Below are 138,142 nucleotides of genomic sequence, written 5' to 3'. Positions count from 1 at the left end.
TTGATGACTTGACCCCCCCCCCTTCCCAGCACACACACACACACAACTCTCACAGTACAGAATTACGTTATATGGAAGGGATATTAGAAGTTATTTTCGGCCAGCAGCCCGCTGTAAGTAATGTAAAACGTAATTGTTTTGAAACACACCAATAATTTTGCCACTGAAAGTCCGACCTGCATCACAGTTTAGCATTACCATTACATTAAATTGTGTGAACTTGCTAACAGAGCAGGAGGCTGCTTAGGAGAAGCGTCCTTCTGTATGTGTTTTCTACTATCTTAACGTTAATTAAATTGTGAAAAATATAGTGAACTCTGCTGAGATGTAAGAAATTTAATGTACTAAGCAGAGGTTGCGCTAGACATTTTCGTTGTCTGTCCTTTTGACTGACAGGGTCATAAAAATCCGGTCATAATCTATTTTTACCCCTCATTTAAATTTTTAAAATGATAATGATGACATATTCAATAGTATTTAGTTTTCATTCATTTTTAATTAATATTGTAACGCTTGCTTGGCGGCAAAAAATTAGACACGGAAGTTGTGGTATTTTTCTCCCTCTGTTTACTCTGCTTACCGCCAACAACACCAAAAAAAACAACAACTCCGCCCCCAAAGAAAAAGAGGCAACTATATAGACCCCAATCACCAACGTCATACAATGATCTTAATTGTGGTTGTCAGTCCAAAATCTTCTAAATATATCTTAAATGCATCTTACCAGATATAAAATGACTACTACATAGTCTGTGGTGATCGTTTGGTGCCCAGATTTCTTGTCGAATTACAGCAGTCCATCTCGCTCTCCTCTTCGGGTCTCTCAGAATACGGTAGAACTTCAAGTCTCTCCGTCTATCTTCTCTGTTACTGCAACCAACCGCCACACACGCCTTCACCATTTTGATTATTAATGTTAACGAGCAGAAAAACACGCCATAATAGGAGGCATGTACGTAGCGGTAATGTGTATAACACAACGAGCTGCCACACAATATGGCGGCTCCAGTCAGGGGGGCGGAGTTGTGACGTCGTGTGATTGGGGTCTATACACAGGCGGCAATCTAGTCCACCAATTGGATGACGCGCTGGCACACCGGGTGCACCAATAAGAACCTCGCGTTGATGTGTCAATCACGGTGCCGCCGCCAGACCCCGGTAACGCTACAATATTCCGACAGAATAGCCAACGACGTCATGCATTAAGAGAGACAATAGCTAATTAATATGCCCACTCGCCACCCTGTGGTCTGGGGTGTGAATTGCAACCTGTCAAAATGACGGACGGACTTCAGTTTTTTCCGTCAACGTTTTAAAAAAACGGTCAACGACGGAAAATATTCGGTTAACGCGACCCCTAGTACTAAGGTTTACCCCCTTCTCCCAAGTTTTCATTTTTATTTTGCTCATGTGGTCTTAAAGCAGCCCAAAGGAGCTTTCATTTTTTGTTCAGTTTGGCTGTGTTTGTGGACAAAAGCAGTAGTGTTTCTCCTGAAAGAAGGTTCCATTTTTATTTATTTTTGCTTTTCCCTGACTAAGAAGATTTTTTTGTTGTATTTAATTTATTTTGACAGACAATTTTGAGTTGAATTAAGACAAATGTTTAGTTTTTTGTTTTGTTTTTTAACATTCCTGGATACTTAAGAGATGATTAAAAAGTTTTTATTTCTTGTGTATGTTGATGTAATTTGTGTTCAAAACTTTAAATCATGCAATTAAAATTTCCTAATAAAATCCAGACATTTATTCTGGAAGTGTTTCTATAGTAGTTTTTGAAAACAAAGGCAAACTGTGTATCACCTGAACCAATACATATGCACTGCAAAAACCCACCTCTTTAAAACTGGAAAAAAAAAAATAATAATAATAATAAAAAAATGAGAAATTCCCTTGTTTTCAGTGTAAATCTGCTAGAAATAAGTGAAATTATCTGCCAGTGCTTCAAGTAAATTTTACTCCGATTTCTTGAAATAAGACAAATAGCTAACTGAGAATATGCTTAACAGACTTATTTTAAGCAAAAAGTTTGTATATTCAAACTTAAAAAAACCTGTTTGTCAGAAATGTTCTTAATTCATTAATACAACTAGCTAACGATAGCACCAACACATTCATAGTTAGTGTAGGTGTTCAATGTATTTGTTGTTGTTATTTGTGCTTCTGCTGTCTCGCTTTCCTTTTCTTCTGTTCCGCATAACCATTTCCAGTTTGCTGCTTTCTTCTAATAAACGAGGTACGTTGAACGATCACAATGGGGAGTATGACATATTCCTATGTGATATAATAAAACTGTATTGACCAATCGGACAATCAGATCTCCATTCTCTGTGTCAAGCAGCTGAACAGGATAGGTTAAAAAAAAAAGAAAAAAAAGAAATGTTCTTAATTCAAGAATAGATACTGTTCAAAACATTATTTGAAAGCATTTTTTTTCTTGATTTAGGTGAAAAATGACTAACCAACAAATGGTAATATTAACTAAACGTAAGTGGAAGAATCCGATGCATTAATCTGTTAACTAGCCTTTAAAACTCAAAACGAGATAAAAATTACTCGACTAGATTTAAGAAAAATTATCAGAAAGATTAACATGTTTTGCTGTAAATTTGCAGTGTGAACATTATTATAGGTCAATTCAGATTTATTTTGCATCAATCATCAAGCCTATCAATTAATTAGGTTCTTATTGGAGAGAAATGTAGCCCTGACACCCAATATGTTTAGTCTTATTATTGTCCTGTCCCCAGCAAAATGTGTACATGCAGGTTATGCTGTTATATCGTGTTTACCAGCATTGAGACCAAACCTACGCCCTTGTACTGGTCGTCCTCAGGGGTGAGAGTGGGCGGAAATGGTCAGGAACGCAGTTCCGGTAAAAGATTCAGGACCAGAAATCAGTTCCGGTATAAGATTCAGTGCCGGAACGCTGTTCCGGTATACGATGCTATGATTCCGAAAATATGACGGCAACTGTGAAAACGCTATGTAAAAAAAAAATAATAATACAAAGCTGCCACACATGCATTTAATCACCAGGGAGAAAACAATCTACCAACATCAGATTTACATACACAAGTGTTAACAACAAGCATAATAAAGTGCTTGTGTAGAGTAATCCGTTTCCACCAATATTTATTATTTATTTTATTCCATGGACAGCATGGAGGTTTCACCGGCTACTGCAGTTATCTGAGTCTGACGATGACGAGTCGCGTCAATGTGCGAATGCATGCAACAAAGCAAAATGCCTGGACTCATTTATCCGTTCAATTGGCTGACATACTGACATGTGATCACCAGAGATAGCTCTGATTGGTTCAAATATGCATGTTTTTTGAAACAGCAAGAAAAAAAGGGCAATGCAACAGAAAATGGGTCAAAGCTTTAAGAGCAAGGAAAGAGTTAAGGTGGCTTATTTATCATATTTAGTTTTATTTGCACTGATGGCGAGGTTCAGAACATCTTAGCTGTCAATGTGCACTTTGGACCTACAGTATATTTGTTCATTTATGTTAGGCTTATGATTTAAAAAAGTCAATGTTTGCGCGATCTTCAAAATATATTCCATTACACTCTGCATAATATAAGTCATTTGTACTTATTTTTCTGAATGTAAGAGTATGTTACTTTTATGTTTATTATTAAAAAACACAACAAAAAGTAAATGTTTACATTATCTTCAATTTTAATATACATCCTATGTTCTTAAGTAGTTAAAATTGAGATTTGGCATTTAGTATGTGAGGAAATGAGGGAAAATAAAAATTGGGAGATGGAGGCTGCTGGTTATAGCTGTTTTTGTTAACTTTTATTTTGCAAATCATCGAAAAAATACAATTTTGAATGAAAATCAGTTTTGTATGTGTTATAGAAAGAACTGACCAAAACTGACACCCCCCCCCCCCTCCCCCAAAATAAATAAATGAATAACATTTCTGGCTCCGTGGCGACCTTCACGTTGGGGAGTTCCGGCAAGAAATTCTAACCACTTTCACCCCTGGTCGTCCTCCATCGGAATCTTTTTTAACTAAATTGGTGGGTTACACTGTGTCAAACTTTATGGATGTCCAACTGTTTACAGAACAGACGTAGCAATTGCGATTGCAATCAAACAGCAGTCTTCAAAGCTCCAACAAACTGAGCTCAACTTAACTGTACTGCTTTATGGAAAGATTATTGAACACATTTTGTGCCATTAGGGGACACTAATATGAGTACAAATCAATAAACATGCATTTCACTTTAACATTTCACCAATTACGCCATCAGTTAGCCAACTCTGCAAGAGCTTTTCACCACACATCATTTGTTTGTTGTTTGTACAGCATGTGACGTTCAAAGGCTCGATACTAACACCATGTTTGAAGCAGCCGTCGCTGGTCGTCAAAGGGACTTTTAGGAAGGATTAAAGAGCACAAGTGCGCATGCTGAGCTTTGTACAGCTGTCTGCTTTCCCAGGCGCATACCTGACACAGGTGGACAGGCATTTAACACAGAGGATGTCGCTTACAGTTGCAGGTGTGTTTACATTACGTGTGTGGTTTGAAGGGATGGGAAGAGGGGGGAACATTTCTCTCTTTAATGTCAGTCAGCATTAGATTTCCACTGTACTTGTGACTGATCTTGGTGCAAAATTTTGACATATAGCTGACAAAGCTATTTTTTTCACTTGAACGTCAGATTCCTTTGATCACACTATCTACTGTACTTCATCTTCAAATAATGCATACCATTATATTATCTCCATTTAGTTTGGTCGTGAAGGTTAAAAATCAGTATATCTATATAATGTTAGCACCAGTGACAATCTTATATATTCCAAAAAGTTACAACAAAATTTCTAACATTGTAACAAGAAATGGTTACGTAACTTTTCCGGTCTCAGACATGTTCTAACTCACCACAGTCAAGCTCGTATCAGCATTTGTTTCATCTTTTTTTTCCTGGCAATGTGTGGGTAAAAGATACTTTGTGCTATATCTTCAAACTGTCTGATTTTTTAAAAATCTGAAAACACAAATGTGTTTCCTTCAGATTTTAGATATGCCATATAGCAAAAACTCACAAAATATAAAGAAACTAAACATGCTTTACAGCTATGATGTCTCAATTAATGTGTCTCTCCTCCACAAAAGGGAGAAAGACATTAAGCACTGTAGCACTCATAAATTAAGGGTAAGTGCTAAAATCTGATTCAATAAATGTTAGTTAGGCCTGAACAGCGCCCTGTCCCCTCTTTAGATTCTAAATTGACAATATATACAGGTAGTCCCCGGGTTACGACCAGTGTGGTTTATAACGGCATGAGAGTGTAACGGCGTTATTTTTTGGAGTCATGAGTAATCTAATTGATTACTTTTCCCATCTTTGCAACGTCGTTGTCATTACTGAGGATGTGAAGGGGCGTGTTACTACAATTTGGTTGAATGAAGCGCAAGTTGTCTGATTTTGTGACTGCTTTCTAGGAGAGAGGATGAGGGGGAGGAGGGAGGGTGACATCGTTGCAAACGCAATGAGGATTGGCTAGGTGGCTCAGAGCGTTAGCATTAGCATTTAGCATGGCGATCGTCATCTTACACTCGGGCAAATTTTTTTACATAGAGTTCGTGGCGTCCAGGTAGGCACAATAAATGAAAATATTGTACAATTTTCCTGCTAAGTGTGCTTTATCATTAACAAGTTGGCGTCGTCCTTGTAGACGCTAACAGTGTTGTTAATCTTACTTAAAAAAAAAAAAAAAAGTAATTAGTTACAGTTACCACTTACTTCTCCCTAAAAGTAATTGCGTTAGTAACTCGGTTACCTCGATGTAAGAGTAATTAGTTACTCGGCAAATTAACTGACGTTACTTTTCATGTTCTACACGCTATTACATTATCCATTCTATAACGTCTTTCACATCAAATACGTTTATATTAATTGATCGAATTGAACTCTTTTTCACCCCCCCCCCCCCAAAAAAAAAACAGAGGTCACAGTTTTTCCATTTTTAAAAATTTGGTATGCAATCTTTTAACTTTGAAATGCTGAGAGAAGAAAAAACCTTTTTCTTTTTCCTGTTGTACTGAACCCGCACCGAACCGTGACCCCGGTACTGAGGTATGTACTGTGACTTGTGTGTACCGTCACACCCCTAATATATATACTGTATATATGTTTTTCAATATGCAGGTCAGGCTCTGAAGCTCGCCATGTTAAAAACTAATGCTAGAAAAAGGCGAATGCTATGCTAACACTCCGAGCCACCTAGCATTGCGTTTGCAACAGCGTCACAACCCCCTTCCCTTCTCCCCCCCTTCCACTCTGCTCTCTCCGTGTCTCCCGCGTTATTCAACCAAATTTTAGTAACGTGTGCCTTCACATCCTCAGTAACGGTGACGGCGTTGCAAAGATGACGAAAGTAATTAATTAGATTAATCACTACTGACAAAAGTAACACCGTTAGTAACACCGTTATACTCTAACACCGTTATTAACAACCCTGGACGCTACGATATTATATATACGTATACTGTACGTATACTGTACTGTACTGCAATTGCATCGACATACGATCCTTTCGACATGCGACGTAAAATGCTCGAAATACGACCATTTACAACAGCGTCGTAATTTCATTGTGTTCCCGCAAGACTGTGGATTTTCTTGTGAGAGAAATCAACATGGGTCCCAAGAAGGTAAGTGTGGGTGGTGAAAAGGAAAGGAAAGAAGGAAAAAGGTGATGCTTACAATTGAAATTAAGATGTGGGAACAGGAAACGCCCTTTTTTATGAGACAGGCTCCTCCTCCACGGGACAAAAAAAAAACAATTGACAGCAAAACTGCATCAGGGGAGCCTTAATATATGTGCTCAGGAGCCTGATGAAAAATATTGAGGTTTCGTTGAAGCAGAGGGGTCCAAACAGGAACATGAAAATGACCGTTGCCATTTTGTCTCGCCACGAATTTTGAACAGTCGTAACTTGGCAGATATACAACATATCTGCACCAAACTTCCTGTGCTTGGTGAGAGTCGTACCCTGAAGGTTCCTGTAGGGGTCATTTGCATCAACCTAACAGCGTCAACTTTGTGGCAACAGGAAGTCACTCGTTTTACTTATTAATGTCCGTTTTTTTTCAGGTTGGTCATTGTAGTTTCAAGACCTTTTGTAATACTGCTACATTTTAAGCCCCATTTCCACATCTCTGTCTGTTGCCGTGACCCTTTGCCATTAAAGGGAAGTGGATTTTTTCAGGAACTTAGGCAGCTTATAGAGCCACAGAACGTGGCACACTTGGTTGAATTGGCCCAATTCGAAGATTCATTTGGGTTTTGAATAAGGGCGTGGCTTCAAAGCTCAGTAGCAAACCCTATTTTGTAGTACTGTCTCCAATTGGGTATTTTTGTCCTAGTTGTGTGAATGTGTTTCTAATCTAAAAAAAAGAGGAAGAGAAGTTTAGAGCATGTTAGGTTCACATTAGATGATTAGAGGGGGACGATCGGTCACCACCCTGACCTGCGTACCGTCCGAGTTTGCGTGACGGCCGAGTCGCGCCAAACTGCGAGGGCCCGTTCAGTCCTGCTTGCAGGCCAAGTTTTATTCATTTTGCTACGTATAATTGATATTTGTAATTTTACTTACGGTATTTATGGAGGATTTAGCGTAGGATTTTGGACTGTCGAACGAATTAATCGAAACACAATGTAATTTTATGGAAAAATCCCACTCGTGTTACAAACCAGGTCCTGGAACGAATTAAATTCGCATGTATAGGTACCACTGTACCTACTTGTATGTCACAGTATCTTATTTTTTACTTCATTTTATTAATATGACCTTTCTGCCCTTTGGCATGAATTTGAATATACAATAATGTGGACTTTTATTTTGTGATGTATGCTTTTATTATTTATTTATTGTCATCATCATTGGTATCCTGCGATTGGCTGGCAACCAGTTCAGGGTGTCCCCTGCCTACTGCCCGTAGTTAGCTGGGATAGGCTCCAGACCTCCGCGACCCTCGTGAGGAAAAAGCGGCATGGAAAATGAATGAATGAATCATTGGTATCATTGGCAGTTACAAGATATGATATGATTAACCCGAGAGAGAAAGAACCGAAGAAAGACAAGGGCTGACGGGAAAAGCATATGCTTATCAAGTCCCGTCCCCTGCAGCCAAGGACGCACAATCAAAACATGGTAGAGTAGGCATTATACATTGCATTACATGAGCACATGAATTTTCTTCCCAAAAGTTCTTGATTTGCAATAACACTTAGATACATGGGCGTTGATACGATGTAGGTTGCATTGTTGAAAAAAAAATTCTGTCCAGTGAACTCAGCGACCAGTTTCGCAACTCCATTGTATACAGATGTTACAGTTCATAACAGTGGGCAGCATGCACATATGAGCAGTTAATACTCTGCATTTACTACGGGGCTTATTTTTAGGGCATGCAATGTTGTGACTTTGTCTTTGTCTCTGACATTCATTTATTTGTTGACGGAACACTATGTTGTGTCCGTGTGTGTGGCAGTAGTGTTATTGTATTGAGGTTATTCATGGTAGCGAGTCAAAATGCTGTCCTTGTATGTCCTTTGGAAGGCAGCCAGTGATTCTATGCTGGTCAATGCTGGGTCAGTGGCATTCCAGAAGTGAGCGGCAATTTTAGTCACCAAAAATGATTTTAATGTAGTTATTTTGACACAGGAACCGTCGAGCAGATCGTACGTAAGAGTGCATTTTCTCCCATGAAAAAGTCGTGCAGCTGAGTCAGAGAGAGAGAGAGAGAGAGGGGAAAAATTACAGCTTAGCTCACTGTCTAGCTAGGACTTAGCTCCAACGTCTTGGCGTGGACAGTACAATGAAGTCTAATACATGGTTTTTGATAATTATTTTTAGATTTAGGGGGTATTTAGGGGCACTTAAAGGGTTAATTCTGATTTACGCTGAAATCGTTTGTAACCTGTGGACTACCTGTGCTTCTTTTTAAAACAGATTTTAAAAAAAAAAAGATACATATAACACTACTGGTACGTATAAAAACATTGACATTCCATCATGTCTATGGATTTAAAACGCATGGATATTTAATCAGAAAAAGAAAAGGTACGGGCACATTATTCAGAATAATAATAAAAAGACAAGAATTAAACCCGCAGAAGTTCATTACAGACCGGCAAAGTGGCGTATTTCCGATTGTTATTCAAACATTGCGTTTGATCGATATGACAGAGTGCGTGGCAACTACAAAAAGATAAATGATGTCACCTCCGTTTAGGGACTTAGGCTAATCGACATACTGCCAGGTTGGGAGAGGATCGGGTCGATTGAGACTGCTTCCACCCCCTCTGGTCTGTCATCTGTATGGATGTACTGTCGTGTTGCACCTCACGTATGCTTGAAGTTGCCAATAATTTCTGATCTGTACTGAAAACAAATGGTGTGCTTTTTTTTACGGTACTAATTAGCTGCATCAATGTCAGAACTATCATGAACAGATCATTCTGGGTTCGACGTTTCAGGTAAACACATGATAATCAACTATTATTTGACATCTAAAGTTGCAGAGTTTGTGCCAATGTTCTCATAGTTCAGCCCAGTGAATATACAGATATTATTGTCCCTGGTTACTTTAATTCTTTATACCCAACAATATGTAAGTGATTTGGTTACTGATACATACTGGAAGTCAGTGGTTGCCAACTACCACAAGAGAACTAAATAATTATTTCCGTTTTAAACACCCACATACACAAGGCGCCATCGATGATTAAGTATGGAAATCAGCAGCCGATGGCGTGCTGCACCTCATGGTTGCCAGAAAGACATTCTCCAGACCAATCACACCACAAATATAACACGCCCAAGTTCGACAGAAAGCTGCCCTTTTCAGACAACAAATAAGGAGGCGCACTGTGAGTACGTTTTAGAAACGGAAGTGCCAACGGCGTTTGGTGTACACACACATTTATAGACAGACAGAAAGTGGATGGCAACTGTCTGTCCCAGGATGGCTGGAGTTCAGACATTAAATGTTTGTCACATGGCTCCATGAGGGTGTGTGGTTTGCACTAGTGGGAATCTCTGGGAACTAATGGTGGAATGTAACAAAGTAAAAGTATTTCATTACTGTACTTAAGTACATTTTTGTGTACCTGTGCTATACTTAAGTACAAATATGAAGTGTTACATTTTGCTTTTACTTCACTACATATAGCACGTATCTGTACTTTTTACTCCACTACTTTCCAAATTGTCGCCTGTGTTAACACGTTACTTTTGTTTGTTTGTTTTTTTTTCTCATTGTGAAATGATAGTTGCGTTTTCATGCCTCCGGTGCAATCTATCCATATGCAACTATACCGTAACTGAGCACTAGAGGCAGCAACACGAGTACACGCAAGATTAGGCAGGTGAACATATATTGGCCAATTAAAAAAAAAACAACAGTGAGAGAAGTGCACTTTTAGATGGGTGCTGCACCCTCTTGTACAGTAGGTTAGTTAGGATAGTTGCTTGCAATCTGCCATTACGCTAAATTTTGGAGTTCTTCAGCTTGTTAAGCTTCTGTTTGCAGTGCAGTCAATTTTATTGCTTGTTTTTTTTTTTTCATTTTGCAGTTGTAAATCAAACTGAGTAGTCTTTCTTTGAATATTGACTGTTCTCTGTATGTACTGTTTGTATGTATGCATGTTTTAAGAAAAAGACACGTATTATATTTTTGCATCAGGATAAAATATTTTTACTTTTTATTTAAATTTTAAAGCAATTCTATTTGTACTTTTACTTTAGTATTTTTTTTTTTTTTATCTTGGATACTTGTACCTTTATTTACTCAAAAAAATAAAAATAAAAAAGTGAGTATTTCATCCAGCACTGGTGGGTACCACCCAATATGATACGATTTGCAATACAAGGCACATGATAACAATTACCTTAATACCTTATATGAATATGGAGAAACAAAATTTAGATTCAGGAAATCAATCTACTGTAGTCCACGATACAACTATTTTAAAACAACAACAACAAAAACAAGACAAATATGACAATGTGTCAAAAAATGTATTCCTTCTCACAGACTGTGAGAATATTTCAGGTCAACATTTCTGTAAATAAATAAAGCATCACTATTTTCTTTCAACATTCAGCAGATGAGTTGACAAAAACACTATTCGAGTGGAAAATTTAAGTTCTGTTCTGTTAGTTCCTGTATGAAACAGTGACATCTTTTTTAAACAATGTATTGATTTTTTCTGGGAACATGTTGATAACCTATTGGGATACAAATTGCAAATCGCAATATAACACCATATACAGGGGTTGAACAAAATAATAGAAACACCTAACATTTTGGCATCATTGAACATAATTGTTAAAGAATGGCATGAGAAACAGTGGCGTCGTTAGGCCTATTTTAGCAAGGCTTAAGCCCCCCTAAATAATTTGGTGTTGTTTCATTAAAAAAAAAAAAACCTGGAAAAATTGCTTAAATATTCACTATGAAGTTGCCAGAATATTAGTTTGAATCAATAATCATATAAGCTGTCATTATCAACTTATACAGTGGGGCAAATATGTATTTAGTCGTGCAAGTTCTCCTACTTGAAAAGATTAGAGAGGCCTGTAACTGTCAACATGGGTAAACCTCAACCATGAGAGACAGAATGTGGGGGAAAAAACAGAAAATCACATAGTTTGATTTTTAAAGCATTTATTTCCAAATTAGAGTGGAAAATACAGTAAGTCACCTGCAAGTCACCAAGTCACCTCCTTGGTCACCTACAAACAAGCAAGATTTCTGGCTGTCAAAGAGGTCTAACTTCTGCTAACGAGGTCTAACGAGGCTCCTATCGTTACCTGAATTAATGGCACCTGTTTTAACACATTATCGGTATAAAAGATACCTGTCAACAAGCTCAGCCAGTCACACTCCAAACTCCACTATGGCCAAGACCAAAGAGCTGTCGAAGGACACCAGAGACAAAATTGTTGACCTGCACCAGGCTGGGAAGACTGAATCTCCAATACGTAAAATGCTTGGTGTAAAGAAATCAACTGTGGGCGCAATTATTAGAAAATGGAAGACATACAAGACCACTGATAATCTTCCTCGATCTGGGGCTCCATGCAAGATTTCACCCCGTGGCATCAAAATGATAACAAGAACGGTGAGCAAAAATCCCAGAACCACACGGGGGACCTAGTTAATGACCTACAGAGAGCTGGGACCACAGTAACAAAGGCTACTATTAGTAACACATTGCGCTGCCAGGGACTCAAATCCTGCACTGCCAGACGTGTCCCCCTACTAAAGCCAGTACAGGTCCAGGCCCGTCTGCGGTTCGCTAGAGAACATTTGGATGATCCAGAAGAGGACTGGGAGAATGTGATACGGTCAGATGTAACCAAAATAGAACTTTTTGACAGAAACACACGTTCTCGTGTTTGGAGGACAAAGAATACTGAATTGCATCCGACGAACACCATACCCACTGTGAAGCTTGGGTATGGAAACATCATGCTTTGGGGCTGTTTGTCTGCAAAGGGACCAGGACGACTGATCTGTGTAAAGGAAAGAATGAATGGGGCCATGTATTGAGAGATTTTGAGCGAAAATCTCCTTCCATCAGCAAGGGCATTGAAGATGAGACGTGGCTGGGTCTTTCAGCATGACAATGATCCCAAACACATAGCCAAGGTAACAAAGGAGTGGCTTCGTAAGAATCAATTCAAGGTCTTGAAGTGGCCTAGCCAGTCTGTAGATCTCAACACCATAGAAAATCTGTGGAGGGAGTTGAAAGTCCGTGTTGCCCAACGACAGGCCCAAAACATCACTGCTCTAGAGGAGATCTGCATGGAGGAATGGGACAAAATACCAGCAACAATGTGTGAAAAGCTTGTAAAGAGTTACAGAAAACGTTTTGGCCAACAAAGGGTACATAACAAAGTATTGAGATGAACTTTTGGTATTGACCAAATACTTATTTTCCACCATGATTTGCAAATAAATTCTTTAAAAATCAAACAATGTGATTTCCTGTTTTTTTCCCCCACATTCTGTCTCTCATGGTTGAGTTTTGCCCATGTTGACAATTACAGGCCTCGCTAATTTTTTCAAGTGGGAGAACTTGCACAATTAGTGGTTGACTAAATACTTATTTGCCCCACTGTATATGATCATAAATCTGTCAGTTTCCCCTTAATACACAGAGTAAGGTAGAGGGCTTCAGTGTGTCGCTATCCAATCCATTCCACTTGTTCATATAGAGAACGACCATATCTCTGAAAATCTAGTCAAAATTTTCCATGTGATATTGCTAGCAGTCGGTACTGTCAAGTTCAAATACGAATCCTTAGGTAGACATTTATATTATTACCCAAAATAAGGACAGAAGGCACTCAATTTAGTTGAAAAGCTTGCAAGGAGAAAGATGGGAAACTATACAGCTTCCGAAATTGTTCTCACTAGCCCTCCTTCACCTTGCTTTTTATTTGACATAGCCCTAGCAACAGCAATTTAAAGGGAAAAAGGGGAAGCAAGCTGGCAACACCCCTTGTCTTTGTTTGGCTATGTGTGTGCATGTAGGTGGAATTTCTACATATGTGTGGGCGCATTTCAGCAAAGCAAAACGGCCTCTTCTGCCCTTGACCTGGCAAGATAAAACATTCTTTTTGTGAACAGTAATAATAAGCAAAAGCATTTCTTCATTGCGGGCAGCAATTGATTAGAGCAAATATATAATAACAACTTAATAATTATCTGATCAAACACATTTCATTAAGCAATAACATTTGGCAAGTAATAAAATGCAACAATACGATTTCTTAAATGTCCCAGACAGTTTTAGTTTCTTACTGTCTGTGGCTTGTATTGAAGTTGACCTGTGGAACCTAGGCCCGTTTAAACCGGTCAGAATGACAAGGCAGTTCTATCAAGAGCTAAACATATCTATCATTATCAATCACAAGAGTGTACTGCAATCGTTCATGGAACATAATATTATAGTAATCAATACTTTATTGTGAGTCTTTATTGGTAAAAGCAAATATTTAAAAAACATTTAATAATTATCTTACCTTTTTTTATTTCGCAGTCGTTCTTTGCGCACGTTTTACCTTTGTTGTTTTGCGGTCAAAATTTACATCCTAGCTCTAAAATAACGCTGCTACTTAGCTGCTGCTAGCTAGTTAGTCTGAAATGCATTGTGAAGGTCCTAGTAGAGTTGAGTGTGCACTCTTGTTACCACTATCTCTGGGGTGATTTCCTACTGGAACATCAGCTGTGTTTCTCACTTTACGCATACTTTAGATGAGTTCAGGAGCTGAGCTCATTCACGTATGATTATCATCAGTGGATAGTTAAAATAATACAGTACCGTATTTTTCGGATTACAAGTTGCACCTGAGTATAAGTCGCACCAGCCATAAAATGCCCAAAGAAGAGAAAAAAAACATATATAAGTCGCACCGGAGTATAAGTCACATTTTTGGGGGATAAAATCCAACACATAGAACAGATACGTCATCTTGAAAGGCAATTTAATATAAAAATACAATAGAGAACAACATGTTGAATAAATGTACAGTGTACAGTGCATGAACAATGAAATGCGAATATACTGTCCTCACCAGGACGCTACGGCTCGGTCCTGGCTATACAGCGAACTCCCAAATGATGATGCTGGACGTCCGTATAATTTGCTGAATCAATTTGGTCCTCGATACCAAACAGGTTCGTATCAATGTAAATAAATGAGAATTAGGTTGTCTTACAGCAATGACATAAACGGTTAGCATGCGTTCGCTAGCATTAGCACATCGTTCAAACACCCACACAACTGGCTCTAAGTGTCCGATCGCGAGTGGAAAACACACAAAAACAACAGAAAAGGTGATACACACAGGCGTTGCCTCTGTAGAGATATTTTAAAATCATAAACAATGAACGTCTATAGCATAAAGAACATGCTAACAAGTTTACCAAACCATCAGTGTCACTCCAAAACACCAAAATAACATGTGAAATGATATCATAATGTGGTAATAATTTCACACATAAGTTGCTCCTGGTTATAAGTCGCACCCCCAGCCAAAATATGAAAAAAAAAAAAAAAACGCGACTCATAGTCCGAAAAATACGGTAGTTATAATCACTTCACCACCCTTATTGGAGTCAGAGCAGAGGAGCAAAGAAGGTAACAGGGGAAAGACCTCTACATAAAAGGTGAGTAGGAGAGATGATGATTAAAAAGTGGAGAAAGCCAAGAAGATGATTATATATAGCATACATACACACCCCAACACACACACAAATACAGTACAGGCCAAAAGTTTGTACACACCTTCTCATTCATACGTTTTTTGTTTGTTTTTTTATGACTATTTACATATTTACATATCCTGACCCACATATTACTTAAATAAATAAATAAATAAAGTAGTATTAGGCAAGGCAAGGCAAATTTATTTATATAGCACAATTCAACACAAGGCAATTCAAAGTGCTTTACATCACATGAAGATCATAAAAATCACATTTAAATCAATACAATGTAAAAACCAAGACAATCAAAATCGGAAATGAAATTATACATAAAAATCGCATTTAATCACAAATAGAATGAAAATAAATAAATAAAAATAAAACAAAAACTACTACTACTAATTATAATTGAAATCAGCAATGGAGATAAGCTCAAGAGGAATAGAAAGCAAGTAAATTGAAATATATAGACAGTTATGGATATGCAGTGCTAAACAAAAGCGTTTTTAGCCCTGATTTAAAAGAGCTAACACTTTGAGCATACTTCAGAGGTTCAGGTAACTTGTTCCAGAGGTGAGGAGCATAATAACTAAATGCTGCCTCACCCTGCTTGGTTCTTGTTCTTGGAACATGCAGGAGACCGGTTCCAGATGACCTTAGGGGTCTAGATGTCTCATAGGACAAACAAATCTAACAAATCAAGCATGTATTTTGGTCCAAGGCCATTAAGTGTTTTGTAGACGAGCAGTAGTATTTTATAGTCTATCCTTTGACTCACTGGAAGCCAGTGTAGCGATTTCAAAACCGGTGTAATGTGGTCCAGCTTCCTTGTATTTGTGTGGACTCTGGCTGCAGCATTCTGTACTAGCTGCAGCTTCCTGACTGATTTTTTATCAAGACCCATAAATATACCGTTGCAATAGTCCAATCTGCTGAAAATGAATGCATGCATAAGTTTTTCCATGTCTTATTGAGTCAGAAGCCCCTTAATTCTGGTTATATTTTTTAGGTGGTAATAAGCTGATTTAGTGACGGACTTTAGCTGGCTATCAAATTTTAGGTCTGAGTCAATAATTACGCCAAGGTTCCTGACTTGATTTGTAGCTGTAAGTGACATTGTGCTAAGTTGCCTGCTTATCTTTGACCTTTCCTTTTTTTGGCCCAAAAATGATCAGTCAGGGTTTGAAATGTAATCTGCGCGACTTAAAAATATTTGGGAACAAACTATTACTGTGTTGTGACTCAAAGTCATGGCATTAGCCTCTATATACTGTAAATGTTCAGTCTTTGTTAGCGGTTTGTGAAGTTTTGTGCTTGTACGCTATGTTCACTTTTCCTTTGTAACTCCTGCGGGCTAAGCCCCCCCCCATGTTCTTAATAATAATAATAATAATACCTCAAACTTATATAGCGCTTTTTTGGACACTCAAAGACGCTTTACATAACATAACACAAAGACAGAATTAAAACCTAGTGACGCCCCAAATGACGAACATTCTAATGAAGTTGAGCATCTCGTGCCGGCCCAATCCCCAGACCTCAACATTATTGAGTATTTATGGTCAGTTTTAAAGATTCAATTAGGACGTCGATTTCAACCGCCATAGTCTCTAAAAGAGTTAGACTGTAGTCTAACTGAAGAATGGCTTAAAATTCCTTTGGAAACAATTCACAAGTAGTATGAATCAATACTTCGGAGAATTGATGCTGTAATTGCCGCACGAGGCGGACCTACACCATATTAAATTAGTTTTTGTTGATTTTTCAAGGTGTTTCCATTATTTTGTCCAACCCCTGCATATGACGGAAAACACTCAGGTGACTTGAATTTCCGCTCTGAGACTCCCAATTTGGCCAACTTTAAAAATTGTCCGATATGCACATGTGATACATGATTGGAAAGCTTAAAATCTCAATTTTCTGGGGGAGGAAACATTTTGAACAGGAGGGCATTAAAAAAAATATTAAAAATAAAAAAAATTCAACAGCGAAACCCTATCTGGATGTGAGTGCATGAAAGAGCAGAATTAAAGACGCCATGACTTTAACGAGATATTATCGTGTACTTACCTTGTTTTGATATAAAAACTCCATGTGGCATGTATCATCGAGTATCAAGACACAGATGTAAATGGCCACAGCCGGATTTTGTGGGGATTTTATGGGGATTTTATGGGTGAAATATGGTAATATAACAATGATCGCGATGCAGAAATCACAGACATCAAGGAGTCGTCGAGATGTATATTTACCTTTTTAAATTTTTTTTTTTTTTTTTGTCTTTGTTTGGATCGATTATTTATCATCTAACACAGCGAGTGAATAATTTTTTACATTTTTTAATTATTTTTTTTTAAGCAAAATATTAGACATCAATTAATGATTCTAAGCTAAAAATGACAGACATTTTGAATAATAAACATAATTACTTACCTTGGGTGGGTTGAAACAAAAGCGGTTGCGTGACGTCTGTAAACTGGGGTTTCAAGGGTAAAACGGACAAATTAAAAATAGTTCGGGGGCTTAATGCGCCATGAATCTGCTATGGCAGCATATAAACATATTGTTCTATCAAACACAACAGTTGTTTTGGCTTAAAATACAGCAGTTTCTTTTAAAGAGGAGTGCAAGAGCAGAAACTGCTTTTTCAGTCTTGTCTGTGTTTTCCGCCATATACTAAGCTTGAGAATGATAAACCGATACGACCGGATATCTGGTTTTACAGGTGAGAGATACAGCTGTATCGATAGTTATGTTACCGTTCGACAGTAATTAGCCATTAAATATTCAATGAGCCAATGAGAATTTGGCTATCGCGGGCACAAGAATGGGCTTCTAATGCTTAGTTCAATGCATTGCTTAATATGATAATTTAGCTTTTACCTCACATGCTGCGCTTGTGTCATTCACCACACAGCACACTTAGATTGTGACCGCCGTCGTAGTTGCCTCAACTTCCCATTCATTCGGCAGAACCGCTAGTAGTCGCCTTCATTACCCGATCGTCACGGGCGTGTCATAACAACGCGAGAGCTAACAAAACCACTGTAACGCACGCGTTTTCTTCACAGCCCAAAACGAAACTAGTAGTGGCAACGAAGCAACATGCTAAAACAATTGACAGTTTGCGCACCACACCAATGACGTGCAGCGATTGATTTTCAACGCACCCAGGAAAACAAAAGTCAGACTTTGAAGTGACGAAGGCAACCAGATCTGTTCGCATGGAACAGAGCTAGTGTGAAGTGTGAAGCGGTACAGAGATTGTGAGTTTTTAACCCTAAAAATTAACCCACTACAATGGTGGAAAGGGCGGCATATTGTTTCCACGAAACGCAGTCTACTTAAACATGAACATGTGGATCAGTTGATCTTCCTCAAGAAAAAACTGCCCTTCAAAAAAGATATAGACAGTGATGAGGAATAAAATAATTTGGAAGCACAGGCATAAGTGAATGACTTTGCTGTGTATAAGGTTAAAGTGGAAATGTGAAGTAAGGTTGGCCAACCATGTTTTTGAATAATATCAATGGCTAAACAATTAAAAGGATATTTTAGTTTTTTTTTTTTAATGCAACCCTTCCAGATTCTTTGTTTAACCCATAGCAACGCCCTTGACAACGAAAATGCTTTTCTTCGGCAATGTACGGAAATCTTCGGAAATGACGTCACACCTAGAAGTGCGAGGGAAGTCCGCCATAGAACAGTATTGTTTGTTGCATTGTTTCTCGGTAAGATGCCACGGCAGGTGTGTGGCGATGTTTTGTTCTCACTCTAACAAAAAGTTGTTTGAGTGGCCAAAGGATAGCAGGGCACGTAAATGGACATCTTTCGTTCTCACGAAGCAAATGAATTTCACGCCATCATCGAGTAGTGTTCTCTGCTACAAACACTTTGAAGATGCCTGCTTCCTTAACCGGTCTGCTTATGATCATGGATTTGCCAAAAAGTTAGTGTGATTTTTGGATAGATGACTGATGACTTTGTCAAAGCAGAGCTGCCAACTGTTGTGGAATGTACAGTAGAAGCTAGTGACATTAGCCGAAAGCCAACTCGTGGCATAGTTGTTGTTGTATTCGCTAGGTTAAGCGTGTTTAAATTGTGCGTCATCTACGATCTTGTCCGAAAGGGTTAATCCACTGTCAATTGAGAAAGGGGTGTGGATGTGCATATAAGCGGGTCAGCGTCGCGGTAATTCACGGTCACGTTGCCGTAAGAGACACACACCGCCGGTGAGTTTGTGCACATTTATCTGTATTTGTATTTGTATTATGTATTTCCACCTTCATGCTTCAAGCATTGCATTGCATTTGTACGGTTCAGCGTTTCTTTCACGGTGATCGCTTGATAGCCTTCTAGTTTGTGTTTTACGTACGAGAGCCGCTGACAGGTGACAACAACAAGCCTGTTGGTTTTAATGTCTGGCAGCGAATCAGCGAGCGCGCAGGTCACGCAGTGAATCATGGGAAATGTAGTCTCGGGACAACACTGAAGTGGTGCTTTGTAATCTGTTCGCTTGTGTGAAAAAAACTACATTTCCTCACGCCAGTAGACGCCACTTCCTGCCAAGAGCCCCGAGCTGTGTTCGTACTGTTAGCTCCATGTGTTAATAAAGAAACCAAGTTTTCAGCACGTCGTGTGTTCGATACATTTGTAAACAAAAAGCTCATAACAAGACACTATGCACGATCCTTTTAAGAGACGCTTGAGTAGTAGGAGGTGAGGAGGAGATCAGCGAGAAGCAAAACTTCGCAGTCGAATGTGGCAGCAGTCCGCTATTATTTTGTTTTCTTATTGTTGCCACAATAAAGTGGAGAAAGCCATCAAGGACTCATCTCCTTCTTCCCCCCAACGTTTTTATATTATTATTTTATATGCACGAGAGCTGCCGGATCTGCCAAAATGAACATTAAGTCTGATAATTATTTTTTTAAACAATGTCATCAGATAGACAAAAACATAAAATTATGTGCAAATGCCCGCATCTTCAAATCCTGAAACGAATAACAGCCTATATCTAACCAATCTTGTAATCTCGATGGGTCTTGTCTCCATTCCATGTCAGGTAGTCTAGGCACATTGTTTGCATCCTGATTAGCGTCTGGCTAATACATGTTAGGTCCAACATAAAATTCCAACCTCCTCTTCTTCCTCCAACTCTTCAAAAACTTGGATCTCCTCCCTTGCGCTCGATCTATCGCTTATATCGCTGTTTGAATCATTGTTTGAAGGGCTTTGTATGGCGGCCGTATGTATGGAGCGCTGCCATCACTGTTCTCGGTGTGACGTATCACTTCCGGGTTCGTCCCCTTTCAGGCTCGAAATTCGGAAACGCGATTATTTTGTCAAATATACAACATATACATTATTTTTTCATGCTTTATTTGTTGGACAATGTTTAATTACTTTAATTGTGACCCTATTTGGCTTGTTATGAAATTACTTCACATTTCTGCTTTAAAGTAATGATTATAGACCTGTCTGTCTAAAATGCCATGTTTTTATTCCCCCAGTTATACCAGTGGTAAAGCATAATTTATCATTTATTTATGATAACACTAGCAGGTTTAATTCTTTTTTTTCTAGAGCTGCTGCATATAATTAATATTTTTTGCTTGTAAGATGTTTGTGTTGAAAGTTTGCACTTAAATTACTTACCTAATGTGTTCAAAACACCAGGAAATACAGTAAATAAATTACTGCACTTTATTGTTGTCTGTCACTGGAGTTATATTTTATTATCAATCCCATCCAACAAAATGACGATCATATAGTAAGCTTTTTTTTTTCATAAAAAAATAAAACGTAACATTGGTATGAAATTTTGTTGTTTAATTTAATCTTTAATCTTTGTTTTATATGTTTAAAATACTGTACGAACACACACAACAAATGTTTACTATGGTATCGTTTTTACTCTGTATCGAACCGTATCGTTCTTAAACCGTATCGAATCATATCGAATCACTCGGCCTTAAGAATGTATAATTTTTTAATCGAATCGTAACCTGTGTATCTAGATACATATCGAATCGACTTCGTGCCAGAGATTCCCATCCCTACCATATACATTGTCACACCCCTAATATGCACACAGCAGATGAGCACTGAAAAGCTACAGAAATCCGACTAAATACTCGGCTCCCAAATGTGCTCAAAACCCTGGGATTTTCTTTAAAATTAATTTCTTTTCACTTGCTTGGCAAACGCTGTGCTATAAGCGAGGAGGCGTCTGATAATTATTTTGGAGGGGCGTGCGTTCTGATTACAAGGGCGTGGAATTGTTTGGCAGTGCAGAAGACTGTTTCCCCATAGACACCCTCGAGTTAGGCAGGATTCGTGCGGGACCCTCAGCCCTCACAACTCTCATCGGGAGGTTCTCAAGGTGTCTGGAGTTAAGCGTTCCGGACGGGGACAGAAGCGCGCGTGTCACCGAGGAACAGTATGGAGCGCGTTTTGACGCACGCGGCGCAACTTTGGCACCACTTGCTCCCGCTCAGCTTCTTCTTCCGTCTCTTGAAACGTGCCTTTTAAAAAAAAAAAAAACATAACTATGAAGACTCATGGGATGTAGTAAATGGAGAGCTGCATTCAACTTCGGACACCTCAAGGTGCAGTCCAAGCTGTCCGTTTTCTTGACCATGATCATCCTCTTTGTCTATCTCTTTTACTGTCTGAACGGATTCTGCGAGTCCTTACCGAGACCCGTGTATGACCAAAAGAGTAGCCACATGGACAAAAATGTCTACAACGAGGCACACGAGACGTCACCAAAGCAAGCAGATGCTCCGGACCAGTTCTCGGACGTTGCTACGAGCACAAATAATACGATGGCCATTGCGAATAACTTTGGGAGCAAAAAGTTTCCTCAGGCCATCATCATCGGGGTGAAGAAGGGAGGAACGAGGGCTCTGTTGGAGTTCTTGCGCATCCATCCGGACGTGAGAGCAGTCGGAGCAGAGCCTCACTTCTTTGACCGCTTCTATGATAAGGGACTGGACTGGTACAGGTAAGATCAGATAGCACCAATGACACGCTAATGCAGTAGAAATCCCCAAATTGAATTAGGAGAATCAGATTACTGACAAAATATTGGCACATTTGAATTCGCTTAATTTATTTCACATGTTGCTTCTGAATGTATACTTATTTTATTTCAATGTTCTCAGACTCATTGTTTTTTCCTTAAGGAGATACTGGAATAACGCATGTATTTTATTAGGGCTGCAACTAACGATTATTTTCATAATTGATTAATCGGACAATCAATCAAACGATTAATCAACTAATCGGATAAATGTAACTTTGTTCAATTACCTTCACAATTTACCTTGAAGTTGTTTAAAGCATGTTGTAAGGAGCAATGACGGCAAAATGGATGACTATTTATTTCAAAAATAATATTTTATGACAGCTTCTTGACTTAACTGTAGTCTACAACTGTATCGATTATCAAATCTGTTGGCAACCAATGTATTAATTGATTAGTTGTCGTTGCCTTCTTAAGAAGCTACACTCAAAAAATGCACATGCACTATTTTAACTTTTTACAATTGTTTTTCATTGTATATACACATTCGTTTTGTGTTTTTACACATTACTGAATCCATTCTTGTGTTAATTATGTAAGAGTCAATTAAAACATTTATGAATAAGTATTGCTTAATATATACGTAACGTGAATATATATGGGGCGCCGTTTGTAAAGCAGCACATGCTCAAAATTACGACATTTACTCACATTTAGCGCCACAGTGTTTAAAATGGTGTGAAATTTTTAGAGTCACTTTTTTTTTTGCACATTTACAACATTATTTAGCAACTTAAATGTTTATTTTTAAGTAAGAAGTTTTGGACCTGATTTTTTAAATCCAGAACTAAATATTTAATTTAAATCTTAAACTTATATCCTATATCCTAAATGTTAAATCAGGAAACGGTCGGAACTAAATATTTAGCTTAATATGCAAATTCACATGACCGGAGACCGGAAGTAACAAAATAAAAGCTGGAGCACACAAAATACTCTTTTTAAATAGTTTCTCCTAAATATGTATTTTACCTATATATTGTTAGTATCACAATGACCTAAGTCCAAGAGCAGACAGCCACCATTGAGTAGGTTTTATTCATTTTCAAGCAACGTAAACGGACAGTCTGAGCTGCTCCACCAGCTTTTATTTTGTTAATTCCGGTCATGTGAATTTGCATGTTAAGCTAAATATTTAGTTCCAACCATTTCCAGATTTAAGATTTTATGATATCGGATATAAATTTAAGAATTAAATTAAATATTTAGTTCTGGATTTAAACAATCAGGTCCAAAACTTCTTATTTAAAAATAAATATTTAAGTTGCTAAATACTGTTGTAAATTTGCACACAAAAAAAAAGTGACTCTAAAAATGTCACACCATGTGTTAAAAACTGTGTGGCGTTAAATGTGAGAAAATGTTGTCGTAATTTTCAGCATGTGCTGCTTTACAAACGGCGCCCCATAAATATAACTTGTACATAGGTGTTTTTCATAGTATATACACGTTAGCTTTGTGTTTTTACACCTTACTGAATCCATTGATGTGTTAATTATGTAAGAGAGTCAATTAAAACACTTAAAAAAGTTTGTTCATGTCCTAGTACTTTGACTTAACAGAAATATGATGAATAAATCTAAAAATACAGTATTTACAACAGAGGAGTTACATGTGTGTTATCATTTCAAGAATTTAGACAAGTTTAAGGTGAAGAAGTCCCAAGCGATTAATTAGTTATCAAAATAGTTGTTGATTAATTGTCGATTGATAGATTAATTGTTGCACCTCTATAAAATAATTTTATAGTTGTATTTAAATATGTGACCAGACAAAGGGAAGCTACAAACGTTTAACATTGTGCACATACGCATAGTACATGTTGCACAACCAGACTGTTTTGTTTTGCTTGACCGGTAGCCAAGAAATGGCCAAGATGTGTAGATCATTGTACAGTTAGTGATGCAAAGTCTTTCCACTGGTTCTTCAAAAGCACTGCCATTACTGCACGTTAGTTACATACCTGTGGCATTTTTGTCTTGGAAAAGTTTCAAACTAGGGCTGAACTATATTGGAAAAAATTCACATTGCGACTTTTTGGGGGTTTGCGATATGTATTGCAATATTAAAACTAGAAGAATTTTCACCAGATGACTTGAATAGCTCTGTTGAGGAAGACTTTGCTTGACTCTGACCATGTTTTTATATTAGTGTATTGCATTCAGTATTTTATTTCTTGTATTCTTATTTTTTTCCATTTTATATTCTTTAAAGAATTTGTCATAGTCTTCATCATAAAAATGTTATCTTAGGTTCTGTAATTTTTTTCTATTGTTGAATTATAGATTTAAGGTGCTTCAATTTATTTTTGTATTTGTTATTCATTTATTTAAGAACTGAAAGTGCAAAAAATGGCAAAACCGCGATATATGATTGTACTCATATAATACCATTTAATTCAGGCTAAGGGGGTTTATCTGTGAATGATCAAGGCATACAGGAACACATGTCTTTGCACACTTGCTGTTTTTATGAAGCAAACCAAAAGTTTACTTGCTTAAAAAAAAAAAATAATCGCACATCCTGCGATAGGATTATTGTGCATACGCACATCCCCATTTCAAACAGTTGACAATAAATCAATCCCAAATGTAGATGTTACACTAAATCAGTGCTTCTCAATTATTTTCTGTTACGTTCCCCCGCAAGAAGAAGTACTGGTCTTTCTAAAAAAATTAGCATTTTATGATAAAGTTCATTATTTTATGTAATGTGCTGATAAACATTAGACTTTCATATATTTATGATTTTAGATTCATTACACACAACTGAAGTAGTTCAAGCCTTTTTTTTTTTTGCTTTTATTGTTTTGATATTGAAGATTTTGGCAAAAAAGTTTAAAAAAAAAAAAATAATAATCCCTATCTCAAAAAATTAGCATATCATGAAGAAGTACTCTAAAGAAGCTACTAACCTAATCATCTGAATCAACAAATTAACTCAAAACCCTTGCGAAAGATTCCTGAGGCTTTTAAAAACTCCCTCCCAGCCTGGTTCGTTACTCAAAACCGGAATCATGGGCAAGACTGTCGACATGACTGCTGTCCAGAAAGCCATCATTGACACCCAAGAGGGAAGAGGCTAAAACACAGAAAGAAATTTCGAGCAAATAGGCTGTTCCCAGAGTGCTGTATCAAGACACCTCAGTGGGAAGTCTGTGGGAAGGAAAAAGTGTGGCAGGAAACGCTGCACAACCAGAAGAGGTGACCGCACCCTGAGAAAGATTGTGGAGAAGGGCCTTTTCCAGACCTTAGGGGACCTGCAGAAACAGTGGACTGAGTCTGGAGTAGAAACATCCAAAGCCACCGTGCACAGGCGTGTGCTGGAAATGGGCTACAGGTGCCGCATTCCCCAGGCCACTTTTGAACCTGAAACAGCGGCAGAAGCACCTGACCTGGGCTACAGAGAAACAGCACTGGACTGTTGCTCAGTGGTCCAAAGTACTTTTTTCAGATGAAAGCAAATTTTGCATGTCATTCGGAAATGAAGGTGCCAGAGTTTGGAGGAAGGCTGGGGAGAAGGAAATGTCAAAATGCCTGAAGCCCAGTGTCAAGTACCCACAGTCAGTGATGGTCTGGGGTGCCATTCTAGCTGCTGGTGTTGGTCTACTGTGTTTTATCAAGGGCAGGGTCAATACAGCTAGCTATCAGGAGATTTTGGTGCACTTCATGCTTCCATCTGCTGAAAAGTTTTATGGAGATGAAGATTTCATTTTTCAGCACGACCTGGCACCTGCTCACAGTGCCAAAACCACTAGTAAATGGTTTACTATGGCATTGCTGTGCTCAATTGGCCTGCCAACTCTCCTGACCTGAACTCCATAGAGAATCTGTGGGATATTGTGAAGAGGAAGTTGAGCGACACCAGACCCAACACTGTGGATGAGCTTAAGGCTGCTATCGAAGCATCCTGGGCCTCAATAACACACCAGCAGTGCCACACGCTGATTGCCTCCATGCCATGCCGCAATGAAGCAGTCATTTCTGCAAAAGGATTCCGGACCAAGTATTGAGTGCATAGCCGATATAATTAATTGAAGGTTGACTTTTTTTTGTATTAAAAAAACACTTTTCTGTACTGGTCGGATGAAATGTGCTAATTGTATGAGATAGAGATTTTTGTTTTTTCTTGACTGTTTTGCCAAAATCATCAATATTAAAACAATAAAAGGCTTGAACTACTTCAGTTGTGTGTAATGAATCTAAAATATATGAAAGTCTAATGTTTATCAGCACATTACAGAAAATAATGAACTTTATCACAATTAGCTAATTTTTTTAGGACTAGTATGTTTCATATCTCCCAAACTTTCTGCCGCCACTGTAAATAGTATCATTTGTCTATAAAATTACTATAAGCACACCTCTGCATAACATTGTTTACTTGTTAACATTAAAGAAAAAAATATATACATCAAAGTACAGTATAACTTTATTAACACAACTACTAAAGATACATTTTGAAGTGCGTGTCCCTGTATTAAAAAATGGGGAGGGATCCAATTTTGGGTCCACTTCTTGGGGACACTGGACCCCAAGACTCAAACTAAAGTATTGTAATATAAATTTGGGAAAAAATTCATGAAAAAAAATCTGACATATCCATCTACATCTGAATCATACTAGACTACCACAAGACTCTAACCAAAGTACTCTCATAAAATTCTGATGTGTGATTTCATTTCACAGATTTTTTTTTCATGTCAGTTCATGTTCATGTTCATGTTCATGTCAGTGTCCCCCTGAAGTGGACCCATTTTTGGATGGCTCATTTTTTTTTTTTTTTTAAAAAGGGACTTACACTCTGAAGCCACTGTGTTACATTACCGTAATGCACATAATACAAACAGTGATCAAAATGAAGGACAGCAAGTTTGACTTCGTTGTTCCTTGTAGAGGCTGGCCTCACCGCAGTAGTTTTGCAGGTTAGCAAGTTCACACAGTTTAATTTTATGCTAACTCTAATGCAGGTCGGACTTTCAGTAACAAAGTTAATGGTGTTTCCCCCACCTCCACAACATTGATGTCTTTTTATATTACTATAACAGTGGCTGCAGCTGGCCGAAAAAACTTCCCTATCCCTTCTCTTGGAAAGGGGCAGAGGAGGCGACATGTTGTCGACATGAATTTGTCGGGGCTGTGTGAGCATGCGTGTATGTGTGGTGGTGGTGGTGGTGGTTGTGGGTGGGTGGTGGGGGGGGTCAAGTTATCAGCCAATCAAGCATGCGTTTGAGGGGAAAAATATGGACCGGCACACAAGGTATGAATGTAAATCTGATCATAATGAAAATAATTCACTTAATAATGGTAGGGTCTATTTTATCCTTACAACATATAGGAATCTAAATTTGCTATATCTGAACTCATTATATATAAACCAAAAAAGATTGCTTAAAATTTGGTGGGATATTTTGACCATCCTAAAAAGTTGGTAGTGTTTTGCCCCAACCGTTCCTATGCAAACCTACGCCTTTGCATTCAAGGCACATTTTTTGACTATTTGACACTGAAAAATACAATTTTAATAAAATCAATAAATGATAGTAAATTCAAATCAATTAGCAACATTAACTCAGAGTGCAATATGCCAAACAAACATTAATAAAACAAAAACTAGTGTCATTGCACAGAGGGACAGTTTTCATTTTTGCAGCACTTAGTATCGTCCAGCATGACCAACACCATGTATTATATGTCAGGTAGTATCAGCTCCTCTGCAACGGTATGTTTTTTTTATTATTATTTTTTTTTATTTCTTTGCACTAAGTAACTTGGAATGACACCTTGTATTATGCTAACAGTGCTCGCTAGTTTACTGATGTAGCGTTCACAAAGTGGAGCGATTGATGGCAATATTCGGCACGTTTTCGCTGAAAAAAAATTCAAGTGGCTTATCAATCTGATTGGAGTCTAATGTCTTTAAGTGACGTCTTCATTGCTTTCGCTTCATGCTATCCGCTGCCAACATTTTTGGACACAGTAAACATACCGTTCTTTCCTGACCTCCTACTGTATTAAAAGTGAAGCCAAACGCGATGTAGTCTTTGTTATATTTCCTCGTCTTAGCTATTGGGCGACTTCATATATCCTGTTCTTTACTGCGTGCTCTTGTTTAATGCAACTATATTGTGCACCAGTGTTGTTTTTGTCAACGATGATGATAACGAAAATCTTTTGTCAACGAACACTTTTTTCATAACGATGACGAGATGATAACAAGCTAAAAACGTTTTTGGGCTGACTAAAACATAACGAGCCCAATGGCAGTTTTCGTCTGACGAGACGAAAACAAGACGAAAACGTGCAATAGTTTCCGTCACATGTTCACAAAATGTGTATTGCCATTCATGTGACGTGCTGCACCCCCCACCCCCCACTCACCAGTGCAGTGTCTCTCAAGGCTTGCTTGATTTTTTTTTATTTTTCTTGGCCACAGAAAATATGCAATGTTGCTTTCCCCTTTAAAGGTCTGAGCTGAGTAATCATCAGACACTCAACGTAACTCATAGCGTTAGCATAGCATTCACATTTGCGTTAGTATCAGGCTAATGCAACAGTGAGCGTCCTCTTACTCTCGGACGACTTTTTTTTTACATCCAGTTTGTGGTGTCCAGGTGCATATAATTAATGGAAAATAATGTTTTCCTGCTGAGTGTGTATTATTACCAAGTTGGTGTTGTCCTTGTAGACGCTACAATATGTGCTCGTCTGTCAATGTTCATTCGAAATAGTTGGAAACCTTTATTTATTTTTTTGGAGTAAATTTTTTAAAATTTCACAGACCAAAATTTTTTTTGTACACGTTGACTAAAACTAGACGAAATTAGTCGAGTTTTCGTCAACAAAAACTAGACGAAGACAAACACATTTTGAGATTACTAAAATATGACGTAAACCAGGGTGCTCAAGTCCAGTCCTCGAGAGCCCCTATCCAGCTTGTTTTCCATTTCTCCCTCGTCCAACACACCTGACTCAAATAATCAGGATCATTATCAGTCTCCTGCAGAGCTTGCTGATGAGCTGATCATTTGATTCAGGTGTGTTCAAGAAGGGAGACATGGAAAACAAACTGGATAGGGGCTCTCGAGGACCGGACTTGGGCACCCCTGACGTAGACTAATAAGTAGGGTTGTTCCGATCATGTTTTTTTCCTCCCGATCCGATCCCGATCGTTTTAGTTTGAGTATCTGCCGATCCTGATATTTCCCGATCCGATTGCTTTTTTTTGCTCCCGATTCATTTCCAATCATTCCCGATAATTTTTCCCAATCATATACATTTTGGCAATGCATTAAGAAAAAAATGAATAAAACTCGGACGAATATATACATTCAACATACAGTACATAAGTACTGTATTTGTTTATTATGACAATAAGTCCTCAAGATGGCATTTACATTATTAACATTCTTTCTGTGAGGGGGATCCACGGATAGAAAGACTTGTAATTCTTAAAGGATAAATGTGACTTTGTTTGTGACTAAATATTGCCATCTAGTGTATTTGTTGAGCTTTCAGTAAATGATACTGTAGCCATGCCCAAATGCATGATGGGAAGTGCAACCATGACTGTGCGTAGTGCTACCAGTTGATATATCTTCTCTGCGTTGGGAAATAACATAGGGTGTTAAGAAAAAGATCAATTACTACCTTGCATCCCGACATTGCTTCTCACGATATTCCTAATGGTAGGGAGAGGGATTGTAAGGCTTTAGCTAATTAAAAAAAGGCTCTAAAGGCTGCCAAAATTCACTGTACTCATTTTATACTGTGTTTTAGCTCTCTATATAGGGTAAACGGCGCCATTACAAATTGAGCGCGACAATGCGTGAGTGGGTCGTGCAGCGCATGCATTAATTGCGTTAAATATTTTAACGTGATACATTTTTTAAAAAATTAATATTGGGATAAATTTGATAACCCTACCTTAAGCCTAAACTAAAGACCCTGGATGAGTGTAACATATTATGTCTGTAACGTTAAATACAATTAGAAAACGATTTAATTAAAAAATATTTATATATATTAAAAAAAAGGCATGTCCGATATTTTTTTGCCGATTCCGATACTTTGAAAATGACGTGATCGGACCCGATCGATTGGCACGATCGGGACATTCTACTAATAAGTATTATCGTCGGAGACTTAAGACCAAGACGAAAATTAAAAAAGCCTGCCAAAATCAATTCTCTGAGTGGACTTGGAATTGCCACCCTTTAAGTGGAATTGGATAAGAAATTGCACGTTATTCGAGTACGACAAAAAAGTATGTTCCGCATACCCCCACGATTTGAGAAGTACCGCCCTAAGTAAAGGTAGGCCCAATTTTTTCACCATGTGACTGAATGATGAACACCATCAAGTTACCATAGACTTCATAATGATATTGACAGGACGCGGGGCCGATTAATAGCGGGCCAGCATTGTTGGCGTGGCCGTCCAAGCTGACCGAGTGGAATAACAGACAAAGAGCTTTAATTGGTTGAAAATTCTTGTGAATAAATGCTTAAATCCCAGAATTCTTTATTGGTATGGACGTAAAACAGTCTCGAGTCTTGGTTTAAAGCAAAAAAAAAAAAAAAAATCTGTGCAGTTAACATTTATTTTACGTAAATATGTCGAAGTACGATACTAGTCTGTTAGTCAATGTGGCGGCCGTCATATGTAAACAGAACTTTTTAGGTGAAAATTTTTGTGAATAAATGCTTAAATCCCTGAATTCTTTATAGACGTGGATGTAAAACAGTCTCAATTCTTGATAAAAGCATAAAAATAAAAAAAAAAATTAAAAAACCATGGAGTTATCATTCATTTTACATAAATATGTTGAAGTACGATGCTAATCTGTTAGTCAGTGTGGCGGCCGCCATATGTAAACAGAGCTTTTCCGGTGAAAGTTTTTGTGAATAAATGCTTAAATCCCTGAATTCTTTATAGATATGAACGGAAAACAGTCTCGATTCTTTGTTAAAAAAGCCAAAAACCGGGCAGTGAGCATTTAGTTTACGTAAATATGTCGAACAATGCTGCTAATCTGTTATACAACGTGGCGGCAGCCTTACAACAAAGAGCTTTTTACGTTGAAAATTCTTGTGAAAAAGCGAAAAATATAACAATTACCTTGAATCCTCGAGAAAAATCACTCCTGAAACAATCCTTCCTGCTTGTATGCTGTACAGCTTTCGTACTTTTTCAACCTAAATCTGGAGTTGGATGGCTGCACGTGTCGCTGCGACCGACTGCGAATAACTGAAGCTGATTGTGGGAGGGCCCCCTACTTGAAGGCGTGGCACAGTGAAGGTCGAATCTGACCCGTCAATATCATTATGAAATCTACGAAGTTAGCTTTTATAAGGCTTAATTATCTCAAGACAGCTTAATTTGGTCAATTCACAGCAGTCATGCTATCATGCACAAATGCATGAATTTGTGTGAGACAAAAATCCTGGGATGAGGAGCTCTCATTGTAAAGTGGATGTTTCATCCTGGATGACATATGTCAGACAATGTCTGAGCCAAGCTGCAGCTGCATTTTCACGAGAGAGGAAAAGTGCAGTGATCCAACCAAGCTTGTCTTCTGTGAAAAATGACTGAGGATTTTCATAGGGATTTTGTTTCTATTTAAGCACAGTACGGTATGGCCAAGGGTTGGTATGACGGGGCCATAAACTACACATACTGTGTTTTCTTAAATGAAGAATAATAGTTTATCATCAGTCTGCTTGGCCGATTCAGGGGCATCTTCTTCAATACAGCTAGTGATGGCCAATGAAGCTTTTGAGAAGCTTCGAACCACTTGGGCAAATTTCTTCGAGAATAGGTTCAGTACATGAAGCTTCATGACAAGTGACTTCTTCTGGCAAAAACTGAAACTGCAAGGGCTCTCAATGCATTTTCACTTTAAAGTTTCAAGTTTGATCCACACAGGAAAGCTGATTTTTATGTGCCAGTTTATCATCCTCTGAAAATAATAAAAGAATATGTAAAATTTTTTTTAAAGAAAACATTTAATACTGAACCAACGTTTGTTTTGTGTTATCGATGAAAGCAATGTGGGGGGAACCACTGACGGTATGCTTGTCTAACTATGGCTATTATGTGGAATGGGGAACACTCAAAGATTTTTATTGAAGTACATAATTATCTGAACTTTTTTGCTCACAACTTGGAAAATACTCGCTCACAAGGTATACTGTAGATCAGTGGTCTCGCGAACTGAGAGAAATAAATAATTTATTAACGGCTGCAATCTGGCCTTTGGCTCTTGACACATCACTATCCCTGTCTACGCTATAATCTGAATAAAGATTTGTATAGGTCTCCATCTATTGGTTGGCCACAATTACTAGGGTGTTTGCAGACCTAGAGCTGCCCGGCGCCAGTCAAGGTAAACAGCAACTTTAGCTGCTGTTGGCTGTGTGCTGCGGGCGGAGCTTTTTTATGGAGAAAAGTGCCTACAACCAAGTCCATTCTGCATAATATGTGGCTCGTGAAACTTGAAAAAAAAGTGCATATATCAAGGTTTCGTCAGCCGTGTTTGCTAATATCCGTCCGCTGAAACAGCCTGATAGCACAGATATAAGTACGCCTGCCTCTCTGCTATCGGATGTGTTGAGGCTCTATTTTGGGCCCCACCTCTCAGTGCAATTTCATTCAAACTTGCCGTTCTGTCCAAAACGGCCGTCCACCGCTCCCTTTCGCTGGAAAGTCCGATCCAAAATACTGTCATGACCCGGATGGTGGTGGAAGAAGGAGAGGAGTTAGTATTGGCTTACCCACTTTATTGTGGCAATAATAATAAAAAACAATTACAAAAAAACAGTGGGCTGCCGCGACATGCAACCGCTCTCTCTTGCTTAGGGGGCCGCGCTTAGTTAAGGACATTGCAATAAACAATGAATAGGTTGACCCTGAACCCTTCACACCAGGCTGCCGCAAGTTTGAAATGGCCTTAAGAAAAAAAAAATGAAAACATCTCATTTTTTAGGTGTGGTGGCTTTTATTTTGGTGTGAAGGTGCGCAATCTTTTATGTGTAGGGGAAACTCTGAGTTCCTGTTTCATACTTTATATGTATCATGATATGAGCAAGCTCTGAAATAGTGGTTCAATATAAATATACGCCATCGGTTCGGAGCATGTTGTGAAGATTTAGGTTCAAGCTGCCATCACGAAATACAGCCATTGCTCTTTATGGAGGAACATAATGCCAGCTTTCATAGAACAATTACAGTTAGTCTGGGTTGAGCACTGATGAGTTCCAAATAAGTCTCTAATGATATATAATTATATTTCTTCATAGTCATGGCTGAATACATTTTGCTTGACACCAAGGGCGTAGGTTTGGTCTCAGTATTGGTAGGGACGTTAAAACAGCATAACATTTATAAGACCAAACATATTGGGTGAACGGGGGTCAGGGCTACATTTCTCACTAATATTAACCTAATTAATTGATAGGCTAAATGATTAATGCAAAGTAAATCTGCATTGACATTAAGGGTGTAACGGTCCATGTACAGTATTTGTATTGTACGTTTCGGTACCTGGTGCTCGGTTCGGAATGGAGGCATACCGAACGTGTTTCTGACGTAATGTAACCCTTACTTTTCAAGGTTGTGAGTTGATCGGGTTACAGTTTCTTTGTGTAGGTTATATTTACTCTGTCTTCTCTACTATCATGAGGATCAACACGGTAGGACAGTATAATCCAGAAAAGTCAACGGTGCGACAACGTGGCCGCCGCGAAAATGCAGTGAAACGCGGGCGTTAAAGTCAATCAGCAATTGCACACCAGTCACAGTGCGGCCGCGTGTTAGACGCGTCCCAGAAGCGGCTCAACACGACACACGTGAAAAGAACGGCAGAGTTTATTATTTGACGCGAGACATGACCCTCCTGTGTCAATACTACTACCGGTAGCTAGGAGCGGGGCGACCGGAAGTCACTCGTGTAAAAATACGGTGGATCCGGTCGATTTTCAAACTAATATGCAATCATAACCCACTTTTTGAGTCCATCAGATCTCTTGAGTGGCAGATCGGGGCACAGTTGACTTGTCTTTGTTGATTTACTGCTGTCTTCTCTGCTATAATAATAACCAACAAGGACCCGTGTTCAATACAAAACCCTCCTACCACAACAAAACAAGTAGGAACTAATATTCACATAGGAACTAAATTTATACAACATAAAATATAATATAAATGAATACTACATCGCATTTGTAAAATATAAACACATAATGAAATAAATAATAGCCCGTTTAAATAAAATAAATTGAAATGAGCTAAAACACCTATAATTAATTAATAAGAATAATACACAGATCCTACTTACACACTTAAATGTATTAATTTCTGTGTGGCGCTTTAACTTGAGAAAATCCACCAATAAAGCTTTTGAAAACCGTTCATAACAAAAAAAATTCAAGATTCATTGAGGCATTTCATTTGTAAAATACATGTTAAAATCTTTATCATTGGGATTGCTTTTCTCATTAGCACTGGACTTTTTTTTTCTTCTTTCTTTCAGAAAGAAAGCTGACCAATACGCGGGGTCTGAAAGGCAAATTGTTGTTGGATTATCTTTAAATACCCGCTACTTTTTGAGCAGAATTCTAGCTTTGTATAGGCTAATGTTCCTATTGTTGAAAGCACAAAGGTGTTTAATAAACAACTAGCACATTTATATTTTGCATTTTGTTTTCTTACTGTACCGAAAATGAACCGAACTGTGACCTCAAAACCGAGTTACGTACTGAAGTGAGATTTTTGTGTACCGTTACACCCCTAATTGACATGTACTGGACTAACTTTCACACCTCAAATTTATAACGTCCTAACCTGATAATTTTTGTTAAATCTAGTCAAATAATTTTCTCCATCTTGTTTTGAGTGTTAAAGACTAGTTAACAGATTCATGCGCCAGATTATTCCACTAACTTGAAGTAAATATCACTATTTGTTCATATCAGGGGTCGCGTTAACCGAATATTTTCCGTCATCCGTCATTTTGACAGGTTGCAATTCACACCCCAGACCACAGGGTGGCGAGTGAGCATATTAATTAGCTATTGTCTCGCTTGATGCATGACGTCGTTGGCCTTACTCGGAAAAATGTCAACGCAACTGAGTGTTTGCCTGGCACGGCCAGACTGTTCTCCCTGTATTTTTCAAACACTGAGAGAAAAGTCTGGGACACAGCCTCTCGAGTAGGTACAAAATCAATCGACAAATCAGATTTGTTTATTTGCGTGACGTGTTCTTCACGAGCAACGTCACTCTTGCGCGCCGAAAGTCGTCTCTACAACAACACAGATGGCGGGAGAGCCGAGAATATGTTCCAGTCCGCGGTAAATTCAGTTTTAAATGAGCGAAAACACATCGACACGAGACATTGACAACAGTCTGTCTCGCGCTAGCCATGTTGAATAAACTCTATTCTCCTCGTATGTTTACTTCCACGCACAAGTCCCTCGTCCTGCCCTCGTCGCTTTGCTAACGGCACGTCTGCCCGTCGCTGATTGGTGCACTGTTTGCCTCTTGTTAAGCTTGCTCGGACAGAATATTAATTAAAAATGAATGAAAACTAAATACTATTGAATATGTCATTATTATCATTTTAAAAATGTAAGTGACGGGTAAAAATAGATTATGACCGGATTTTTATGACACTGTCAGTCAAAATGACAGACAACGAAAAAATATAGCGCAACCTCTGGTTCATATTGAGCCCATACATCTAAAAATTGGTCATTTTTCACCTAAATCAAGAAAACATTTCTTTCAAGTAATATTTTGAACAATATTCTTGAACATACTAAACTAGAACATTTCTGACAAACATTTTTTTGTTTAAGATTAAATATACAAACTTTTTGCTGAAGTCTTTTAAGCTTATTTTCAGCTAACTCTTATTTCAAGAAATCTGAGTAAAATTGATTTGAAGCACTGTAGCAGTAGCAAAACTAGGGGTGTGTTCCCCACCTCCACAACATTGACATCTTTTTACATTACTTACTGCTACTGGCGGGAAAAAAAAAAAAATCCCTCGTCTTCGAAGGGGCTGGGGAGGCGGCATGTTGTATTTCTGTTGGGCTCTGATGGTGTGTGGGTGTGTGTGTGTGGGGGGGGTGAAGTCATCAGCCAAGCAAACGTGTGTTTGACTGAAAAAAATGTAAGTCAATGTAAGTCTGAACATAATGAAAGTACTGTAATTCACTTAATAATGGTAGGATCAAGTCTATCCTTACAACATATAGGAAGACAATCTAAATGACCTATATAACTCAAATCATTATATAAGGCAAAAAAATTTGCTTAAAAGTTGGTGGGGATTATTTAAGCATCCTGAAAAACTGGTAGTGTTGTGTCCCTACCGTCCCTATGCAAACCTACGCCATTGCTTGACACGCTTTCAGTAATATGACGCTTTGCTAAGCGCTCTCGAGGATGGCCGTGTATATAGTCCCCTGCCAATAAATTGCTGTTTATTGAGCTGACACACTGCTTCCCAAAGTGTCTGTGTCAGTCCCCAAGGGGTGGCCTTCATCACCAAGGCTAGTGTGATCACAGAGGAGGGAGGATGGGCTCGTTGTACATGGTTCTAATGCTATTCATGCTGAGACAAAAATGTGAAATGAATTGAATTGAACCTGATTTTTAAGAAAAGGTGAACTAGAGCATCAGGCTCGTTTATTACACAAAAAATGTGGGTTTAATAAAGAAATAAGTGGAAAAAGATGCAAGGACAAATCAATACAGCTGTGTAATGATCAGGTCAGGGTAAGGCTCAGATGTGGATTGAAGCGTGTGTGCACAAGGGTTGGTTTGTTTTGTATTTTAGTGCTCTTCCGAATTGTGGCGCAGTAAAAAGGAGGAGGTTGGTGTTCACTTAGCTGCTGGTTTAATGCATTTCTGATGAGAGCATTGAATGGTGTGAGTAGGTCATTTGTGGTGGAGTAAATAGACTTGCTGGATTTAATTGAGTGGGGGGATCATACAACATTTAATGAGGCAGGATGTTGTCTGTGTCTCCCCTCCGCCCCCATTTTTCTTCCATGTTAGTGACACAGGATACTAAATGTACCTTATACCTAAGTTCTATGTACTGTAAGGACAATTTTAGGGTGCTTTTAAAGTGCCTGTGACAGCATAAAAAAATCTTAAATAGCCTTATTGTGTGAATTAGAATCATATTTTGAGACGATTCAACTATATACAACAATTTGGCAAAGAGCAGATGATGAGACATTAGTCTTTTAAGCGTCCCCAGCTGGATGATGACGTCGGCAGGGTCACGATTTCATCTGATTTAGAATTCAGCCCATTGAGGGAGAATTATTCAGTACGAGGACATTGCGACGAAGAGAGCAGATAAATCATCGTTTTAATCTCTCTACTCCAATATTTTTACAGGATATTCTTATCTAAGTATTTTTTTCCCAATTGCTAAATATATTGTATGGTCATGACAAATAAGTCTTGTGCTAAATGGAATATGAAATATTAAAAATGCTTTTATTCAGTACGACAGGGCAAAATTACTGCATAATGGTCAAAACTGTCGACTTCTTGCAGCTCCCGAATGATATTTTATGCCACCGGAGTTAGGATTTTGTCATTTCCCTGCCCCGGCTTAGGAAAGCGTAAACAAACCAGGAGGCTTGACAGCTAGCTGACACACTGACCCGGACTGAGCGGCGTTTCCAAGTCTTATTCTCGCCTTTCCAAGTGAAAAATCACACAAAACTAGCCCGGGATCATATCACACGGCGGCGGGGTTGTCGATTGTCTTCACCGATTGGCAACCTCCCTGGCGGCGTGCAAGTTACAGCTCGTCGTTACCCTGCTGCGAGTAGGAGATTTCATTTGCCGGGGAAGCAGCTGGAGAGACAAACCGGCCGACGTCGGAGGTGCGCGTAGCTGCGCGAGCCCAACTCGAGGATAGTGGTCTATTGCCAGGCACACGAAGATGGCAGAGGTCTGGACGATATGGAGAACCGCACAAGCATAAGTCGAGTACAGCGCTCTCCCGGCGGGCCCACGAAGAGGTCCGAGGGGGTGTGCGACAAGCCGCCGGTCGTCGGCCGAGTGGCCTTCTCGTTGGACAAGGAGCATTGTTACCACCTCCATATTAAAACGTGTGCCATGATCCCAGTATTTGACATAATACAAAACACGATATTTACTCACTTCCTCTTAAGTCCAATGGTCCCACTGTTGTCGGACTTGTTTTGGCAAATCGCCACGGTGAACGGGTACTTTTTGAAACCCAAAATGGCTCACACGCCTCTCCCTGGTGCAGCATCAAAACTCCTGCATTACATTAGCCCGCGTGATAACCAAGTGATGAACAATTAATCCGCAAAATCTGCTGAATCTGCTGTCCATCTGCATGCTATAAAGCAATGTTGTATTGTGAGATGGTGACCCGGGTCGACGTCACATTCGCATTCTTTCTCAATCTAGGAAGTCACTCATTTTTATGGCGCGGGATTCAAAAAATTGAATGTATAAATCATCGCTTCCACACACATCCATGTGGTTGTTGGTGCGCCCCCTCATCCCATCCCTGAGGGCCACCATGGATCCCGGGGGGACTGTGTCTCCACTCGTCTGCGTGGCTGTCGCGTGTTTGGCGGGGCTCGCGTGCGGCTGGATGTGATTGAGCGCGCTCGGGTGGGAGGACTGGCGGTGGAGCGTCGTAGGGTCGGTTGCCAACGAGCTTACACTCACAAGGGATTCACACGATTACTGGGTTCTGGATCACATAGCTGATTTTTGCACATTCTACCCCTCACAATAACTTATCACAGTCAACAGGCCCCCCACATGGTGTCAACCGGAAATAAATCTAGCTGACGATAGCACCAACATATTGTATATGTGTATGTATTATAACTGCTGGGTGGAAGGCAACATAAATAGTCTGAAATATCAACAAATCTTAGCTGCCTCTTACATTCCTAACCATAAAAAGGGACAAATTCTGCAGCAGGATGGTGCTCCATCACATACTTTAATCTCTACCTCAAAGTTCCTCAAGGCTAAGAAGATCAAGATCCTCCAGGACTGGCCAGCCCAGTCACCAGACATGAACATCATTAGCATGTCAGGGGTAGGATGAAAGAGGAAGCATGGAAGACGAAACCCAAGAATGTTGATGGACTGCTTTCTTTGATATCCCTGATGACCTCATCAATAAATTGTATGAATCCTTGCCGAACCACATGGATGCAGTCCTTCAAGCCCATGGAAGTCATACAAAATATTACATTTGGATCTCACAGCACCACTACTTAATTCGCTTATGTTATGTAACATATTTTTGTATTTGAAGTACATTTTTTGTTCAATTTTCACACTACTTTCTGTAGGCGACAAAACTTTTTTCTTGCCAAAATTTGACCTTTATGTCTTCATTAAATGATAACTCTTTTTTCAATGAAACAAATATATTTTTGTATATTCAGCATAATTTGGGAGGGTCTTAGCTTTCATATAAGCCATTTCTCAAACCAATTAAATAATTAAAAGTCAGGTTATTAGCAATTGTTTCTACAAAATGGATAAGCGACAAGACTTTTGTCAGGGACTGTAGTATAATTGACACATAAGTATATATATTTGATAATGACAGTATTATTGATAAGCAGCTGTTGCATTGACGGTAAGTGGTTATGAATGTCAAATTATTCACTCTGGAGTTGAATCTAATGTGACCATACAATATCAACTTTTCATTTTAGTCATCTTCAGTTCAGCTAACTGACTAAATGTGCTTTCATATTGTATATGCACCGCTGCTCCATAACTCGCCTATAATGTCATAAATTTTCTCTTAGATTTTTCTGCCAAATGCACAGCTAAGAAAATTTAGAGACATGCAAAAGTCTGATTTATGATAACGACCTCGACATCGTAAATTCCCCCTCATCGGCGTGCCAGATTGCCGTTCAGTGCTGCACGGTGGAGCTCAGAGGAAGTTTTAGCTCCACTTTGGCCTGCTACAACATTGGTATTGTAATAGTCTGAAGTTGATCAAATGACTATCACAAATTTTGAGTGAATTTTTTTGACTGTTATGCCTATGTATAGGTCTATTCTTTTATAAACACGTAAGATGAAACATATGCAATTACTAATAAGGTTTTATTATGTTGATTAAAACCCTAAGAGCACGAGATAGGGTTAAAAACGTTAAATGTTCCTTTTATGGCTTCCTGTCCTTGTCAAGCTGACCATGCTTTATATGCTTTTATTTCAGCTCATTATTCGTCCCTTGGCTCTCGTGACAAAAGGAGTGTTTTAGCTCGCTTTCTAATCTGCTGACAGCCCACGTCAACACTGTGCGAATTGGACGTGTGTAATAACAGGTCAGGCATTACCACGGACAGCTCAAAGACATGTATGATGTGATGATAGTGATTAGGCCCCCGGCCGTAGCCAAACGAGACCTTTCGGGGCATTAGTCGTTCTCCTCCCCCGATTCTTTATCTTGTCGTGCACAATGATGGGATTTGTATTACAGTACACTGATGAAGTTTTGACATACTCTGACACGAGTGTTTTTTTTTTTTTTTTTTAAACAATCTTCGTAATTAAAGTGCCTGTGACAGCATAAAAAAATCTTAAATAGCATTATTATGTGAATTAGAATTATATTTTGAGACAATTTGACTATATACAACAATTTGGCAAAGATGAAAAGAAATTAGTCTTTTATAGTGCTCTCAAAATTATCGCGTCAATGGGCGGTAATTATTTTTTTAAATTAATCACGTTAAAATATTTGACGCAATTAACGCACATGCCCTGCTCAAACAGATTAAAATGACAGCACAGGGTCAAGTGCACTTGTTACCTATGTTTTTTGGAGTTTTATCGCCCTCTGCTGACGCTTGGGTGCAACTGATTTTATGACCATGAGAATTATGTAATTATTGACCTCAACAATGGCGACCTACTAGTTTATTTTTTGATTGAAAATTTTACAAATTTGATTAAAAGGAAAACAGAAAAGAGGGGTTTTAAAATAAAATTTCTATAACTTGTACTAACATCTTTTAAGAACTACAAGTCTTTCTATCCATGGATCGCTTTAACAGAATGTTAATGTTAATGCCATCTTGTTTATTTATTGTTATAATAAACAAATACAGTACTTATGTACAGTATTGTTGACTGTATGTATCCGTTTTGTATCTTTCCATTGCAACAATAATTTACAAAAAATATGGCATATTTTATAGATGGTTTGAATTGCGATTAATTACAATTAATTTTTAAGCTGTGATCAACTCGATTAAACATTTTAATCGTTTGACAGCCCTAGTCTTTTAATATGCCGTTTAGCACCGCCTGTCATTATAGCGCTCCAACATCCCCAGCTGGATGATGACGTCGGCAGGGTCACGATTTCATCTGATCTAGAATTCAGCCCATTGAGGGCGAAGCTTCAGAATGAGGAAACTGCGACAGAGAGCAACAAAATGTCATGATTGTTTCAATCTCTGTACTCCAATATTTTTACAGGATATTCTTTTTATCTAAGTATTTTTCTCCAATTGCTAAATAAATGGCATAGTCCTGACAAATAACAGTCTTGTGCTAAATGGAATATGAAATATTAAAAGTGCATTTATTCAGTACGACAGGGCAAAATTACTGCATAATGGTCAAAACTGCCGACTTCTTCCTTTCCCGAACGGTATTTTGTGCCACCGGAGTTAGTCCGGCTTTTGTCATTTCCCTGCCCCAGCTTCGGAGACGGAGGAAAGAGAATAAACAAAAAAAAAATCACAGGAGGCATGGCAGCTAGCTGACATGCTAACACGAACCGAGCAGTTTAATTCTCACCTTACGAAAATGAAAAATCACCCAAAACTACCCCGACTCATGTCACACATGGCGACAGGGTTGATTGTCTCCACCGACTGGCCAGCAAGTTTCGGCTCGTCGTTTCCCTGCTGCGGGCAGGAGTGATCGTTGCCAGGGAAGCAGCTGGAGAATGACCGCCGAGCGGTTGTTCCAATCTTTTTCGTCTTTCAACAACAAAAAATCACACAAAACTACCCCGACTCATGTCACACACATTGATTGTCTTCACCGATCGGCCAGCCCCTGACGGCAAGCAAGTTTCGGCTCATCGGTCCACTGCTGCGGGCAGGAGTGCTCGTTGCTGGGGACACAGCTGGAAAATGACCGCCGGACAAACCGCCCGACATGAGAGGAGTGCCCAAGCCGAGGATAGTGGTCTATTGGCGGGCACACGAAGAGGACCGAACCAGGGGGGGTGGAAGTGACCATGGTGTGTGACAAGCCGCTGGTCGTCGGCCGAGTGGCCTTCTCGGTGGACAGGGACCATTGTCCCCCACAAAATGCAAGCCACCTTCTTATTAAAACGTGTGCCATAATCCCAGTATTTGACATAATACAAAACAGGTAAGCACTCATTTGAATGGCGCAGGATTAAAAAAATGAATAAATAAATCGATCGCTTCCACACACATCCAAGCGGTCCATTTCAGTCAGGAGCATAAAATACTGTGTGAAATATTCAATTCAATTCAATTCAATTTTATTTGTATAGCCCTCAATCACAACAGAAGTCTCAAAGGGCTTTACAGAGGCAATATGATACACAATTAGAAATGAAGCAACAAAGATGAATAGATACAGTTCAAGGCCTGGGTATCCCCTATCCTTAAGACCCTCCATGCCGGCAAGGAAAAACTCCTTGAAAATATGAAATAAACATGCTTTTTGCTGTCATAGGCACTTTAAGCTTTCATTCATCAGTATAATGTCAAGATTTAGTTGCTGGTTGGAGAAGTTAGAAAGACTAGATAGAAGTGCACAATTGGTTTTAGTGCTGCAAGGATTGTTTGATTAACCTTTTAAGACCTGGGCCTATTTTATCCGAATTTGCATGCATTTGATGTTGCCTATTTCAAAGAAAAAGTTTAGTTCAATTTCTTCAGGCATGCCACTCAGTTTCGTCGTGGAACAAGACACGGAGCTACGTTACACAACTCACACTTCAAGGGGGTGTCGTTTCGTCTTCCGACCTCTGAGTACTGCTGTCACTTTTCTCACTCGCCGACTCATCCAAAGAAAACAATGACAAATCTGGCCTATCCTCTTCCTCGAGCTGATGAAATATTGCAATAGCTTGCGCTAAATTTAGTTTTTTATTCATCCTGCACGTTTCACAAAGTCGCTGGCTCAATCCAACCGGCCGTCGCTCGCTACGTCACCTTCCTCTCATTAAATGGCGCCTCTCTCGGCAATATATCAAAAGTTTTCGGATGACATTTCTCCTTTTTGAAATCGCAATGGCTCGAGGGATATGTGGTTTTTCGTTGGGCTTTCCGTTTTAAAAAAGGACAAGAAATGATGGAAATATGGACATAAACACATGGGCCAGGCAGCGTTTTAATGTTTATTTTTGAGGGCGATAATACTGTAAAACTAATTTGATATGACCTTAATTTTCGGACTATAAGTCGTTACCTTTTTCCCTCATTTTGAATCCTGCAGTTTATAGTCCAGTGTAGGGCTGCAGCTATCGAATATTTTAGTAGTCGATTAATCGATGGACTAGTTAGTACGAATAATCGACTAATCGGACAAGGAACATGAACATTTAAAATACCTGACCTGTGCCTCAAACGGTATAGTTTTTTTAAAATGAGGATCTACAGTGGGGAGAACAAGTATTTGATACACTGCCAACGCACTGTATGTACAACAAAAGAACAATTGGCTAACTTACACAGAAAAAGTCCGCTAGCTTACATGCTGTAAAATGCTACTTTTTTTTTTTTACAATGCTCTTAACAAATGGTTCAGACAAATATTCCCATAAAAAAAAAAAAAAAAAAAAAATTTAAACGGCTAAATACACCGATAAACTAAATTAAGAATGTATTAAAAAACATTAGCTCAGACAAAAACTTAGCTTAGATTGGTCTTAACAGGGAGCAGTTGGATTCAGCCATGTGAAAATAGGCAGACCAGAGGGCTGTGTATCCACCCTCATCAATAAAACTAAATGCAAACACTTCCAAAACAAACCATTACAACACCACTTTAATTACACGAATACTCGAAGCAACAAAATTTAATTCGAACATTTTTTTCTAATTGAATACTCGAGTAAATCGATTAATCGTTGCAGCACTAGTCCAGTGCGACTTATTTGTTGATTTATTTGGGTTAATAGGTAACACTTAATTTGACAGCAGCGTCATAACACTGCCATAAGACCGTCATATACAATATACGACATTACATTATCTTGGGCATTAATGAATGCTTATGAAAGATGTCATTAAGTGTCATCCTATAAATTATGTCACTCACTCCATTTATGTCCAGCTTGGATATTTTAGATCCATTCAAAAGTGAGATAATTTGCCGAATTACGCAAAATGATGTCTATCATCAGCAATCATTAAGGGCCATATTACACAATTTGTCTGTTATTTATTACCTCTGAATATTCAGCAGTTGTTTACAAACTATGAAAAATGTTACAATTTACGGGGATATTGGGACTTTAATGCTCATGGCAGCGTCATATCATAATTATGATGGTCTTATGACAGGCTTATGGCGTTATTGTCAAATAAAGTCATACCAAATACCATAAGTAGCAATTAATGAAACAACTAGAACAGTAACTGAAGAAATAATAAGTACAGAACATGAATTTGATTGTTTTTTACATCTGTAGCGCTGCAATGCATACTAGGAGGCATGTAGGACGACAACCGTGTTGACAGCAGGTTCCAGCAGAGCTTCTTTGTCCCCAAGAGAACAGTGATGGCCAAATGAAGGTTCTTGAAGAAATGAAGCTTTGCAGGCAATTGGTTCAAAGCTTCATGGTGGTTGATTTGGTCTTGTGACATTCTTATGATGCTGCTGTCAAATAAAGTGGTACCGGGTTATAACTTTTGGGGTGAATATACCATAAGACAGTGAGGACAGCTGCCGCTTGAAGTCCAGTTCGACTTATTCATCAACAAATGCCGTTTTCATGTCAAATTTGGTTGGTGGCGGCTTATAATCAGGTGCGCCTTATAGTGCAAAAATGACAGTATCTCCCGTTTTACTTGTTCGATTGGCTTCAAGTAAAAATGGGCGGAAACCTCAACCTCTGCACTTCGAAACAAGACCAACCAGTGGCACGTGGCGGACGTAATTAAAGTGACAAGGCTTCAAAGATGATATGCATAAACGTCTTGCCGTCGACACATTCAGTGTTAAAGGGTTAACTCGAGTAATTTGATTAGGAAATAGCTTTGAATCAAATTTTGCTACTTTGAGGAGTCGATTAATTAGAGTGGCATGGTAATGGTTTGTTTTGAAAGTGTTTGGATTTAGTTTTATTGGTTTGGGTGGACAGACTGCCCTCTATTGGCAACAGTGAATATTACATAACTGGCTGGATCTAGGTGCTCCCTGTTAAGAACGACATGAGGTTGATAGTTTTTGTTTGAGCAAATATTATTGTGTATTCATTCGTAATTTAGTAAAGAGGTATATTTAGCACTTTTTGGAGGAATATGTGTTTGAACGATTTGTTGTAGAAAAATTTTTTAAAAATTGAGAAAGTTAGCATTTTATTGCAAAAAAAAAGTTTTTATCGCATTTAAGCTACAGTGCCTTGCAAAAGTATTCGGCCCCCTTGAATCTTGCAATCTTTCGCCACATTCCAGGCTTCAAACATAAAGATATGAAATTTAATTTTTTTGTCAAGAATCAACAACAAGTGGGACACAATCGTGAAGTGGAACAACATTTATTGGATAATTTAAATTTTTTTTAACAAATAAAAAACTGAAAAGTGGGGTGTGCAATATTATTCGGCCCCTTTACTTTCAGTGCAGCAAACTCACTCCAGAAGTTCAGTGAGGATCTCTGAATGATCCAATGTTGTCCCAAATGACCGATGATGACAAATAGAATCCGCCTGTGTGTAATCAAGTCTCCGTATAAATGCACCTGCTCTGTGATAGACTCAGGGTTCTGTTTAAAGTGCAGAGAGCATTATGAAAACCAAGGAACACACCAGGCAGGTCCGAGATACTGTTGTGGAGAAGTTTAAAGCCGGATTTGGATACAAAAAGATTTCCCAAGCTTTAAACATCTCAAGGAGCACTGTGCAAGCCATCATATTTAAATGGAAGGAGCATCAGACCACTGCAAATCTACCAAGACCCGGCCGTCCTTCCAAACTTTCTTCTCAAACAAGGAGAAAACTGATCAGAGATGCAGCCAAGAGGCCCATGATCACTCTGGATGAACTGCAGAGATCTACAGCTGAGGTGGGAGAGTCTGTCCATAGGACAACAATCAGTCGTACACTGCACAAATCTGGCCTTTATGGAAGAGTGGCAAGAAGAAAGCCATTTCTCAAAGATATCCATAAAAAGTCTCGTTTAAAGTTTGCCACAAGCCACCTGGGAGACACACCAAACATGTAGAAGAAGGTGCTCTGGTCAGATGAAACCAAAATTGAACTTTTTGGCCACAATGCAAAACGATATGTTTGGCGTAAAAGCAACACAGCTCATCACCCTGAACACACCATCCCCACTGTCAAACATGGTGGTGGCAGCATCATGGTTTGGGCCTGCTTTTCTTCAGCAGGGACAGGGAAGATGGTTAAAATTGACGGGAAGATGGATGCAGCCAAATACAGGAACATTCTGGAAGAAAACCTGTTGGTATCTGCACAAGACCTGAGACTGGGACGGAGATTTATCTTCCAACAGGACAATGATCCAAAACATAAAGCCAAATCTACAATGGAATGGTTCAAAAATAAACGTATCCAGGTGTTAGAATGGCCAAGTCAAAGTCCAGACCTGAATCCAATCGAGAATCTGTGGAAAGAGCTGAAGACTGCTGTTCACAAACACTCTCCATCCAACTTCACTGAGCTCGAGCTGTTTTGCAAGGAAGAATGGGCAAGAATGTCAGTCTCTCGATGTGCAAAACTGATAGAAACATACCCCAAGCGACTTGCAGCTGTAATTGGAGCAAAAGGTGGCACTACAAAGTATTAACGCAAGGGGGCCGAATAATATTGCACGCCCCACTTTTAATTTTTTATTTGTTAAAAAAGTTTAAATTATCCAATAAATTTTGTTCCACTTCACGATTGTGTCCCACTTGTTGTTGATTCTTGAAAAAAAATTAAAATTTTATATCTTTATGTTTGAAGCCTGAAATGTGGCGAAAGGTTGCAAGGTTCAAGGGGGCCGAATACTTTTGCAAGGCACTGTACTTATTCTTATGATTATTTTTTTTTTTTTTATACCATTTGAGCCTTAGCTCAGGTATTTTAACTTATTTTTTAAAAGAATTTATTGCTCTTGGGGGTCATGGGCTTTACACTTATTGATGACACTGCGCATGGTAGACACAGGAACATTCAGGTCTTTGGAGATGGACTTGTAGCCTTGAGATTGCCCATGCTTCCTCACAATGTTGCTTTTCAAGTCCTTAGACAGTTCTTTGGTCTTCTTTCTTTTCTCCATGCTCAATGTGATACACACAAGGACACAGGACAAAGGTTGAGTCAACTTTAATTCATTTTAACTGGCTGGAATTGTGATTTCGTTATTGGCACCACCTGTTATGTACCTCAGGTAAGTAACAGGTGCTATTAATTACACAAATTAGAGAAGCATTACATGATTTTTCAAACGGTGCCAATACTTTTTTCCGGCCCATTTTTGGAGTTTTGTGTCAATTGATAACGATCCCCCCCCATTTTCGTTTGTGTTTTTTCATTGCAATCAAAATAAATGAAGATATTACTACCAAAGCATTTGAAATTGCAATCATTTTCTGGGAGAAATTGAGCATTATCTGACAGAATTGCAGGGGTGCCAATACTTTTGGCCAGCAGTGTATGTTTTCATTTATAAATAGCTTGATTTTCGCTTTGATAGTTGTATAATAGAATATCGTAGATTGATTTCTTGGGAATGAGACACTTTGTTATTGGTTCAAAGTCCGTACCATTTCCAGCCTTTCATTCCATTTCCCCTTCACTCCAGATTTTAACTTTGGAACCAACAAAGTGCTTTTTAAACTACAAAGTGTTCCTCCCTTTAATTTATTCTCTCTACCATCCTTTTCTTTCCCATCCTTTCATTCAAAACCATACAACTCATTGGACTGCCATCCTTTGTTTCACCGCATATGACATCCAGATATCATGTGTTATTATTCGTTTAGCATAATCACACGCTAAGTACGCAGCGACTCCCATATCAATTTAAAGCAGACTCGTAGCGTGCCAGGCCAACAAAAATCATGTGAAGGGGAGCTGGAAAGTATCACTTAAACGTTGATTTTCTCCACTTTGAAAGTGCTGTCTACTTCTTTGAGCTCCAATGAGAGAGCCTTGGCCCCCGTGCTCTACTGCTAACCAAGTAAAACACATGGACATCCTTAAAGGAAGCATTTGGCAAATTGTTTTAGAACAAACGCTTATATGTGGAAAAGCCTTGGATTTGCCATTGACTGGAAGTGATTCTGTGGTTTCCTGATGGTGAGTGAAGGTTTTGTGTGTATGTGTGTGTGCATGGATTCAAATATATTGATTCTTACGTGAAATGTGTTCGCACACCTCAGCAACGCTGTCACCTCGTCTTCTTTTCACTGTAAATTAGGGATGTCCCGATCACGTATTTTGGCGTGTAGGTCCAAGTCACCTCATTTGAGGATCTGCCGATACCAAGTCCTGAATGTATTGAGGGGGGAAAAAAGCAAATCCAGATGTTTTTTTTCCCCAAATTCAACAAAGCTATCGCCATATATTGTAAAAGTGTTATTTGCATAGATGAAGTTTAACTTTTGGGGCTGGGGGGGCACAACATGTTGATGACCCAGAAACGCAGTGTCAACAATAAAATTAACTTACAAGAATTTTAATCAGGATAATTTGAAAATGAGCATTTTTTTTTTTGTTTCCTATCATTCTTGAGGGGGATTCTAAATCAAGCTGCATAGGACAGCTATAGACCCCACTCACATGACGTCAAAACCACGCCTCTGTGCCATATTGTCCGTCAGCTCGTCGTGTTTACGCATTACCGCTACTTAAATTCCTCCTATTATGGCGTGTTTTTCTGCTCGTTAACAATAATCAAAATGGTGAAGGCGTGTGTGGCGGTTGGTTGCAGTAACAGAGAAGACAGACGGAGAGACTTGAAGTTCTACCGTATTCCGAGAGACCCGGAGAGGAGAGCGAGATGGACTGCTGCAATTCGTCGAGAAAACTGGGCTCCAAACGATTACCACAGATTAGGTAGTAGTCATTTTATATCTGGTAAGATGCATTTAATATATATTTAGAGGGTTTTGGGCTGACAACCACAATTAAGATCATTGCGCAGCTAATCGCCGACAACATACAGTTTCAAATTCAAGATGCTTATTTCTTCCACCATCATTACATTTTGAATAATATTTAGCTGGTACCAAGTGAAAGAAGCTGGCCTCGTCTACGGCTCACCAGTTAAACAGGTGTGTCCAAACCTTTTGCAAAGGGGGCCAGATTTGGTGTGGTAAAAATGCGGGGTGCTACCTTGGCTGATTTACATAGAACAATATATTTAAACAAATTTTAGCAAGCCCTTCTGTGTGTCACATTTGCTTTATTTTTTTTTTTAATTCATAATTTCAACAGTCTCGTCTTTGTGGTGTTCTCTTTCGACACTCGGGCTCTTGCGAAATACTGCTGCTGTGAAATTAAATTAGCTTCAAGTTGCTATAATTTCTCGCTGCGTATCTTCCCTGTAATGTTGTCGTACATGTCAGCGTGTCTTGTTCGGTAATATCATTATTGCGTCACATCGAACTCTTTGAAAACAGCGACTGTCTCTTTGCAAATGAGGCAGACACAGTTGTTGCGTGTTTTATTGAAGAAATAGTCCAATATCCACCTATCCTTGAAGCGTCGGCCATCGCAGTCAACTTTTTTTTTATTGATTGTCGCCATTTTAGAAAATTGGAAGTAAAGGGTCACACATGGTAATGTTGCTTAGAGTGCTGCTCTTAAAGTTTTTCAAACTTTCGTGAGAATAGGATGATTTTGTGTGGACAAGATAGTTGTAGATATCAGGGTAGCAGATGTCAGGCAGAGAGGGCGAAGACAGCGGGTCGAAAAATATCGATTTAGGCATCAAATATGGAACTGGCGAATGGATAGACTGAAGCTTTACCACATAACACCTTTTATGCAACACATCCAATGAGTTTACAGCGTCTGAAAGCACCGGGGCTTCCATGAATTGCACTATAAATAGCACGACAAATTGAAACCATTGAGAATACAGATAAACAATGACGGACAATATGGCGGCCAGAAACAGTGACACGTCATTCTGTGACATTGGTGAGTAGGGTCTATAACTGATATTACTGTAGTTCAAGTCTTGTATGGAGTTTCTCCAGTTTAATAAACATCGATATCCAAAATATATAACTGTGGTTCTTTTCCGGCTTCAAATATTTAGTTAAGTCGACATAACTTATAACTAATGTGTGTGTGTGCGCGCTCCCGCGGCCAAGGGATACAATTTTTGATGGGAGTAACTACATTGGCAAGACACCAGTGGTGGCTCTGTTGTATAATTAGCGTCTATAGTGGGGCAAATTGAAACCCCGCTCACCATTTTGGCAGTGGTCTCTGGCGTTTCATGGTCCACATTTTCAATCCTTAGTTCTTGCTCAGTAGTTTTTATCGCTTTTGAAAGCTTAGATTTGAGAAAATTACATATATCCATCTTGCCTCTTCGGCCCTCGGGTGGTTTTGGCTAAGCAAAGCAAATGACCGTCTATGGTGCTAGTCACATGGTCTGTCCGAAAAATAATTTTGACCCATTATAAAATATATATATTTTTTTGTTAATGTCATAATTTTTTTTTTTTCTTTTTTTTTTGCTTTACAACTTTTATAAATATTTTACCAGAAAACTCATCAGAAAAATCATACATAGGAAGTCAATTACATGAAATGACAATTTTCGGCCACCGGGGGGCTGGCCCCACAGGTCCCCCCTTAAACTCCACTTATTAGGACAATGTTTTCAACGAAGTGGGAAAAAAATTACAGATGCCCCCTTTTTTTGGTATTTTTTTATGTGATATGTTATGTAGTGCAAAATAGTAGCATTGTCAGATATCATCGGTTAGCCGATAATATCTGCCAATAAAAGCATTTTTAAATGATTTCAGATAATATCAACATTGGTTTTTCATTAGCGGTTTTGGGCCATGTGGCCTTCAAAGTGAATGGAGAAGCCTTTTGCCTTTGTACAAGGGCTGGTCACAGCTAAACATATACTTATGCATATACTTATTGACCATTAGATGTCTCCAAACTAAGATGCTTGGGATTTGTTATGTGAGCAGAGCATTTGCATTCATGGTGCAAATATTAAATGAACAATAAATCATATAAAAATAATGCATAATAAACTACATATAGTGGTGCATTATAAGCTTTTTCCATAACTTCAGTTGAAGTTGTTGTTAGTTTTCACAGAATGTTTATTTGGGAAAATAATAACATTTGTCATTATTAAAGCATCCAGAGGGGCATCACAATACAATTAACTTCAGTGGTATGAAAAAGTATCTGAACCTTCTGGAATTGCTCACATTTCTGCATAAAATCACCATCAAATGTGATCTGATCTTTGTCAAAATCACACAGATGAAAAAACGTCTGCTTTAACTAAAATCACCCAAACATTTATAGGTTTTCACATTTTAATGAGGATAGTATGAAAACCATGACAGAAAGGGGAAAATAAGTATGTGAACCATCACAATTATTATTATTATTATTATAACTTCAACCAGACGCTTCCTGTAGCTGCAAAGAGTCTGACACATAGATCAGGACTAATCTTGGCCCATTCCTCTGTACAAAACTGCTGTAGGTCAGTCAGATTCCTGGGATGTCTGGCATGAATCTGTGTCTTTAGGTCATGCCACAGCATCTCAATGGGGTTCAAGTCTGGACTTTGACTTGGCCACTCCAGAATGTGTATTTTGTTCTTCTGAAACCATTCTGAAGTTGATTTACTTCTGTGTTTTGGATCATTGTCCTGTTGCAGCATCCTTTCTCTTTTTAGTTTCAACTGTCTGACAGAGGGCCTCATGTTTTCCTCAAAAACATCCTGATCAGCTTTTGAATTCATTCTTCCATTAATGATTGCAAGTTGTCCAGGCCCTAGGGTAGCAAAAAAAAAAAAAAACAACTCATGATGCTCCCTCTACCATCCTTCACGGTTTGGATGAGGTGTTGATGTTGGTGAGCTGGTCCATTGTTCCACCACACATGACGTTGTGTGTTGCTCCCAAACATTTCAACTTTGGTTTCATCAGTCCACAAAATATTTTGCCAAACCTTTTTGCGAACATTAAACGAGCAACAATGTTTTTTTAGACAGCAGCCGTGGAGTCCTCCCATGAACACCATTCTTGGCCATAGTTTTACATATAGTAAACACATATTACGTACAGTAACTCTAGGGTTCTTTTTTACCTCTCTGAGTATTCTGCGCTGAACTCTTGGCGTCATCTTTGGTGGACGACCACTCCTTGGGAGAGAAGCAACACAGCCAAACTCTCGCCGTTTGTAGAAAACTTCTCTGACTGTCGATTGATGAACATCCAGACTTTTAGAGAGGGTTTTGTATCTTTTCCCAGCTTTATACAAATCAACAGTCCTTGATCGCAGGCCTTCAGACAGCTCTTTTGATTGAGCCATGATAGACATCAGACAACGCTTCTCATCAAGACAATTCTTACCAGGTGTGTGCTTTATAATGGGCAGGGCAGCTTTAAACCACTTATCAGTGATTGGGCACGCACTTGACTTCGATTGTTTGGTAAAAATTGGTTTCAATTGCTCTTTAAGTCTCTTTAGGCAGAGTGTTCACTTACTTATTTTTCCCCCTTCTGTCATTATTTGCATGCTATCCTCATTAAAATATGAAAACTAGGGCTGTCAAAATTATCGTGTTAACGGGCGGTAATTGTTTTTTTAAATTAATGCCGTTAAAATATTTGACACAATTAATGCACAAATGCCCCGCTCTAACGAATTAAAATGAGAGCACAGTGAAAGGTGTACTTGTTGTGTTTTTCGGAGTTTTGCCGCCCTCTGCTGGCGCTTGGGTGTGACTGATTTTATAGGCTTCAGCACCCATGAGCATTGTGCAAGTAATTTTTGACATAGACTAGTTTATTTTTTGATTGAAAATTTTACAATTTTATTAAAACGAAAACATGAAGAGGGGTTTTGATATAAAATTTCTAGAACTTGTCTTATAAGAACTACAAGTTTTTCTTTCCATGGATCGCTTTCACAGAATGTTTATAATGGTAATGCCATCTTGTTGATTTATTGTTATAATAAAGAAAGACAGTACTTATGTACCGTATTTTGAATGTATATATCCATCTTGTGTCTTATCTTTCCATTCCAACAATAATTTACAGAAAAATATGGCATATTTTATAGATGGTTTGAATTGCAATTAATTGCGATTAATTACGATTAATTAATTTTTAAGCTGTAATTAACTCGATTAAAAATTTTAATCGTTTGACACCCCTAATGAAAACCTATCAATGTTCAGGTGGTTTTAGATAAACCAGACACTGTTTTTACATCTGTGGGATTTTGACAAAGATCAGATCACATTTGATGGTGATTTTATGCAGAAATGTTATGTGAGAAATTCCAAAAGGTTCAGACACTTTATCATACCACTGTATTTGCCATTATTCTGCACTGATCACAGATTTTTTTTTTTCTTCTTTCTGCCTTTATCATGTTGTTACAGGCAAAAAAATGTACTTCTGCATATTCAGTCTCTGACTAGGGGCTGTTAGTCGTCACCACCGCTGACATTTACACCTCAAGGTCAGGGTGTCGTCGAAGAGGATTTATCGGCTTTTTCAGGCCACTCAAAGTGTGCAATTTAAAAGCCGGTCGACAAGTTCTCTTTCTTGTTAGGTCAGTGTCTCTAAATCTGTCTGCTTATCGACTCATCTTCTGCCCCCGTATTTTTTTGTCTAGCCGCCTTAAGGAAGCGAGGTTGCATAATTCAGTGGGGAGCAGGATGCGCTACTTAGCCAGGAATGCCCAGGTTTTATTTTCCTGTCGGTGAAATTTTGAGCAATCACGAGGGAAACTTTGGTTGAATTCCCATACGTAGACATTCTTTTTTTCAAAAGGTGGGGGAAAAAAAGCAATGTATATGTTATGCTGCAAGAAAGAAGGCTTTGTGCAGTCAATGGAAAGGGAGGGTAATGCTTTAAGCTGCATCATTGCTTGAAGGAAATACTTTTAGCGGGATGCATGTCAGAAGCAATCACTGCTTCATCCACACGCAATTTGCATGGAAAGAAATGAACTCACTTAAGGAAAAAAAATGGCTAACACCTGTGGAATCAAGATGAGCTGTATCAGCCGTTCACAGAATGTAATGCCCATTTTTTTTTGGATTGACACCGTTAGAGAGGTATTAAACCAACAATATGCTGATTGTTGCTGGAGCGTAAAGTGGTTTCGAACTGCACTGCATCATACTGACAGCTTTCGCCTCTCTCGTCAAGCCGAATAGCGTAAAATAATAACCACGATAACCACAAAATAAACATGTCGTTAAACAAATACCGCAATGATAGTTTCCGTCATATGCTTAAAAAGCTTTTGTATTGTATTGCATTGTAATGCTAATGCTGGCACCTAATATGACTTACGATTGAAAACCGCAGTCAAATACATTTCTTCACTTTTCTCAATGACTGAATTATGACATTTGTGTTTTTCTTATTTTAAAGGATGCAGCCACAATTCTTACCTCGGTGACTGTTTCAATTAAAAATGAGTCAGATTTTTAAATGCAGCTGTTCACCAGTATATCATTAGATTGTCCAATAACATGATACAAATGAAGTAGAGGAAAAACTGTGAGGTGTAATTAAGCATGACAAGATAAAGTGGTTTGTGACATGTATAGATTTCACCTCCGGATGGAGAAAGGCCGCGTCGTCCATCGTCAATATTTTGACACGTAGTCATCGGTTGACCTTTTTCCTCTCAGTGGGCCGTGTCTCATCCTGTCAGTAAAGATGGAGTCAGATAGTCGCCACTGGTGAGAACATGAAGATCCGAGGACCACTTGGAGCCACATATGAGTCACAATTTACAGTATTTTCATGACCAACTCCAAGTGGTAAATGGTGTTGCTTCTATTTATTTTCGTCCTTGCGGTTTGAATATGTTCGCGTTTTTCTCGTGTGAAAGATAGGATACGACTTTTCTCACATGAATAGGCTTTTGTTGTAGTTTTATTGAGTACATAAAATTAATAACAATTTCAAGCAAACATGAACAGGGCCTCGTATAATGTATCTTGATTATCCAAGTCCCATGTCCGAACTACATTGTGCAGCGTAGGCAAAAGAGCTTCATCCAGTGGTATGAAAAAGTAACTGAACCTTTTGGAATTTCTCACATTTCTGCATAAAATCACCATCAAATATGATCTGATCTTTGTCAAAATCACACAGATGAAAAAACTGTACTTTAACTAAAACCACCCGAACATTTATAGGTTTTCATATTTTACTGAGGATAGTATTCAAACCATGACAGAAAGGGGAAAATAAGTAAGTGAACCATCACAATTATTATTTAGTGCACCCCCTCCTTGGCAGCAATAACTTCAACCAGACACTTCCTGTAGCTGCAAAGAGTCTGACACATAGATCAGGACTAATCTTGGCCCATTTTTCTGTACAAAATTGCTGTAGGTCAGTCAGATTCCTGGGATGTCTGGCATGGTATTTAGGTCATGCCATAGCATCTCAATTGGGTTCAAGTCTGGACTTTGACTTGGCCACTCCAGAATGTGTATTTTGTTCTTCTGAAACCATTCTTAAGATGATATACTTCAGTGTTTTGGATCATTGTCCTGTTGCAGCATCCATCATCTTTTTAGCTTCAACTGTCTGACAGATAGCCTCATGTTTTCCTGCAAAAAATCCTGATAAACCTTTGAATTCATTCTTCCATTAATGAATGTAAGTTGTCCAGACCCTGAGGTAGCAATATAGCCCCAAATCATGATGCATCCAGACTTTTACAGATGGTTTTGTATCCTTTCCCAGCTTTATACAAATCAACGATCCTTGGTCGCAGGTCTTCAGACAACTCTTTTGACCGAGCCCTGATGCATATCAGACAATGCTTCTCTTCAAGACAATTCTTACCAGGTGTGTGTTTTATAGTGGGCAGGGAAGCTTTAAACCACTCATCAGTGATTGGGCACACACGTGAATTAAATTCTTTGGTAAAAATTGGTTTTAATTGCTCTTTAAGTCTCCTTAGGCAGAAGGTTCACTTACTTATTTTCCCCTTCTGTCATTGTTTGCATGCTATCCTCATTAAAATATGAAAACCTATAAATGTTTGAGTGGTTTTAGTTAAAGCAGACACTGTTGTATCTGTTAGGATTTTGACAAGGATCAGATCGCATTTGATGGTGATTTGATGCATAATGTGAGAAATTCCAAAAGGTTTAAATACTTTTTCATACCACTGTATTAAGAGTGGAACAGTATTTGTATTTGTTCAGTACGGGCATGACGGTTTGGTGGAGTTAATCCTCCAATCCATGGGGCAATGTAGCTAATGCGCCAAAACCAACAACCGAAATTAAAGTATAAATTCACAATTTTTGACATTAGGCTTAATCTTCGAATTGATGGAGATTTAATCAGTTGATGGAGTTGATTTCAACAAATCCCATGCAGTGTGTAAGTTATTTGTCAGTTTCAAGACTCCGGAGTGGCTAAGCTAGCGTGAGTCAATCATCCCTTCCTAGCATGCCAATAAAAACCGATACAGATCAACGAACAAATCCAACGTTCTCAAATGAATTCAAAATGCAAATCATTTTTCCAAAACACCCATGCAGCCAAAACAATGTCACACCAAACTGCCATAATTCATTAATTCTGCAGGAATATTTTTTTAGATGCGTAATACGACCACAATAGAGGGGAGTGCTTCGGCCACTCCTGCTCATGCTGCATTCAAGGAAGGTGGGAAGTCAGATTTTTCCGCTCGGATGGTACCAGTTGGGGTCTCAAAGCGTTCCAAGCGAATGTAAACAGCAAAGATGGCTGATCGCGACAATTTGTTATTTATTTTGGCCATCAAAAGACATTTTGACCTCCAGCAATCCTTGAATGCCGCATCAGTCTGCTGAGTTAACTGACGGCCGGCAACATGGCGAAATGTTCATTTAGAGCAGGGGTAGCCAACTCCGGTCCTCGAGGGCCCCTATCCAGCTTGTTTTCCATGGCTCCCTCCTTTAAAACACCGGAATTAAACGATTAGCTCATCAGTAAGCTCTGCAGGAGACTGATAACGATCCTGATTATTTTAGTCAGGGGTGTTGGAGGAAGGAGACATGGAAAACAAGCTGGATAGAGGCGCTCGAGGACCGACGTTGTCTACCCCTGATTTAGAGGCTGTGGAAACAGACAGAAGAATTAACTGTGTATAATCGAACAATGAAAATGGTGGTATGTTATTTTTATAAAAAAAAGCTACCAAGGTTGCCAGCTGGCGAAAGCTACCTGACTTTTACTGTTACCACTGTTACTGTTGACCAAGAAAGCCAAAAAACCCAACGTGTTTTAATAAGAGCTGCTTTTTAGTTTTAGCCAATATAACAAACTTTCAATTGATGTGGAAAAAACAATAACTTTTTTTTAGGGCTGTCAAAATTATCGCGTTAACGGGCGGTAATTAATTTTTTAAATTAATCACACTAAAATACTTGACGCAATTAACGCACATGCCCCACTCAAACAGATTGAAATGACACAACAGTGTGATGGCCACTTGTTACTTGTGTTTTTTGTCTCCCTCTGCTGGCGCTTTGGTGCGACTGATTTTATAGGTTTAAGCACAATGAGCATTGTGTAATTATTGACATCAACAATGGCGAGCTACTAGTTTATTTTTTGATTGAAAATTTTACAAATTGGCATACAAAGGTCCCGGGGGGGGACGATGGCTCCTTTGCTGGGCTGCGGGAGGAGGGATGGGCTGCGCAGTTTAGATGTTCAATGTATTTCTAGTTGTTGTTTGTGTATGTGTTTCTTTTCCTTCTTCTCTTGTATTTCTTTTCTTCTGTCCCCCCATAATCCCTTCCTGTTCGCTGCTTTGTCATAATAAAAAGGTACTTTGAATGATCACAATGGGAGTATGTCAGACTCTCAATGTGAAACATTAAAACTGTTCAGAATCCGGGCACTTAGACTTCCATTCTCTGTGTCAAACAGCTGAACAGGACAGGTTTAAAAAAAAAAAAAAAATTTTTACAAATTTTATTAAAACGAAAACATTAAGAGGGGTTTTAATATAAAATTTCTACAACTTGTACTAACATTAATCTTTTAAGAACTACAAGTCTTTCTATCTATGGATCGCTTTAACAGAATGTTAATCTTAATGCCATCTTGTTGATTTATTGTTATAATAAATATATACAGTACTTATATACAGCATGCTGAATGTATATATCCGTCTTGTGTCTTATCTTTCCATTCCAACAATAATTTACAGAAAAATATGGCATATTTTATAGATGGTTTGAATTGCGATTAATTACGATTAATTAATTTTTAAGCTGAGATTAACTCGATTAAAAATTTTAATCGTTTAACAGCCCTACTTTTTTTCTGTAGTACTAGTACCAAACCCGTACCGAACCTTGACCCCCATACCGAGGTATGTAACAGACCATGACTTGTGTCTACTCTTACACCATTACTTCAAATCCGACTAGTATACCTGCCTCCAATCATGGCTAATTTGGTCAAACTCCCTAATTGGATTTGGTCAAAGAATGAGCCCTGGAATTCCTTCAAAATGGCTTTGTCAAAACAAAATGGCTGATTTTGGCTCTACATGGCTTCTGGAGACTGTTTTGTGTGTCCTGTTATGTCGAATCTGTCCACCCAGTTTCATGTAGGGCAGAGTAACTAATGCTTTAGGCTACTTTTTTTTTTTCCAAATCACACATGCAAAAAATTGATGAATGCAAAGGAGATCATTTGTCAGAAGAATAAAAACACAGGAATTCCAAGTGTTGCGACTGAGGCCCAAATATAAAAGCAAACAATTCCTCAAAAAGCAGCAATATCCATGCATGGTCTTTGCATCTTTGCAAGAAAAACACATTTTTGACATGTATCCTAAACAAAAACAAATGTCACTCCTGACTCCTTGGTGCTCAGTGCACATCCCCTGAAATGTGATACTTTTATTCCAAATACCGTTTAACTCCTCACCAGCTTTGAATCACACTATATATTTTCATGAAGAATGCGTAACATTTTAGAATCCAAACAAAATGAAGTTGGCTTCATCGTCTCTTGCGGCTTTAATTTGACGTTAGTTTGTAAACAGAAAATGTGAAAAACGGTGCAAGAAAAATTTAATAATAAGTTTAAATCCATCAATTATAACGTCTATAATTTTTCCCAATTATGTGGTGATGGTATGTAACCCTCCCAGTTTTAATTACATGGTCCCAGTGTTGGGATCAAACTTGAGCAACAACATTGTTTTTTGAAAGTGTCGCATTTCTTCTCTGACAATCCGCCTCCAGTGTTGCAAGTGAAGGACTGAACAGACTTGAAAATGCATTAAAACATTCTATTAACTTTAAAGTGTGTACGACAGGAGAAAAAAAAGTCTTAAATAGGATTATTATGAGAATTAGAATCATAATTTGAGACGATTCGACCATATACAACAATTTAGCAAAGCGCAGATGACGAGAAATTAGTCGTTTAATCTGCCGGTTAGCCACGCCTACCATTATAGGGCTCTAGCGTTCCCAACAGGTGGATGACGTCAGCGGAGTCACGATTTAATCTGATTTAGTATGCAGCCCTCTGAGGGGGAATGATTCACAACGAGGAAAATGTGACAAAGAGAGCCGCAAAATGTCATTTTTTCAGTCTCTCTACTCCAATGTTCTCACAGGATATTCTTTTTATCCAAGTATTTTTCCCCAATAGCTAAATAAACGGCTTGAGAAGGACCAGTCAGCCCGTTGAGGGGGAATTATTTACAACGAGGAAAACGCGACGAAGAGAGCCGCAAAATGGCATTGTTTCAGTCGCTCTACTCCAATATTTTTACAGGATATTCTTTTTATCCAAGTATTTTTTCCCCAATAGGTAACTAAATGGCATGGTCATGACAAAGAACAGTCTTGTGCTGAATACAATATGAAATAATAAAAATGCATTTATTCAAGATGACATGGCAAAATTACTCCATAATGGTCAAAACTGTCGACTTCACCTTTACTGTCACACCTCCCGAACGATAATTTATGCCATCTAAATCGGGCTTATGTCATTTCCCTTCCCCGGCTTCGGAGAATGTAAACAAACTAAGAAGCGTGACAGCTAGCCGACATGCTAACCCGAACCGAGTGATGTTTCAAAGTCTTCGAAGCGGAAAATCACACGTAACTAGCCCGGATCATTACACAGGACGACTGGGTTGTCGATTGTCTTTGCCGATCGGCAAACCGCCCGGCGGAGAGCAATTTACAGCTCGTTCCCCTGCTACTATGGACAAGAGCGCTCGCCGGGGAAGCAGCTGAACAATGACTGCTGAACAAACATCAGAGTTGCGTGTAGTTAGTCCTTTTTTTAAAGAAAGTTTGTAGTGTTTACTAGGTAATCGCTCTATTCGCGGCTATTTTTAACTCAAAGTTGCAATTTCTGATCGGTTGGAAAACATGACAAAACACCGGGCACATGAAGAGGGGAATAAGCCGAGTATAGTTCTTTCCCGGTGGGAGGATGTGCAACAAACCGCCGGTCGTCGGCCCAGTCGACAAGGAGCATGTCAGCCACAAAATGCAAGCCACCTACATATTAAAATGATCCCAGTATTTGAGATAATACAAAAAACGATGTTTACTCACTTCCTCGTAAGTCCCATAGTCCCACAGTAGTAGGGCTTGTTTTGGCCAATATTCACCGGTGAATGGGAATCTTTTGAAACCCCAAAAAGGTGCATACGCCTCTCCCTCGTACAGCAATATTTTTCTGCAGCCGTTTGGCTGGCGTGATGCGAAAAATAAACGTATTAATCCGCAAAATCAGCTGAATCCTTAGTCCTTCTCATACAACAGTACGGCTGTATAGTGAAGAGGACTACTTCCTCTGTACACGTCACAGCGCCCTCTTTCTCAACTCGAGACTGTTGCTGGAAGTCACTCATTTTCATGGCGCGGGATTAAAAAAACTAAATAAATATAGCGATCACTTCCACACACATCCAAGCAGTCCATTTCATTCAGGAGCATAAAATACCGCGTGTATAATGAAATAAACATGCTTTTTTGTGTCACAGGCACTTTAAAGCTGTGGCTGTTGAGTTTGGTCGGACCTTCAGTTTGTATCACTGGTCTGTCTCGAGAGGCAGGTAATTATTGATTGTGTCTATGTGTGTGTAGCTGTCGCTGACGTTCACTTCTGTTTAATGTCTAACTGGCATGTAAAGAATGGTGAGATGGAGGCTGGTGAGTTCACTTCGTGCCTTCATCCTGAAAGTATTTGCTATAAAACGCACCACTTCCATGTCTGTCTGTGTTAAAACTTCCTGAGTACCTCCAGTCTCTCTGACATAAACACACGGTGAAGAATCAGCAATTGTCAGTGACGCTGACACTCATTTTGAGGGGAAATGTGATTAATTACGCCAGGAAAGAGAGCCTGTGCTTAACAGTGAGGACATGCAGAGCAAGACACAGAGATGGGAAATAACCAAAACAAGTTCTTGTTTCAGTTTATTCCCCTCCAAAAAAACGATAGAATCTCATGGGAATTTCGTAGGAAACTACTAAAAGAAGATGAGGATTAAAAATGGGATTTCAGATGTAGAATTTACTGAATTGAAAATACAATATTTGCCTATTTCATTTCACGGTCCTTACATATCTGTGATACCCTGGGAGGTTTTGGACCAGGTAAATCCCAGAGACCCTATAGTGCAATTCAGGCTGAACCATCATGCGGTCTACCACATAGGCCAGTACGTTTCCGCTGGTCACAGCACAATTTGATGGGGCTCCTTATAGGCCTGCACAAGACTGTTGTATGAAAAAGTATCTTAACCTTTTGGAATTTCTCAAATTTCTGCATAAAATCACCATCAAATGTGATCTGATCTTTGTCAAAATCACACAGATGAAAAAACTGTCTGCTTTAACTAAAATCAACCAAACATTTATAGGTTTTCATATTTTAATGAGGATAGTATGCAAACAATGACAGAATGGGGAAAAAATAAGTAAATGAACCATCACATTTCATATTTTGTGTTCCCCCTTTTTGCTGCAATAACTTCAACCAGACGCTTCCTGTAGCTGCAGATTAGTCTGGCACATTGATCAGGACTAATCTTGGCCCATTCTTCTCTAGAAAACTGCTGTAGTTCAGTCAGATTCCTGGGATGTCTGGCATGAATCGCTGTCTTTAGGTCATGCCACAGCATCTCAATGGGGTTCAAGTCTGGACTTTGACATGTATTTTGGTCTTCTGAAACTATTTTGAAGCTGATTAACTTCTGTGTTTTGGATCATTGTCTTATTGCAGCAGCCATCCTTTTTTATTTATTTTTTTAAACTTCAAGTGTCTGACAGTTTTCCTGCAAAACATCCTGATAAAATTTTGAATTCGTTCTTCCATTAATGATTGCAAGTTGTCCAGGACCTGTGGTAGCAAAACAGCCCCAAATAATGATGCTCTCTCCACCATGCTTCACGGTGGGGATGACGTTCTGATGTTGGGAAGCTGTTCCATTTCTCCTCCACATATGACATTGTGTGTTACTCCCAAATAATTCAACTTTGGTTTTATCAGTCCACAAAATATTTTGCCAAAACTTCTGTGGAGTATCCAAGTGTATTTTTGCGAACATTAAACGAGCAGCAATGTTTTTTTAGACAGCAGTGGCTTCCTCCATGGAGTCCTCCCATAAAAACCATTCTTGGCCAAAGTTTTATACATAGTTGATGTGTGCACAGATATATTGGACTGTGCCAGTCTATAGCAGACACTCTAGGGTTCTTTTTTTACCTCTCTGAGTATTCTGCGCTGAACTCTTGGCATCATCTTTGGTGGACGGCCACTCCTTGGGAGAGAGGCCAAACTCTCTCATTTGTAGACAACTTCTCTGACTGTTGATTGATGAACATCCAGACTTTTATAGATGGTTTTATATCCTTTCCCAGCTTTATAAAAATCAAGTCTTCAGACAGCACTTTTGACTGAGCCATGATGCACATCAGACAATGCTTCTGATTAACACCATTCTTGCCAGATGTGTGTTTTATAGTGGGCAGGGCAGCTTTAAACCACTCATCAGTGATTGGGCACAAAGCTGACTTAAATTGTTTGGTAAAAATTGGTTTCAATTGCTCTTTAAGTCTCCTTAGGCAGAGGGTTCACTTACTTATTTTCCCTCTTCTGTAATTGGTTGCATGCTATCCTCATAAAAATATGAAAACCTATAAATGAGTGGGTTTAGATAGAGGAGACAGTTTTTTTGTGATTTTGACAAAAATCAGATCGCATCTTATAGTGATTTTATGCAGAAATGTGATAAATTCCAAAAGGTTCAGATACTTTTTCATACCACTGTATATTTGATTGTTCGCCATCGCAATGTGCACATGTGCATTAGTCCCATTGCAGTATATGCAATTGTTTCTTTTATTTTTCTTCATAAAAGCAGCAATCGTGCAGAGAAATGGCCTTACTGGTTTCCCTTTATATAAACCAGTCTTCATCATTCACAGATAAATTCTCTTAGCCTGGATTAAATTGTATTATAGGAATGCTAGGGATGTCCCGATCGTATATTTTTGCACCCAATTCACCTGATTTTGAGAATCTGCCGCTACCGAGTCCCGATTCTTTACTGAGGTAAAAGTTTTGTTTTTTGCTTTGATGCTGCTGAGAACAGCCTCCCGCACACACAATGAATGAGTTGCCACAGCACACTTCATACGTTGTTGCAATCTTCACGAAATTAAAACAATTGATGACACTTTGATCACTTTTGAAAGCTACCGAGGCGTCTCTTGCCAGATCAAAGCTACAAACTTGTCAATCATCATGAACTTTAACGCCAACTCCTTTTCAGAAGGGAGCGTGAGAGGCTGTACGAATATGAAGAAGAAAAAAAGAAATATATTTTTAAAATTATAAACCTGATCCTTTTCACCCAATTCCAGTACTCTGGAAAAATTGCGTGATCAGCTCGATTTTCGATCATGTGATTGGATCGGGAAATCTCTAATGAATACAATATGGTCCCCTCTGTGAGTCATCACCTTATCGTGGTTGGAGGGGTGTGCGTGCCCCAATGATCCGAGGAGCTATTTTGTCTGGTGCTTTATGCCCCTGGCAGGGTCACCCATGGCAAACAGGTCCTAGGTGAGGGACCAGACAAAGCTTGACTCCAAAGACCCCTTATGATGGTAAACACAAGTGGAGTCAGTTTTGGCCTGATGCAAGTTACCGGGGCCCTCCTCTGGAGCCAGGCCTGGAGGTGGGGCTCGAAGGCAAGCGTCTGGTGGCCGGGGCTGTTCTCATGGGGCCCGGCCGGGCACAGCCCGAAAAGGAAACGTGGGTCCCACTTTCCATAGGCTGACCACCTGTGGGAGGGGCCATAGGGGTCGGGTGCGCAGGGAGTTGGGCGGCAGCCAAAGGCGGGGGCCTTGGCGGTCCGACCCCCAGCTACAGAAAAGGGTCAGGGGATGAGATCCTGCCCCAAGTGGAGGTGTTCAAGTATCTTGGGGTCTTGTTCACGAGTGAGGGTAGGAGGGAGCAGAATATCAACAGGGGGATCGGTGCAGCGTCTGCAGTGATGCGGACTCTGCACAGGTCTGTACTGGTGAATAAGGAGCTGAGCCGAAAGGCGAAGCTCTCGATTTACCAATCGATCTACATTCCTACCCTCACCTATGGTCATGAGCTGTGGGTCGTGACCGAAAGGACAAGATCCCAGATACAAGCGGCCGAAATGAGTTTCCTCAGCAGGGTGTCCGGGCTCTCCCTTAGAGAAAGGGTGAGAAGCTTGGTCATCCGGGAGGGACTCGGTGTCAAGCTGCTACTCCTCCGCGTTGAGAGAAGCCAGTTGAGGTGGCTCGGGCATCTGGTTCGGATGCCTCCTGGATGCCTCCCTGGAGACGTGTTCCGGGCATGTCCCACCAGTGGGACGACCCAGGACATGCTGGAGAGACTATGTCTCTCGGCTGGCCTGGGAACGCCTTGGGATCCCGCCTTAGGAGCTGGTTGAACTGGCTGGGGAGAGGGAAGTCTGGGCTTCCCTGCTAAAGCTGCTGCCCCCGCGACCTGACCCGGATTAAGCGGCAGATGATGGATGGATGGATGGATGGATGGATGGATGGATGGATGGATGGATGGATGGATGGATGGATGGATGGATGGATGGATGGATGGATGGATGGATGGATGGATGGATGGATGGATGGATGGATGGATGGATGGATGGATGGAGTGTGGTCATAGTGAGTCAACTAAACAGAGCTATTCAGGTCTGGTGAAAATTCTTCTAGGATAGGATAGGCAATATACATCTTGTTAACCCCCCACGAAAATCGCATTGTGAGTTTTTTCCAATATCGTTCAGCCCTAGCTCCTCATGTTTTTCACATTGTGTCAGGGTTTTGTTCCGAGGAAATCTGGACACCTGGCATAGTTAAAGCATGTTTGAGGCCGCTAAATTAAAAAGAGTCGTAGGAAGCGAGTGTTGGCAGTTTTCATCTGTGCGTCAACCCTTTTCAGACCATGATACAACTTGAAAAGGTCGTGAGATGCTGGGAAATTCATATGCTTTTTATCCTGCGTTGGAGAGCCTCCAAGTTTTGATTTGCCATATTACATACGGTCAGGTTTAGTTGCCTTCACTTCAATTTACAACGGTCGACTACATTTCTCATTAGCACCGTGACTGCCATGGCAAATTTTCCGTCGGGCATCCATGGAAATCATGACCTGTTGCATTTCCCCGTCAAGGTCCCAAGAGTTGTGCCAAGTTCACAGTATCCCGGAACAGGACTGCCATGGCCGCTGGTAAAATAGGGCAAACATTGCCTTAAACAGACTGCGCTGTGGCGTAAATGACTGAAAAGCTGTTTCCAGTCTTACAAGCTGGCTGTGATTTCCGTTCAAAGATTCAGTGAACAGTGATAAAAAAAACCACAGGAAGCAACGGGTGGAAAATGCTCGGAAGTGACTTATTAGGATCAGACAGTATCGAGTGCTCTTATTGGCCGGCTCCTGGAGAGTTGCCAGACAATTCACACTGAGTCAATTAAAGTTTGTCTGTGGTGCTGGTCTCCCATTGACTAGTTTTATGAGAGGATTTTTGGGGGGGCGATAAATGTTATAGCATGCTGGAAAATCATGTTTATATTTGAACTGATCTAACTACTATTATTTAAAACTACTCTTGTAAAATACATACTCGTCTCACTCCAGTGCCACCGTTAGAATTTTTTTTAGTATTGTAAGCTGGCATTTTTACCAAGTGACCAGCTGTCATATACTGCAGCTTATACATTAACCTTCTTAGGACAAGTAGTAAATCAAATGGAAGATTAGACTATGACAATGGCAAAATATATAATTAAAACAACAAAGGGAGTGCTGGTCCAAGACTTTTCCAGGGCACTAAATCCAGCGGATATACTTGTAGGTCCCATCCAGTGTTGTTTTCGTCAACGATGATAACGAAAATATTTTGTCAACGAACAGTTTTTTTCATGACGATGATGTCATGATGATGCGCTGAAAACGTGTTTTGGGAGACTAAAACATAACGAGATAGATGCCAGTTGTCATCTGACGACACGAGAGCGAGATGAAAATTCACCATAGTTTCCGTCATAAATTCACAATGTGTGATATTTTTTTATTGTATGTGTAGTTAGAACGCATTTAGCAGTGTTGGGTCGTTTCACTCATGTGACGTGCTGCGCCTCCCAGACACACACTTCCCATTCCAGGCTCATTTTTTTAAAACATATGTGTCAGGTGCTGCTTGGTAAGTTTTGCTTTCTTATCTTGGCTATGAGTGATCATCACACACTAAACTAACTAGTAGCGTTAGCACAATGTTTGCGTTAGCATTAGAATTTAGCGCGGCGACTCGGTGTCTTCTTAGACTCTTGAAAAACATTTTAAATACAGTCCGTGGCGTCCAGGTAAGTTGAATTAATTGCAAATAATGTGCTGTTTTCCGGCTGAGTGTGTATTTTCATCATTAAAATGGTGATGTCCTTGTAGACTCTACAGTTATGTGCTCATCTGTAATGTTCATTCAAAATTGTTGGAAACACATTTTAAAATGACTAAAATATGACTAAGACTAATAAGTATTTTTGTCATCATCACACACGAAATGTAACTAGTAGCGTTAGCATAGAATTCACATTAGCATTAGGCTAATGTTAAACTCTGGTATTTTTTACATACAGTTCGTGGCGCCCAGATGGGTATAATTTATTGAAAATAATGTACTGTTTTCCTGCTGAGTGTGTATTATTACCAAGTTGGCGTAGTCCTTGTAGACGCTACAATATGTGCTCGTCTCTCATGTCCATTCAAAATAGTTGGAAACCTTTATTTATTTATGGTGTAATTTTTAAAAAATTTTACAGACCAAAACATTTTTTGTAAACGTCGACTAAAACTAGACGAAATTAGTCGAGTTAGTCTGAACAAAAACTAAACGAAGACCGACACATTTTGAGATGATAAAATATGACTAATAAGTATTATCGTCCAAATATCCAAGACTAAGACGAAAATTAAAAGGGCTGCCAAAAACAACACTGGTCTCATTATTATAAAATACATGATGACAATTTTTAATCACTCCATGGAGTGCAAATGTTCAGTGCTTTGTCCTTCCAAGGAAGGAGTGTTTTTTGCCTGGTTAGCTTTTTAAAGGGATCCACGAATAGAAAGACTTGTAGTTCATAAAAGATAAACGTTATTATGAGTTGAAATAATTTGATACTGAAACCCTTCTTGATGTTTTGGTTTTTATACAATTTGTGAAATCAATTTAACTGATAGGTCGCCATTGTTGTTGACGTCGCAGGGCAGTGACGTCACACGGTTACGCTGCCGGCCTTTCAAAGTATGACTCTAGCGACATAAACATGTCATCTGTTCAACCCATTCAATTTGAACCCGAGAGGAACATTAATAAGCAATACAGCACTATAGATATTTCACAATACGAGCAGCAAAAGCAAAATGAACAAGAAAGACGGGATGAGACGAGAATAGGAAAAAAAAAAAAGCCAAAATGTGCTACACCAGCGAAACGTCCTACAAATGGTTAATTTGAAACCCAAAGTACTACCGTGCACTTACTAGAAATGCCTCAAGAAAATACTTAAATGTAGTAATATCAAATAAGGTTGGTTTAAAGATGCTATGTGACTAATGTGGTCAACAGATCAACACTCTGCTTTAAAACTACCACAAGAAAACACAATGCTTCAAAGTATGAGAGGGAAACACATGCAAAAAGTATTTTGAGGCAATGAAAAGGTAATAAAAGACTGAAAAAAACCACATATAGTAAGCACTCGCCGCTTTCAACCGATGAGCTCATATTTTGGACGTCTCGCCGCATAGAAGGAATTGCAGTAACCCGGTAGTATTCGTCGAGTGGCAGTGACAATCTACGTCATCACCCCGAGAATCCATTGTGCGCCTAAAACATAGCGCTCTCCGTAAGTCAAAACGTGTACTAAATATGATAGGTGTTTAATTCAATGGGTATATAAGAGAACAGTTGTGGCTTCTTAGAGCCTACAAGTCTTTAGTTCCGAGGTTCCCTTTAAAGGTGTAATCGCATTGACGGGAAGACACAAGCATGCCTTGGCGACACAAAATCTGTATTACTAAGTCTATGTAAATATAATTAAATCTAATATTGGCGACCAGAGAGACATATGGTTTAAAACCACACCCATTAAAAAAAGAAGAAAATGCTTTCACATTTCTTAATGGATCAAATGTGTTATTTGTGCATATTCCGCAGGACTCATCCACAGGGATATCACAGTACACCGCACATTTCCATTTTAACAGCCTAATTATGTGGCGAGGACATTATGACATCAGTTGGGTCAGGAAGGAAGGAGGATCTGTAATTTGCTCATCTCTCCACCCCATCTTCAGCCGGTCCATCTTGTGTTTAGGAGAGCGCACTGAAGGCAGGGCGGGGCCGCTGGTCTCCCCAGTAGCTTCGAGATAAAACCAGGCAAGTGGGCCGCATGTGACCCCGACAGGAACACGGCAACAGATTTTCCCATTCGATAAGTCAAGCAATTAGCAGTGAAGTGCACACATTCACTTGCTCATATGGACTTACAGTGGTCCCCTAGACCAGGGATCAGCAACCTTTGATACTCATAGAGACATTTTGACCATCTCCCACCAAGATGAAAATTCCAGGAACTTTGACATCTAACATTTTAATGACCTGCAAAAAATACATTATTTTTTTAACTATAGCTTGCTTATTGTCTGCACCATCATATTCAAATTTAGAATTAGGTATGAAAACTTTACAATTCAATTTAAATTTAAATCAAATATTCTCATTAGTTGCGATTGACGGTGATAGATTTCCAATCGACTTGAAATGGATTGGACGTCTAAATTCATTTGAATTCACGGCAGAAGCATGAAAAGACCTTTCACAGCCCCTACCAACATTGCCTTAGGGTGGCCATGTTGGTTGGGGGGACTTTCCCATCAGAGTCAATGCATTGACGCATAGACTTCATAATGACATTGACGGGACAGGGGGCTGATTAATAGGGGGCCTTCATTGTCGGCGTGGCCGTCAAAACTGACAGAGTGGAATCACAGACAAAGAGCTTTTTTCATTGAAAATTCTTGTGAATTTGCTTAAATGCTTAAATCCCTGAATTCTTTATAGATATGGACGCAAAACAGTCTCGATTCTTGGTTAAAAGCAACAAAAACTGTGCAGTCAGCATTTATTTTACGTAAATATTTTGAAGTACGATGCTAGTCTGTTAGCCAATGTGGCGGCCGCCCTAAGTAAACAGAGCTTTTCCGGTGAAAATTCTTGTGACTAAATGCTTAAATCCCTGAATTCTTTATAAATACAGATGTAGAACAGTCTCGATTCTTTGTTAATCTAGCAAAACAAAAAACGGGCAGTTAGCATTTATTTTAAGTAAATATGTGAAAGAATGATGCTAGTCTGTTAAATAATGTGGCGGCAGCCTAACAACAAAGAGCTTTTTATGTTGAAAAATCTTGTGAAAAAACAAAAAAATATAATAATTACCTTGAATCCTCGAACAAATCACTCCTGAGACAATCCTTCCTGTTTGTATGCGGTACAGCTTTCGTACTTTTTCAACCTAAATTCGGCGCTGGATCGCTGCATGTGTCGCTGCGACTAATTGCGAATAACTGAAGCGGATTGTGGGATGCCCCCTACTTGAAGCCGTGGCACAGGGAAGGTGGAATCTGACCCGTCAATACCATTATGAAGTCTATGATTGATGTTAAAATGAAGTTATAACTAGCTTATTTCTCAACCAGTTATTTAATTAATTTCAAAGCATCTGCTATTACTCAGTTTCTGCCATTGATGGCGTACAATTCATTTGATTTTCTTAGATTTTAGCGATTTTTTTATTTTTTATGCAGAATGAATAGTAGGGGTGCTGGGATTGACCCCTGGGGAACGCCACAGCTCATAGCCCATTCCCGGTTCAAATAGACTGGATGGCTACTAGTGATGAACTCATTGAAATTCACAGCAGAAGGATGATTGGGTGTCTAACATTGTCAATGGCACTGAAAAAGTTCACTGCCATTGTCAAGAAGAGCCACAGCAAAAGAATGAAAGAGCCACACGCAGCTCCAGGTTGCAGACCCCTACCCTAGACAGTCAAAAGATATTCATAATGTTGACTACGTGTGTGCAAGTCACTTACTTGCCACGACTAGGGATGTCCCGATCACGTATTTTTGCTTATGAGTCCAGGTGACCTGATTTTGAGGGGGGTTTTTTTCTGCAATATCCACATACCATCCATTGTTAATGGTTGTGGCTCACTTCAAGCGAGAAATCACGCATGTACGTCACACAGTGAGATGACACCAAATCTAAGAGTAGGTTCCGGACAGACAATGTACAAACATCATATGTCCTAACAAAGAATGTTCAAGACTAAAAATGTTCAGTAAGGCGGGCAATTACACAGGCGAGAACAGGAAAGAGAACAAGTTGTCTGGAATTCACCAGCAAAGAGGAACAGGCAAGCTGGCACAGAGACTAGCCATCATACAGCCTTAACTAAAACAGGAAAAATAATAGGAAACAGGTGAAAACAATCTGGAGGGTGCAGATAATCACAAGAGCCAACATGATTTCCGAGAGTACAAAATACTTTAAGAGCAGCCTAAAGGACATGATTTTATAAGGCGGCAGGAATGTTTATGCATGTAGTTGAGCTTCTTTTTTTTGGTGAGGATTTAAATTAAAAAAATATATATATAGATATAGTATATACAGTGGTACCTCTACATACGAATACAGATTTTCCCATAAGAATACATTATAATTCGATTAATTTGTTCCACAGCCCAAAAAACCTACGTGAAATCCTTCATAAATACTGCAGGTACAATTAGTAACAGCAATTACACATAGTGAAACAAATGAATTATTAATACAAATCAGAATGATAATAATCATAAGTGGAAATTAAAAAATACGTTTTTATTGTCACGAGGGCTGCAGCTATCAAATATTTTAGTAGTCGAATAATCTATCTGCCTGTTAGTTGAATAATCGAATAATCGGATTAGGAACATTTAATTTGTTCCAGAATTTATTTTAGGAGATGTAAAACAAAGGATTGCTAAGATAGTTTCAAAAGAGAATTAAATGCGAATACAAAATAAAATTCTCGAGTGTTTCTTCAAACTATGGAGAATTGCACTTGCATTTAAAAATAAATTCAAATACCTGAGTTTAGCCTCAAACGGTATAAAAAAAAAAGGTACAGTACATTAAAAGAACAATTGGCTGACTTGCATAGCAAAAGTCGACTAGCTAACACTGGAAGTCCCGAGTCACTCTCATGTGGGCGCAAAGAAGGCACAGAGGGGAAAATTGCTTCGGCAACAACCTCCAACACCTAGCTCCGGGAAAAGGGTGAAGTGTCATATGTCCCCACATAAAAAATGTTTTGTTTTGTTTTTTTATTACACCGTCCCTTGTACGTAGGCAAACTGCAGCTTCTGAATATGTAAAAAGGTTGTCCGCCCGATTGCCTGCCTGAGCGGTCCACTGTCCGACAAAGCCAAGGCAGCCCTGCCCTGCAAACACTTAAGATGCTAATTGGAACAATCCAACTCTGTTATTTTGTGAATGTGAATGAGAATGACTCATGAGGACCTCAATGCTCACAAAAGACATGCTGAGGGTCAGATGACCCTTCTCTGGATACAAAAGGGATTTGTATCAACTGATCCACCCTTGGTAGTTCTAGTGCTTTAAAATGGTACCTTTTTTTTTGTACAATGCTTTCAACAAATCATTTAAACACCTATTCCAACAAAAAAAGGCAAAGTATACCCATAAACTAAATTACGATTCCATGAAAAAAAATATTCGCTCAATAAAAAAAAAAAAAACTTAAATTAAGTTGATCTTAACAGGGAGCACCTGGATTCATACATTTTAAATGAGTTATGTCATATTCACTGTTGCCTAGAGAGGGCAGTCTATCCACCCAAATCACCAAATCAATAAAACCAAATGCAGACACTTTCAAAACAAACCATTACAACGCCATTCTAATCAAACGAATACTCGAAGCAGCAAAATTTGATTCAAAGCTTTTTTGGAATCGAATTACTTGAGTTAATCGATTAATCGTTTCAGCACCAATTGTCTCGAGTTAATCGATTAATCATTGCAGCGCTAATCGTCACCTAACTCATAAAGACTGGCGAACGTAGGTCAGAGGAGACAACAGGTGCATGTGGATATGGTGAGTCTTGTTCTAATTTAACAAATGCATTAAATACGACACATGTAAAATAAATAAACTATGAAAAATTAAGAAATAAAAGTGTTTCTCTTGTCACCTTAACTTACTGGAGAATGGAGGTCGGGGGCAGTTTAGGAGGTGGGGGGACCGGTGAGCTGCGTTGTCTGGCCAGTTCAAGCGTACCACGCTCATATTTTTGTATCATTTCTCTTAATTCCAATGGTAATCGTCACCTATTTCCTTTCTTTCACCATCTGCACTAACCTTCTTGGCACCCATGTTGATTTATCTCACAAGGAAATCCGCCTTGCGTCCATCTTGCAGGAAAATAACGAATAGCGACACTATCATAAATCGTCGTATTTCGAGCATGTCGTCTTATGTCAAGATAAATGACGAATCAAATTTTACGTCAGATGTCGAAAGGATCATATGTCGAGGTACAACTGTATATCCTCATCTACCTACTGGTGACGCAGCACAAGGAGCAATGTGGGGTTCAGTATCTTGCTCAAGGATACGTACAATGGGGCAAAAAAGTATTTAGTCAGCCACTAATTGTGTAAGGTCTCCCACTTAAAAAGATGAGAGAGGCCTGTAATTTTCATCATAGGTATACCTCAACTCTGAGACAGAATGAGAAAAAAAAATCCAGAAAATCACTTTGTCTGATTTATAAAGTATGTATTTGCAAATTATGGTGGTAAATAAGTATTTGGTCAAGAACAAAAGTTCATCTCAATACTTTGTTATATTCCCTTTGTTGGCAATGACAGAGGTCAAAACGTTTACTGTCTTCAAAGGTTTTGACACACTTTTGCAGGTATTTTGGCCCATTCTTCCATGCAAATCTCCTTGAGAGCAGTGATGTTTCGGGGCTGTCGTTGGGCGACACGGACTTTCAACTCTTGTATGGCGTTGAGATCTGGATACCGGCTAGGCCACTCCAGGACCTTGAAATGCTTCGTACGAAGCCATTCTTTGTTTCCCGGGAAATGTATTTGGGATTAATGTCATGCTGAAAAACCCAGCCACGTTTCATCTTCACTGACCTTGGTGATAGAAGGAGGTTTTCACTCAAAATCTCACAATACATGGCCCATTTATCCTTTCCTTTACACGAAACATGATCCTGTCTTGGTCCCTTTGCAGAAAAAATTCCGAAAAGCATAATGTTTTGACCCTCATGCTTCACAGTAGGTATGGTGTTCTTTGAATACAATTCATCATTCTTTCTCCTTCAAACACGAGAAGTTTCTACCAAAAAGTTCCTATTTTTTGTTTCATCTGACTATATGACACTCTCCCAGTCCTCATCTGGATCATCCAAATGCTTTCTAGCAAACTTCAGACGGGCCTGGACGTGTACTGGCTTAAGCAGGGGGACACGCCTGGCACTGCATGATTTGAGTCCCTGGTAGCGGAGTGTGTTATTGATAGTAGACTTTAGTCCCCAGATAGTTACTTTGGTCCCAGCTCTCCCCAGGTCATTCACGAGGTCCCCCGTGTGGTTCTGGGATTTTTGCTCACCGTTCTTGTGATCATTTTGACACCGCAGGGTGGGATCTTGCGTGGAACCCCAGATTGAGGGAGATTTTCAGTGGTCTTGTATGTTTTCCTTTTTCTATTAATTGTTCCCACAGTTGATTTCTTCACACCAAACTGCTTACCTATTGCAGATTAAAGTGCGTACAACAGGAGAAAAAAAACGTCTTAAATAGCAATATCATGTGAATTAGAATCATATTTTGAGATGATTCAACTATATACAACAATTTGGCAAAGCGCAGATGACGTGAAATTAGTCTTTTAATCTGCTGGTTAGCCACGCCTACCATTATAGGGCTCTAGCATCCCCAACAGGTGGATGACGTCGGCAGGAGAATGGTTTCATCTGTTTTACTATACAGCCCATTGAGGGGTAATTATTCAGAACGAGGAAAATGCAACGAACAGAGCCGCAAAATGTCATTGTTTTAGTCTCTCTACTCCAATATTTTTACAGGATATTCTTTTTATCCAAGTATTTTTTTTCCCCAATAGCTAAATAAATGGTATGGTGATGACAAATAACAGTCTTGTGCTCAACGGAATATGAAATAATTATAATGCATTTATTCAGTACAGCATGGCAAAATTACTCCTTAATGGTCAAAACTGTTGACTTCACCTTTACTGTCGCACCTCCAAAACGATATTTTATGGCACCATTGTTAGTGGCGCTTTTGTCATTTCCCGGCCGGCTTCGGAGAATGCAAACAAACCAAGAGGCGTGACAGCTAGTCGACATGCTAACCCAAACCAAGTGATGTTTCAAAGTCTTCGAAGCGGAAAATCACACATAACTTGCCCGGATCATTTCACTCGGCTGCGGGGTAGTCGACTGTCCTCGCCGATCGGCAACCCACCCGGCGGCGAGCAAGTTAGAACTCGCCGTTCCCCTGCTGAGGGCAGAGGGCTTGTTTGCGGGGAAGTAGCTGGACAATGACCACCGGACAAACCGGCCGACGTCGGAGGAGCGCATAGCTGCCAAATGGTCAACACGAATATGGCCAAATAATGCTTTACTACACGGCGAAGACGTAAACACCGAGAGAGTCATTGGAGAGCGGCTGCAGTTGTTTTGCAGCTAACATGACAGAATGTGTCTGAGGAGAGCTACATGGCCATCCATGATCGAACGTAAGTAAATAGTCCTTTATTTAAAGAATGTTTGTAGAGTTTACTTTGTAATCACTGTATTCGTGGACATTTTTAACACAAAGTTGCAATTTCTGATCGGGTGGAAAATTTGACAGAACACCGGGCACATGAAGAGGGCAATAAGCAGAGTATAGTGCTCTCCCGGCAGGGGGATGTCATCGCCCGAGTCGACAAGGAGCATGTCAGCCACAAAATGCAAGCCACCTACGTATTAAAATGATCCCAGTATTTGACATGATACAAAACACAATGTTTACTCACTTCCTCGTAAGTCCAATGGTCCCACAGTAGTAGGGCTTGTTTTGGCCAATATCACTGGTGAATGGGAACCTTTTGAAACCCCAAAAAGGCTCACACGCCTCCCCCTGGTGCAGCAACATTTTTCTGCAACTGTTTGGCTGGCGTGATGCGAAAAATAAACAAACTAATTCGTAAAATCAGCTGTATCCGTAGTGGTTCTGCATACTGTAGTATTGGCTGTATACTGAAGATGACTAGGGTTAGGGCAAGGGTTTACTTATTCAGGGTATATAGGGTTACACTTTTTTTCCACCATAATTTGCTGATAAATTCTTTAAAAATCAGACAATTTTCTGGATTTTTTTCCCTTATTCTGTTGATTGATGTTGATAGTATACCTATGATTATAATTCTTAAGGGCGGAGAATCGAGCCCACAACTTCTGGGTTGGGGAACATTTACTCTTTTTGTTCGGTATCAGATCGGGACTCGCTATCGGCGGACTCTCATAATCTGGTGACTCGGATTCAGGTACAAAAATATGCAATCGGGACATGTCTACTTGCAAGCATTTTATTCCAAATCCATTCACACGCCTAGAAAGTGCATTCAAAAGAGGGTCCTAAATAATAGCAGCAAGGACAAGCAGTTAAATTCCACGAGTGTCGTATTTCTTTACTGGATGACATCGCCAACTACCGTCCTGTGCGTATTACAGGGGTTTCAGTCATTTTAACATGTTTTGACATGGCTGTCATCGGTTTCTTCTTCTGTTAACATACCGAGAAAATCACATTATCTGATTGAGTTAAACGATGAATGCAGATAAGTGGCCAAGCTATTTGCAGCCTAATATCAAGCATATTAAACTTTGTACTGAACTGAATTCCTGCTTCTTTCATGTTGGTGTGGTTTCTCTGAGGACCCTGACTGACCACCTCTCACTCACTTGTGGCTTCCAGGCCTTGTACTTGTCTAGTTTTCCCCTCAGCTACACACATTTTTGTGCTTTTTTTTTTCCTACCGACCTACCCCTGTGATGTAAAACCTCTACGAGAAAGATTACTTTTCACCACCCTGGAGTGCCTGCCAAGAGTAACCTTAGGTGTGCAAAATTGTGCCACACACACACACGAGCGTGAAGTAATATGGATCATATTGTATTCAAATTTTCCAAAGGAGTTTCTGCAGGGTGAGTTTGTTTACATGCTGATGTTTGGAACCATCAGATAACTCAAGGGAACATCAAACCACAATGTTAAAAAAAAAAAAAAATCAAATCAAATTGAGGTCTACTGGAAGGACATATTATCCGGCCAAGTCTTCTTTGGTTCAAGTCCTGAAATGCAACGTGAGGCAACAAACTACCCTCATTTTCATAGACTTGATTATAGTCTCTGCTGACGTCTAATCAGCCCACAGGAGTTCAGCAGGCCTGTATTTGCCTTCAGTAATGACAAACATCTCCCTCCGCAATTTGCTGGGTTCCAGGGAGATGTACATAACACATCTTTGAACTAGGGGTGTGATAATATATCAAAAAGCTGATATATCACGATACTTTGTAGCTGAAAAAGTGATCGAAATGCTCCCACCAAGAACCAATATGTCGTTTTAAAAATGTGTCACTGTTTAAAAAAAACCAAAAGGAAACAACCACTGTTGTTTTCGTCAACAATGACGAAAATATTTTGTCGAATTTTTTTTTTTTTTTTTTTTTGACGATAACAAGCTAAAAATGTGGCTTTTGAGACTAGAACATAACTAGGCGTATGACAGTTTTTGTCTGACAAGAGGAAAATGCGACATCGTTTAGGTCATATGTTCAAAGTGCGTGACATTTTCATATTGTACGCGGAGAACGTCGGCTTGCGTTGTGGCAGTGTTTGGGTTGTGCCACTCCTCACCGGAGTTTAGGATGTGTTTGTAGCTAAGCTGCGCTCCATTTTGCTTGTTAAAAACACTGAAAGATTTGTTGTTTTTTTTTATCTTGGCAAAAGAGAATATGCAATGTTGCTTTAGCTCTTAAAGGTTTGTGCTGAGTGGTCATCAGACGCTAAAACTAATACTAGCGTTAGCGTAGCATTTACTTTAGCATTAGCTTCAGAATGGCGAGTATCCTCTTATAACACTGGCCAGTCTAAAGCAGAGACACTAGTCTTTTCTGGTGAATACGTCTAGAGGATATTAAATGCTCGGACAACTTTTTTTACTTACAGTTTGTGGATTCTTGGTAGGTTTAATTGAAAATAGTGAACGTTTTCCTGCTGAGTATGTATTATCATCACAAAGCTTGGCGCTGTCCTTAATGTAGACGGTACAATATACTGTATGCTCGTCTGTTTATTTTCATTCGAAATTGTTGGAAAAGCTCTATTTTTGGACTAAAACTTTGAATTAAATTTTTTTACAAACTAAAAGATTTTGAGTAACTGTCAACGAGAGTTCGTCGAGTAAAACTAGACGAAGACGAACACATTTTGAAATGACTAAAATATGACTAAGTCTAATTATTTTAGTATTTTAAGAATTTTAGTCCAAAAGACAGACAAAAATTGAAAGGGCTGCCAAAAACAACACTGGGAACCAACAAGTTGCTACCAAAATCTGCCATTAGAATAGTGTCTATTAGGGTTGTTCCGATCATGTTTTTTTGCTCCCGATCACGATCATTTTAGTTTGAGTATCTGCCGATCCCGATATTTCCCGATCCGATTGCTTTTTTTTGCTCCCAATTCAATTCCAATCATTCCCGATAATTTTTCCCGATCATATACATTTTGGCAATGCATTAAGAAAAATATGAATAAAACTCGGACGAATATATACATTCAACATACAGTACATAAGTACTGTATTTGTTTATTATGACAATAAATCCTCAAGATGGCATTTACATTATTAACATTCTTTCTGTGAGAGGGATCCACGGATAGAAAGACTTGTGACTTTGTATATTGTGACTAAATATTGCCATCTAGTGTATTTGCTGAGCTTTCAGTAAATGATACTGTAGCCATGCCCAAATGCATGATGGGAAGTGCAACCATGACTGTGCGTAGTGCTACCAATTGATATATCTTCTCTGCGTTGGCAAGAAGAAGAAGAAGAAGAAGAAATAAAATAAGGTGTTAAGATAAAGATCAATTGCTACCTTGCTTTCCCACATTGCTTCCCATGATATTTCTAATCGTAGGGAGAGGGATTGTAAGGCTTTCGCCAATTTAAAAAAGGCTCCAAAGGCTGCCAAATTTCACTCTACTCATTTTACGCTGCCTTTTATCTCTCTATATAGGTAAAACTTCGCCATTATAGATAGAGCGCGACAATGCGTGAGTGGGTCGTGCAGCGCATGCATTAATTGCGTTAAATATTTTAATGTGATACATTTTTTTTTAAATTAATTACCGCCGTTATTAGGATAAATTTGATAACCCTACCTTAAGCCTAAACTAAAGACTCTGGAAGAGTGAAACATATTATGTCTGTAACGTTAAATACAATTAGAAAACAATTTGATTAAAAAAAAATATTTATATTAAAAAAAAGGCATGGCCGATATTTTTTTGCCGATTCCGATACTTTGAAAATGACGTGATCGGACCCGATCGAGACATCTCTAGTGTCTATATTACCTCACTGGCTGCCAATGATGGCACTTGACATTCATTTTGACTGGATTGGATGCCTGGCACGGTCAATGGCACTGAGAACAGTCAGTTTTGTGGGCATTTTCAGGTCACTTCCTGATCATTTCTATTCATTTAAGCACATTCTTGAGTCACATCCTTTTCAGTAACTCAAAATCGACAGGAAGTAATCTGCAAATGCCCCAAAAGGAAAAGAAAGTGACCAAAAATCAACTAGAAATGATGTGTAATGCCCCAAAATTAACTCATTACCTGGCATTGGCTGCCACTGATGGCCATATACGTCCAATCCGTTTGAACTGGGACGAATAATCATTCACTGAATCCCTCCAACTTCAAACTGATTGGACTAGTGCTGCAACAATTAATTGATCAACTCGAATAATTTGATTGGAAAAATCTTCGAATCAAATTTTGCTACGTTGAGGATTCGTTAAATTGGAGTGGCATTGTAATGGTTTGTTTTGAACGTGTTTGCATTTAGTTTTATTTATTCGGGTGGATACATTGCCCTCTAGTGGCTACAGTGAATATGACATAGCTTGTCTAACATGGCTGGATCCAGCTGCTCCCTGTTAAGATCAACATTAGGTTGTAAGTCTTTGTTTGAGCTAATATGATTGTTTTTAGTATAGAGGTATATTTAGCTTTTTTTTTTTTTTTTTGTCAGAATTTGTGTTTGAACGATTCGTCAAGCGCATTAAAAAAAAGCATTTTAGAGCATTTAATCTAGAAGATTTTTGGTACGCAAGTTAACCAATTGTACTTTTGTTGTACTTCGATCTTCATTCATTAATTTTTTTATACCGTTTGAGGCTAAGTTCAGGTATTTAAAGTGATTTTTAAATGCATTTATTGGTCTTGAGAAATAAAGTGCAATTCTGCATGGTTTAAAGAAACATTCGGGAATTTTATTTTGTATTCGCATTTAATGCTCCTTTGAAAATGCAATCTTAGCAAGCTTTTATTTAACATCACCTAAAATATATTCTGCAATTCATTAAATGTACCTAATCTGATTACCCGATTATTCAAGCTACAAGCTAATTGATAATCTATTACTTAAATAATTGATAGCTTCAGTCCTAGAGTAGACGTGTACTAGTGATAAACTCATTACAATTCACAGCAAAGGGATGAAAATAACTGTTTTTTCTGGCTATTACCGTATTTTTCGGACTATAAGTTGCGTTTTTTTTTCATATTTTGGCTGGGGGTGCGACTTATACTCAGGAGCGACTTATGTGTGGAATTATTAACACATTATGATATAATTTCACATGTTATTTTGGTGTTTTGCAGTGACACTGATGGTTTTGTAAAGTTGTTAGCATGTTCTTATGGTATAGTTATCTAAATAACTCTTTATAGCTATGGCCATGTTCGTGTTCTGCCTTTGGCTGTGTATGTTCAATTGTATTATTGACTTTTTTTATCTTGAAATGGATGCATTTAGTTTGTGGCGCTTTCACGCCCACGTGAGGGCGCACTCGCGCTTGTTTACGTGACACGCCAGAAGAAGATGGACAGCTACGTAGCTCTGAGTGAGTTGAGTGGGCGAGTTAGCTAGAGAGAATAGACGGCTGCGAACCTACTTTCATTGTTTATGCTTTTAAATCATCTCTACAGAGGCAACGCCTGCGTTTATCATCTTTTCTGTTGTTGTTGTGTGTTTTCCACCCTCGATCGGACAATTAAAGCTAGTTGTGTGGTTGTTTGAACGATGTGCTAATGATAGCGAACGCATGCTAACCTGTTACTTATTACTAATAGTACCTAATTATCATTTATTTACGTTGATGCGAACCTGTTTTCTATCGAGGACCAAATTGATTCAGCAAATTATACGGACGTCCAGCATTGTCTTTTGGGAGTTCTCTGTATAGCCACGACCGAGCCTTAACGTAGAACGTAGTATATTCACATTTCGTTGTTCATACACTGTACAGTGTACAGTGTACACTGTACATTTATTTAGCATGTTGTTCTATATATTAAATTGCCCTTCAAGATGACTTGTCTGTTCTATGTGTTGGATTTTATCAAGTAAATTTCCCCCCAAAAATCGACTTATACTCCGGTGCGACTTGTATATGTTTTTTTTCTCTTCGTTGGGCATTTTATGGCTGGATCGACTTATACTCAGGAGCGACTTGTAGTCCGAAAAATACGGTAGTTGTTTTGTAGAACATCCTAGAACTGTTACCTGACCTACGTATCGATAATTGTTGTCGCCATATCGTGAGATCATCGTATCGTGAGTTACCCAGAGGTTCCCACCCCTACTTTGAACACACACAGTCTTAAGTAATAAAGGATGTTGAAATTTTTCACGTTTCCATTATATTCCATTGGAAGGACGGATAGTCTGGAATTTGGAAAAAAGTCTGAATAGGTTTCATAAAATGAAGGAAAGACAAGAGGAAAGAGAGCCTGTATGTATGTGCGTGTAAGAGAAAACTGCACATGATGACAAGTTGCATTAAATGATCCTCAGTGATTATACCCTGTGGTTTAGCCCTCTGAATCACTACCATCTGAGTCTCAGATTCAGGCTGGAGGAGTCAATTTTTTGTTGAAAAGCTGGGCGGAGGGTATAAAGAGGGTTCGGGGGTCTGGCCAAGGGCCAGGCAGTGTCGCCACAGATCACTGCTTTTAGGGCTAGAAACGTCAGGAGCGGAGAAAAACTTCCTAAGTCAGAAACACTTCCTTCATCTCCCCTAAATAGCTCTCTCATTCACACGCACACACACATGCATATTGTGTGGGTCTGAACTTCATTGCTCCCAGATGTGGATTCATCCTGTGGACGGCATGTTGAGATAGTTGTTCTGTGTGATTGTGTGCCCATGAGTTTCTTTTTTTTTTTTTTTTTCGTGTGCTGTGTACAAACAATTACAATGTGTGCGCATGATAATGGAAACAAAATGAAATAAAGGATGCCAACTTAGAAGACACGGGAACCAGTCCCTTTATGCAGAGTATTTATAGTTCTGTAGAGTGTAGCCACTAATTTTGGCCACAATATGTTCTGGGATTTTGGTCAATTGTTTTTATCCCCTTAGGGAATATAAAAAAAAAATTAGAGCTGTCAAACGATCAAAATTTTTAATCGAGTTAATCACAGCTTAAAAATTAATTAATCTAATTAATCGCAATTCAAACCATCTACAAAATATGCCATATTTTTCTGTAAATTATTGTTGGAATGGACAGATAAGACACAAGACGGATATATACATTAAACATACTGTACATAAGTACTGTATTTGTTTATTATAACAATAAATCAACAAGATGGCATTAATATTATTAACATTCTGTTAAAGCAGTACTTCTCAAACAGTGGGGCGCGCCCCCCTGGGGGGGCGCAGAGCGATGCCGGGGGGGGCGCATGTGACCTCGGGGAACATGCTTTTTTTTTTTTTTTTTTTTTTTTGCCGTACTGGAATAAAGTGTACTTGCACATCCACTCAGTGGGTGACAGTGGCGCTCTCATTTTCAGAGTGCGCGCAGTATTTTTGAACTAAGGAAGAGCACTCAGAACACACAGAAAACAGATATGAAGAGCAGTACGCCGCCGCCGTTTTCGAAAGCCGTTTTCCGACCGGACTCACGCAGCGACCCACTGTCTTGTCCGGCCGGTTCTCACGTCGCCGCCCGAGAAGTGCCATTTTTGGCTTGGGATCGTCACGACGACCGCCCTCACCTACGGTTCTACCTCGGCCGCCGGGAATGCGCTTTTTTCGTGCCGTTTGCCTTTTAGCTTTGACTTTTAATACAGTGGGTAATGAGGAAAGACCACTGTTTACTGTGTCTAAAAATAATTATAGCGGACAGCCAGAAGCCAAAACAATTAAGACGCCACTTAAAGACATTAGACCCCAATCTCATTGATAAGCTTGATTGTTTTTCAGCGAAAACGGCCGAATATTTCCAACAATCGTCCTGTTTTGTCAGTGTAACATCAGTAAACCAATTAGCATTGTTAGCATGCTCATTGCAAGATACCTCCACACCATTGCAAAGGAGGTACAAAAATAAAAACTGTCCTTCTGTCCAAGGACACTTTTTTTTTTCTTTTTCTTTTATTCAGTTTTGTTTTTCCGATCAAATTTTTTGGCATATTGTCCTCATGAGTGAATGTTTCTAATCAATTTTAATTTGTTATTATTTACTGATTTTATTACATTTTATTTTTCTTTATCAAATGGTCAAAAATGTAACTTGAGTGTATTTTTTAGTTTGGATGGGACTTTTTTTTTCTAATTCAGGCAAATTGATGCGCGTCGTCTTCTCTGTTACAAACAAAACAATGTTAATAAAGTTCTACTTTATTATAAGTTGATCTGTTACTTTTTTTCGTTATTAGGAAAAAAAAGGACACAATGTTAGGCAGATGCGTATTTATAATAGTAATTATATAGACAAATGATACTATTTACAGTGGTGGCAGAGAGTTTGGGGGGGCGCGAAACATTTACGTCTTCCTTGGGGGGGCGTAACAGAAAATAATTGAGAAGCACTGTGTTAAAGCGATCCATGGATAGAAAGACTTGTAGTTCTTAAAAGATAAATGTTAGTAGAAGTTATAGAAATTTTATATTAAAACCCCTCTTAATGTTTCGTTTTAATAAAATTTGTAAAATTTTCAATCAAAAAAATAAACTAGTAGCTCACCATTGTTGATGACAATAATAATTATGGTGCTGAAACCCATAAAATCAGTCGCACCCAAGTGCCAGCAGAGGGCGACAAAACACCAAAAACACAAGTAACAAGTGCACATGACACTGTGCTGTCATTTTAATCTGTTTGAGCGGGGCATGTGCGTTAAATGCGTCAAATATTTTAACGTGATTAATTTAAAAAATTAATTACCACCCGTTAACGCGATAATTTTGAGAGCTCTAAAAAAAGTAATACTAATGATAAATTAAAATAAATTTTAAAAAGATAATTTGTTTTATCCCTCACAATAAGGAAACATTGAACTGTAGAGGAAAACTGTTGACATTCATCGTCATACAAATGTAGAAATATGTAATTTTCTGCAGTTGAAATGTGCAATTCCTTGGGGGAAAATATGTGCTGATCAGCTGTTGCTCAATCTCTTCTCTTAAGATCAATCCGAGGTTCTCATTTTTGTGTGATTCAGTGATCACATTTACGAGAAGTAAATGAGACAAATGAGATCTCATCTTCAGTATTGCTTTGCTTTTCACTATAATAAACCTCAGCTTATACCCTCATCAAGCAAGATTTCCCACCATCAGATGTAGGGGTGGGAACCTCTACCTCACAATACGATTTGCGATACACGGCTCACGATAACGATGATCTCACGATATGACGATACAACAATTATCGATACATGAATCAGGAAATCATTATAGGTAGGCGTTAATTTATGCTGGTTCCTGCCGGAACAAGATCCGGCACCTCTTGGTTTTGGCCTCCCTGTGTTCCGGGACTTATCTGGGCAGATCCGGCACCTCTTGTGTATCGAAAAAAAATAATAATATCAAAACATTTTTAAAAGATGTATAAAATAAAATGATAATATGGATAAATTCATTTACAGAACAAATCCCAAGAATTGCATGTTGTTTATAAAAATTTAACGTCATTTTAAAGAGTCGGAGGTTTGTTGATGCATTGAAAAAATGGACCAACAAATCACACCACTGACATTTAAAAGAATAAATAAATAAAAACTTGAGGCATCTGGGGAGCAAGCAGTCAGGATCAAACGGTATTTCAACATGCCAAAAAGACAGTTGCATTTACTGTCTTTTTTCAAAAAGAAGGAAGATGGTTCAAAACGCACAGCCAGCCAAGCCTGGGCAGGAGGCTGCTACCGTGGCAGCAGCTGGTCATGTACAACGCCACTCAGAGTGGGGGCCAGCTATAGCGCCAGCAGTCAGCCAGGTGGACCACCAATAGCAGTCGCAATAGGCCTTTATGGGAAATTCGGGTTTGGGCTACACAATTTGTAAGGAGGTGGGAACTTTGGGGCCAGAGAAGACGGGGACGGGGGGGGGGGGGGGGGGGGGGACTCACAAAAGAATGGGTTTGTGTGATTTATTATACATACATATATATATACTGTATATATATATATATATAAATATATATATATATATATTTTTTTTTTTTAATCGTTAACTAATTGCCGATTGTGTATGGTAAGTCCCACCTGTGGTTATGTGGGCAATTGCCCGTGCTGTGCAGAGTATAGCCTAAATAATTCTAAATTGTTGACATAACATTTATACCATGGATATTATCTGAAATTGAGGCTTGTAAGTCCCACAGCATGGCAAGTGGGCATTTGCGTGTTGTTTTCAGCACAATTTTCTGTGTATGTTCTGGGACCTGTGCCAGTCTCGTCATCCCTGTGCTGTCATATATGTACTTTGCGTTCCGGCACCTTATAATTTACAAATTATGCACTGATTCTAGGATATTCTACAAAACAATAAACAGAAAAACAAGCTATTTTCATCCTGCTCCTGTGAACTAGAATGAGTTTATAACTAGTAGACATCCTGTCCATTTGAACTGAGAGGCTGGCAGCGAATGAACATTTGTTCATTCTATGGCCGTTAGTGTCAGCCAATGCCAGGCGATGAGTTCATTTTGGGGACATTTCACGTCATATCTTGTGGATTTTCGGTCACTTCCTTTTTCCTTTTGGGGCATTTACGGGTCACTTCCTGGTGGTTTTGGGTTACTGAAAAGGAAGCGACTCCAGAATGTCCCCAAAATGAATACGAAGTGACTCAAAATCAACAGGAATTAACCTGTAAATTCCCTAAAATGAACAAGGAGTGACCTATAAATTCCCACAAAAGACTGGCTGTGAATGACGGCGGCAGGCGTTCAATCCACTCAAATTGAATTGGATGTCATGCGCAATTCTATTCTATTCTATTCTATTCTATTCTATTCTATTCTATTCTATTCTATTCTAATTGAAGAGTTTGGTAGCAACCTGTTGGTTCCTTTTTTTTAACAGTAAAACCTCTTTAAAATCATTTATCGATTCTTGCTGTGAGCATATCAATAACCTTTTGGGCTACAAACTATCGTGATACATCACCTTTTCGCTATATTGTCACACCCCTAATCAGATGACATTACTTCTGGAATACGTTGCCTTTTTTCCATTTATGTTTGAGTATAAATTTGGCGCAGCTCAATATTAACAAGAGCAGCATACCTTTCTCATGTGTGTTCAGATCCAAGTTGTAAACAGCAACCTTCTTCCCCGCTGTGCTGTAAATCGACCCTAATAAACATGAAGGCCCACACACACAGATTGTGTGCCCTGATAATCTGCAGAGTAACTGTGCCTCAGATACCAACACAAAGGGAAATACAACTTCCTGATTCCCTGGGTTTTAGGGAAATTAGTAATTAGTCTTTGCTTGATCTCCTTAAAATAGGAAACATGACAACCTAACCCCTGAGCTGATTTAAAAAAAAAAAAAAAAATCTTCCTAAAACAATTAAATTCATAAACACCTTTCTGAAACAATGAAAGGCACAGTACAATACGGCTACAACTAACGAGTATTTTTCAAATCGATTAATCGAACGATCAATTAAACGATTAATCGGATAAATGTAACTTATTTCATTTACCTCTACAATTTAACTTGAAGTTGTTTTAGGGATATAGGAAGTAACAATGAAGACAAAATGGATGACTATTTCCTTCAAAAATATATTTTGTTACAGCTTCCTCACTTAATTGCAGTCTACAACTGTACTGTTTTAAGTACATAAAACTTCGTTTTAAATAAAGGTTCTGAGTGTAAAACATAAAAAAAAAAAAAATTCTCTGCACAAATCAGACAAAAGTCTGGTTCATTTGAATTTTTAAAGAAGTGCTGCTGACTGACATTTTTTTTCTTGTGAGCAAAGCGCTAATATAAATTGTGTCAAATGATTCATTTGTTTTCTTTAAACAAACTAAACAACAAAATCGATTAAGGAGGATGCAGACTATAATGAGTCCGTTTTCTTTGTCAAACATACAAACAATTCTTCACCATAAATACAATCCAAATCCAATTTCAAAGCACACTCTCTTATATGACAATTTACAGCTTGAATGGGAGTACCTGTTGAAAGGAGACTACATATCTATATATAATAAATGCTAACTGCACGTTTCTTTGCTTTTACCCAAGAATCGAGACAGTTTTACCTCCATATCTAGAAAGAATTTTGGGATTTAAGCATTTAGTCACAAGAATTTTCACCCGAAAAGCACTGTTTACATATGGTGGCCGCCACACTGACTAACAGACCAGCATGGTACTTTGACATATTTACGTAAAATAAATGCTAACTGCACGTTTTTGTTTTTTTTTGCTTTTAACCAAGAACTGAGACTGTTTTACATCCATAGCTATCAAGAATTCAGGGATTTAATCATTTAGTCACAAGAATTTTCACCGGAAAAGCTCTGTTTACATATGGTGGCCGCCACATTGACTAACAGACTAGCATTGTACTTTGACATATTTACGTAAAATAAATGCTAACTGCACGTTTGTTTTTTTTGCTTTTAACCAAAAATCGAGACTGTTTTACGTCCATATCTATAAAGAATTCAGGGATTTAACCATTTGTCCACAAGAATTTTCAAAGAAAAAAGCTCTTTGTGATTCCGCTCGGTCAACTTTGACGGCCACGCCAACAATCCGTTAATTTTTTAAATTGATCATGTTAAAATATTTGATGCATTTAACGCATGTACGGACTGACCCGCTCATGCATTGCCTCAAACAGATTACAATGACGCCGTTTTTTGCACATAGAGAGCTAAAAGGCAAAGAAAGGCAAGTGGACACAGGCGTTCATTGGACCGCGCAATTTATTGGCAACTCCTTCACAACAAACTTAAGTATCATTTAGTTTTAGTGAAAGCACAACAAAAATAATATTCCTATCTCTCAAAAAAAATGTTCACAAAAAGAAAGGCGCTTCAATCTGTATTAATGACGCCCTATTATCACACAGTTAAACAACAATGCAAAGAACTTCAGAGCATTCCCAATCAAAATAGCTATGCAAAATACGCATAAAACCTAATCAGACTTTGGTCAAACTCTATTCAAATATTTCGTTTAGCTCAACAAATACACTGGATGGCAATATTTAGTCACAATATACAAACTGTCAGAGGTCTCATACGTTGTGAAGCCAGCATTCAAATGAACGTGAATCACAATAGACCTAGTCTAAAAAAAAAAAAAAAAAAAAAAAAAAAAAAACAGGGAGCTACGGTGTCTAAAAAAAAAAAAAAAAAAAAAAAAAAAAAACAGGGAGCTACGGTGTCAGTCAAGGGACAAAACACATTCATTGGCTTGATTTCTAAGTAGTGTAATTTAAAACTCGCCATTGACATCTTCTGGAGTATTTCAATCACTACCTTATGTAGTTAAAGACTGGCAGGGAGGCCATGTGACCCACTGCTCTGCGACGTCAACAATTGCAAGCTACTAGTTTATTTTTTGAATGAAAATTTTACAAATTTTATTAAAATGAAAACATTAAGAGAGGTTTTAATATAAAATTACTATAACTTGTACTATCATTTATCTTTTAAGAACTACAAGACTTTCTATCCGTGGATCCCTTTAACAGAAAGAATGTTAATAATGTTACTGCCATCTTGTGGATCTATTGTTATAAAAAAAATTTAAAAATCAGTACTTATATACTGTATGTTGAATGTATATATCTGTGTTGTGTCTTTCAATTCCAACAAAAATTTACAAAAAAATATGGTATATTTTAGAGATGGTTTGAATTGCGGCTAATTACGATTAATAGAGATGTCCCGATCGATCGACATCCCCGATAATGTCATTTTCAAAGTATCGGAATCGGCAAAAAAATATCGGCCATGCCTTTTTTTAATATATATATATATTTTTTAATATATATATATTTTTTAATTTAATCGTTTCCTAATTGTATTTGTTACAAACACAATAAGTTACACTCATCCAGAGTCTTTAGTTTAGGCTTAAGGTAGGGTTATCAAATTCATCCCGATAACGGCGGTAATTAATTTTTTTAAAAATGTATCACTTTAAAATATTTAACGCATGCGCTGCACGACCCACCCACGCATTGTCACGCTCAATCTGCAATGGCGCCGTCTTACCTATATAGAGGGATAAAAGGCAGTGTAAAATAAGTAGAGTGAATTTTGGCAGCCTTTGGAGCCTTTTTTTAATTGGCTAAAGCCTTACAATCCCTCTCCCTACATTTAGAAATATCATGGGAAGCAATGTAGGGAAGCAAGGTAGCAAATGATCTTTTTCTTAACACCTTAAGTTATTTCCCAACACAGAGAAGATATATCAATTGATAGCACTACGCACAATCATGGTTCCACTTCCCATCATGCATTGGGGCATGGCTACAGTATCATTTACTGAAAGCTCAACAAATACACTAGATGGCAATATTTAGTCACAATATACAAAGTCACAAGTCTTTCTATCCGTGGATCCCTCTTACAGAAAGAATGTTAATAATGTAAATGCCATCTTGAATATTTATTGTCATAATAAACAAATACAGTACTTATGTACTGTATGTTGAATGTATATATTCGTCCGAGTTTTATTCATTTTTTTCTTAATGCATTGCCAAAATATATGATCGGGAAAAATTATCGGGAATGATTGGAATTGAATCGGGAGCGAAAAAAAAGCAATCGGATCGGGAAATATCGGGATCGGCAGATACTCAAACTAAAACGATCGGGATCGGATCGGGAGCAAAAAAACATGATCGGAACAACCCTAACGATTAATTAATTTTTAAGCTGTGATTAACTTAATTAAGAATTAAAAATCGTTTGACAGCCCTAAAATCAACTAAAAATAAATAGAGAAAGAAACAATACATATTTTGGGGCTTGGTGAGAAAGCGTCAAAGACACCAGTCCATTGGGCAGCTTCAAATAGGAGGGAATGTTCTTCTACAGTGGAAAAAAAACAACGGGAAAAAAATAGAGAGAGGTTCCTCGGTTGGAGTTTCCTCTCGAAAAGTGTTGTTAAAAGTTCCTTGGATCAAGATTCTATATCACCACTCGCGTCACGCCGTGCCTGAAATAAATCTGTGAACCACAGTTTCACTTAAAGTGGCCTCAGATTGAAAGTCTGCTGCTCACACTTTGGCCTCAAGTGCTCCTTGAAATACACCCTCATACATTTTCATACAAGCAGTTTGGAAAATTGCTTGTTCATCTGAACTTTTCTCCTTGTGGAGTTTTGTTATTTGCCGTCTGATTTTGTTTAGACCCATGTAATACAACTCATCTTAAGTCTTATGAAAACCATAAGTCGTGTGCTTGGTGTCGCCCTAATAAAACATCATTCTTCTGAAAGCAGCTCTATCAAAGCTCACAGCGCTTTAAGCCTTTCACTTAGGAAACAACCGCAAAGCCCCAACCATCTAAGAATGCGTGTTCCAGAGGCAAGGGGGAACTTTGCTGAAATTAGCTGAGAAATCTCTCTCAGTTGTAACCCCAGTGCTCCTCCCTGCTGAGACGTCTTTTACCATCACAAGTCTGAGATGTATCAAAAATCCCCCTTTTGTCTCCCTTTGCATGAGGAAAGTTGGCAGGATGCTGTTCACAATGGGGGTTATGACATTCCATTTTTAACACTACAAAAGAATCTGCATGAAATATAGGAGCCCAATCAGGTTTTTCACGATTCCATTTCCCTTGTTTTATACAATCTATTTTGGCACATCATACCCATCTTTTTAAGGTAATACGTCCTCTGAACTTGAGTCATCCACTATACGAGCGATGAATCAAGAAATATGTCAACACGTGAAACCTTGAATACTCAAGAACGGACTAGAACAATAATAAGCGGAGAGCCAAAAGCAATAGCCAAGATTTAATGAGAACACATGGCGCCCAGTGAGATATCCTTGTATAACCTCCAATACCGTAGGCACTGCAAATCTTCACAAGCATTCATCCATTTTGCCCAGTTATTTCTCTCATTCATTGGAAAAATACGCACACTTGCCACAAGCCTACTAACACCTGCACAATCTAATTTATGAGCTTGATCAAAAAGAAATGCTTACAATAGGTAATACCAATGCCAGGGAGAAATTAAAGTAGTAGAGAGTTATACACTAGCGGGAAAACAGTAGGTATCTATAATAAGGTGACACATGGGGCTAATTATTGCACTACCTTTCCAGAACCTAAAATGTAGCGGTATGTTCCCAAGCAATAAAAGTCAAGGGTAGATTTTTATATTTAAGCACATTGCAGTGACTAACAACGCCAATGAGTAATGTTTTTAATATTTTGTGCCTCACAGAACATTAAATAAGGCAATGGATATACGTATTTGGAAAAAAACCGGATAATTTTAAGCAGCAGTACTTCATCAATATATCCTACAACCAAAAAAAAACATACTGCATTGTCAAGAGAATACCCCTCATGACAGTGTTGGATAAAACTAAGCAGCCGTTGAGTGTAAAAGAATTGGGAGAAATAAAACAGTCATAAAATCTTAGCTGTGCAGGCATTTCTTAAACTTGCATATTAACATCATTCACACAACCATTAAAATAAATTTACTATTGTTAATATCTATTCATTAGAGGTCTGACGGTACACCTCCAATCTGAGGCAACACCTCCAATATGATTTCGCATTTATATAAAATTAAAGGCTAGTAAACACTGACGTTAAAGTTTCCCATCAGGTACGAGAGTTAACTCCAGCGTGCGTAGTGTGTCTAGCGGTGGTAAAGCATGTGGTGTTTTTTTCTCTCCGGCAACTTTCTGTGTTGAGAAAGAGCGAATGTGTATAATGTAAACATGATACGACTCATACACATGTGTTTTTTTATGGAAAATAATTCAGTCATTTTGGTTCTGATGGTAATAATTTTGAGCTGTGGCTCTGGGTTTAAAGGGAACCACAGATTAAAAGACATGTAGTTCTTAAAAGATAAATGTTAGTACGAGTAATACCGTATTGGCCCGAATATAAGACGGCCCTGATTATAAGACGACCCCCTTTTTCAAGTTTAAAAAATACTTTTTGAACACCAAATTAATTTTTATACAGAAAATATTTACAGCACATCTGAAACAAATGATTATAACAATATATTTGAGAGAAAAAGCATGTTATTTTGCCTCATTCAAATCTTAATATCTGAACATTTAAATATGTAAACTAAAGTGCAATCACATTCGTAAATGAATGGCTTCTGGTTTTTGAAGTGTAAATAAACCAATCTATTGTGATAAAACCACAAAATTGCAATAACTGCATTAAGCATAAGCGGTTCGCTTTGGCCTGGGCAAGGTAAGGCAAGGCAAGGCAAATGTATTTATATAGCACAATTCAACACAAGGCAATTCAAAGTGCTTTACATCACATGAAGATCATAAAAATCACATTTAAATCAATACAACGTAAAAACCAAGACAAAAGATCGCATTTAATCACAAATAGAATAAAAATAAATAAATAAAAATAAAACAGAAATAAAAATAAAACAAAAACTACTACTACTAATAATAGATGAAATCAGCAATGGAGATAAGCACAAGAGGAATAGAAAGCAGGTAGATTGAAATATATAGCCAGTTATGGATATGCAGTGCTAAACAAAAGCGTTTTTAGTCCTGATTTAAAAGAGCTAACAGTTTGAGCATACTTCAGACGTTCAGGTAACTTGTTCCAGAGGTGAGGAGCATAATAACTAAATGCTGCCTCACCCTGCTTGGTTCTTGTTCTTGGAACATGCAGAAGACCGGTTCCAGACGACCTTAGGGGTCTAGATGTCTCATAGGAATCTAACAAGTCAAGAATGTATTTTGGTCCAAGGCCATTAAGTGTTTTGTAGACGAGCAGTAGTATTTTATAGTCTATCCTTTGACTCATTGGAAGCCAGTGTAGCGATTTCAAAACCGGTGTAATGTGGTCCAGCTTCCTTGTATTTGTGAGGACCCTGGCTGCAGCATTCTGTACTAGCTGCTGCTTCCTGACTGATTTTTTTTATCAAGACCTGTAAATATACCGTTGCAATAGTCCAATCTGCTGAAAATGAATGCATGCATAAGTTTTTCCATGTCTTGTTGAGTGACAGACTTTAGTTGGCTATCAAATTTTAGGTCTGAGTCAATAATTACGCCAAGGTTTCTGACTTGATTTGTAGCTGTAAGTGACATTGTGCTAAGTTGCCTGCTTATCTTTGACCTTTCCTTTTTTGGCCTAAAAATGATCACCTCTGTCTTCTCCACATTTAACTGGAGAAAATTCTGGCACATCCATTCATTGATTTGATGAATGCATTTACTCAGGGAGACTAAAGCCTGAGTTATACTCCCGCGTTGCGGTGACGGCGTAGCGACTACGGCGTCATTCGACATTCGATAGTTCTGCGGTGAGGGAACGCGTTGCTCTGTAATTCACCGCCAAGCCACTAGAGGGATGTGGCGTTATGTTTGTACGGTTTTGGGGCATGATTGTTGACTACTTCCGCTAGTCGGAGAAAAAATAAACAATGCAAGATGGAACTCTTGAAAGTAAATATTCTGCTCATCAACACTGAATAAATATTGAACATACAAATGTTGACGGGCAGGCGACGCAGAAGACGGTTTCGAGGCGGTCTGGCCGACTTTTGATGCCGCACAGAGAGTTTTAGACTCGGGTGGAGAGAGCTAGCTGTGGCGGCTAGCTTCAAACTGGCGTCGAGCACTGCGTTCAAGGTCTGCAAAGCCCTCCAGCCTGATTTGTTTGCCGTGTCCTACAACCAGCCAGTGGGAAGCCATAGCAGATTTCTGGCGTCTAGGGAACTTCCCAAACTGCGTTGGGAGGCTTGATTTTAAGGTTATCATAAAAAGCACCGAGGCACTCTCAATCAGTGATGATGTATTGTGTGTGTGAACTGTCTGTTATTGAAAATTAAAGATCAAAACAACTCTTTTGACACCAAATCTGTGCTTTATTCTTCATATACTTGAAACATATGTACACAGTAAATGATGAAGTGCACCAACCAAAAATACGACATAAAGTGATAAAAAGTTGGCAGTTTTTGGCCGACTGTGTCACCGCTTCGTGTGGCCACTCGATTCCGACCACCCACGTCTCGGTGGTTCTTCCATTTATTTATTTTTTCGATCGCCGACCTTGCCATTTGGCAGTCACAATAATAATTTCTTGACGAGACTTGCTCTTCGATGATACTCCCGTTGGCTTGGTGCATTTTTGCGTGTAGAAAATAATGTTTGATTCTATTCTACAATGGCGGTGTTTTCGCCCGGAAACAACAGTCTGAGCGGACCAATCACAGTCCGTTTTCGCTACGTCAACGCGTCTACGCGACGCGAAGGTTAGAAAAATTGAGAGGTGCGCGTCAGGCTACGGCGTAGGGTCGTAACTCGATTCTTCCTTGACGGCGTAGGTCTGACGCGGAAGTATAACTCGGCCTTAAGGGACTATAATCATGTGGGGACACAGAAATGTACAGTTGTGTGTCATCTGCATAGGCGTGATAGGAGATGTCATACTGTTCCATTATCTGAACTAACGGAAGCATATAGATGTTAAATAAGAGTGGTCCAAGAATTGACCCTTGAGGGACTCCACACGTGAATTTGGTTCGTTCTGACTGATAGTTTCCGATTGACACAAAGAAAGCCCTTGAATTTCCTTTGAGTAGTTTGCTTGACGCCATCATGAAGAATTTGTGCAAACTAAAACTACTCTCAAACTAAACTCGAGAAAATGTATGTTTAATCCAGTATTCCAGCGTAAACTGGACAGTCCTAAGGACATTTAACTCCAGAGGTTAGTGACTGCAGTTCTGCATTTGTAGCTGTTATCTTTTAGATCAGTGGCTAGGATGCAGTCACTTCATAATGAATCCCACTCCGCGTCTGGAGACTTTTTGATGACTGAAGGAATTCAACCCTGCATCTGTAGGCCACGGAATTATTCAGAATGGAAGAAGATAATTGACTCCTGATTCACCAAATGTAAGAAAGCTGACTACAACAAACAGTTTTTAACCCACAAAGTGGAGCACAGGGAATTTTAAGTTTTCGTGCTCTAAAACTACAAAAGCAGCTGTTTGACTGCCGTTTTGGTATAAATGTGAGTTGCTTAAAGAACAGGATAAAAGGAAATGGGTCGTCTTGTGGTTTCCTACAGTAGCCATTCAGAGGCTCCCCTCCAAGTTGGCGCTGATATGATCACTCCATCATTGTCAGAGGCTTAATCAGACATTAAGCTAGGCCCCAAAGGCATCTGACATTTATAAAACTCATCTAATGAGATTAAGTTTTAAAACATATGAAAACATTCTTAACCATTGCAATATTTTTCCTGTCTTCCCAGGAATCTAATGCCCCGTACATTGGATGGTCAGATCACCATGGAGAAGACCCCAAGTTACTTCATCACAAAGGAAGCTCCTCGTCGCGTCTTGGCCATGAGTCGCCACACCAAGCTAATCGTGGTGGTGCGTGACCCCGTGACCCGCGCAGTTTCTGACTACACGCAGACCGTGTCCAAGTCACCGGGTCTCCCGTCCTTCAAGAACTTGGTCTTCCGCAACTCCACCACAGGCCTAATTGACACCTCTTGGAGCGCGGTGCGTATCGGCATCTACGCCAAGCACCTGGAGAACTGGCTGCGCTACTTCCCGCTTTCTAGCTTCCTGTTCGTCAGCGGCGAACGTCTAGTGACGGATCCCGCAGGCGAGATGGGCCGCGTCCAGGATTTCCTGGGACTCAAACGCGTAGTCACAGATAAGCACTTCTACTTCAACCAGACCAAAGGTTTCCCCTGCCTGAAGAAGCCAGAGGGGAGCAGCAGGCCACGCTGCCTGGGGAAGTCAAAGGGCAGGCCCCACCCGCAGATCCCCTCAGACGTCCTGCTTCGACTCCGAGACTTTTACAGACCTTTTAACCTTAAATTCTATCAAATGACGGGTCAGAACTTTGGCTGGGATGACACAGCTTGACACCAAAGCTTTTGAAAGTTGACGGCGAGAGAGAAACAATGTGCATTACCAAAGCTTTTTTGCAGTGCGAAATGCAAAACAGGTCTTGATCATTTCTTTAGCTTTAAAAATTCAACAATAAAACTAATTAAATGGTTGTTTTTTTGTTGCCAGCAGACATTTTTCAGTTAAGCTGAAGTGCTATGAACTATGCTATTGTATAGTATGTGGTGTGTCCAGAGGTGGGTAGAGTAGCCAAAAATTGTACTCAAATAAGAGTAGAGTTACTTCAAAATAATATTACTCAAGTATAAGTAAAAGTAGTCATCCAAAAATTGTACTCAAGTAAAAAAGTATTCGATGAAAAAAACTACTCAAGTACTGAGTAATTCCTTATAATATATTATTTATTTTTAAAACAATAGCAGATTTTTTCTCAGCGTAACGTCATCTACAGTACTGTGCAAAAGTTTTAGGCAGCACACCTGCCTAAAACTTTTGCACAGTACTGTATATGAACTGTTATTATCCTATAACCCATTACATGACCATATTAGGCCAAAACATAGACTTCATAATGTATTGACGAGACATGGGGCACTGGGCCATCAAAGCTGACCGAGTGGAATCACAGACAAGGAGGTTTTTTTCGTTGAAAATTCTTGTGGACAAATGCTTAAATCCCTGAATTCTTTGTAGATATGGACGTAAAACAGTCTCGATTCTTGGTTAACAGTAAAAAAAAACACGTGCAGTTATCATTTATTTTACGTAAATATGTTGAAGTACAATGCTAGTCTGTTAGTAAATGTAGCTAGCGGCCGCCTTATGTAAACAGAGCATTTCCGCTGAAAATTCTTGTGAATAAATGCTTAAATCCCTGAATTCTTTGTAGATATGGACGTAAAACCGTCTCGATTCTTGGTTAAAAGCAAAAAAAAACATGCAGTTAGCATTTATTTTACATAAATATTGCGAACTATGATGCAGTAGCAGCTATAACTTGACAGCTTCCTTGGTCGCAGGCGTAATATTTCTTCTCGTTCTAATATAATATGTAATATTTCTTATCATGAAATGTTTCTTAGCTTTAGTATTACGGTTCACCACGAGGTATGATGCTCTTAGTGCATTCGCTTTTGTTGATGTGGTGGCCCTCACTAATTGTTTCTGTCCTTCCTGCTCGCTTTTTTTTTGTTTGTTTCTAATATTCCAAAGGCTGATCCAGGGTTCTTAGGCTTCATTGCCTCGTTTGCTAACATTTGGCCACATATTATGCAGAGTGGATTTGGCGTAGGCTCCTCTCATGACTCGTCAAGTTTACCTTTTTCCAGTAGACTGTCAAACTGTCAAAAGACGTTTTTTTTTTTCAGTCATCTAGTCTTGCGTGTGGGCTTATTATTTCCAGGAACAAATCTGATGTGCCTATGTCATAGGTTGTTAACGAGGACAAGCGCTCATAAAAAGCACATAAAAAATAGATTTTAGCTCCAATTGATTTCTACGACAACACCCTGTCCAATTTAATTATTATATCTATTGAGTAATCCGAGCAAAACGACCAGATGTACCCCGTCCGCCATTGCTGAGGTGTGCTGTAGTGTTAAAAATGGAATGTCATACAGCACACAGCTAACGTTACTGTTTACAAGGGCTGACGCTGGGCTGCTACTAAGGTGTGTAAACATCCCAGTAATGGCGGCCACCGCTACAGGGCAACGTCCACTTATCGCTACTCGGATTAGTCAACAGAGTATACGGGCAGATTGGTGTATTAAGAGGCACAGGCCAGAACGCGGTCATTAATAAATTATTTATTATTTCTGTGCGACCCGGTAGAATATGCGCCACAGACTGGTACCAGTCACCGGTGGTTGAGGACGATTGCTCTAGTGGATAAACATATTTTCCACCACGAAACTAAAACTCGCCCTACTTTTCCGTGGTCTATCGGTGCCAAATAAAAACTAGGAGCGAGTTTGAAATCTGCACTTTTATTTTTGACGGCTGCGATCTTTCTGTAATACTTTAATTTAACGGCGCTTTAAAGACGCCATTTGTTGAGATAACAAAAAAAGCAACATCAACTACATGGCTGAAAAGGAGTGGGAAGAAGAAATTTTATTAATCCCACCCCTATTCTCATCTAATTAAGAACAAAACAATTCTTGCTACTTCCTTCCAAAAATGTAGGCAACCAAAAATCAGTTCACACAGTTTTGTACAAATACATTTTTGTAACAAATGTTGTCCCTTGCCATGAAGTTACCACAGGTAACACCCAAACCAAAAAACAATTTCATACCATCATGGTAAATGAAAGTAATACCATACCCACTATGGTAAAGGCCACACACACAGGACAAACAAATTATAAATGGCAACAATAACTATACCAACAATGGTAACAGACAATATACCAGCAATGGTAAGAAACAACCAGCACTCATACCAAGACAACTTATTGATGTAATTAAGACCTTATACCAGACCATAAATTTTGTATAACCGTTTAAATCAGTAGATAATTTGGAATCGCTTGTCTTGCATTTCCAGATTATTCCAAAGTTTCACTCCACACACAGACACACAAAAGCTTTAATGAGAAGTTCGAATTTTTGGTATTGTGAAGTCTCCATATCCTCTTAAGTTACTAGTTCTCTCTTTCATTATAAAAAAGATTTACAATTTAATTGGTAATAATTTATTGAATGCTTTATAGAGGATTATTGAGGTATTATACTTTACAAGATTGTTAAATTTTAGCAGCTTTGAGTAAATTAACAAATTATGTGTGCGCTCCAGAAATGATTCGCACGACCCGTCTGTTAGATGAGTAAAGGATTTATCGTGCTCTGATAGGTGTTTCCCCAGACTTCAACACAATATGAGAAGTACGGGAGAACCAAAGAGCAGTATAAATTGCGGAATGCGTTCTCGTCAAGAATTTGTTTAGCTTTATTTATAATTGAGAGACTCTTAGAAATTTTTGTTTTTATATGTCTGATGTGGGGTTTCCATGTCAGTTTACTGTCAATTTTGACACCCAAAAATATATTCACATCCATGTTTTCAAATTGGATACAATCAATAATTACATGCAAATCAGAATTAGTTTTAAAGCTTAAATTTGCTTAAATTTAACGATAATTTATTTATATCCATCCATTTTTTTTATTTTAATTAGCTCCTTGTTCACGACCTTCATCAACTCATTATAAGTATTACTACTATAGAATACATTGGTGCCATCTGCAAAAAAAAAATACGTTTTAGAGATTGAGATGCATCAAAAATATCATTAATATATAGATTAACCAGTTTTGGCCCCAACACAGACCCCTGAGGAACACCACAAGAAATACCAAGTTGTTTTTTCGCAAACTTTCATAGCAAAACTCTGCTAGCTTAAATGCTACAATAAAATGCTAAATTTTATTTTTACAATGCTCTTAACAAATGGTTCAAACACATATTCCCACAAAACAAAAAACAAAAAAACAGTTAAATATACCAATAAACTCAATCACGAATTAATTAAAAACCATTAGCTCATACAAAGACTTACAACCTTAAGTTGGTCTTAACAGGGAGCAACTGGATTCAGCCTTGTGAAATGAGTTATATCATATTCACTGTTCCCACTAGAGGGCAGTGTATCCACCCAAATCAATAAAACTAAAGGCAAACACTTTCAAAACAAACCATTACAACGACACTTTAATTAAACGAATATTCGAAGCAGCAAAATTTTAATTCGAATGTTTTTTCTCATCGAATTACTCGAGTTAATCGATTAATCGTTGCAGCACTAGTGTTGTGTGTGGTGATCTAATCGTTGCAGCACTAGTGTTGTGTGAGGTGATCTATCTGTATTGTTACGTCTAATTGGTATAATGGAGTCATGTGATTATTGTTGCTGCGTCTGATTGGTGAGACTGGGTGAGCCACTGTGCTGGTAAAAATAAAAAGTGGAAAAAAAGCAACTAGTGCAGCTCAAAGTATTGGAGTAAAAGTAGCGTTTCTTTTTCGACTCAACTAAAAGTAAAACGTATGGTGTAGTAAAACTACTCTTATAAGTAAATTTTTCTCAGAAAGTTACTCAGGAAAATGAGTAAATGTAACGCGTTACTACCCACCTCTGGGTGTGTCAGATAATTTCCCGGACTGGTATCAACAAATATATTTCATATCTATAAATATTATGCACTTTTCCAGTGCAGGCGAGGAAGCGACCATTGTAGCAACTGGTGGTTGCTAACAGTGTGCAAACTCCTGAATCGAGCTCCTTGTGTTAGTTCCTCTTTCCCAAACTCAAGGGGGTCAGCATTTCGAGCCTTTTTAAAGATGCAGATGACATCAAGATGGTTGCGATGACGGAGCTGCGGAAGATTTCAAGAGAATTCTTCCAGGAGTGCATGAAGGCGTAGCAGAGAAGGCTGGGAAAGTGTGTCAAACTCCAGGGGGATTACTTTGAAAGGAAAAAGATTGTTGGATTTAAAATATATCTTATGTGACACCAGTCCTGGAACGTTTTTGATACACTTATACGCTTCCCATGTAAACCTATTTCTTCTACTGTCCTTTCAATTTAAAAAAGATGAAAGCACAGGAAGATGTGGTGGAAAGAGGAGCAAACAAGCACTTTGCTAAGTGTTGTTTTCGTTGCAAGTCTCTGTAATTATAAAGTTTTCGTGCAGAACATCCACAAACCACTCACGGTCCACTGTATATTTCGGAGAGTATAATTTATAAAATGACAAGATATTGTTGTTTTCGCTGAGACTTTTGTATTAGAATTCTGTTGAAATTCTGACTAAAAATGTTATTCTTAAATGTGTTTTGTGTTATTATTATTATTTTATTTTATTTTTTTTCTACGAATGCTTGATAATTTAATTTTGATCAAGCATGTTTTAATTCAAGAAGACAATTTATTTGCAAAGATGATTGTGCTGTGATGTAAAATTGGGGGAAAAAAAACAAAAACATTTGGACCCAAGTTTGAATTAAACACCTATCAAAAATGTATCAGACAGTAAACGAAAAAGTGAATGAATGTTCATTCACTGCCACCTTCCTATTTCAAATGGATTGGACGACTACAAGTGATAAACTTATTTAAATTCACAGCAGAAGGATGATTGGACGCCACACCATTAGATGAGTATTATCATCTTGGGAAGGCCGACGAGCGGTTGGAAACTACTGTCTACTATCTCAAAAAATACATGTGTCACAGCGTTTCTTAAGCCCCCTTTTACATACCCCTAAACACCGTAAAACTGGCAGGCCTTGTATGTGAAAGCAATTTCCCGGGTCGACTGACAAGGAGATTTTGCGGACTTAGTATAATGTCCGAGACTCTCCCGGGACGAGATGTATGTGAAAGCAAGCGTTAAAGCGTTAAATTCCCGGGTCACAGCACAATTGCTGATGATCATGACGGGCCGATCGCCACTTCGTCTTTCTCCGCAGTAAGACGAAAAGCGGTACACAAACATCGCAATTATCAACATAGCAAGTAGGAAATAGCTAAATTAAACTGAAAACATAATGAGATTAAATTGCTAGTGGATCGTAGACCCGAGGAAGAGAGTCCATCTCACATTGGAAATGTGTGGTTTATTTTGTTGCTGGTGTTAGGGTCCGCAACTGCGGAAACAAGGTTGTACCTCAAAGCAGAAAACAACGGAGGGATGCATTCAAGGGTTTATTAAATACATACAAAAATACACACGATCGCAGAAAAGGGTGAATAACACAATGGGTCCGTGACAGTAGGTCGACGGAGATCAATAATACTAACCTAAGCGGTCGGCAGAGAGCCGATAAGACAACAAAACAAATACACTCGAATACCAGCACAATGTAGGGGATTTCTAGCAAATGCATAAAATTCGAGAGTACAATGTGTCGAATGGCGCCCAGCAAGTTAATATCTCGGCACCATTCTCTTGAATTGCCTAAGCTTGAATATAGTCTTGATGAGCTTGAATTGGCTGCAGGTACGACGTTGGGAACACTCCCACAACGGCTATGTAACAAAACATGATTTGACCAACATTGTGACAGCCGATGCCGACCAAAAATGACGTAATATCCGGGTTAAACAATCACGCCAGCAGCCATCTTCGCACAGAGAGCAGCAGTGGGCAACACGGGAGAAGCCTGTGAAAGTGTCCAACCCGTTTAATTCCCGGGATATCTCTACATGCGTGAAAGCAATGATGCGAGTAGATCTCCTGTCACCTTACACCGGAACTTACTAGGATGTTTGTGAAAGGGGCTTTAGTACTCACTGATACTGATGACATCATTTTAGTACCGTATTTTAACATCGGGATCGGTGTAACACTCATTAAAAAAATACAAGATTTGCCTTTTTCATGCAAATCCAATCCTTAAATTTCGATCCAATGTGCCTCTATTTTTTTTTCTCCTAAGACCTCACTTTTTAGCGCTTAAAAAGTAAAACATATATATACAGTGAGGCAAATAAGTATTTAGTCAACCACTAATTGTGCAAGTTCTCCCACTTGAAAATATTAGAAAGGCCTGTAATTGTCAACATGGGTAAACCTCAACCATGACAGACAGAATGTGGAAAAAAAAACAGAAAATCACATTGTTTGATTTTTAAAGAATTTATTTGCAAATCATGGTGGAAAATAAGTATTTGGCCAATACCAAAAGTTCATCTCAATACTTTGTTATGTACTCTTTGCTGGCAATAACGGAGGAAAGACATTTTCTGTAACTCTTCACAAGCTTTTCACACACTGTTGCTGGTATTTTGGCCCATTCTTCCATCCAGATCTCCTCTAGAGCAGTGATGTTTTGGGGCTGTCATTGGGCAACACGAACTTTCAGCTCCCTCCACAGATTTTCTATGGGGTTGAGATCTGGAGACTGGCTAGGCCACTCAAGGACCGTGAAATGCTGCTTACGAAGCAACTCCTTTGTTGCCCTGGCTGTGTGTTTGGGATCATTGTCATGCTGAAAGACCCAGCCACGTCTCATCTTCAATACCCTTGCTGATGGAAGGAGATTTTCACTCAAAATCTCTCGATACATGGCCCCATTCATTCTTTCCTTTACACAGATCACTCGTCCTGGTGCCTTTGCAGAAAAACAGCCCCAAAGCATGATGTTTCCACCCCCATGATTCACAGTGGGTATGGTGTTCTTTGGATGCAATTCAGTATTCTTTCTCCTCCAAACACGAGAACCTGTGTTTCTACCAAAAAGTTCTATTTTGGTTTCATCTGACCATAACACATTCTCTCAGTAGTCTTCTGGATCATCCAAATGCTCTCTAGCGAACCGCAGACGGGCCTGGACGTGTACTTTCTTCAGCAGGGGGACACGTCTGGCAGTGCAGGATTTGAGTCCCTGGTGTTACTGATAGTAGCCTTTATTTTTGCTCACCGTTCTTGTTATCATTTTGACGCCACGGGGTGAGATCTTGCATGGAGCACCAGATTGAGGGAGATTATCAGTGGTCTTGGTCATTTTCCAATAATTGCTGCCACAGTTGATTTCTTTACACCAAGCGTTTTACCTATTGCTGGTTCAGTCTTCCCAGCCTGGTGCAGGTCTACGATTTTGTCTCTGGTGTCCTTCGACAGCTCTTTGGTCTTGGACATAGTAGAGTTTGGAATGTGACTGACTGAGGTTGTGGACAGGTATCTTTTATACCGATAATGAGTTAAAACAGGTGCCATTAATACAGGTAGCGAGTGGAGCCTCGTTAGACCTCGTTAGAAGAAGTTAGACCTCTTTGACAGCCAGAAATCTTGCTTGTTTGTAGGTGACCAAATACTTATTTTCCACTCTAATTTGGAAACAAATTATTTAAAAATCAAACAATTTGATTTTTTTTTCCTCCACATCTCTCATGGTTGAGGTTTTCCCATGTTGACAATTACAGGCCTATCTAATCTTTTCAAGTAGGAGAACTTGCACAATTGGTGGTTGACTAAATACTTATTTGCCCCACTGTACATTAGGCCTGAATGATATTGGAATGATGATGTTGATGGCTACTCGGATTAGTCAATAAAGTAGACAGGCTTATTGATGTGTCTGGCAGGGCTCATCGTTTTACCGGCCAGCTTCTTCTGCAAGTTCCAAGGTCAAAACTTAAACAGTGGGGTGATCGATCGACCTTGTTGCTGCCCTCAGGTTGTGCAATAGCCTGCCCCGAAATCCGCACCATTACGAATCTAGGCCTTTTTAAATCGCGGTTAAAGACCCACTTTTTTAGACTCGCCTTTTCTCCCGACTGGGGTAGCCTGGTTATATTTCTTAAGGGTGTAAATGTTTTTGGATTTTATCTGTTTTATTTGCTGTTTTGACTTTTAGCGTGATGCATTGTTTTTGTTTTCTCAATTTTCCTGCCTTTTATTTATCATTTAACTATATTTTTTGTTGTTGTAAAGCACTTTGAGGACCTTTCGGGTTTTTGTAAAGGGCTTTATTAATAAATTCAATTTGATTTGTCAAGAGGCACAGGCCAGATTGCGGTCCTTAACAAATGATTTAATATTTCTCAGCGGCCAGGTAACAAATGCGCTATGGACCGATACCAGTCCCCAGCCCGAAGGTTGGGGATTGGTCTAGCCAACGGACATTGACTAAACGATGATTAACACATTTTTGCCTTTGATCGTAGAGCTACAGAGCCTTCACTCGGCAGATTAAACCTACAAACCTGTCAATCATTGCTAACTTTAAGTAGCAAACTCCAGCTGCTACCTGACTAAGAAAAGCAGCAGAAGGGAGAGTGACAGACTGTAGGAGTATGAAGCAGAAAAACATAAATCTATTTTTTATTTTATTTTATTTTTTTTTAATTAAAAACCTAATCATTTTCATTCGATTCCGATCTTCTGAAAAATGTCGCGATCAGCCCAATTTCCAATCACGTGATTGGATCGGGACATCCCTATTCTTGGCAGTGGACATAACAAAAATACTTATGAGTAAATAGCTCCTGTGTCTCAGAGAGTAGGCTGTTTTACGTAATCAGCCAATGAAAACATTGCATACCCCTTTATAAATGAGTGGTCATTCAGGAACTTGCATCTGAAGAGGTGGAATTAAAATTTACACTGGGCAGCGCCTTTTTCATGTGTCAGCAATTGATTCCTCGAGTTGATTGTAAACCTTACGGGGTTGGTGATCTTTGACATGCCCAACCTGCACCCCCTTCCCTTGACCTGCTGACCTGTGAGCCTTCGCACATCATAAACTGCTGACCAAATACCTCCAAACTGGTTAATGAAGTCGTATTGCATGAGCTTTGCACAAATAAAAGCCCTCCACACTTGACGCATTCAGATTGTACCCTGAGCTGAGCCTGGACCTCCACCGGAGGGAGACGAAGTGGATCAATAAGTGCCAGTATAGTTTATAGGCAGTGAGGATGTGCTTATATGTACTACGTCTCACTGTCACTTTGATTTAGCTCAAGGGTCGAGCATGGATTGCTATTATACCTTCGTAAATATTATTTAACACCTGATGTTTCTTACACACGTGATTGATTTCGGTCCTGATGAAGTTTGATTCAAATATTTTCAAACACACCCTAGCTCTGGTAGTATATGTTAGAATCACTTAATATATGCTCAAATGTTGAGTAAAATTAGATTAGTTACGTAAGTACACCTCTGATTTTTCTCATTGACGGTGATAGACGTCCAATCATGTGGCTCTTTTCATTATTCTGAATGAATTGAATTGAAATGACTTTGTCGCTAGTAGACGTCTAATCCATTTGAATTGGGAGGGTGGCAGCAAATGAATGCAGCCAATGACTTTAAGGGGAAGTTCAGAATTTTTGACATTAAGCTTAATCTTCACGTTAGCGTGGGTTTAATTAGTCGCTGGAGTTGATTTCAACAAATTCCGTGCAGTTTGTTAGTTATTTGTTAGTTTCAGGGACTCCGGAGTGGCTAAGCTAGCACGAGTTATTGGCACAATCTTAGCATGCCATTAAAAAACAACCTACGCACGCATGAAAATCACCGATGAAGAAAGTTATAAAAACTTACCATTTGATATCAATACTTGTAGTATGAAGAGCAACATTTGTAATCCAGCAGCCCAGCAGGGAGCTGGGCGGAGTGATATCACATCGTTTTTTTCATAGCTGTTTTCTTTTATGTCATAGCCAGCAGCAAGTAATCACAGTTTATACCGTTTCTCGTTCTTCACAGAGAATTGTGGAAACTTTCCTTTGCCTATTTCTTCTGTCTGTTTCCACAGCCTCTAAATGCATATTTCACCATGTTGTCATCTTTAGTCAACTCAACAGACTGATGCTGCATTTGAGAAAGGTGGGAAGTCGCAGTTTCAAACTTCCGACCCGTAAATACAGTCATGGACGAAATTATTGGGACCCCTGGAATTTTCCCAGAAAATACAGAATTTCTCACAGAAATTAACGCAATTACAAATTTTTTAAGTATGAATGTGTTTATTTCTTGGATGTACATTGGAAAAACACAAAACAACGGAGGAAAAAAAGACAAAATTGACACAAGTTTAGACAAAACTCAAAAAATAGGCTGGACAAAATTGTTGGCACCCTCACCTCAATATTTGGTTGCACATCATTTGGAAGGAATAACAGAAAGCAATCGCTCCCAATAACCATTAACCAAGTTTCGTGCACCTCTCAGATGGAATTTTGGACCTCTCTTCTTTTGCGAACTGTTCCAGGTCTCTCAGATTTGAAGGGTGCCTTCTTGCAACAGCAATCTTGAGATCTCTCCATAGTGTTCAATATGATTTAGATCCGGACTCATTGATGGTCACCTCAGAATTTTCCAACGCTTTGTCTCCAACCATTTCTTGGTGCTATTTGAGGTATGTTTTGGGTCAGTGTCCTGTTGGGACACCCATGACCTCTGAAGCAGACCCAGTTTTCTGACAATACACCCTATATTCCGGCCCAAAACATTTTGATAGTCTCCATATTTCCTGACTCCTTCCACACTGTCAAGGCACCCAGTGCAAGAGGCAGGAAAACAACCCCAAAACATGATAGGACTGCCACCATGTTTGACAATAGGCACTGTGTTCTTTTCTTTGTAGGACTCATTCTTTTTTCTGGCACTGGTCTCCAACCATTTCTTGGTGCTATTTGAGGTATGTTTTGGGTCAATGTCCTGTTGGAACACCCATGACCTCTGACGCAGACCGAATTGTACAGCCCAAAACATTTTGATAGTCTCCATATTTCATGAGTCCTTGCATACTGTCAAGGCACCCAGTGTATATGATTGGAGAGCCACTCAAACTGGTAGGACCTAGTCGCGAAATGAAATGAAATGTGAGAAATTCCAAAAGGTTCAGATACTTTTTCATACCACTGTATTTGACTATCTTAGAACTGTTAATATCATTTTATATTAGCATGCTAAGATTGTACCATTGACTCGCGCTAGCATAGCCACTCCGGAACCCTGACACTAACGAATATCTGACAAACTGAACGGAATTTGTTGAAATGTAAAGCGCTTTGAGAACCTTGAAAGGTGGAAAAGCGCTATACAAGTATAAGACCACAACAAAAAAAATCAACTCCATTGACTAATTAAACCGCCGCTAACTTGAAGATTAAGCCAAATGTAAAAAAAAAAATAAAAAATAAAAAATACTGAACTTCCCCTTTAATGTGTAAGGTGAAATAGAAAGGGGGAGAGTAATTTGGAAGAAAAGATTTGTTTTAAAAAACTTAAAATGAAAAATTAAGATTCAGGGAAGTGGGAGCTAAGGTTCAACATGAAATGAATATGGTTTCCCATCTATGAAAGATTGCCACAAGAAAGCAGTAAATCCCTCATTCATCATCAGACTAATGTTAGTGAAGCCTGACTATATCGATATGTAAACAAGATGGTTGAGTTGCAGGCCTGCGGAACAGGTCCTTTCTTCCATGAAGCCTTGGCTTCATTCCTAATCGCTGCCTCTGTTGACGTTACACTGAAACACCTGTGGTCCACGTGTGTCTGCATGCAACATTGAAGGTGCACAGCATCCTGTTTCTAGATGTGCAGCATATGAACTTCCTTGCTTTTAAAGCACTATGAACAGTATGGACAGTAGTAAACTAGAAAATGCCATTTCTGGAGAAATTGCGATGGTAGGAAGTTTTTTGTGCTATTGAAATGAATAGTGAATAGGGTCATTGGAAATCAACGGGAAATTTTGGCCATTAGAAATGAATAGGTATGTTTTTGCAAAATTTTGGCCGAATCGAACGTTTTTAGCATTTGTGGCGCCTTAGTGTCCCGAATTTTTTTATGTATAGTTGATTTGGACAAAAATTGTAAGACAAGTAGTATCTTGAAATTTCACTTTTTTGTCAAAAACACTGCATTTTTGGGCAAACGGTCATTTTTGGGGTGAAAAACTAAAGAGCCAGAGTCGCATGAGAATTACGGTCGTTTTGGTGTATGAAGGGTGTCAGTGGGTCACATGGCTTTGGCTGGGTGGTGTGCCAAAAAAGGCGAAGAAAATATGATTAAAGAAAACAATAAGAAGAAGAATTTTTTAAAAATGAATATCATAGATGGTAGCTTTTGTATTGGATGAAGAGCTAACATCAATTAGTTATTATAAGACGTGTCTACAGAAAAACAATCACAACCAACAACAATATGGGTAAAGTAGAACATACTTTACTATATGTGTGTACTTTGAGCATTTTCAGACAACAAAAAATGGAATTTGTTCATCCATGTTTTCTACAGGTATCAGCATCTCATTTAATGCTTTTTAATGTCACTTTAAAATAATTTAATGCCTCTGCCCAACAGCAGATAGTTCCACACAAAAAATCCGATACCAGTATCGAACCAATACTGACATATGCTGTCGTGGACATAACATATTATGGTTAATTGTACTGTGATTCCCACTACATACTTTATATAATGATACATGTAACAACTTCAAGGTATTCCAATAAGCATTCTGTGAAAAATAAGAGAACAACTTCAACTGACGTTATGTAAAAACTGCCTATATTGCACTACTATATTTATTGTTGAAATCAAAATAGTGCAAACACCAGTTTTTCTGGTCAAGTGCAAGTGCAAAGTGCCAATAAGGAACTGCCATATCACATGTGCCTCACACAGTGCTCTCGGCGCAAGTGCAAAGTGCCAATAAGGAATTGCCATATCACATGTGCCTCACACAGTGCTCTCAGCTCAAAATAACAACAAAATCACACAGCTTGAGTACAGTGAATGAGGTATGTAAATAGTTTAGTTAGAGTTCATTTAATTTTACTATGGTGTGGCATAACTTTGCACTGAGCAACTTGGTATGCCACCTTATATAATCCTAACAGTGCTCGCTGGTTAACTGATGTAATACTAACAAAGCAGGACAATTTTTGGCAATATTCGGCATGTTTTCGCAAAAAAAAAAAAAAATCTAGCAGCTTATCAACGTGATTTGGATCTAATGTCTTTAAGTGACGTCTTAATTGACTTGGCTTCCTGCTGTCCGCTGCAAACATTTTTAGACATAAAAAACATACTGGTCTTTTCTCATCTCCCACTGTATTAAAAGTCAAAGTCAAACGCTACATACACTTCGTCATATTTCCTCCTCTTAGCTCTTCGGATCTCCAGTGCGCTTTGCTGTGTGCTTTTGTTTGGTTCAAAAATACTGTGCACACACTGAAAATGAGAGCGCCACTGCCACTCACTGAGTGGATGTGCAATTACACTTGATTCTAGTACGGCAAAAAAGTATGTTCCCCGAGGTCACATGCGCCCCCCTTGGGGGGCACGCCCCACTATTTGAGATGAACTGCCTTATTCAAAGGCAGAAGGCTTCTACATTCACTTTGAAGACAGCATGCATATTTGACCAAAACAGATCATGAAAAACTGATATCAATATTATTTGATATTATTTAAAAATGTGTTTATTGACAGATATTAACGGATAGCTGATAGTATCAGGCTCTTATCCCGTAATGATCTCTTCTCTTATCCTGTCTACCCGATAATATCAGGCAACTCAAATAAAGTTAAAAAAAAAAAAAAAATTAACTGTCAAGTTAACATAATTTTTAATGCCTCAAACGTTTAGTTTAATGCTTTTTAAGGCCTAATTTTTTTACAAAATCAATTTAATGACTTTTAATGCTTTTTAATGACCCGCATAAACCCTGTTATCTATCAACAGTTTGAGTGTGACAGTAATGTCGGAGCACATTGCGCTAAAGTTAAGTCTAGTATATTACATCGTGTTGACATTTTCCCAATTTCATAACTGATAATTCAGTTAAAAGTAAGGTCATGGCTATTGCTTGAATATAATTTTAATGTGTTTAATTTACCTTTGATGTGATAAAATGTATACTGAAACTTCGTGCATGCACTCACATGATCAGTCGTAGGGAGGATGGAGCAGCACAGTAGATAACAGCTATAAATAGACTATGTTCCTTCTTTCTTATTTTGTTTAAAAACTAGGCAAAGTCGACCTGTTGTGAGTGTCTCCTGTATCAAGACTAATCGTTTGCCTGGCTTCGAGGTGCTTGTTTGGAATATTGCACCAAAAAAATAGATTTGTACAGTGGTGTGAAAAGTATCTGAACCTTTTGAAATTTCTCACATTTCTGCATAAAATCACCATCATACAGTGGGGAGAACAAGTATTTGATACACTGCCAATGGGTTTTCCCATTGACAGTGTATCAAATACTTGTTCTCCCCACTGTATGTGTTCTGATCTTTGTCAAAATCACACAGATGAAAAAACTGTCTGCTTTAACTAAAACCACCCAAACATTTATAGGTTTTCATATTTTAATGAGGCTAGCATCCAAATAATGGCAGAAGGGTGAAAAATAAGTAAGTGAACCCTCTGCCTAAAGAGACTTAAAGAACAATTGAAACCAAGTTTTACCAAAAAAAATTTAAGTCAGGTGTGTGCCTAATCACTGATGAGTGATTTAAAGTTGCCCTGCCCACTATAACACAAACATCTGGTATGAATTGTCTTGATGGGAAGCATTGTCTGAGGTGCATCATGGCTTGGTCAAAAGAACTGTCTGAAGACCTGCATTCAAGGATTGTTGATTTGTATAAAGCTGGGAAAGGATACAAAACCATCTCTAAAAGTCTGGATGTTAATCAATCGACAGTCAGAGAAGTTGTCTACAAATGTTGTCTAGAAATAGAGAGATTTTGACACTGTTGCTCCTCTCCCAAGGAGTGCCCGTCCACCAAAGATGACACCAAGAGTTCAGCTCATAATACTCAGAGAGGTAAAAAAAAAAAGAACCCTAGAGCGTCTGCTACAGACTTAAAGAGATCACTGGCACAGTCCAATATCTCTGTGCACACATCAACTATATATAAAACTATGGACAAGAATGGTGTTCATGGGAGGACTCCAAGGACGAAGCCATTGCTGTCTAAAAAAAACATTGTTGCTTGTTTGCAAAAAGGCACTTGGACACTCCACAGACGTTTTGGCAAAATATTTTGTGCACTGATGAGACCAGGGTTGAATTGTTTAGGCGTAACACACATTGTCATGTGTGGAGGAAAAAATGGAACAGCTCACCAACATCAACACCTCAACCCCACCGTGAAACATATTGGACGGAGCATCATGATTTGGGCTGTTTTGCAGTCTCAGGGCCTGGACAACTTGCAATCATGGAAGAATGAATTCAAAGGTTTACCAAGTTCAAGTTTTGCAAGAAAACCTGAAGCCGTCTGTCAGACAGGTGAAGCTAAAAAGATGATGGATGCTGAAACAAGACAATGATCCAAAACAGAGAAGTAAATCAACTACAGAATGGTTTCAGAAGAACAAAATATATGTTCTGGAGTGACCAAGTCAAAGTCCAGACTTGAACCCCATTGAGATGCTGTGGCATGACCTTGAGACAGCAATTCATGCTAGACATCCCAGAAATCTGACTGAACTACAGCAGTTTTCTAGAGAAGAATGGGCTAAGATTAGTCCTGATCAATGTGCCAGACTGATCTGGAGCTACAGGAAGCGTCTGGTTGAAGTTATTGCAGCCAAAGGGCAGGCACAAAATATTAAATTTGATGGTACACTTACTTATTTTTCCCCTTTCTGTCATTGTTTGCAAACTATCCTCATTAAAATCTGAAAACCTATAAATGTTTGGGTGGTTTTAGTAAAAGCAGACACTGTTTTTTCATCTGTGTGATTTTGACAAAGATCAGCTAACATTTGATGGTGATTATATGTAGAAATGCGAGAAATTCCAAAAAGTTCAGATACATTTTCATACCACTGTATATTCATGAAATAATACAATTTTCAGCAAGTTTAGCCTTAAACGAGTGGCCCTCTGCTCACTTAGCCACCCTAATTCTCAACTACTTGGTCATAGCTACGCTCACTCGCAACCCCTCACATATAATTTCACTTCTTAATTTATTATGATTGTTATTGAGCCTTCTACTGAAATAATCTCAAATGCAACAATTTAAAGCGCCACCTGTTGCTTTGGGATTCACGTGGCAGTTTGCAATTATGGGTCGACACGCGGACAATAAAACCCCCTTAAGGAAAAAGGTGTTTAAAAGTGCATCCCACAAGAAGTCATACAAGGTTCATCGAATGCGTGCTCACGGCCCAAACAACGTCTCTGGGAGTTGAACAACTGCTCATCATTCCATTCCGACACTAGCCGCTCTCTGGGGAGGTCACGATCAACGCCAGCGGCCTGCGAAATATGTCAAAGGTCTTAAAGCTTTTCACCATGGGGGGGTCATCTATGGTCATTTGACTCCTCCACCCCCATCAGCATCTCATACAGTGTTATTTTCGAACTGTGCATCTGAGAAGCAATATCCAATTGTCAGTGATGACATGTGTTAATCTAATTTGCTTTGAGTGATTGAGCATTAGAGAGGAAATTACATAACCTTTTTAACCCTTTCATGTATGTATTATGATTTTTTTTTTTTTTTTTACCGTTACAGGGCACTCTTTCAACTCATTCGCTGTCTTTGACGGTGCTAGATTTCCAATCCATCCCATTCCTTTGCCCCTCCAAAAACACAATAATGACTAATAACAAAATAAAACTTGTGTTATACTTTTTATAACTTTAACACATCTTTTAAAGGAAGAATTACAACTGCAACAACAGCAATTTCTATCCAGCCTGAAACCTATGGAGGACCAAATGAGACAGAATAAAATATATGAATACATCTTTAAATGAGTACGTATTGTGTCATTAATTAATAATAATAATTCAAATGGGAATAAAATAAATAAAAATGTCATTAAATGTGTCATTAATTGAATAAAATGCAAGTCGATTTAGTTAAAAAAAAAAGTAATTATAACACGATTTAATTAATAATAAAACAAGTTTTGCTTATAAATTCATGAAGTGCTGCAATGAGGAGCCTAAATGACACCAACAACTTCAATAAACTCTTCTGCTTTGCACACAACATGTTCTTGGTCAGCCAGTCACGCTTCGACGTAATCAGCAAGGTCAAAAATATCTCTAACCGACTCCGAAAACCGAAAGTTGAAGTATATATATCCTCCGTAGCCGCCATGTTTTGAAAGACTTAAGACGACAGCAATCGATTAGACTTAAATCAGCGCTAGTCGTGCCTGACTTTGAAGCAGGGGCATCACTAGATCGAATACAATACTGAGTCACAGCAGATCACTGGCGAGCGACCGAGCAAAAAATAAATAAAAATTTTTTTTAGCACTAATATACAATAAAAAGTTAAATTTTTTATTTTTTATTTTTTTAGCCATTAGGATTCGGAATCAAAATTGGGACATCCCTTAGTAAGAGTCAATTCACATCTGCTCATCAGCTTCCATCTAGACATGGGCTGATTACCGGTCTCAAGGTATGCCGTGGTACGAAAACGTCAGGGTTTCAAAACCACAAAAATTTTCTGTCATAACGTCCTAAGGTATTAGCTATTTTTTATGTCGCAAAAATGCAGGGAGAAATCCCTCGCTTGCAGCTGCAGGGCTCAACCCTCCCCAGCCGGTTGTTGCTCAGTGTCAGTGAGTCAGCTGTGCTACATGATGGCTGGAAGAGGGGGAACTCCTGAACTTTTTTCCCCATCGAAGAAAACGAAAACGCTGGTATGGGAATACTTCGGCAAAATAAAAGTCACAGACGGCCGCGGCTTAGAGGAGGGCCAACTGACATGTAAAACATGTTTGCGGAGGGTGGCTGCCGAGGAGGCAATACCTCCAATATCATCTCACATTTATACAAAATTAAAGGTTAGTAAACACTGTCATGAATGTTTCCCACCAGCTATGAGAGTTAACTCCAGCATGTTTAGTGTGTCTAGCGGTGGTAAAACTGTTAGGTTTTGTGTTTGTTTTCTCCTAGTGTGACTTGTCCCTGTGATTGCCCATTGATTTCACCTGATGTGCCTTCTCCTAGTCTATCCTCCTGTGCTCACCTGTTCCTTGTTGTCTCGTTACCCCTTGTCTGCTTGTGTGTATATAAGCTCCCATTTTCTGTTCACTCCTTGTTGCGTCATTGTCTACGTCTATGTCTACGTCAATTTCAAGTCCGGTCCAAGCCCTCGTGTACCAGTGCCTCCGATTTAAGTAAGTTTTGTTTGAATCTTGCCCTTTTGATCCTCAGTGCTTTCAGTTGTACTTTGTGTTTTTGTTAGATATCATTAAACGTTTTTTGAGTTCACCTGCCTTGCCGCTTTTGTTTCCCTGCAATTGGGTCCACACAACCTGCCTGCCTGCCCGCGTCCCTGACAAAACATGTTTTTTTTCCCTGGCAACTGTGTTAAAAAAGAGAGTGTGTGTACAATGTAAACATGATACGAGTCATACACACGTGCGTTGTACGGAAATTAATTTAATTGTTTTTGTTCTGATGGTAATAATGTTGAGCTGTGGCTGTGGGCTTAGGCTCACCTAAAGGACCGCATTTAGTTTATTTTTATTTAGAATAGTTCGGGTTTTTTTGTTTGTTTGTTTATTTATTTTAACATTATGCTTACTGTATGTTCCAATTTTTTTAATGTTTTGAAAGATAAAAATCCTGTGCAATTGAAAAAGGTTATTTTTTATTTTTGTAACCCAGGTATCTCAAAGTAACACATTTCACAGCTCATTAAAATATGATAACCTATAACTGTTTGGGTGGTTTTAGTTAAAGCAGACACTGTTTTTACATCTGTGTGATTTTGACAAAGATCAGATCACATTTGATGGTGATTTCATGCAGAAATCTGAAATTCCAAAAGGTTCAGATACTTTTTCATACCACTGTATGACTATCACAGCCAAAGTTACATGCATAAATTACCATTTTATGGATCCATGTGCAGATTGTGAATATGGAGCGAATAGAGTATTATGACCATTTTAAATTGGCACATTCTGTAGATTATGCTATAAAGACTTAAAATTCCAAAGTATTTTTTAAACCGGTGAAATTTATACTGGGGCACTGCAGATCAATACTACGGCACTTGCCCTGGTGAAATATGCCTGGCGACACCCACGCTTTGAAGGGTTAGTTTGACAGAAAAAATAAAATTCATGAAGTGCTGTTACATTTATCCATGAAATAATTAATCAAATCGTGAAATAATTTTTTTTTTTTTTTTTTCAACATTAAGTGGACTAGTATTTTAATGCATAAATGACACACTTAATGACACTTTTATGAATTTATTTCCCATATTAATTTATTAATGACATTTAAGTATTTATTTAAACATATATTTATATATTTCTTTCTGTCCCACTTGGTCCTCCATAAAAACACAGCCATTATTTTTTAAACTTCATACATGTATGACCTGGCCCATCTGGTCCTATAGCACAAATGTTTTCCCACCCCTACTCTAAACCCATAATTTTGCACACACATAAAAAAAAAAAAAAAAAAATCTCAATTCCTTTCTACTAACATTCCAACTCTCAGACTCAAATAGTCTAATTTAAGGATAAACCAAGCCGAATATTTGTAATCAGATACAGATTGAAACAATTCTCTCGTCATTACGGGATGGTTGGCAAGCGCGCATGACAACATGTATCTGTGTTGTCGAGACAGTAATGGAAGGGCTTGAGTCATCAGCTCAAACTCTCATAAGAAGGCATTTCATGGCTTCCAATTTAGCTCACAAGTGGAATTGGTCCATAACTTCAAAAACCTTTAATCCCGCAATCCTGCTGCTGTCTATTCATTATAACTTCCTGAATGGAAAGCAAATTACATGGCATGCGAATGGTTTAATTACGCATCCAACTCCACTTTAACAGGCATAATTTTAATTAGTTTCAAAGTCCAACTGGTTTAACTTTTGCGATCGGTTGAGACTTCTCGAGGGAAATCCCGCCTGCGAAGGGTCGAAGATTTGCACCCGCGTTTCCTCTCAACCTGGCAGATCAAGGCAGCAACAGAGACTAGCATGATACAATAATTACTGGGAATACATCCAAATCCCTGTGCTGCATGCTTGTATATTCTATTTTCCATTTGAGCGTTCTCCCGCTGACAGCTTGTTAAATGAATGGGCCCTCTTGTTGATTGCAGCATTTGCGCACGGCAGTTCAAGTGAGGATTCATGTTGCTTCGGCTCAACTTGTACGGTGGTTCAGTTAATTTACATTTCGGGGAAAGGAGGGAGAAGCGGCCAGACAGACAAAAAGAAAAGCTGATTTGAAGAATAGGTTCAATATGTTATTGATGTTTGGAAACAGGTTGTCATCTAATATGTAAAAAGAGCTGAGTCTGCTGAATTGTAAAGAGGGCACGGTCGACAACTTGCCCTGAGGGAGGATCATTAACACCTAATGAAGGTGACCTCGGTGGTGGATATCTCTGGGTGACCTTTGACTCTCTAAAGTGCATAGCAAGTGCATAGCAAGTTCTTGGACAGGGTAAAAGAAGGACCGATCATTAATATTCAACTAATTAGTTCAATTTAAAAGAAGGAAAACTGACATAAAGTAGTACACATACAGAAGAATTCAGTCCATTGGAGCTCAAAGTGAAATATGGGAAGAGAATTTATTTCACTCCAAAATACATATCTCTTGTTCCATTAAAAACACTTAAATAGAAACATAATACTTTTTAATATCAATAAAGTGGAATCTACCACCAGATTTTTTGTTATTGTTCTTTGGTGGTGGCTTGTCATTATGCTAGTTATACATGGAACAAAAAGAGCGAAACATTGATCTTGAGTATTATGTTGGTTGAACATGAACTTTTTTTTTTGTTTGTTTAACCCGGTGATTCTAAAAGTGTGGTCTAAGTTCCACTGGTAGTAAGCGGGCTCTCCCTTGTGGTATTTGAAAGAATAGACGGACAGACAGAATTGTGTGTGTGTCTATTCATTTACACTGCTGGCCAAAAGTATTGGCACCCCTGCCTTCTGTCATATAATTCTCAATTTCTCCTAGAAAATGATTGCAATTACAAATGCTTTGATAGTAATATCTTCATTTATTTTGCTTACAATCAAAAACCAAAAAAAGAAAATGGGGGAAAAAATTAAATCATTATCATTTTACCCAAAACTCCAAAAATGGGCAGGGCAAGTTTTGGCACCCTATAAAAGAATCATGTGATGCTTCTGTAATGTGTTTAATTAACAGCACCTGTTACTTACCTGTGGCACATAACAGGTAGTGGCAACAACTAAATCACACTTGCAGCCAGTTAAAATGGATTAAAGTTGTCTCAACCTCTGTCCTGTGTCCTTGTGTGTACCACTGTGATGGCTACCACTACCACCACAATTTAGAGTTTCAAGATTTAGTTAATTATATATGTGATTTTTTGGGGGGACATCTATCTTCTAATGGGTGCACACTTTAGTTAATATTTTATTTTCTAAATTGAGGTAACAACCACAGCTGTGTAAGATCTGGTACCTACCATTCTGGAGGGGGGGATATTTAAGTTTATTTAATTATGACTGTTTGGGTTTTCACTGTTTGTTTAAATGCACATTAGTTAGTTATTGTTTGAAGTTAATGTATGTAATTTTTCCATCTGTTGTTTTATTAAGTTGACAATGTTCGGTTAATTTGTTGTCATACCTTCCTCAGGTGGTCGTTAACGGTCTGGCCTTATTTAAGCAGCCCCAGACATGGGTCTGGAGGTCAGGTCAGTTTGGTTGAAGCCTTTTGTTGTGTTGGCCTCTTTTATGTTGGGCCCAAGACCTTTTGCTAAAGTGTTTTTTTTTTTTTTTTTGTCACTTTATTAAATTGAATTTTCACCTAAATTGAAGCACCAGTGTATGAATGGTCCACTAGAACCACACTGAGCATGGAGAAAAGAAAGACGACCAAAGAACTGTCTGAGGACTTGAGAAGCAAAATTGTGAGGAAGCATGGACAATCTCAAGGCTACAAGTCCATCTCCAAAGACTTGAATGTTCCTGTGTCTACCGTGCGCAGTGTCATCAATAAGTGTAAAGCCCATGGCACTGTGGCTAACCTCCCGAGATGTGGACGGAAAAGAAAATTGACGGGATTTCAACGAAAGATTGAGTGGATAAAGAACCTCGACTAGCATCCAAACAAGTTCAAGCTGTCCTGCAGTCCGAGGGTACAACAGTGTCAACCTGTACTATCCGTTGGCATCTGAATGAAAAGGGACTCTATGGTAGGATACCCAGGAAGACCTCACTTCTGACCCAGAGACATAAAAAAGCCAGGCTGGCGTTTGCCAAAACTTACCTGAGAAAGCCAGAAACGTTTTGGAAGAATGTTCCCTGGTCAGATGAGACAAAAGTAGAGCTTTTTGGGAAAACGCATCAGCATAGAGTTTACAGGAAAAAAATGAGGCCTTCAAAGAAAAGAACACGTTCCCTGCAGTCAAACATGTCGGCGGTTCCATGATGTTTTGGGGTTGCATTGATCCCTCTGGCACTGGACTGCTTGACGGTGTGCATGGCATTATGAAGTCTGAAGACTACCGACAAATTTTGCAGCATAATGTACGGCCCAGTGTGAGAAAGCTGGGTCTCCCTCAGAGGCCATGGGTCTTCCAGAAGGACAATGACCCAAAAGACACTTCAAAAAGCACTAGAAAATGGTTTGAGAGAAAGCACAGAGAGAAAGGTGGCCAGCAATGAGTCCAGACTTGAATCCCATAGAACACTTGTGGAGAGATCAGAAAATGGCAGTTTGGAGAAGGCACCTTTCAAATCTCAGAGACCTGGAGCAGTTGGCCAAAGAAGACTGGTCTAAAATTCCAGCAGAGCCTTGTAAGTAACTCATTGATGGATCCCGGAAGCGGTTGTTCACAGTTATTTTGTCCAAAGGTTGTGCTACCAAGTATTAGGCTGAGGATGCCAATGCTTTTGTCCGGCCCATTTTTAAAGTTTTGTGTAAAATAATAATGATTTAATTTTTTTTCATTTTCTTTTGTGTTTTTTCACTGCAAGCAAAATAAATGAAGATATTACTACCAAAGCATCCGTAATTGCAATCACTTTCTGGGAGAAATTGAGCATTATCTGACAGAATTGCAGGGGTGCCAATACTTTTGGCCAGCAGTGTATCTTTCAACTCTATCTTCAAACAGCACTTACTCATTTCTAACATCCTTAAATTACGTTTCCTAAGTGTTTACAAAGTACTGCAACAAAAACACAGATAAAGACCCTTTCTTCCGCGTCCTAATTGTACGCTTCCCTTCTAACTCCCATTCTTTGTTTTTCCCCTTTGCAGCAGAGGGTAAATTAGATGCCAGTCCACATAACAGATGTCAGGGGAATCATGTCTCCTCTCCGGAGACTCACTTAGTTAGGATGAAGTTTCCCCCTACACCCATTGAGGGGGAACTCTTCATGGATGTGATCGCCTTTCAGAATTTTGCAGAATGATGCAGAAAGGAAATGCAAATATTCATGCTCAAACCTCCCGAAAACAAAATTTCTAATGAAGGGAATAGTATCTTTTCTCGTATTTACTGTTTGACTGTTTGTATTACTCAAACGTACCCAATATAAAATAAATAGCATTTATATCGTAGTTTAAGGAAAACAAGCAGAATATATTTTACATAGGGCATAAGAGATACTTGACGCCTTCTGATCACGGAAGCCCAACGGGTGCGTTGTGCAGCTGACCGAGCAAGATTGACGCTGACTACCAGGTGATAGGCAAGACATCTGCAAGCCCACGTCTGCAACACCAGATCCGGCAATCAGCTCTTCAGGACAGTCCAGAACAAATGGCAGGATGTCCTGTACTACCACAACACCCGATAACAAAAACATCTCTAAGTTTGATAGCTCAGCGCCTCACCGTCTCCGTTGCCTCAGTAACCATGACCCAGCAATGAATGGTGATGCACGAACTTGACCGCCCAAATCTTTAACAGAAGGATTATCCTAAACAACCAGGCACACCCTTCGTCCATCCCACCGTACCCCAGACTTTAAAAAGACTGAATGTTAAGCTAACAACTGTCGCTTCTCGGGGACAATCCGATGTGCTCTTTGTTTTGCTGACCCTGGATCCATAATTGCTTCTCTGTTGGGGACCTATTTGCTGTTTGCTTTGCTGTGTGATCGCTGTCGACTTAAATAAAGTATGAACTTGTGTTTCGAAGCCTTCTTCCAGCTTTCAAAATGGAGTAGGTACAAAGGGGTTAGGACTAAGGTGAACGTGCGGAGTTTGGCCTTTTGGCCAGGTTGTTAGGGTTTCGCCGGCCCGGGTCTTAGGAGCTGTGCCAGCGCTGGCCCGGCGGTTCGGCTGGCGTGATTCCGGCAATTTGGATAAAAAGTCAGATTCCTTCACTAAATACAGGTAGTCCCCGGGTTACGAATGAGTTCCATTCCTATGCTGGCGACGTAACCCGAATTTCCACGCAGGTCGGAATCAACCCTTTATGTACCCCTAAATGCTCCATAAATCTCAAAATAGCTGACCAAAAACATGTATTATACGTCATTGTACAGTCCTCGCCAAGACCTTGGAGCTAAATCCTAGCTAGAAAGTGAACTAAACTGTAATCTTTGCCCTCTGTTTGGGTGGTTTTAGTTAAAGTAGACACTGTTTTTACATCTGTGTGATTTTGACAAAGATCGGATTGCATTTGATGGGTTTTTGATGCAGAAAATGAGAGAAATTCCCAAAGGTTCAGAGAGTTTTTCATACCACTGTAAATACAGGTAGGCCAAGGGTTACGAATGAGTTCCGTTCCTACATTGGGGACATAATCTGAATTTCCGCACAATTCGGAATTAAGCCTTTACATACCCCTATATACCCCATAAATCTCAAAATAACTATCCAAAAACATGTATTATACGTCCTTGTACAGTCCTCACAAGACCTTGGCGCCAGATCCTAGCAAGACACCGAACTAAACTGTAATCTTTGTCCTCTCTCTCTCACTCGGCTGTGGGACTTCTTCATGGGCAAAAATGCGCTTTTCCTCGTGTCTGCACATGCGCTCTTCTTTGTGTGCGCAGATACGTTCTTCTTCGTGTGTACATGCACTCTTCCTCGCATGCGGAAGAAATATCTGCTCTATGCTTCCTGCGCCAAAATAAAAGCATGTATCACAAAACAAAAGTCAACATTACAATCAAATACACATTTTGCCCAAGGGCAGAACAGTCATATTATTAAAATAAAGCAAAAATAAGATACTGTGAGGTACAACAAGGTAGTGTTACGTGACCAAAAAAAAAAAAAAAGACTGAAGACAAAATGGCGGATGAAACTCTGGTAAAGTCGAAATCACGTACGTCGGGTACGTTGAAACCCAGAGACTACCTGCATTTTTTTTTTTGCCAGATTTATTTCTGTTGTTTGGTGCATAGCAAGGGTGGACTGGCACACGGTGCTACCCGGGATTTCCCCACATGAGCGGACCCTAAAATTAGCGCACCCACGTAATCCAAGCATTACGGTAAATGCAGAGAGCGGCAAGGCAGTTGACCTCGGTGTGCTCGTGTTTTTACTAACTCTTAAAAACACTCTACAATATATAATGCCACCATTGCTGTCATTTAAAAATGAAATAAAGTCAACTGATCTTAAAACCGCTCCATCTACATGTGCGTTAAGTGCGCTGTCACATCAGTACAATATTATGCTATTCCCCTGCCCAATGCGCCATTATAGTAGATAGTAGGTTGCATTTCTCATTTTTGTGGCACTGTAAATCCACAAATCTGAATAGGTACTGGCTAAGGTTGATGAATATTAGCAGTGGATCTTTCTGACTACTCCCATACTCAACACTATGCGTTTTTACTGTACCAATATTTGGAAAAATGAATATAAGTCCTGAATGTAAACTTTAATCAGGTTAGAGTTCTCATTTATGTGGTACTGCAAATCCACAATTTTGAATAATGTCTGCTCAAGGTTGGTGAATATTAGTAGTAGACCTCTCTGACTATTCCCATACTCAAAACTGCATTTTTACTGTACCAATATTTAGAAAAAAGAATTAAAAGTCCTACCTGTATACTTTGATCATGTTACAGTTCTCATTTTTGTGGTACTGTAAATCCACAATTCTGAATACGTTTTGGACAAGGATGGTGAATATTAGCCGTGGACCTCTCTGACTACTTCCAGACTCAAAACTATGCATTCTACTGAAGAAATACATTGCTAATATGAATTAAAAGTCCTACATGTGAACTTTGATCTGGTTACAGGTTACAGTTCTAATTTTTGTGGAACTGTAAATCCACAGTTCTGAATATGTTCTGGCCAAGATTAGTGAATATTAGTAGTAGATCTCTCTGTGTTGCTGGCTAGATGGCTTCCACCGTCCATGAAGTGGGCTTCCAATGACTCCCAGGCTACTCTGCCCCCAGGTCTGCTCCTGGTCTATAGTGATTTGCAACTTTAGTCCTTTTCACAAACAAATCCCTGTAAATTCCCATAAAAGGTGACACGGGATTTGATCGCGTCATTGCTTTCACGCATGTAGAGATGTCCCAAGAATGACGCGGGCTTGACGCTTTCAAACACTTGTCCTGTGTTGCCCACTGGTGCTCTCTGTGTGGCAAGGGCTGCTGTTGCGATTTTATAACCCGGACATTGCGTCATTTTTGGTCGGCGTCGGCTGTCACAATGTTGGTCAAATCGTGTTTTGATCCAGAGGGAGCGTTCCCCACGTCGTAACTGCAGCCAATTCAAGCTCATCAAGACTGTATTTAAGCCCAGGCGATCCAAGAGAAGGGTGTCAAGATATTAACTTGCTGGCCGCCATTCGACACCTCTGCCGCCCTTGTTTTGAAATCCCCTACGTTGTGCTGGTATTTGAGTGTATTTGTTTTGTTGTCTTATCGGTTCAGGTTAGTATTATTGATCCCCGTCGACCTACTGTCACGGACCCATTGTGTTATTCCCCCTTTTCACGTGTATTTTTGTTTGTATTTAATAAACCCTTGAAGGCTTCCCTCCGTTGTTTTGTGCTTTGAGGTACAACGTTTTTTCCGCAGTTGCGATCGGCAACAAAATAAACCACACATTTCCAAAGATGGACGATGGACTCTCTTTCTCAGCGCTACGATCCAGTAGCAATTTAATTTTGTTGTTTGTTACAGTTTAATTTAGCTATTTCCAGCTTGCTATGTTGATAATTGCGATGTTTACCATTTTTCGTCTTCCCGCGAAGAAAGCGGAAGTGACGATCAGCTCATGATATTTACGTCATCAGCCATCGTTCTGTGACTCGGAAATTTAACGCTTGCTTTCACATAAGCCTCATCCTGGGACTTTCACGGAAATTATACTAAGACGCGACCCGTAAAATGTCCGCGTAATCTCTGTGTCAGTCAACCAGGGAAATTGCGTTCAGATACAAGGGCTGCTAGTTTAAAACCCGCGATTCTCATGGTGTTTCAGCATGTGTGAAAGGGGTTTTGTGTATTGATCCAAATGCGCTGAAAAATTATTTTGTACTGCAAATATTTTAAGGATTCTGTTTTTCTCAGAACTATAAGTATTGATGCCTTGCCATTTGAGTGATAAAAATGTCATTTTTGGACATCTTTAATTGCTGCTCTGAGTTGTTGAATTATTTTTTTTGTGCAGAAAAAGCATATGCTATTTTCTAAATGTATACAGTATCTTTCAAGTTTAGTGAAGTTACTTTTTTCTAAAATTCTTATACACAGGAGTGCACCAAAAGTTGATATCATCATGGCTACATATAGCTCATTTTGATCAAAATCAATAAGCAATCATATTTCATATTTAAATGCATTCAGCGTTACATTTGATAAAATATAATTCAAAATAGAATTAACAACTTTACCACATCCACTCAGAATATCACTCAGTATCAGTATCAGTGAATCACACAAAAAAGTTTACTTGTGGTTAGCAGTAGTGACTCACTGTCCTCCCTGACTTTCAGTAGTTCACTCTGAGAAAATATCATCTGCCAATATGAGAAAATATCGAGCTTTATTATCCCAAGCAATGCCCCCAATAGATTGGACCATGTCCTCTTCCTGTGTACTGCTGGAAGCCAGGCTACCCTTAATTCCCTCGTTGGATCCAGAGATAGGAAAAATATCCCATTTCATCCCTCCAGGACCTGACAGGGGACCAGATCGCCTCCCTGAGTTTCATTATTTAGCAACGGGACGCTTTATTGAGAGGCTTCAAGCAGGTCAGAGATTTATAGCATTTCATCGCAAGCACAGAGTACAGTGTGATTTACAGTCACTTACAGAGAAAGTGCATTCAAGTGCATGTACGGTGAAAGTAAAAGTAACAAAAGTGTGATGAATGAGAGCAAAAATGAGAGCTATAAAAATGGAATCGACAGCAATTAGACTGAATTTAGGGCAGCGAGAAGTGGGAATCGGTCCAGTGTCCAGGTCAGACCTGAACATCAGAGGGGAGACAGGAGACAAGACGTTCCCAAAAAAATAGAAATTGTTGGCCACACACATTTTCCATTTTTCTTTTCCTTTCACTCCATGACAGGAAACACATGGGCTGAAATAGAAGATCCCTATACTAACTACGAACAGATGTGGTCATCATGCATGTCTTGAATTAAGAGTTGGGGGGAGAAAAAAAAAAACAAGATACAAATTCAGTGCCGTTATTTGGTGAGATTTCCTATGACAATTCCTTGTTGGATTAGCTTCTACTTAGACTTGCATATGACGTGTCGCATTTTTGTCAGTCGAGCTGCAAATAACAACAAATAGCAGTTTATTGAAGTAAAGCAATTTAATAATTTAACCCTCATGCATATGTTTAATTTTTCTTTCTTAAATGTTTTGGACAGTGGTCTCAAATGGGGGCCATTTGCAGGGACAATAATTAGCGGCCCCCATTTGACATCCAAGTGTAGTACAGTGGTATCTCTACATACGAAGTTAATTCGTTCCAGGACCTTGTTTGTAAGTCGAAATGGTCGTATGGCTAGCAGGATTTTCCCATAAGAATACATTATAATTCCATTAATTCGTTCCCTTAATAAATACTGCTGGTACCAGTGCAAATAGCAAGTACAAAGACAAGACAAATAATTAATGAATAAAAATCAGAATAATAATATAATATTTAGGGCTGTCAAACAATTAAAATTTTTAATCGAGTTAATCACAGCTTAAAAATTAATTAATCGCAATTCAAACCATCTCTAAAATATGCCATATTTTTCTGTAATATATTGTTGGAATGGAAAGATAAGACACAAGACGGATATATACATTCAACATACTGTACATAAGTACTGTATTTGTTTATTGTAACAATAAATCAATAAGATGGCATTAACATTATTAACATTCTGTTAAAGCGATCCATGCATAGAAAGACTTGTAGTTCTTAAAAGATAAATGTTAATACAAGTTATACAAACTTTATATTAAAACCCTTCTTAATGTTTTCATTTTAATAAAATTTGTAACATTTTCAAACAAAAAATAAACTAGTAGCTCACCATTGTTGATGTCAATAATTACACAATGCTCATGGTGCTGAGACCCATAAAATCAGTCGCACCCAATCGCCAGCAGAGAGTGACAAAACATCAAAAAACACAAGTAACAAATGGACATGACGCTGTTCTGTCATTCTAATCTGTTTGAGTGGGGCATGTGCATTAAATGCGTCAAATATTTTATCATGATTAATTAAAAAAGTTAATTAACGCCCGTTAACACGATAATTTTGACAGCCCTAATAATAATAATAGTAGTGCTGTCAAATTATAGCGTTAACGGGCGGTAATTAATTTTTTAAATTAATCACTTTAAAATATTTGATGCATTTAACGCATGCGCAGAATGACCCGCTCATGCATTGCTTCAAAAAGATTACAATGACGCCGTTTTTTACACATTGAGAGCTAAGAGGCAGAGAAAGGCGAGTGGAGAAAGGCGTTCATTGGAGTGCGCCATTTATTGGCATAAGCTTCGGCAACTCCTTCACAATAAACACAAGTATCATTTAGTGAAAGCACAACAAAAATAATATTCCGATCTCTCAAAAAAAAAAAATAATGATTCGCAAAAAGAAAAGCGCTTCAATTTGTATTAATGAGGCCCTATTCTCACACAGTTAAACAACAATGCAAAGTAAACTGGCATTCCCAATCAAAATAGCTATGCAAAATACACATAAAACTTACTCAGACTTTGGTCAAACTCTATTCAAAAATTCGTTTAGCTCAACAAATACACTGGATGACAATATTTAGTCACATTATACAAACTATCAGAGGTCTCGCACGTTGTGAAGCCAACACTCAAATGAACGTGAGGTACAATATACCCAGAAACTACTTGTTGGCTAGATCTCTAATTAATTTAAAACTGGCCATTGACACCTTGTGGTGTATTTCAATCACTACCTTATGTAGTTAAAGACACTGTGGAAGAACGGCAGGGAGCCCTTGTGACGTCACCACTCGGCAACGTCAACAATGGCGAGTTACTAGTTTATTTTGTGATTGAAAATTATACAAATTTTATTAAAACAAAAACATCAAGAGGGGTTTTAATATAAAATTATTATAACTTGTACTAACATTTAACTTTTAAGAACTTCAAGTCTTTCTATCCGAAGATCCATTTAACAGAAAGAATGTTAATAATGTTAATGCCATCTTGTGGATTTATTGTTATAATAAAAATAATACGGTAATTATGTACAGTATGTTGAATGTATATATCCGTCTTGCGTCTTATCTTTCCATTCCAACCATAATTTACAGAAAAATATGGCATATTTAAGAGATAGTTCGAATTGCAATTAATTACAATTAATTTTTAAGCTGTGATTAACTTGACTAAAAATTTTAATCGTTTGACAGCCCTAAATATTAGTAATAATGACCATAATGCCTGTAATAATCGGGTGGCTGATTTGACAGAGGGAGAGAGAACTTTTTACTTTCAGGTTTCATGTTGAGCTGCTGCGGACAGTAAGCATGTTGTGTTGCACAAATTCTAAAATAAATGATTAAAAACCTGTCGAAGCTGGTGATTTTTTTGGGGACGTTACGATAATAGTAATTGTCACCTTAACTTATAAAGACAGGAAAACAGAGGTCGGAGGAGGACCGTCAAGATTCTAGACTTTAGACATTCTACAGCCGTATTGTCGAGCCAGTTCACGGACGTGCACACCATGCTCATATTTTTCTATCATTTCCATCTTCATTCATCTTTATGGTAAGCCTCACGTTTCCCTTTTTTACCTAACATTCTTGGAGCCGATGTTGATTTCTTCACAAGAATATCCGCCGTGCGTCCGTCTTGTGGTAAAACAAAGAAACTGCGGTGCTGTCATAAATCGTCATATATCGAGCATGTCGTCGGATGTAGAGACATACGGCGAGCATAATTTTGTGTCGGATGTCGAAAAGATTGTGTGTCGAAGCGATCATATGTCAAGGTACCACTGTATAATGGTGCCCGCACATATTTTGCGATGGGCAATGAAATAAAAATATATAAATAATTTTAAGTAACATGAATGAATTAATTGAAGGATCCATTTTGCGGGAAAAAAAATCTAAATAGTAATAAATAAAAAAGAATAAAGAAACGCAAATTAAAAAAGATGCGTAAAAAAATGTATTGAGTATACAGTACAGTATTAATGATTTAACAAGATAAAATCACAGTAATACGAAATATTTAATTCATAATTTAGTTTTTTTGATGTGTTTTATAAATCTCTTAAATTGCTTAACTCTCTGGCTGCCATTGACGGCAAAAGACGCCCAATCCATTTAAACTGGATGGGGCTGAGCACGATCAAATGATCGCGGTTGAAATGGATTGGGACATTTATGGTGTCAATAGGTGTTTTCAATATCATTTTCCCTCTTCTACCAAATACCACATGCTGTCACGATATGCTATAAATCCATTTATCGCACGGTAAATAAAAATCAGGTCGGTAATTTTTTTTTTAACTGAGTGTAAAGCTTACGGTTAGCGGCTTAGCGAAGTACTTCCGAGAAACATTACAAAATAATTCCATGTCATGTTCAACATGTGAATAAAGATTTCTGGAGTTAATTTCACATAGTTCAGATTCTACACTAAAAATAGCTTTAAAAAGACCCCATTATGAAAAATCTGATTGGCAATGAATAATTTGGCTTCAAATTTGCTAGCATGCGCACTTTGCAGAATAAGATGACAATCATTTTGGATCAAATAAACACTTTTGATGGGCTGTAATTGGCAGAGAACAAAAATGGCATAGGGTTTCTTACCAATTTCAAGAATAAAAATTTAATGCATTAGAATGGGTGATTTATTAAGATGTATTGTCACTACATTAGGGGTTGAATTTGTTTAAAAAAAAAAAAAAATTGACAATAGTATCGCATATCAGCAATAATTCATGAGCCAATATATACCATCTATTAAAATTTGTTATCGCAACAGGCCTATATACTCGGTGACCTGGCCTGGCAGTGAATGAGTTAAGCTAACGATAACTGAATAGATGTCCACTGTGGTGACCACTGACCCTGAAAGGCTTCATATAAATTCATTAAATTAATAGGGAACGCAATTGATTTTAGAATGTTCGCATGACCTTTCAACAACCATTCCAGTTTCGTCCGTGGCTGCATTGCAAAAGTAATTGCCAAGACCTAAGTTACATAAATGATACCGCTATTATAGCACAAACTCTTGATTGTTGCGTTCCCATACAACAAAACTACATCCTATTATAATTGCTGCAGTGAAACATTCACCACACTTATCGTGTGCAAGGTCGTGGAAAACTGAAGCCTATTGCAAGACAATTTGCGCAAGTTGAAATGAGTATATCAGATGATGGGAACATGCTGGAAGAGTCAATCATTGATTTAGTGTTTCCAGACGTGAATACGGGGAGTTTTCAATGTACTTTGAAAAAGAAGATGGTCTGGTTTTCCATTGAAGGGAGAGGAGTATTGTCCTACAACAATGAGTTCAAGAGGAGTCCCCTTTCTGCACCTCAACTATCTGTTGGTGGAAGTGGTTGCCAAATACTACCCTTTTGGATAAAAAAGGACTTTATTCTATTTCAAGTTTAATCACTATTTTAACAAATTGTACTTTTTCAAAAAGATTAAAAGAAATACTAAAATCATGCTTTCTTCCTTACTGGGAAAACCATTAACGTTTTACCGTTACACCAGGTATTATGATCTAAAGCAGCCATTTTAAAATTTGAATTTTTCTTATTGGCCTGATGAATTGTTGAATATTACAGAACATCTTCAACAAGGAATATTTACCGTAATTCAATTCATTTGCTTTAAACGCCGTTTTAGACTGTCGCGTGGACACATTCAAACCATAGACGATTCAAACGATCATAGGTGGTTTAACTGACTCGGTAGATACTGCGTGATAAAGAAGGCAGGGTCAGTAGAGAGTGATGCTGCTCTCTGATTTGTTGAGCATGCATATGAGAGAGCCATGCAGACTGTGCATGCAAAAATGATACAGTATCTAGTCCGCGGCGCGACCTTTATATACAGTCTAAAGGTGCTACTGCCAATTTAAATTAAATTTTTTGTTTATTTGACTTAAGGCCTTTTCACACTAGTGTCAGCCCAGTTTAAAGAGCGGTCCAAATCCGGCATGCATGTTTACGATAATCCCAAGCACCAATGCATTAATTTTTCATTGTTTCACAAGAAAACAACAACTTTTCCTATTTCAAGGAGTAGGGGGCATCATAATAGCCGTGTAAAGAGTTTTACTAGTTTCGGTGAGAAGGTGAATCGTTTTTTTTGTTGTTGTTCGTGAACTATATTTCCACACAAACGCACATCGAGGTACCATTTACCTTAGCAAGAAGAGGTACAGTGGTATGAAAAAGCATCTGAACCTTTTGGAATTTCTCACATTTCTGCATAAAATCACCATCTAATGTGAGCTGATCTTTGTCAAAATCACACTGATGAAAATACAGTGTCTGATTTAACTAAAACCACCCAAACATTTATAAGTTTTCATATTTTAATGAGGACAGCATGCAAACAATGGCAGAGGGGGGGGGGGGATATGTGAGTGAACCCTCTGCCTAAGGGGACTTAAAGAGTAATTGAAACAAATTTCTACCAAACATTTTAAGTCAGGTGTGTGCCCAATCACTGCTGAGTGGTGTTAAAGCTGCCCTGCCCACTATAAAACACACACCTGGCAAGAAATGTCTTGATGAGAAGCAATGTCTGATGTGCATCATGGCTCGGTCAAAAGAGCTGTCTGAAGACCTGCGATCAAGGATTGTTGATTTGTATAAAGCTGATGAATACAAAACCATCTCTAAAAGTCTGGATGTTCATCAATGGACAGTCAGAGAAGTTGTCTACAAATGGAGAGAGTTTGGCACTGTTGCTTCTCTCACAAGGAGTGGCCGTCCACCAAAGATGATGCCAACAGCTCAGCGCAGGATACTCAGAGAGGTAAAAAAGAACCCTAGAGTGTCTGCTAAAGACTTACAGAAATCACTGGCACAGTCCAATAGCTCTGAGCACACATCAACTATATGTAAAACAAAGGCCAAGAATGGTCTTCTTGGGAGGACGCCACGGAGGAAGCCACTTCTGTCGAAAAAAAAAAAAAAAAAAAAAAACATTGCTGCTTGTTTAATGTTCGCAAAAAGGTACTTGGACACTCCACAGAAGTTTTGGCAAAAATTTTTGTGGACTGATGAAACCAAAGTTTAATTGTTTGGGAGTAACACACGACATCATGATGTTGTGTGGAGGAAAAGTGGAACAGCCCACCAACTTCAACACCTCATCCCCACCGTGAAGCATGGTGGAGGGAGCATCATGATTTGGCGCATTTTTGCTGCCTCGGAGCCTGGACAACTTGCAATCATTAATAGAATAATGGTTTTAAAGGTTCAAGCTAAAAAGAGGATGGATGCTGCAACAAGACAATGATCCAGAACACAGAAGTAAATCAACTTCAGAATGGTTTTAGACGAACAAAATACACGTTCTGGAGTGGCCATGTCAAAGTCCAGACTTGAACCCCATTGAGATGTTGTGGCATAACCTAAAGATACCGATTCATGCCAGACATCCCAGGAATCTGACTGAACTACAGCAGTTATGTAGAGAAGAATGGGCCAAGATTAGCCCTGATTAATGTGCCAGACTGATCTGCAGCTACAGGAAGCGTCTGGTTGAAGTTATTGCTTCAAGTTATTACGTCGGTTTTGCCCTTCCAATTTGAACCAGAGCGGAAAAGGGAAAAACATGACAGCACTGTCGGTCGTTCACAAGACGAGCAGCAAAGGGAAAATGCAGAGCACGAAATACCTGATGAGACAAGAGTTGGGCAATACTGGTGTACTTGCGGCAAGTGCGTCTCAGACAGCGGAGCAAGACTGTATGCCGGTTTTTGTTAGCAGATCTTCAAGGTTAGCTATTGCGTGATCAAACTTATTCCAATATAATTATGTAGATTATTAGCATCCAGAGCTGTCGTGTGCTTTACATACAGTAAGGCCAAAAGTTTGAACACACCGTGTCATTTGTGCATTTTTATTTTCATGACTATTGACATTACAAACTCTCACTGAAGGTAATAAAATTATGAATGCACACGTGTTATGGTCAGGATCGGGATTTTGTCCTGGCTGACTGTCCTCATAAAATTAGTCATCTGACGGGAACAAGTGTCCTCCATGTCTTGTACATCCAACTCATGTAAAAGTGGTCCATATTAAGTGCTCGGCGCGCATCAGATGGCCACTGTACCGCTGCATTGGACGTGTCTGGATCAGTTTGAGTGGCAGTATCACGATATATACATACATATTTATATGAAAAGGCACACTTACTGCCTGATGAACTGACAGTAGAGGTAGATTTTTAGTTTCCTATTTGAAGGTTCGCCTCCCGCTGTAGCGACAGGAGCGGCTTGCCTGCTTAAGAGAGTGGCCAGAGTTTCTTGTCTTTGCCGTTTTACTGCGAACATTTCACTCGCTATCCGAGCGCGTTGAGGCTTCTTGTGAGGGAAAATAGTTGGAACAGCATTTGATTTTAGTCTGTGCTTATATCAAGCTGATCTGGTGAGCTCTTTCATAAGTTGTCGTCGACTAAAAGCCTCGAATGGAGAAAAATGGTGAGGACAAAGCCTTGGGTCTTTGGGAAGTTTTGTCAGTCTACAGGCATTTTCCCAAACCTTTATAGGAAATCTGTGGAGACTCACATCACTCCCTTTGTTTACATTTGACTGGAAATTGTATCCAAAAGAAAAACATCGTGGCATTTTACTTAGCGAGTTTAGGCAGCCATACAATATTGTTGTTCACAATTGGAAACGTCACATTTACGTCATCACTCCAAGCCCGTAAAACATGCCGCCAACTGTTGGTCAAAATATGTACAAATATTATAAAATATTGCCATTGATTTAACATTTTATATGTTTCTAACAAAATATTTTAGTGCAAGAGAACAATTGTGGTTTATTAGAGCCTACATGTATTTAAGATCGAGGATCCCTTTAAGGGTGCAGACACTGCAGAGCTTGGCTCCGTAGGGCTACAGACCATTTTAACCTCTGCCGCCACTGCCCCTGCCCCCACTGCCCTTCACTAATACCGTTAAGATGTGGCATTTGGCGCGTCAACGTAGTGATGACACAGTAGTACCAGCGGGCCTTGATCTCTCAGCAAAATCTCCGCCAGCACCCTTCAACTGGCTCAGAGAGGCTCGGTTGTACTCATCACACACAGGCCCTGATCAGATATGTTCCGCTACTGCCCCAGCTAACTAAGGGCTCTAGGCAGGGTACACCCTGAATTGGTCAGACCAATTTATATCAAGTACAAAATGCTAGTCTAGTAATGTCATCATCCACACTTCATTATGAATGTTGTGTGGTACGAAGTACAGATAAACCTCCTGTATGTGTTACAGGTCTACTCATATTTATAGCGGATTTTTGCAAGCCCTAGTGTTGTTGTCAATATTAATAGATGCAATAAGTGAAATTTACAACACATAGAAAACAAAGTATTGAATGTGTATTATAACTGAAATTGTTATTGATATTTAAATGGATAATTTAAACTCCAAAAAACTTTTAGTACCGTCTTTTAAAAATCCATACAGGTCTAACCTTAATCTATGTAGTCAACCACAACATGCCCCTCATGCCATAAGGTGTCCAGCTGCACCAGGAACACTTTGGCGTCTTTTGGATCAATATGCAGCCTGCATCATAATCACTCAAACACGCACCCAACCCCACCCCAGTGTGCACACTTGCCACCATTTCCAATCTGAGCTCAGGTAATAGAGCACATTGTAACCAGCATGTGAACAGCAGCTGTAGAATTGATCAATAGGGAGCTAAAGGAACGGGTAATATGATATTGATGGAACCACAATTACCAGGATGGTAAGCAGATGTATGTGATTTTGGTGTCCGTGTGCCGCAAGCAGCCATGCGTGCACCTGCAGGCTGGTTAATGCATGTATTTTTACATCATAAATGTATCCTTGCCTGCTCTGGCATTTTTATAACAAGCACTTCGCAGCCTCGGCATCGATTCGCCCGACATCCCTGAGGCCTGTGGGAAATCAATTACACGGCGACTATGTTGTTAATATCAGCATTACACTGGCTCACACTCAGACATATGACTCCCCATTTACACATTTATCAGGCACTATTGAGGAAAAAAACATGAGAAAACTCAAAACGGCAGTAGCATTTTTCCTTTTCCAGTCTTCTACATGTGATTATTCCTACTTAAAAGGTAGCCAGAGTGAAGAAGCAGAAGTCCAACTCTGGTGGTCCAGAGCATGACGTCACATATAGTGGAGGGGAAAACGACTTTAAGGGGTCAAAATAAATGACCGATAGAAAAAGCAGGAGGAGGTAAATCCTCTAATCCAAATACAGCAGATGTCTGCAGGTTCAATGGCAAGCAGCCAGATGAAGAAAAGCAAGCTGCTGGTGTGGTCACTATCAAGTCATCGAAAGCAGTAAAAAAGTTGAAACACGTGTTGAATTCTCCAGTTTAGGCAGTCACAGGCTAAGTTTAAGTCTCCCTCCAACACAGACGTAAGTAATCACAAGCAGAAGCTGAAACGTTGACATGCAGGTCATGAAATTTAACTCAATAGACATTGCCCTTGTCCTGATGGAGCTATTTAGATTCCCTCCATGCTGTAGGTCTGTACTAACCTGTGCTTTCAGAGTCTTGCAGCTGATCTAACAAACGTGTCCCCGCATTGAGAGACAAGGTTTTGGATCAACACGTGGCCAGCCACCCGGCATTCATTTTCACAGTCATCTGCTCCACTTGTGTCTTCATTTGCTTCCAAAGGCACTTAATGAAACTTGATTGACTTTTCATAGATAAGCTTGTTGGTGCTTAAACATGCGGATGTCTACACCCAGGTAGGTGGTCTTCAAGGGCTTTAGACCAACAAGAGAAATGCAGAAATGCACACAATTTATATTTATTTGATTTGTAAATAGGTCAAATCACACACGATATAAAAAGTGTTGGATGATACCCATGCTGAACCCAAACTGGCTTACGATTATTTTTTTATTCATTATTTTTAATAGGATCAAGTGATTGTTACAATAGATCAGCAGTTTCGTGTGAATTCAACAGTATTTTTGAAAGTACTGGTACTGACAATAAGTCCCTATAATATCGTATAGTAAAATTGTTATGGCTTTTAGTGTTTGTCAAACTGTCAAATTTTTTAAGGCAATTTTGAACATACCCTTTATTGAAAAAGCTCAAGAGTTTGAGTCTTATCATTTTAAAAAGTTTTAAAAATATAATCGATACTTACATTTTGTTTTTTACTAAAAAGAAAACATTACATGAAATCCATAGGTGTAGATTGAGGGAGGGCAGTGCCCCCCCGGTGGCCGAAAAATGTCATTGGTTGTAATTAACTTTCATGTCAATGAATTTAAAGTGTAAATTCAGAATTTTTGAGACAAGGCTTAATCTTCAAGTTAGTGTGGGATTAATTTAAAGATGCACCGATACCAGTATCGGCAGGGGGAGGCCGATCCGGCCCAAAATGGTGGTATCGGTATCAGCGAGTACCAACAAAAAGGGGGCCGATACTATTTAACAGTCCAGTATTATAACACTTGACCGCAGCTTTTTTTTCTCCTGACGCTCACTACACTCTCTGTTGTGTGATGACACGCGATCACTTTGCATGCCATGAAGCTATCGCTATTGGCCTGCTCCAGACCAATGAGAACGGGCCAATAGCCACTCTTAACCAATGCTGGGACAGCTCTTTCATATGGAGGAAAAACAAAGTACGAGAGGGAAATGTCTGCGGTCTGGAATTATTTCATCTTATAATCTCCATTGAATAATATGGCTGCGTGCAAGATTTGCGGCCTGAAAGTTTTGAGAGGTGGTGTTCAATCAGCCAGTTTCAATACCTCGAACCTGATAAAACATTTGAAGACGAAACATGTAAACAAGCACAGAGTTTGAGGCTGCAACAGCAGGACTGCTATCCAGAGCAAGGGGGCTGGACCGGAGCAACAATCTCTGGTCAGGTCAGTTCGTCTAAACTTTTATTATCTTTTACTGAAAGAAATGCCGCAGTAATTTTAGACCTGTTTCAAAAGTAGGGTTGCCACCTTTCAGAAATAGAAATAAGGGACACTCCCCTCCCGGCCAAAGCCATACAGGCAACGAAAAAAAAGAGAAATCCCCAAAACTTCTAAAATGCACAGAAATGTATCTATTTATATATATTCCTTATTGGTTCAATATTGAACGCAACTTTTAATTCCCATTTCGGAACGATTCCTTATTTTAAAGGACGGGTAGCAAGTCTATTCAAAAGTGCTGTCGAAGTAAGCAAAGTAAGCCAAGCTAAGTGGCTAAGTGTGTGTTGCTGCTGGTGCATAGAGGAGGCTAATAGAGAGACAGGATGTTGTGGTCAATTATTATTATTAGTTATAATTTAATGAAAGTTGCACTGTTTGGCCTTTGAGAGCCAAAACCCAGGGTTTAAAAAAGTTTATTAATTCATTCATTCATTGTATTTTTACTTTCTTACTGTTGGGCTAGTATTATACATGTTTTAATTTCACGAATTTAGCACTATTTTGGCCTTTGCGAGCCAAAGGTTTATTCAACTATTGTCACCCATACCAGGTATGCAATTAAACGTTCTACTGGATTCACTTTGTACATACATATATATAAAAAAACCAAAATAAAATTAAAAAAAGTTGTTGTCTTGCCCACCTGGGCGGTATGTTCTCTCCTTTCAAGCTCGGGTCCTCTACCAGAGGCCTGGGAGCTTGAGGGTTCTGTGCAGGATCTTAGCTGTCCCTAGGATTGTGCTCTTCTGAACGGAGATGTCGTTGTTCCTGGTATCTGCTGGAGCCAT

General features: G+C 38.9%; 1 protein-coding gene across 1 annotated transcript; it reads left to right on the top strand.

Moving 5' to 3' along the window:
• Nucleotides 1–21,551: 21,551 nt before the first annotated feature.
• Nucleotides 21,552–97,932, top strand: si:dkey-121b10.7 (heparan sulfate glucosamine 3-O-sulfotransferase 6). Its single transcript, XM_057826719.1, has 2 exons — nt 21,552–22,261; nt 96,627–97,932. The coding sequence occupies exons 1-2, from the start codon at nt 21,816–21,818 to the stop codon at nt 97,252–97,254; spliced, it is 1,074 nt and encodes a 357-aa protein (XP_057682702.1). The 5' UTR covers nt 21,552–21,815; the 3' UTR covers nt 97,255–97,932.
• The last annotated feature ends 40,210 nt before the right edge of the window (nt 97,933–138,142 follow it).

This window comes from Corythoichthys intestinalis, chromosome 21 (genome assembly GCF_030265065.1).
Source record: "Corythoichthys intestinalis isolate RoL2023-P3 chromosome 21, ASM3026506v1, whole genome shotgun sequence".
NCBI lineage: Eukaryota > Metazoa > Chordata > Actinopteri > Syngnathiformes > Syngnathidae > Corythoichthys > Corythoichthys intestinalis.
The sequence above is the reverse complement of the archived record's forward strand: the minus strand, read 5'-3'. Positions and strand labels throughout refer to the sequence as shown.

What these genes read in the sequence shown, in the direction of transcription:
- si:dkey-121b10.7 (XM_057826719.1), top strand. Translation starts at nt 21,816, where the DNA reads ATGGGATGTAGTAAATGGAGAGCTGCATTCAACTTCGGACACCTCAAG. An exon ending in AAGGGACTGGACTGGTACAG is followed by an intron (nt 22,262 to 96,626) that starts GTAAGATCAGAT and finishes CTGTCTTCCCAG; the next exon opens with GAATCTAATGCCCCGTACAT.